The following is a 144179-nucleotide window of genomic DNA, read 5'->3' on the forward strand; positions in this document are numbered from 1 at the left end:
AAAAACATAAGTGAAAAGATTCCATAACGGAACCAAAACAAGTCAATGCATGAAGCAAAACTTAATTGAGGAATTTTCTCAAACACTTTGCAGACTAGTTGAAACTTTCTACATTTGATTGCTCAGCTAAGGATGAAGAAATCAAAAGTGGGTTTAAGTTACCATTGGTTTATTGCAATAAGGGAATGATGGTTCACTTAGCTTGACATGTGCAATGGTTCAACCATAATTCATCGGACTTTCTAGTTCATAATTGGTAATACGTGGATGCCTTTGTAGAGCTGCAAGCATGCGATCGTTAATAGTATCGGTGCATATCCCACGTATTACAAAGAGAACCAAAGATGGTTAACTTGTGTTAATTGACATCTCAAGATGCAGAGCATCTTCTTCCAGTCGCATACCGCGTTGATCCACAGTATTTTCATATGTTTGCATCACTGAACTTGAAGAAAAAGAAACCACATGCTAGTTACTACTAAGTTAGTAGGAAACCAATGCTAGTGAGTCCGGTATAACATGTGTTTTATTGACTTCATGATTTTTATACTAATATTCCTTGTTTGGTACATTATCTTTTCTTCTTAATACATTAGTTCTCATTTTTTTACTAATATTCTTTCTAAAACATTAGTTATCATTTTTTTTTACAAATATTCTTACTAAAACATTAGTTCTCATTTTTTTTACTAATATTCTTTCTAATACATTAGTAACTCAAGTTTTTACTAATATCATTCTTAGGATTAATAAAAAATAATACATTTAATTCCTAATTTAAATTGTAATTATTAGAAGTTTTAGAGCATAATTGGAAAATTAATTCAAGGTTAGGGTTGTAGTCTTGCTTTCATCCTTTAATTCATAACTTGTAAGTTTGGTTATTTATTGAATTGCTTACTTGTTTCATTGAACAAAACATTCAATATGACTTAACAAGATAAATTGCATGCTTCGTGAGGTTTTTATTCAATTAAGTGATCATAAGTCCATTGATCACTTAACTTGAATTGGATCTTAAGACTTGCATAAATACTTGATCCATTAAGTCAATCCTAATTCCATTCCCCATACTAAAACCCTAGAAAATAGGGAAAAAATATTTGCATGCCAACATTAGGTTTCATTCCCCTTTGGTACCATATCTCATTCACTCATTCATTTCTTTTCCTTATTTATTTAATACTAAAGTCTATTTTTGCAAATAAACCAAAATACTTAAAAAAATACAACGTGAATTGTGTGTCATAAGCCTTAAGAAATGGAGAATAATGAGATGGATGTATTCCTACCCTTATTTTCAATATCTTTGGATACGGGACGCATGACCCAGTTGTTCAAAGTATTCACCTCCATTTATAGACTTTAGTGAAATTCAAATTTTAATTATAAAAGGAAGAAAAAGGAGGAGGATGTAGATTCGCTCTCTCTGAATGTTCAGATAATGTTGTAGAGCTCTTTGTCTGAATATTCATCTTTAGATTAAAATCAATCACAACCAATCAAATACGATTTTTCTCTTTAGGGCATTCAAAACAGATATGTTATTTTTGTTCTACCGTAATACAAACAACTCTTAAACCTCTCATGTGTGAGCATACATGCTATGTTTAACTGCTAGAATGCAACCCAAGCGCGCCCCCTTCTGCCGCAATACAAACAAACACTTAATTCTCGTATGCATGAGTAAACAAGCAATGTTTAACTGCTAGAACATGAACGTTAATATCATTCAATAAAAACAACCAATAAATACTTCTTTTCTACCCCACAAATTATGGAGCTCTGATTTTCTCATTGCACTATAGGAATACGTAGGCACATGTTTTCGAAATCTTGGTGAGCACACTAATTAAAAACATATTTTTCCCTCTTAATTAAAACCAATCGCAAGTAACCTTTAGATAATAACACCCATCCGCATAAAGAACAATCAAAATGATTCCCGTTGAGTACAATGGATGTGAGAGATACTAATACGTTCTCCTTGCATAACCAAATTCCTTACCATTTTTCTCTTCTCTTTGGATTTTATTGATATTTTCCCTTTCCTTGGGAATAAATAAAGTTTGGTGGCGACTCTGTATTTTTCACAGAACGATAGCTAGCGACTCTGCTGGGGACTTCCTAAGCAATTAAAGCCTAATTTTGGTTGTTTTCTTTGCATGTTTGGGTGTTTATCTTTATTGCTTTACTTGCTTTATTTTATTTCATTGCATCTTTACTACTTTATATATTCGTTATATTCTGGATATATGTTATATTCTCAATTGTGGATTGGGTTTCATGATGTTACTTGAGAGAAAAGCTTTACACTCGAGCTTTAGTATACACACAGGATATAATCATGGATAGTCGTGTTGACTTGCGTTTCACGTGTTAGGTTGGCACGAGACTCACACCCAGACTAGAGCCACTTGGAAGTATCATTGTCCTGCAAGCATTTGCTACATCAAGGTATTTTCACTTAGATCCATGAATCTGAGAGGCCTTTTATGGACCACCTTTTTGAAGACTAGAACCTACCTATGAGAGGGATGTGGATTTTTGCAGAAAACCTAAAACTATACATTCCTTGAAAGTCAAGAATATGTTGAACCTTTGAATTTTCATTGAGAAGCATATACAGATTATCCAGAATATACCGAACATTTGAACCTAATGTATTGCATACCATGGCATCCTTCGAACCTAAAAAAATATTGCATAACATTACATGGAACTGCATTCTCCATGCATATTGTCCCATCAAACAAAAAAAAACTCATATCGTCTTTCGTCTATAACCAGCTAGTCGATTACCCGACACACGTTTAGAACTAGAAAAATTCTCAACAAGAACAATGGGGATAGGAGAATTACATCTCAACTATGGAAATGACTTATGTCTAAACTTTGAGAAAAAAATTTAAAAGAAAAAGTGCACAAAGGGCACAAGATAATTTGAATGAGTTATGTATTTTTTAGTCTTTTGAAATTAGTTTGAATATGCTTCAGATATATTAGCATTTATTAAGAAAATATTTTGAAAATCACTTGATGAAAGTCAAAGTTTATTGAAAAAGTGGTTTAAGTTTGAAAACAAGAAGGTTTTTGAAAAAAAGAGAGAAGATTTTGAAAATCAAAGAAGGGGAGGAGATGAAAAGACTATTCTAGAACATAAAGTAAAAGCCAGGGAGGAAATATCTAACCAAGATAGCAAGCTTTCTGACACGAGTCAAGCAAGAATTCTCTCCTTTGGATTAAGCCTCAAGCAAGCCAAATAAGCAAAGAATAATCCATGTATCAGATAAAACCAAAATAACCAAGCCAAGTATTCAAAAGAAGCCCAAAGTCAAAGGTACCAGATGAATCCCAAGGACTCAAATCACAAACTCCCAAAGCAAGGGTTAAGGTCCTAGTTCTAAGTTCATAATTCCACAACAATGCTAGGGATAGTAAACATAAGTCCATGAACCAAGAGAACCAATTTTTAGGGGTTTTTCCTTTATTAATGTCTTTAAAAGAAAAAGAAGTTCAAATTGACAAAGAGAAAATAACATAAACACAAACAATATGATATGAGATGCTAAAATAAAAGCATAAAGTAAATAGCCAAATAAAGAGCATAAGATAAATGGCATTAAAGTAAAGTTAATACAATAATATGTTAGTAAGTTGTGTTAGTAATCAAGAATAGAAAGACATCTTGTTATTTATTGGAGAACACTCAACTATTCACCCACAAGTATGAAAATATGGACCTTTACATCACCATGAGAAGGGCTCCAACTTGGATAAAATCAACAAGTATGCCACTAGCTCTCTTAGATGAAAAGAAAATAATATTTTTCACACAATACCATAAGGAGTAGGAGACTTACAATCTCACTTATGAAAATGACTTGTTTTCCGATTCAGGACAAATTTAGCGATATGTTAAGAAATCGTAATTGAACTTATGTAGAAGTCACAACTATTTGAGATCGGTCAATAATAATATTTGTATTAATACATGCTAGAGAAATGATATGTAAATCATTCTCCTAAAGATATGCCACATAAAAAAATAAAATGGGATGGATCAAACACAAAGGCTAAGAGAGTGGTCCATTACATCAATCCATATTTCATGATGCTTAGGACAAACTTATACATCAATCTAAAGTACCTTAAATGATCCATGACCAATTTAAGAGGTAGAGTTGAAATGATGAAAGTTCATTAAGTACCAATCCATACACCATGAACATAAGAAAAAAAAGAGAACAAGAAGAAGAAGAAGAAGAAGAAGAAGACAAGAGAAACCAAATCCAAATTGGATCAAAGGCTTGATCAAGTCATTGTCAAAATCAATCATCCATTTTAGTGGATTAGGGTTTTCATCCCATTAACATCCAAGATCCATTGAGTTTGATGAGACATATGATCAAATCAACTATGATCCAAGGCCAACAGAAGTCAACAAAGGTCAAACAAACATAAAATACAAGAAAGTAAAATAAAATGCATCAAAAATACTTTTAAAATGAATTTTAAAAGGGAAATAAAGAGAAAATCCATAAAGCCCTTCAAAATACCAAATAAATGGCCAAGAAAAATATGGAAGGTTTGAGAAAAAAAACATAAAATAAATTTCTCACAATTTTTAAATGCTTAAAAGTATTTTTAAACCAATTAAAATAGAGGAGAAAAGAGAAAATTCGAGAAAAATAGAAAATCAAGAAAATAAAATGTGAAAAAATAAAAATCAGATGAAGAAAAATGAAAGAAAATTTTAGAAATTATTTTTGGATTTTTTGGATGAAAGATGATTTTTTTATGAATTTTAAAAGAAAATGCAATTTAAAATAAAAAATGAAAAAGAAATAAAATCAGAAAAAAACACTGAGCGTTGGATCTGGCCTCATTAATTGACGTGGTAGATCCAACAACTATCAGGCTGGGGTGCACGATGGAAATTAGCCAAAATAAAATACGAGATCAAATTCAAAATGAACCAGTCATAACATTTCAAATTATCAACGTGTATCACGAAACTTAGATGATCTGAAACACTCTGATCATCTTCCCTATTGATCCCTCACCGGAGTTTCATCATTTGGCAAATTCAGAACATGAGACTACACTAATGTGATCGCCTTCTCATCACGAATTAGACCTCATGCTCAAAGTTCATTTATCTAAACTGAGCATGGAGAATTTCAGAGAAATTTCAGAACCAAGCAAGCCACGAAAAATTAAATTAAATGATGAACACGCTCAATCAACACCATATAAGTTAGGGGAAAGCATCAGAGAGTGAAGGACTACATTATGGTAACTTGTTTGAGTTCAAATGATGCTCAAAACTACCTTGTCCAAATGATGATCAAAAGTTGATGAAACTCGGTCTGGTCAGGACACTTCAGGAGGTCTTTAGAGCTTAGGAATTGTTGCAAAAGCTTAAGAGAAGATCGAAGGTGCTAATGGAATCAAGAAATTGGATTGAAGTAAGCTAAAATTCAAAACACAATAGTTCAATTTACTGGAAAAATTTAAGAGTGAAACAGGGGTTTCTTGGATCTCAAAATCTTGTCCATGAAGCAAGCATGTTGCTCTATTTATAGGGAATTGATTGGTGATCTCATATGTTCCAAAGGACGCTCAATTCGTGCAAAACAAATTCGATCATCAAGTGAGAAAAGTGTGACTTACAAACCATCAAAACTCAGTAAAATCATGCATTTTAGGAGTCAATTAACTTCTAGATACTTGACTAAACATGTTTAGGTCTAAAACGCATGGTAAATTGGATTGTAATTGAGATTAGTGAAGTTTAAAATTCGGATCATGATGATTTCTTCAGTTTCAAGTCACCATGTTCAACTCAATGAGACATCTTGCTCATGAGGCATTTTTATCCCATTCTTCTTGCAATTGGTTGACATCATACCAAAGATTATAATATGCCAAGAAAGGTTGAATTTGTATCTTAAGCACAAAGTTATGACATGTTGAAGTTGACGCGAAAATCTAGTAATGTAACTTAGAAAATTCCAAGTCCCAAATGGTTGAAAATGACTTATAATGTCTCAGAGAATTCATGGCCTTACAAGCATAATTTAACTTTGATCCTTGAAGAGAACTTGTAGAGGGAATCACAAATGATATTATGAAAAAAAAATCAGCCTCAAATGTTGAAAATTGAAGAATTTATAAACCTTAAAAGTTGAGAAAAAGTAATTTGAAAATATGTCAAATTTTACTAAGTCCACAAATGACCTATAATGTCTTCAAACTTTTGATGACCCTCCAAGAATAATTGGCTCTTGTCATGTAAAGAGGAGTTATATAGGATGTTGATAAGAGTAATTCAAAAATGTTGAGAATTGAAGGAGTTGTGATCCTTTGAACTTTGACTTCAAGTGTTGACTTTTTGGTCAAACCTCTTGCAATAAAATTGCGCACTTGGACTTTCCTCGCATTTCAAGGTACATGGATGATCATATGAAATCAAAATAAGGTGTCCTTAAATGTATATTGATTTAGTTTCTTAAAGTTTGAGGTAACTTATTGAAGAAGGTATGGAAATAAACACATGAACCTTTGAATTTTATTGAGAAATATGCCACAAAACTTTGAGATGCTCTTGATCAAAAATGAGATTGAAAAATGCTTGAGAACCTTATAGATTATTCTTTGAGAGATAACCCCTTTGAGAATCAATGGTTGAACACAGTTTGATTTGAGGAATCAACACAAACCCTAGCTAGGCAACCCTGCTTGATGCTCTTGATGAAAAGTCCTACCTTGCACAGTAAACTTAAAGAAAACAATACATATTTTTGCTATTTTGATTAGTGGTTAAATAAGTAATGAACATATAAATACAAAGGTAAAATACCAATAAAGAGGTGCTTAATGATCCTTGCAAAAGGCAAACTCAAAGATGAGAGGGAGAGGATAAAGACGTGATCTTATTTATATGCAAGGATACATATGACATGTGGGATCTTAGGGTGAAAAATTACGGTATGACACTTAGCGTAGACCTTCGGATTTTTGTATTATTCCCTAGTGATTTTTGTCTCCCTGTCAGACCCCATTCAAGTTTTTCTTTAGTAGTTTCGAATTTGCATTTTGTTTTCACAAAGTGTGTCTCCCACAGCGTCTTCCTCGCTGAGTCTGAGCATTTGCATTCATATCATAAGCATCGTGCAACATCTTAGGGGCAAAAATAGGGTATTTTGTATTTAAGTCTTTTCAATCCTGTCAATATGGACATTTCTAATCTTCATATCTCCAGATACAAGAAACATAAATAAGGGCAACTGTCATACCCTAATTTTACCCCTAAGATTCCACCTATCTGTCATACCCCAAAATTTGCCCCCCCCCCTTTTTCACTTTTCATCTAACGTATAACTTGAGAATCATTTATACTCACTCATGCCTCATTCATATGCATCATTCATTCATGATTAATACTTTCTAACAAGCATCATAGATTCAAGGTTTATGGTTGATAAAGATCAGGGTTTTGCTTGAAGATTGTGGTATTGCTCATCATGTGGGGTGAAACCCCAAATTGCTTAATTCTTTGGGGCCTTGATTCTTGAAGTCTATACCATGACATTCATTTGTGCATCCAACCCTTAACTCTTGATTTTGCTCTTATGGGATCTTGTGTTTGACTTTATGGATATCTGACATTTTCTAAACCCTAATGGTGGGTTCATGGCTTACGATATATTTGAGGAGCTTTGTGCTTGGGTTAAAACCCTAATCAGGGATAATTGGTGTTTAAGTTCCATGATTGGATGATTTTTGGACTTGGGATTCATCAAAACCCTAGTCGATAGATGCTTAAGGTCTTGGACGTTGCATCTTGGTGTCAATTTCACACCAAAGCCTAGTTCTTGATCAGGGAGGTTCATGAATCATGTGGCTTACATTAAGGTGTTAGAAACCATAGACGAGGCTCATGACTTTGTTGCATTACTTGTGTTGACTTCTCACTTGGCTTGATATTCTTGGTTGATACATAAATTTGATCTTGACCTAGCGAAAACCCTAATTGATAGCTTATTAGGTATGCTTTCATTCATATTTCATCATGACCTCATGGTTTCATGGTTTCACTAGTGTGTCAATATTCATGCATTGATTTAAGTTTTCATTAAGGTCCAGGTTTCATTATTCCATGTGGTCAAGTCATTCATGGTCCATTGGTTTCCATTTCATTTAAACATGCTTTGGAGTGCATTCAAAGCATTTGTTTCAAATTGATTTCATATTGGACTTGGAAAGAAAATGGCCATTTGAATTCAAGTTTTTTTCATTGCTTCATGAGAACATCTTTCACTAGAAGGTGCATTTCAATCATAAATATCATTCTACATTGCCCATACATGTTCATAGGAAATTACAAAGAAATGACAATTTTTTACATAAGTTGACTTTTGGCCAACAATTGACTTTTTGGTCAACTAGTTGACCAAAGTCAGCTCACTTATTCTACATCCCATAAACCATAATCCCTTTTGTTTCTTCAAGACCAAGTCATCCTTTCATTTTTCCATTTCCTACAAAAGAAAACCAAACCAATATGTCATATGCCTTTCAAGTATGCATTTCAAGCATGCCAAATAGCAACCAAAATCCATTCAACATATCATGGCACAAAACAAATTCACCATTTCAAAACAATTCATTACATATACAATATTCATGACCTAAACCAGCCCTAACATCCATCACATTAGGACCAATGGCAATGCATATCCAAATAGAACAAAACAAGACCAAACATGACAAAAATTTCAAGCATACACAAAACAATCTAAAGCATGACATCAAGCAAGGCATAACATGGGGCAATGTATTTCATAAATAACAAACTATGGCATATGTACCATACATCAATGACAGGGAAATGTCTACATAAACCAAACCATGGACAAGTTCTAACAAGTTTTTTCAATGACATAACTAACCATTCACTTAGCAAATTCATGCTTATCCAAATTAACAGTCCATTAACCCATAACCATAATAGTTCACATTACAATAACCATGTACAATGCATCATAAAAGATCATACCTTCATAAACACAATCTGCAATAAATCCCAACATCAACAATAAAGTGCACCAACAATTCTGCAGCAGACCTAAGCAAGCCGAACAATTACAGCCAAATCAACCAGCATGAGCATATCAATACTAGTGCATACAATCACAACAACATCAATGCAGCAAGTGACTTAAGACATTGCATAAATATAGAAATCCTACAGCAAGCTAACATAACAATAGCAGGACATCCAAAATCGAGCAACTCAGTTTAACATAACTAATTCAACTTAACACCATTAACTAACTCATATTTCTTTTTTTTATTTGCACAGAAAATCTAACTTCCCAACTAACTATTCCATTCTCTAACTAACTAAATCTAACATTGTTACATAACTTCTAACTAACTTGAATCAAATCCTACTAACTGAACTAACAGAGTCAAATCCTCATGTTAACTTATCCCTATAAATTCAGATTTACTTTTCATTCATCAACAGAGACTCATAACTGATCATTTTTCACCTCAAATCAACATAGACTTAGAAACCCTCTCCCTCCCTCTCCCCCCCCCCCTCTCTCTCTCTCTCTCTCTCTCTCTCTCTCTACAAACCCTGAAGATCTTGAAGGGAAACCCCACATCGGTTTTCTGATTTGAATCCCTCAAAGATCTCAACCCAATATTCTCGGTACAACAAACCTAATTGGATGTTATCAATCCTAATCTAGATTCCAATCAAAAAAATGATTATGTGTAGTTTGATTGTGTGTATGTGAAACTAGCGGAAATATACTTGAACGTATCGCACACTCGAACATACAATAGAGTTGCCATCGAACTTTATTTATTCCCAAAGGAAAGGGATAACATCGATAAAACCAGGAGGAAAGAGATATCTGGGTAAGGAAGTCGGCTATGCAAAGGGAATGTATTAGCACCCCTGACATTTGTTATACTCAACGGGAACCGTTTTGATTGTTCTAAGCTCGAACGAATGTTACATCTAAAAGTTACTCGCGAAAGAATAAGGGAAAAAGAAAAGAAAGGAATAGATAGAATGTTCGATAAGGATTAGAGCTCTCATGCCTACGTATCCTTATAATGCAATAAGGAATTCAGAGCTCCTTAGTTCATAGAACTAATGGTGAGAGGTGAAAGAATTGTGATCAAGGTATGGTCTGAACCAAAAGATTGTATTGTTTGACTCCAACAAGGGATGAAATCTAAACCCAAGAGAGTAAAGGTGACGTTGATCAATATGTGGGTAGCCGGAGCGTTCACCACTATATATGGTATGGCCGAAAATAAAGAGATTTAGGTGTTTGGTTTTGCAACACAAGAAACTCTTGGTTCACAAGCAGACACAAGATGGAGCTCAAAAAGATATTGTATTTGGCTCAAAGATAACAGTATATCGCATGAAGTGAATGGTTTAATGATTGAAGGTAGGTGATGGTTTATGAAAGATATGAATGGTTCCCTAAGGCGGAAGGAATAATTAGGAATATGCTTGCCAAGGGTTCGAAGCCTTGTGCCTATGTATTCTCATCGTGCAATGAGAAAGTCAGAGCACTCCTAGTTTGTGGAACTAATGCGACACAAGGAAAAGATATTTGATTGGGTTGCCTAGAGGAAACGCAAATTGCTTAACAAGCAAGAGTATGGTATTAACCTAATGATGGTAATCAACCATATGGAATGAGATATGATTGACCTACACACGAAAGGATTTATAAGACAAAAAGCTTTATTTAAGCACGATATGTCTTATAAGACAAGCGATGAATAATAGATGGTTTTCCAGTACATGAGAGGATTTACAAGGCAAAAGAGCTCAAAGGGCTCGCCTAAGCACGAGAGGTCTTAGAAGAAGAACAATGAATAAGAGATAAGTTGCCAATACACCATAGGATTTACGAGGCAAAAGATCTCAAGGGGTTTGTCTAAGTACAAGAGGTCTTATAAGACAAACAATGATTATGGGGTTTGCCAAAACACAAAAGGACTGATAGGGAAAACAATGATTGATTAGAGTGGGACCAAGCACAAGTATTACATAGGAAAATAATGATTGAATAGAGTGGGCTCAACCACAAGAGGACTGATAAGGCTCACAATGATTTAATAGGGTTTGCCAAAGCACAAGAGGACTAACAAGGCAAATAATGATTGGATTGATTGATTAGGATTCAAAGACTTGATCACAAGGGAATTAATCTGAAGGATATCTGAATATCAAGGAGAGTATAATTAATTATCCTCTAAGGAGAGAATGATTGATGTGCAATGGTATTTCACTATTGAAGTGTTGAATGATTGATGCTTGGTTGAAGAAGACTCGTCAATTATATGATTCAAATTGCACTAAAGTCTATGAACAAAGGCGAATACCTTGAGCAACTGGTCATCCGTCCCGTACCCAAGGATACCCTATACAAGGATATGAATTCTCCACTCTCATCATTCTTTGCTACTTAAGGCTCATGGCAACAACCCGTAGCACTCCACTGCTTTTTTTTTGCTTTTAGCTTTTGGTCCAGGCCTCACTGCTACGACCCGTATCAGGTGCTACGGGTGGCCGTAGTGCTCCACTATTTTTTGGCTTTTAGCTTCGGTCCTAGGACCTCACTGCTACGACCCGTATCAGGTGCTCCGGGTGGCCGTAGTGCATCCATGTTTCTTGTGTTTGAGAGTTGATCCAAATGTGTGAAGATGTGCCTCTGCAACGCCCAGTAACAGGTGCTACAGGTGGTCGAAGCAAGCCTACTCGAGTGTGGAAACACTTCTCCAATTCTTCGCGATTCTCTTTGGTTTCTACATCCGATAATTCATGAATATCTGTTTTACCTGACAAACAGTAAGACACACAACCAAAGCATAACATGCAGAAAATAGAAATAAAACTTAAAAACGATAAAATGATTAAATCAACTAACGATAAAATAAAATGACTAAAATACCACTAAATAAGAACAAAGTCCTACAATTTACGTAGATTTGTGTCGAATAAGTGACAAAACATATAACATAAATGGTGATTGATAAGTGTACAACTTGAATCAGAATTGACAAGTAGCTAATTGGAGATCCTGATGATTGATCTTGATGATGCAATGCTACTTGTTATAGAGAAAGACTTGACAATCATTTTATTCAAATTGTGCTAAATCTATGAATAAAGGTGAATACGATTAACAACTGGGTCATTCGTCCCATACCTAAAGATATTCATAATGAGTTAATAGAATTCCCCACTCTCATTCATTCTATATTTCTTAAGGCTCGTGCCGCATAATTTGAATTATGATTGATAAGTGTTGATACCTTTGTTGTGCTTAAGAAGTAGTCCACTTTATCAGCTATGCTTGATTGACATTGACTTTGAAGTCTTGATCTTGGATTTGAACCTTGGGGTCTTGAGCTCTTGAGATTCAGCATATCCAATATAGCTTGAGCACCATGGACTTTCCTTGTCAAGTGATCAAAGGTCTTTTGATCACTTGAATAGGCTTGGGGGATTACAGCAGAACATAAAGGGTTTGGTTGACCAAAGTGACCTTCGGTAAACACTAACTGATGGGTTTCAGAGAAGTTAACTGGGCTATATATAACCCTAAATTAATTAATCAATTAATTGAATCAAATGGTTCTAAGTAACCCTAAGCCAGGGGGTCATGCAAAAAATCAGGATTTTTCTACCTGGGGCAAAATAGTCAATATGTACAAAATGATTAAATTGAAATAAATATTAGTATTATTTAGGATTGGTCAAAACTAATTAATCAATTAGAAATGATACATGAATATATGATGAAAAGAAGATAGGCTAAGTCTAATAACTAAAACCTAAAATTTCTAAATGTTTCTATTAATCGATTAGTTAACAATTATATTTACTAATCACAATTAATTAATTAACCTTATAATTAACTAATTAAAACAATTAGCTCTATTAATCTAATAATAATCTAATAAGCAAAAATAGTTATATTAATCTTAATTAACTAACCTAAAGATTAGGAAATTAATCAAGAATTAAATAAATAAATCAAAGATTAAGTTATGCCCTATGGTAGAGAATAATACAAAAATTCGAAGGTCTTTGCTAAATGTCATACCGTAAATTTTCACCCTAAGATCCCAAACTCCAATCATAAGCGTATAAAGTAAAGTTTTGTACCATCATTTAGAATGGTATGAATTTGACAAACACTGGGGCCAGCTAGGGCATCAGGCCCAAACTCCAATCAGCCAAACGCGAACGCAAGCCAACACATATCCCCTCAGCATATGATATTTCTCCTGTTTCATCTTCAATTTCATGTTTCTTTACTCTCATCGAAAATCAAGAGTGAAATCGAATCCAGATCCAAGCTTAATTTTCAACACCAAATCTCCCCTAAAATTGAATTTGATGAGTCCACGCCGAAATCAAATTCTCCAATCAACTTATATTAGCATGCAGAATCGGAACGAACACGTGGATTTGTTCAAGTGATTCATGTTGATTAAATAAGCAAGACTTAGAAGAGCACTTACTAATTCGAATCTCCGAAGTGGTGGCTCTCCGGTGATGGTGCAGGTATTGAATTCCTCTTCCTCTTTCCCTATGCTCTTCTTCTTCTCTACAACTCCGGTGTTACGTGAGATGGATCGAGTGAATGTGAGAATGCATATCTGAAAATTTGCAGAATGAATCTTCCCCAAAATTACAGTGAATACCTGTTTATATAGGCTCCAAAGTTTGTTAGAAACTCACCTTCAATGCGTCTGAAATTCTCCTCAAATTGCTTTGAAATGAGAAAAGTAGTTAGAGGTTAGTAGTGTTAGCTGTCAATTTAAATTTAGTTGGTGAGTTAGTTAGGAAACTCAATGAGTGAAAACAAAATCAGTTTTAATTCTGCATGCATTTGTGTTTACAGTAGAACTCAATTTGGGTTGTTGAATGGATGTCAGGTTATGCTACGAAGGAATCCAGTTTTGTTTCTATTGAAGAAATTCGACACGTTCAATCATGTTATGCAGGGAAAAAGGATATCTTGTGTTAACCTTCACTTCTGTTTTGTCACAAATTGATTCTGCTATCTGGTGTAGCAGTATGTTAACTTGTTCTCTTTTTCGTTGCTTGGTTTTGGATGACAATTCTTGGAGAATCTATCTTGTCATGGTCGGGTGCAGGATGACTTCTACTGATCGTGTTTGGGTTGTTTTACAGGCTATGCAGATTCGACTTGTGCTTATGGAATGGGAGTTGAACATGTTGCTTGGATTGCATTGAGTTTGCTGCTCCTGGCTTGATGGGCTAACTTTTGAAACTTCAATGCAGGATTATGCTGGGTGGTAACATGATGCTGTAGAAACAATATAGTTACGATATGCATGAAATGCCATCATGGTTCATGTGATTAGGATAGGTTAAGTAGTTTGATGGTACTTTTAGGTTAGGCATTAGAACCTTAGGTTAGATGTTAGTTTGTGCTTGTTTTGGATTTGTAAATTTGTAATGCATTGCCATGGATGGAATGGAAGTTATGTATTGAAATAACTTTGTAAATGAAAAGTTTGAAAGTTGAATGCATGGAAAGTTTATATTGAATGGATTTGTAAAGGGAAAGTTTGCAAATTTATGGAATTGTATGGAAAGTTTGAAAATGAAATGAAATTGTATGAATTTGTAAATGGAAAGTCATTTTTGAATATTGAATGAAAAAAGTATTGAATTGGAATGTGCTTAAATGTTGAAAGTTTATAAATGGAAAGTTGGAAGTTGAATGGAATAGAAAATTGAATTGCCTTGGAACATGCATGTGAATGAATGAAAATTGGAAAGTATACATGAATGACAAATATTTATGAATGGAAACTACATATTGAATAGAAAATGTATTTAAGTTTGATTCTTGAATGGTTGAATTTGGACCAAAATGGAAAAGAATGATATGCCATGCTTTGGGACTAAGTGGTTATGAACTTGAATATTGGCTAAACAAAAGTGTAGATTGAAAACAATGCAAATGATCAATGATGCAACAATCAAATGGACCTATAAATGGATGGTTGACTTTGGTCAACTTGTTTGACCAAAAAGTCAACAGTTGACCAAAGTCAATTGTGGATCTTGAATTAGGGTTTTTATGTGTAATGCAAACAAGATATGATTTAACTGGAATAAGGACTACTGTTTAATTCACAATGAATTAAGACATATGGATAAGTGCTTATGCCAATACCAAAAGACTTAAATCAAAGGAATGTGCAATGTTTGAATCAGATGAAACATCAAACATGTAGGCATGTAGATGATGGATGATGCATGATATGATAGCCAAACATCCTTCTTGAATGAATCAGGGTTCCTACCAAGCCCATGGTGATAAATCAAGCCACAAGGCACAATAGGATCATACCTTTCTTGATTAGGTTTTCATGAGGCATGTCTTTTAATAAAAACATTTGAATCAAGTACGATACCCCCACAAGCAAGTCTCAATGTCTGAGCTCCCAACTGGGGTTTAGATAACCAGGAAAAGCCCAAAGAGTATCCTCAAGGTATCATAACCATAAGATTAAGAATTTAGGGTTTGAAAGCCCTGAGGAGTGCCATAATGAGGTCTTGTTGAATCCACATCTTAAAGATCAAGCAAATTAGGGTTTCACTCCTAATATGACCAGATGAAAAGGAAAATCACATTCTAGGAGTTTGACCCATGCACAAACCCTAGCCTTATAAGTCATTGGACTTTGAATCTATAGATTAACAAATTTGAACATGAATGAATGCAAATGAACGAAACATGAATGTATGAAGATGAATCTCAAGTCCAAGGTTAAGTGAAAAGATGAAAACGGGAAGGCAAATTTTGGGGTATGACGGTATGCATAGATTGAACTGAAGATGATGAGATGCTTTGAAATCCTGGATTCATAGGTTTTACTCACTCTAGAAATCATACTAGAGACTGATGCATGTATATGGTATTTATATGTATGTGATCAATAGAAAGCAAAAGGAATGCAAGAGGAATGAGAACTAAGGCAATTTTTCAAAGTTTTTTTTATCAATAGGTCGACTTGTACAAGCCATGTGTCGACCTATTGAAGCAATGTGTCTACCTGTTCAAAGGCATGTGTCGCCCTATCAAGGCAATGTGTTGCTTATACGTCGACATGTTCAGTCAACACATAAAACAAAGCCTACATGCTTTAATAATGCAGTTGATGTATCAACTTATCCTGAAATGTGTTGACCTATGCATTTTACAGATGAGCTATGTTTCGACCTGTAGTGTGAAAATTTTCACACAAAACCAGTCTTTCCAGAACAACACAATGTTTTGATGCACAAGCCTTTTCCAAATCATTACCAACAATGTTGACATACTTCCTAATGCAAGAACGCTAAAATGCACACCTAAACTTGAATGATACTGTCCAATATACATAAACGCTAATTTCTAGTTTTAACATCATACAAAACCTATATAAACAGAAAGATGCACTCATATTTAGTAGTACTTGAAGAAGAAGGATTTTATGGTTTTACCAACAGACAAGTCCTTGGATTATAAGGCTTTTGATAATACCCAAGGCCTTCTCTTTTGCTCTTACTCCATAGATCATGGAAGCAAGTTTGATTCTTTCGAACCCAAATACAATTAAATTTTGAAGAGCTAATTCATTCTTATCCAGAGTTTTGCCACACATGTCTTGTGCTAAAGCAATTTGATCTTTCTCAAGTTTTTCAAATTTTTCTTTAGAAAATTTTAATTTACTTTTCAAAAGATCATGTTGCTTTGTTAGAATTTTCACATGTCTTGTTTTCTGCTCACATATTTCCATGAAATCGTGACAAAGAGCGCCCAAATCAGATATAGAGAGTTTAGGAAATACCTGATTTGTGTTTTCTAACTCTAAATCAGAACCCGCTTTAGATTCTGAATCTGAAAGGTTTGAATCCATCAGGGTGAGGTTGGCTTTTTCATCTTCTCCTTCATTTCCATGTTCTTCCCATGTTGTCATGAGATTCTTCTTGAACTTGCCTTTGAATTTGTTCTTCTTGAAGTTTTCCTTCTTGCTTTTGTCTCTATGGAGATCGGGACATTTAGCAATGAAGTGATCAGGCTTGTTATAGTTGAAATAGCCATCTTGATCTTTACTCCCAAATCCTGACCCTTTGAAGATATCTCTCTTACCAAAGAATCAGGTCTTCCTTATGACCATTTGTCAAAATCTTCTGATGATAAAAGCTAGTTCATCATCATCATCATCATCATCATCATCATCATCATCATCATCATCATCATCATATTCTTCATCAAAAGCTTTATCATGCATAGTTTCTTTGAGCTTCTTAGTTTGAGAAGATCTCTCCGATCTCTCAAAAGAATTTAAAGCCAAGGTTTTAACTTGCTTTTCAGGCTCATCTTCATTTAACTCAATTTCATGACTTTGGAGGTTGTTAACAAGACTCTCAAGACTTATAGAGTTTAAGTTTGTAGTTTCTTGAATAACAGTTACTTTGGGTCTATATTTGGAACGAAGACTCCTAAGAATCTTATTGACATGATTTGCAGTAGTGTAGCTCTTGACCAAGACCTGAAGTCCAGACACAATGAAATCTTAAGAACATGGATTCAATGTTCACATCCTCTTTCATTCTGAACAACTCATATTGCTAAACCACAAGATTAACTTTAGCTTCTTCCACTTGTTGATTACCTTCATAGGTATCACATAGACATTTATAGATAGTCTGAGCAGTGGACTTATCAATAATCTTTATATACTCAAAATGAGGAAATGAATCAACAAGAATGCCTCTCACTCTATGATGTTTTCTATATATCTTTTTCTGATCAGAAGTGAGAGACTTCCTATCAGCACCGTCCTAGCACCATTAACCTGGAATCTAATGCCATCTTCAAGGATGTCCTATAACTCATCATCCAACCCAATGATATAAGTGTACATCTTTCTATTCCACCATTAAAATTAAGTGGAATCCCCACTGAATGTTGGTGGTCTGGCAGTATAACTGGATGTACTTTGGTTATGGTTGTTGCTGCCTCGAGGTGAATCTCCATGAGTAACAAAGGAAGTGCTAGCCATGATGAGATCAGTAAATTTCTCATAATACTTTATGTCTCACTGTTAGATGTTAATGTACACACCGTGCTATGATGCCAATTGAAGGCGAGAAAAATAGACAAGAAATGGGGGGTTGAATTGTGTATGCTAAAAATTTGTTCCGCTTCTGAACTCAAGGATTCAGAGTCTGAACTATGTTTAGAGTCTGTTAACAGAATATATATAATAGCAGCGAAAACTAAAGTTCAAAAGTAAATGTAAGAAACACATGAAAATTATCCTAGTTCCTCTCCTTAACCAAGAGTAGTCCAGTCCCCTTGCCTCAATAAGAGATTTTCACTATAATCGAACTGATTATAAATGCTCAAGCCACTGCTCAAGACTTCTTGCTCAAACACTCCCGAATGAGACTTCCTTGTTTAAGCCCTTGCTCAAGATTGTTGGTGTAAGCCCTAGAGGCCAATACTTTTGGTACTTGTATCGAATTATTTATTAATAATAAAAGGCTTTTTCTTTATTATGTTTGTCTAATAAAGTCCCTAGAATAGATAGTTTGTTTAATGTATCAAGTGTGACTTAATCATGAGATCACATTAAACATAAGGACATTATTCTTCAAGTATCCATAGTCGAGCTTTATTGTGAAGTGGGATAACATTAAAACATTAAGACTATTATGTATATAGACTGATGATCACATCTCATGGATCATGGATAAGGAGTTATCAAGTCTTAAACATAGGTATGAATATTAAGAGTAATATTTATACTGGATTAACCCGCTATGAGAATACCATATAGAATGTTATGCAAAGTGTCATAAGTTATTTTCATGGTGATAATGGTGTATATCACCCTTCGACCTGAAACCACTATGGACCCTAGATGTAGAGTCGAGTGCCTTATTGCTGATCAAACATTGTTCGTAACTGGATGACCATAAAGACAGTTGATGGGTACTCCACGAAGCATGCTAAGGGACATGAGTGACCTAGATGGAATTTGCCCATCCTACGTAACAGGATAAATGTCTATGGGCCCAATATTGAACTGGACAAGGATGACACAGTCTATGCCTTGTGTTCAATATAAACATAAGGGCAAAAGGGTAATTTTACACATAAGTATTATCACAAAAGGATTTGTCAGATCACATGACATTTTCGTGTCTTGGATAGCAGTGTTGCGTTGCTAGATACCGCTCACTGTTTATTATGTTAAATACGTGATTTAATATAATTGCCAATGCCGCGAAAACCTACGGGGTCACACACAAAAGGACGAATTGATGAGAGATAGAGTAACTAAGGAATACCGTAATGTACGGTTCCCTTAAGTGAATTGTAGAACATCATAAGATACGGTGTACTTAAGTAGAATACAAAATATAGTAAGGTACCACATGCTTAAGTGATTTTGGCATATTATAAGATATGGGTCACATACACTTGAGTGGGCTTTTTAGCTTGCAACCCACACAAGTGGATCTATAAATAGAACCCTTGTGTAGAAGCATTTGTGCAGTTGCAATTTTGTTTCTCTCTCTCTCTCTCTCTCTCTCTCTCACTCACTCACTCACTTAAAGCCTTCATTCGTAGCAGCTAACATTGAGATTGAAGGAATCCGTTCGTGTGGACTGAGTAGAGGCGTTGTCATCGTTCAACGTTCGTGATCGCTCCGTAGATCTGCATCAAAGGTTACAATCGCCACAAGAGGTAACGATTCTATCACTGATCATGCCCATTCGTAAGGATCATTAAAGGAGAAATTTTAAATTCCGTTGCGTTTTGGATCGCTCTTCTCCTTCAAAGACTTCCTGCTTAAACCCTATGGTTCAAGACTTCCTTTCTCAATCTACCTAGAATGAGACTTCCTGCTTAAACCATCGGCTTTAGACTTCCTTGCTCAATCTACCTAGAATGAGACTTCCTGCTTAAATCCTCGGTTTAAGACTTCATTGCTCAATCACGGAGGTGAGATACTTCTTCTACTTTAAATAAACTGTGTAGTAGACAATATAACTATTATACATTGATATACAATCAGAAGTATAACAGTTCTACAACAATCACAAAGGTTTTCAACCTTTCTAAGATTTCTAAGATACTAAATCTTAAGATCTTATGCTATAACAATTACAAATAACAGCTCAGAGTTATGCTAAGATATTTCTATATGTTGTGATGTTGTAACCTTCCTTTGAATCTTCAGCTTCCTTTTATAAAGATCAGAAAAAGAGTCGTTAGAGGTTTGAATAATAGCAACCTTAATAAAGAAGTATGCCAAGAGAGACGTTGGAAAGTTGCTTCTAGTCTGAAGCTTTATCCATTGAATAATAGTGTTTATCTCTGTATTTTTCATCGTACTAGGTATATACCAAAAGGTAGAACGGTCTGAAGACGTCACATCCACTTTTCTTGAGCCATGCAAAACTAAAACCCTAGTTGACTTTGTCCAAAAATTTGGAGCATTTATTAGACAAGATTGCTTCAAATCAGCGTACGGATCATCTGCTCTTCATACCTTCAAAGTATGAGCTGTCATTAAAAGCTGGGACATGATGCCAGAGTTTGATACCTTAAGAGGCAATCAACTAGTTTAGAATTTGATCAATCAGAATCATACTTTACATTACTTCTCCATATATGCTAACAATCAGGATTAGTTCTTATGTTTGTGATCCTGCGCGCTTAAACAAAATGTCAGGAAACCCTTTTGTTCTTCAAATACTTTGTTATCATCAAAACCTTTTAAGGGAATGAAAAAATCTTGTTCTAACACTAAGGCCATATGATATCTTCTTCCATGAAAGGACCATCTCTAGGCAAGTGTGGTATAAACCATGTGTGAAGTAGAGGAGCACAACACATAATCATGTCTTTCTTCTTCTTGTGTTTGACATGATGGTAATAGTAAACATTGGCGAGAAGAGCTGGAACATGATTCTTGGCTAAGAAGATGTTAATAATTGGAAAGTCTATGAATTCGTCGATGTCTGGGAACAAGACAACTCCATAAATCAATAAGGCCAAGACGATGTTGAATGCTTTCCAATTTGTTGCCTTCTCTAATTCCCAAGCTTTGACTTCTAAGGACTTTCTGGATAACCCATGTGTAACCCCTTTGACTTCAAGGCTCTCTACTACATCCTTCACTAGAAGACTTAAAGCTATTGCGATCATCTATGGAGAATGTGTCTCTCCTATTCTAGCAAAGGAGCTATGATCCTTCAAGTATCTTTCCACAATTCTTTCAAATTCCCCACATTTTGGGCCAACTAGAAGTCTTGGAATATGAAGCAACAGAGAGAAGGGTAATAGAACTGTCCAGGGAAACGAGAGCTCCTACAATCACTTTTACAGTTAATAAACCCAATATCTTCCCATAGTCTCTGACAGAGGCTTCTTCACTAATGGTAGTCATCTTGGAACTCATTACAATTCTGAATGATCACAACTTTAGTACTTAGATTCCCTAAAAAATAAAAGCACATGCTAAGTTTTATGAATGTAATTAATATGAATGCAAGGAATATGCAATGAATGTATGATAGGTATATGAAATCAGGTGGTTCCAATTGAGTCCATGTACTAATTTCAAGATGTTTCTCATTGTTTTCCACACAGCAAACGAGGTGACTCTAAGGTTGCAAGGTTCCTATGGTCATAGATCTTCATTAAGAATATTACCCCCTTATCAAGTGAGGATATCAATCGGGTTCTGCTAAACACTTTCTCGTAACCCTTGTCCTGGAGGTTCTCCGGCCGAGGAAGGGCTTGCTATCGTAACCCTTTCTCCCGGTGTATGTGAAAAAGAGTGACGAACCTTTTTTTGTTCGGTCATAGGTTGGTGTCCAAAGAACGAGAGTCGGCTTCCTTAACTTAAGTCCGTTGTTCCTCAGTAGCTCAGTGGTAGAGCGGTCGGCTGTTAACTGACTGGTCGTAGGTTCAAATCCTACTTGCGGAGAATTTTGAGTTATCGCTTTTCTGACCTAGCGACCCCTGTCCCTCCCCTGAGTTTCTAAACTAGAAGAATCGTGGGACATCAAGGGAAGTTTATTGTGTTTTTTTTCTATTTCTTACTCCCTTTTTTAGTTGAGGAACATGGCTCGTTCATTCATTCACTTGCTCATGAACTCGCAGCTTCGCCAGAAGCGACTAGGGGGAGCTGTCGTAGAAGCTTTTCCCTTTGTACAAAGATTGTTATGAACTGACTAAATAACTAGCGGAACGCTAGCTAAGCTAAAAAATAGTATTAGTTCCCAAAATAAATAAGCTTTATTTCGGGTTTTTTTCCCTCCTTCTTAGAACCGGGGCCTCGGCTCGGGAAGGGGAGAGTGGCCGAGTGGTCAAAAGCGACAGACTGTAAATCTAATTTTGGCTGCTTACTACTGTAAATCTTAAACATAGCTCTATCTAAGCTCTAATACACACGACTGAACCCTGGAGACTTTTGCCTCGCCATGTAAACTGAGAGCCTATGTACCCAAGATCAATGATTTTGCTTTCAATCTTTAAACTTCCCACATCCGAAGAACTTGCTTCCAGAGCCAGGCTTTCAGACTCTGCATAGGTTTCGCATAGAGAGCAATCAATAAGCACTCACTCTTCTTCTCCTGAACTACCTTCATATGAACGAACTGAGAGTCATCCTGAAGGACATCCACTGATATATCTTTGCTCTTCCACAGGACAAAAATCCCACCTTGAGGTTCCAACCGATGCGATGACGGTTTTAACCACTTTCTCGGCCTTCTCACCACTGACCCTAGTTTCAAAAAGAAAAGCACAACTCTCTCAGGTGAATTAAGTCCATTCTTACACCATGAAACCTCGACGGCGATTCCAAACTCGAATCTTCCACACAATAAGGAAAAGACTATACCACCCATGTTGCAGTGGGGCTACCCATCATATGACGAGCAATCCGGCTGCATTTGTCTCATCTCTCAAAAAAAATATTGGTAGGACACCTTTGCGATGACCGCCAAAGCTATGCCATCTTTATTCCAACTTCCTTTGTGTTGTCAAGGATCTACACACGCATAATGTTATAGCTATAGGATGCCGCCCGTAGCCAACCCCTATATGCTTTAGACCCTAATTTTCCTCTTATTTGTGGCTTCTTCATAACAAAGAGCTTCCTTATGGCAACTAGGGGCTTTATAGGGGTCCTCTTGTTGTTTGAAAGGTAGGTTTTGTCAGAGATTAAATGGAAAGGAAGGGAAGAGGTAACTCACCAACCAACAGGAGGAGGATATGAAATAGAGCACCAACAACCGTTCTACTCGAGCGGAACTTCTAACTGAAGCTTCTCACGTTTTTCAGCAGGGTCTGGGCTACGGGGTCCTTTTCCAACCCCTCTCTTATGCGTTCGGGGATGGCCCCTTTGAGTTGGCTCATGTCTGCTATCTCTTCTAACTTGTTGGATGCCAACTCGGCCTTTCGACTTAGTGCATCGGCAACTTGATTGGTCCTCCCGGGCTTGTACTCGAGGACCATGTCAAACCCCACCAGAAAGTCTTGCCACCGTGCCCGCTTGGGGTTGGGCTCTCTTCTGAGTAAGGAAAGAGCTCGTAGCCATGTTATCGATCTTGATCACGAACCTTGAGCCCAGCGAAGAAAACTACACTGCGCTCCAGCAATTCAATGATCTCTGTGACTTGGCTATCAAGGTCACTCGCCACGAGCGCTTGCTGCGAAAAGTCGGACTTGATGCAATGGTGGCGGAGATCAAGATCACTAAGCAAGCTCCACCCAATCAGGCTGCCATGCTAAACAAGCCTGATATGGAGCGGACTGCAGGAAAATTTGGCAATCGGCCACGTGACTTCACGTACGATGTCTCAAAGGCCGATGAGATCTATGATTGCTTGGAAAAAGTCGGGTTAGTTGGGTCCCCAGAGCATCAAGTCCAGTTAGACGCACTAAAGGGACAGAAACCCATATGCTAGTTTCATGCCAGTAATAGTCACGCCACAGCTGATTGTGTAGCCTTCCGTCGCGCAATACGGGACAAGATTGATGTTTCTCGATAAGGGAAAATAGATGTTGATTGACAAGCAACCATTTCCCAAGACCGCGTAGGCAACGCCGATGTATATTCATGACCACTACTTTGATTTGTCGATATAGTCAGTGTGTCGCGTGTGCTTTCTCTCTTTTGTTGAACTTGACTTCTTTCTTCCACATAGGCCTCGCTTGCATGCCTTGTGCAAACTAGACTGAAAAATGGTTTATATAAATAAAGAAGAGTCACGCTCTTGAAGCCCTAATAAATAGGCAACATCGGTTCGAATCCGAACCGAATTGGGGTGGGGCTCTTTCTCCGGAATAGGAGAGTCACTTACCCAGAAAAGATGTTGCTAGGCAGGCGGTTATTATAATAGAGGTGCCTTCAAGTAAAAATGAAATTTAGCCGACACATAAAAACTGAATAAAAGCTAAAGGCTTTCTCCCTCCATATCATATGCATTACCTATAGCATTCGACCCCTTCCTCTTTGTAGGAATTCATATCTTTCTACTCCTTTCGCCCTACGACTCCTCATGATGAAAACTACTTCGCACCTTGAGTCTGCTTTCTATATTAAAAAATAGATCTCCCTTGAGCTTGGACAGTTGGGCAAGCCGAACCCTGTACAGTAGAAGTTTCAGCTATTATTGATCCAATTGCCACCTCTTCGTTTGGATGACACCGGTTCTTTCGAAGCAGATAAGGGCATTGATGGATCGTCTCACTTGCCTGCGAACATAGTGAAAAACTATTCAAATTAAGCTGACGGTAAAGTCAGCTACGTGAAATAAAGCCTATCTTCTATGGGGCAGCTATTTCCGTACCGGGAAGCAGTTAAGGTGTCAAAGTGCGGCACTAATCAATCTCGTCAGCAACGCTAGTCTTTAGATTTTTTCTCAAAAAAGGATCTGACCATATTGGTCAGAATAATACGTAGGCGGACGGGATTCCTCCCTTTTTTTCCTTTATAGAGAAGCGGGGTGACAAGATTTGATAGATGCCAATAATCCACACACAGTCTGACTGGTCAAGGCATATAACTCTCAAGCTCCCGACCGCAGGCCAAAGAGATCTTCTGACATATTTATAAGCCATCTCAACAGGCGTCTATTTCCCTTATATTAGCCAAGCGAACAAAAAATCTTTCTGCTATCCGGTGATATTAAAAGGTTTCTTATTCATCCACATTCCAGGCTCGGAATGCCTCTTTACGTAAGTCTTTCTTAGCCAGCTAACAGCTAACGGGGCCACGAAGCAAGGAATTGCGACTGCTCGATACCGGCCGATTCCTGCTTGAATTGAGCTCTGATGGCATGATGCTAGGTCTATTTACAGCATTGACCGCGGTATCCTGTTTGCACGGAAGACGTGTAGGATTGCCGTAACGTAATATGAATGGTTGAATGAATCAATTTTGATTAGTAATGTTATTTCTTTCATCCTTGTTCGGCGCTTGTTATTGAGTTGGTGTAAAAGAGGGCTAAGCCCAAGACAATAATTCCAATAGTTCGCTTTTTCGTTTTAGCGCTACTTGGATACTTCAAGCCAAGATCAGGACGATGGGTGGGAGATAGGGGCATGCATCCAAGAGCTTATTTTATTGTTGTTGCTTGTAACATTATTAACGAGAAAAAGTGGTAGGCTCTATTTTCATGCTTTTTCTTTGGTCAACAACCAAGCACAACTCTCTATAGTTATTCACTACTCCGTGCAGGAAAGACTCTCTTTCTGTCTGGAGGGAAGGCTTTTTGGACTAAGGGTACCATGATACTTTCTGTTTTGTCGAGCCCCGCTTTGGTCTCTAGTTTGATGGTTGCACGTGCTAAAAATCCGGTACATTCCGTTTTGTTTCCCATCCCAGTCTTTCGCAACACTTCAGTTTTCACATTTTTTAGTAATCTACCACTTATTAGGAAAATTACCAATAGAGGGAAATACCTTTTATTTTTTTTACTAGATTATTCTTTAGTCTTGTTCTCTCACGAGGAATAATGGAACTAGATTATGTCTTCATGGAAGACCTCGTTAGAGCTGTGGCACAATTCTACCCCTCTTCATCTGGAGGAATGTCTGGGGGGTTCAATCAACCTCCTTCCCCAGAGGGGGCTCTGCCTGTATTTCACGAAAACCAAGATCAGCCTGGTCCTTCAGCTTCAGAAGGGGAGGATCGGGCTGTCCGGGATTTTAGCAGTGAATTGCGTAATATTGAGTCATTACGCGAAGATAAGTCCCTAGATGTGAGCTACCGAAATGCCTTAATAAAGCAGGAATCCATTATAATTGAAATGAAAAAGTCCCTTTTACCGGGAAATCAAATAACAGATGAGGACATTCAGAAGGGAGTCGACTCCTATTTAACAGCCACCATGGGGCAGTCAGTTAATTATCGTTGTAAGAAGCTTTCATATATTCATAGGGATTTGACCGACCGTGGGTCGACTAGTCCCTATTTTAATGCAATAATCAAAGAAATAGAATCCATGAATGGCCCTTTTTTTAGCGTTCATGGATTGCTTTCCTCTTTTTTCTATCCATCTGAGTATTTTTGATAGCTTTTTCCCATGCATCCTTTCTGTTGGTCAACAACCAAACACATCTCTCTATAGTTATTCACTACTCCGTGCAGGAAAGACTCTCTTTCTGTCTAGAGGGAATTTTTTTGTCTCAATCAATCACTATGTTTCCACTCAATTTTCATTACAGAGATGTATCACGTCAGGATCCGTTGCTCAAACTGAATCACGCCAACGTTATGGAAGTTCCTGGATCGTGTGAAATAAGATTAGTACCTAAGGCACCCTATGATTTAATAATAATAAATGGAAAATTGGCTATGGAGATTCCGCGCGGTCAGAAATTCATACAGACACAAAGGGGTTCGACAGGAAAGTCGTTTCGATCCAATCCATTCTTGGGGTCAAAAAAAGACAAAGGATATGTCAGTGACCTAGCACGACAAAGCACTCTCCGAGGGCATGGAATGTCTAATTTTTCGGTCAGAATATCGACAGTAATGTCTCTGTTAGATTCTCCGGTCGAAATACGGGAAAACTCTATTCAATTCTCGATGGAAACGGAGTTTTACGAATTCTCCCCGGATTTGGAAGATCATTTCGATATCTTCGAACATATTCGAGGGTTCAATGTTACTATTGTAACTTCGGCCAACACACAACATGAGACTTTACCACCGTGGAGCGGCTTTTTGCAAAAAGATGAGGGAGAAACTCAGTAAGAGATGTCGGAGAAGCGAAATATACGAGATCACAAACGCAGATTGCTCGCGGCTAAATATGAATTGAGACGAAAGCTTTATAAAGCCTTTTGTAAAGATTCCGATCTTCCTAGTGATATGCAGGACAAACTTCGTTATAAGTTGTCCAAGTTGCCAATAAATAGTTCCTTTGCACGAGTAAGAAACCAATGTATTTCCACGGGTTGCCCTCGTTCCGTATATGAGTTCTTTCGAATTTCTCGTATCGTTTTTCGTGAATTAGCATCTCGAGGTCCTTTGATGGGCATAAAGAAATCGTCTTGGTAGCAACCGCCAAACCCATAAAACAAGGGTTAGCTCCGCAACTGGTCCACAAGCAAGGTAAGTAGGTCCATTACCGGCCGGCCCTGGACCGAAAAGACCTAACGGAGTAATCCCTTATCTCGGATCGGAGATGCTAACGGGCCAGGAATCGAAGCGGGGGACCTATCTACCGCCTGTGTCTATCTACTGTCAAGTATGCTCCCCAGACATAGACTACGTACAGGGTAGTACTCTTGGATATAATATCACCGTGTGAACTTGAACATAACATTAAGTTACGAATGTAACTCCCGAGGGGTCGACCACTATTCTAAATAAAGTAAGGAGGAGAATTGTTGTTCATTGCAGCGCCGGAGTGCGGGGGTTGTTCCCATTATTGAAGTCAGAGTGTGGGATTGAGCCTGGGCGAGAACCTCCAATTGCTTAGAGGTCGCACTCTGTCCCGCTTGGTGGACGAAATCTTCTCTCCTTTTAGAATTATTTCTCCCACACACCTTTGCCCTCTTTCACCGAAGAGGAAATCAAAATCTTCCAAGCGGACAGAGACCTAAATTTCCATTAGATTCATTCCTAAGCTTGCTTTGTTGCATTAAGATGATCGAGAGTGCTGGGGAGAAGAGAAAGCGGTAAAAACCCCTCAGATTCGGTCACCGAGCAGTCGTTCGACTCTTCGGTAACCCAGGATGACCCGACCCCTTCGACGCTCGCTTCTTTCGCTGTATACCCCCTCCATCCTTCGGAGGTGGAAGAAAGAAAAGGTACTATAAATAATTGATTCTTTATTCTTTTTAAGTAGGGCCCCAGAACGAAAAAAGGTGGGGGAACTGAGTTGTCACGATAGGAAAGATAAAAAAATGACTATAAGGAACCAACGATTATCTCTTCTAAAACAACCTATATCATCCACGCTTAATCAACATTTGATAGATTATCCAACCCCGAGCAATCTTAGTTATTGGTGGGGCTTCGGTTCGTTAGCTGGTATTTGTTTAGTAATTCAGATAGTGACTGACGTTTTTTTAGCTATGCATTACACACCTCATGTGGATCTAGCTTTCAATAGCGTAGAACACGTTATGAGAGATGTTGAAAGGGGCTGGTTGCTCCGTTATATGCATGCTAATGGGGCAGGTATGTTTCTCATTGTGGTTCACCTTCATATTTTTCGTGGTCTATATCATGCGAGTTATAGCAGTTCTAGGGAATTTGTTCGGTGTCTCGGAGTTGTAATCTTCCTATTAATGATTGTGATAGCTTTTACAGGATACGTACCACCTTGGGGTCAGATGAGCTTTTGGGGAGCTACAGTAATTACAAGCTTAGCTAGCGCCATACCTGTAGTAGGAGATACCATAGTTACTTGGCTTTGGGGTGGTTTCTCCGTGGACAATGCCACCTTAAATCATTTTTTTAGTCTTCATCATTTACTCCCCTTTATTTTAGTAGGCGCCAGTCTTCTTCATCTGGCCGCATTGCATCAATATGGATCAAATAATCCATTGGGTGTACATTCAGAGATGGATCAAATTTCTTTTTACCCTTATTTTTATGTAAAGGATCTAGTAGGTTGGGTAGCTTTTGCTGTCTTTTTTTCCATTTGGATTTTTTATGCTCCTAATGTTTTAGGGCATCCCGACAATTATATACCTGCTAATCTGATGCCCATCCCGCCTCATATTATGCCAGAATGGTATTTCCTACCGATCCATGCCATTCTTCGTAGTATACCTGACAAATTGTGAGGTGTAGCCGCAATAGCACCTGTTTTTATATGTCTGTTGGATTTACCTTTTTTTAAAAGTATGTACGTGCGTAGTTCAAGTTTTCGCCCTATTCACCAAGGAATATTTTGGTTGCTTTTGGCGGATCGCTTACTACTAGGTTGGATCGGATGTCAACCTGTGGAGGCACCATTTGTTACTATTGGACAAATTCCTCCTTTTGTGTTCTTCTTGTTCTTTGTCATAACGCCAATTCCGGGACGAGTTGGAAGAGGAATTCCTAATTCTTACACGGATGAGACTGATCAGTGAAAAATTATGACACCAATCATTTACGTATTACACCAAGAATTCATTGACAAGCGCATTAGTTTTATAGTTGGCTATGTTGATATAGCTTAGATAGGGAAAAGATATTACTAGGGTAGGGCTTCACTTTTAAATCCGGGGGCTTTGTTCCCGAAACTCCCTTCCTCCTCCCCGTCCTTTGAAAGCTAGAACATTCGCATAGAGGAGTATCCTTATCACGCATGCTTTTCCATCGATGACAAAATGACCTTCTATCCTCTTCTAGGGATTCCTACCTGAAGGAGAATTGCCATCCAAGGCGCAGCGGAATTTAAAAATTTCTCCATTTAGTGATCCTTACGAATGGGCATGATCAGTGATAGAATCGTTACCTCTTGTGGCGATTCAAACCTTTGGTGCAGATCTCTTGTAACGATCAAAACCTTGGATACAAATCCACGGAGCGATCACGAATGTTGAACGATGACAACGTCTCTACTCAGTCCACACGAACGGGTTCCTTCAATCTCAGTGCTAGCTGGTAAGAATGAAGGCTTTGAGTGAGAGAGAGAGGGGGAAATGAAATTCCAAGTCTTCACTTGAGTTTGAGTCTGAGTGGCAATGCTTCTACCCAAGGGCTCTATTTTATAGAACCACTTGTGTGGGCTTCAAGCTAAAAGCCCACTTAAGTGTATTTTGGCCCATATCTCATAATATGCCAAAATCACTTAAGTATTTGGTACCTTACCATATTTCGTATTCTACTTAAGTACACCGTACCTTATGATGTTCCTTAGTTACTCTATCTCTCATCAATCTGTCCTTTGTGTGCGACCCTGTAGGTTTTCGCGATGTTGGCAATTATATTAAATCACGCATTTAACATAATAAACAGTGAGCGGTATCTAGCAACACTTCACTGCTACCCAAGTCATGAAAATGTCATGTGATCTGACAAGTCCTTCTATGATAATAATTATGTGTATAATTACCCCTTTGCCCTTATGTCTATATTGAACACAAGGTATAGACCGTGTCATCCTTGTCCAATTCAATATTGGGCCCATAGACATTTATCCTGTTACGCAGGATGGGTAAATTCCATCTAGGTCACTCATGTCCCTCAGCATGCTTCGTGGAGTACCCATCAACTGTCTTTATGGTTATCCAGTTACGGACAACGTTGGATCAACAATAAAGCACTCGACTCTACATCTAGGATCCATAGTGGTTTCAGGTCGAAGAGTGGTATACACCATTATCACCATGATAATAAATTATGACACTTTGCATAACTTTCTATATAGTATTCTCATAGCGGGTCAATCCGGTATAAATATTACTCTTAATATTCATACCTATGTTTAAGACTTGATAACTCTTTATCTATGATCCATGAGATGTGATCATCAGTCTACAAACATAATAGTCTTAATGCTTTAATGTTATCCCACTTCACAATAAAGCTCGACTACAGATACTTTAAGAATAATGTCCTTATGTTTAATGTGATCTCATGATTAAGTCATACTTGATACATTAAACGGACTAGCTATTCTAGGGACTTTATTAATCAAACATAATAAAGAAAAAACCTTTTATTAATTAATAAATAATTCGATACAAGTACCAAAAGTATTGGCCTCTAGGGCTTACACCAACAATATCCCACTAGCACTAGAGCCAACCATGCATACCCCTAATGCCCATTGATCTAGTATGACCATCATGCTTCTGCTGTGCAAGAGGCTTTGTCAGTGGGTCAGCAATATTGTCAAGTGTAGGTATTCTACATATTTTCACATCTCCTCTATCTATTATCTCTCGAATGAGGTGATAACGCCTGAGTATGTGTTTGGATCGTTGGTGAGATCTAGGCTCCTTAGCTTGTGCGATAGCACCATTGTTATCACAATAGAGACTAATGGGATCCACAATGCTAGGAACTATTTCAAGTTCACCAATGAACTTTTTGATCCAAACAGCTTCCTTTGCTGCACTTGAGGCAGCAATATACTCGGTATCGGTTGTAGAATCAGCAACTGTATCTTGCTTTGAACTTTTCCAGCTCACAGCGCCACCGTTCAAGCAAAACACATAACCAGATTGCGATCTAAAGTCATCCTTATCTGTCTGGAAGCTAGCATCGGTGTAACCAATTACAGCCAACTCTTCCTGACCTCCATATATCAAGAATGAGTCCTTAGTCCTTCTCAAGTACTTAAGGATATTCTTGACAGCTACCCAATGGGCATCACCAGGATCAGATTGGTACCTACTCGTTGCACTTAAAGCATACGAGACATCTGGTCGAGTACATAACATGGCATACATGATAGATCCTATTGCAGGTGCATATGGAATCTTATTCATGCGATCCCTTTCTTCCTTAGTTGAAGGGGATTGTGTTTTTGATAGACACAGGCCATGTTGCATAGGTATGAATCCTTTCTTGGAATCATGCATATTAAAGCGTCTCAGCACTTTGTCTATGTATGTACTCTGACTTAGGCCAAACAGTTTTTGTGATCTATCTCTATAGATTCTGATTCCTAATATATAGGTTGCTTCACCTAGGTCCTTCATAGAAAAGCATTTCCCCAACCAAGACTTTACTTGTTGCAGGGTAGGGACATCGTTTCCAATGAGTAATATGTCATTTACATATAATACCAGGAAAACGATCATGCTCCCACTAACCTTCTTGTAGACACAAGGCTCATCTTCGTTCTTGATGAATCCATATTGTTTTACTGTTTCATCAAAACGAAGATTCCAGCTTCTGGAAGCTTGCTTCAATCCATAAATTGATCTTTGTAGCTTACATATCTTTTGGGCTTCTTCTGGTATGTCAAATCCTTCAGGTTGTGTCATGTACACATCCTCAAGAAGATTCCCATTAAGGAAAGCAGTTTTGACATCCATCTGCCATATTTCATAATCATGATATGCAGCGATAGCAAGTAAAATTCGAACAGATTTAAGCATTGCAACTGGTGGAAAGGTTTCATCATAGTCAACCCCATGAATTTGTTTATATCCTTTTGCAACCAGTCTTGCCTTATAGGTATGTACCTTACCATCCATGTCAGTCTTCTTTTTGAAGACCCACTTGCATCCTATAGGGTTAACTCCTACAAGAGGCTCTACCAAGGTCCAAACTTGGTTTATGTACATGGAATCCATTTCGGATTTCATGGCTTCTAGCCACTTCTCAGACTCGGGACCAGTTATAGCCTCTTGGTAGGTCACAGGCTCATCTTGATCCATGAGTAATACATCACCTTGATCTGTTATGAGATATCCATATCTCTCAGGTAGGTGACGTATCCTGCTTGACCTACGCTGGTCTTGTTCTACTTGAGCAGGTTGCTCTTCCACAACTACTTGTGTTTCCTGCTCTAATTCCTCCATAGGTGTATCGATGCTTTGTGATTCTTGAATTTCTTCAAGCTCTACTTTCCTCCCACTGATTCCTTTGGAAATAAAATCCTTTTCTAGGAAAACTCCAGTCCGAGCGACAAACACTTTTCCCTCTGAAGGATTGTAGAAGTAATACCCTCTTGTTTCTTTAGGATACCCCACAAATAAGCATTTGTCAGATTTGGGCTCAAGCTTAGTTGAAATTTGTCGTTTCACATAAACTTCGCAACCCCAAATCTTCATGTAAGACATATGTGGTTTCTTACCACTCCATATCTCATATGGTGTCTTCTCAACCTTTTTGGATGGAATACGGTTAAGTGTGTAAGTTGTTGTCAATAGTGCATGTCCCCAAAAGGAGTTTGGAAGATCGGCGTGACTCATCATGGATCGGACCATGTCTATCAGGGTTCGATTTCTTCTCTCAGATACACCATTCCATTGGGGTGTTCCAGGAGGAGTAAGTTGGGATAGGATCCCACACTCTTTCAGATGGTCATCAAACTCTAGGCTTAAATACTCACCACCTCGATCTGATCAAAGAGTTTTAATATTATTACCTAGTTGGTTTTGTACTTCATTCTTGAATTCCTTGAACTTTTCAAAGGACTCTGATTTGTGTTTCATTAAATACACATAACCATATCTACTAAAATCATCAGTAAATGTGATAAAGTACTGAAAACCTCCTCTGGCTGGTATGTTCAGTGGTCCATATACATCAGTATGTATGAGGGCCAAAAGATCATTAGCTCTTTCACCCTTTCCTGTGAATGGAGACTTTGTCATCTTTCCAATTAAACAAGATCTGCATGTCTCATATGATTCATAATCAAAAGAGTCCAACAGTCCATCTTTATGGAGTTTGGAAATGCGTTTCTCATTTATGTGGCCTAATCGACAATGTCAAAGGTAAGTTGGATTTAACTCATTAGGTTTCATCGTTTTAGTATTAATGTTATAAATAGGCATTTCAAGATCAAGGACATATAGTCCATTGTTCATTTGTGCAGTAGCATAGAATATATCATTCAAATAAATTGAACAACAATTGTTCTTTATTATGAATGAAAAACCAAACTTGTCCAAACAAGAAACGGAAATAATATTCCTGCTAATTGCAGGTACATAATAACAGTTCTCTAGCTGAATTATTAAACCACTAGGTAAAGTCAATACATAAGTTCCTACGGCTAAGACAACAACCTTTGCTCCATTGCCAACTCGTAGATCGACTTCACCTTTTGCCAAATCTCTACTCCTTTTTAGTCCATGCACATTTGTACAAATGTGAGAACCGCATCCAGTATCTAATACCCATGATGCAGAAGTAGATAAATTAATTTCAATAACAAAAATACTTGAAGTTGGAGTCTCTACTTCATTCTTCCTATCTTCCAGATACTTTGGGCAGTTCCTCTTCCAGTGTCCGGTCTTACCGCAATGGAAGCAGGTGCCTTCTTTTGCTATGCCTCCACTAGGCTTCAAAGCAGCAATAATGGGTTTGGGTTTGACAAATTCCTTGTATTTCCCTTTTATCATGTTTGAGGACAATCCTCATGTTTCGGTACCAATCTAGAAAATTTGTCCCAGACAATTTTTCCTTCTCAAGGATTGATCGCAAGATGTTGTTAGAGGTGTTTGTTGTCATGGTAATCTACATAAGGATTAATGAAAATATAAGTATCATTGACATATTTAATTAGGCCTTTAATTAAATATGCTCCCACTATTTTACTCAAAACAAATGACCCTCATCATCTGATTCGGAAAATCCCGTTGGAAGATTTTCTAGTGGGTTGAGATCCATATTTCACTTCGTTCTAAGTCCACGTAGGCGGATTACACAAAACTAGGTTATTTAGGTAGGAACTCCTTCCAATTGTATCTCATACAACTCTAGAAAATTTCAGTTGGGTGAATAACTCTTTATTCCAATCCATCATATGGATCATTCCCAACTCTTGCTTCTAGACATATATAATATTATTATAATTAAGTTTGACCCATCGTTTTAGCTGTTGGATATTACAATTAACCCATCGCACCTTACCAATATAGAAAATGCACCTCGCGTAGGCAAAACCTACATTATCCTATACTAGTCTTGATGAGTGCTAAAACTTGGAAAGCAAACACATATAATATTATTATAATTTGTTTAGTTAAGTTTGGCCCATTGCTTTAACAGTTGGATATTACAATTATCCTATCACACCTTACTAATATAGAACATGCACCTCGCATAGGCGAAACCTACATTATCCGATACTAGTCTTGATGAGTGTTAAAACTAGGAAAGCATAAACTTAATATTTAATTTGAGGGAATTGCAATTTTTCTGATCTCACCGGCTTATTTATCATATAAATCGCCTCTCACATGCATCAACATACATACATACATAATGAAACAGTTATGGCCCCTAGCGCAATTGTTCTCCCAAGCCAATGAGAGAACCTAGGCTAACCTAACACCGATCTAAGTTTCTCCAAGCAAGATCTTCAAGGTTGTCCTCCTTTGGCACTGACTTCTTTGCTTTCTTCATATCATTACATTACATAAAGGAAACTCGTTTTACATACGAGGGAGTGAGATGAGAAAAGAAGTTACATTGAGAGATTAAAAGAGAGGCACGACACGCAGGTCGTATTTTAAAAACCAAAACAAAATAAAGGAAAACTAAGGCCATAACCGATCACCACAAGACAATAATAAACACATTATTATTATTATTATCAATTTTAATTCTTTTAATTAATTAAAACCAAATTAAATCTCGACGACCGATCACATTACGCAGAGTTAGCCGAACGGGTGAATTTTGCCTTGCGTTAACCGGTTAACCATATGCGTTAACCGGTTAACACTGTTTGAAATCTGTTCAAAAATTGTTTTCAGCCTTGCGTTAACCGGTTAACCAAATGCGTTAACCGGTTAACACTGTTTGAAAATCTCTTGGAAAACTGTTTTCCGTCTTGCGTTAACCGGTTAACCAAATGCGTTAACCGGTTAACACTGTTTGAAAAATGTTAAAAAATTTATTTCGTATTGCGTTAACCGGTTAACCATATGCGTTAACCGGTTAACACTGTTCCAAAAAGTGTTTAGAAAGCACAACTCTTGTGCAGTCATGACCCCAATCGCATAACTCTCTTGACAACACAACCCTTGTGCCGTCACTAACCCTGATGCACCAATTTCAGACCGTCAAACACATCTCGATTGTTGATTCAGTATGATTGATCAACACGTCATTGCTTCACCATACTAATGTCGGATCAAGAAGCAAACGACCATTGATCGCTCAAAGGAAAACAACCATTGAGTGTTTGAATGAACGAAACGAGAACACTATATCATATATAATGTATTTTGCATCAGGATTACATATATCATATATATAACTTGATCGATCTTAATTTAATTTTTGATTCATTCTGTCTTTAATCGTATTAATACAGAAAATAAACAGTTATCAGATTCATGATTTCGTAACCAGACTCTGATACCACTGAAGGAGAATTGCCATCCAAGGCGCATCGGAATTTAAAAATTTCTCCATTTAGTGATCCTTACGAATGAGCATAATCAGTGATAGAATCGTTACCTCTTGTGGCGATTCAAACCTTTGGTGCAGATCTCTTGTAACGATCAAAACCTTGGATACAAATCCACTGAGCGATCACGAACGTTGAACGATGACAACGTCTCTACTCAGTCCACACGAACGGGTTCCTTCAATCTCAGTGCTAGCTGGTACGAATGAAGGATTTGAGTGAGAGAGAGAGAGAGAGAGGGAAACGAAATTCCAAGTCTTCACTTGAGTTTGAGTCTGAGTGACAATGCTTCTACCCAAGGGTTCTATTTTATAGAACCACTTGTGTGGGCTTCAAGCTAAAAGCCCACTTAAGTGTATTTTGGCCCATATCTCATAATATGCCAAAATCACTTAAGTATTTGGTACCTTACCATATTTCGTATTCTACTTAAGTACACCGTACCTTATGATGTTCCTTAGTTACTCTATCTCTCATCAATCCGTCCTTTGTGTGTGACCCTGTAGGTTTTCGCGACGTTGACAATTATATTAGATCACACATTTAACATAATAAACAGTGAGCGGTATCTAGCAACACATCACTGCTACCAAAGTCACGAAAATGTCATGTGATCTGACAAGTCCTTCTGTGATAATAATTATGTATATAATTACCCTTTTGCCCTTATGTCTATATTGAACACAAGGTATAGACCGTGTCATCCTTATCCAGTTCAATATTGGGTCCATAGACATTTATCCTGTTACGCAGGATGGGTAAATTCCATCTAGGTCACTCATGTCCCTCAGCATGCTTCGTGGAGTACCCATCAACTGTCTTTATGGTTATCCAGTTACGGACAACGTTGGATCAACAATAAAACACTCGACTCTACATCTAGGATTCATAGTGGTTTCAGGTCGAAGAGTGGTATACACCATTATCACCACGAGAATAACTTATGACACTTTGCATAAATTTCTATATAGTATTCTCACAGCGGGTCAATCCGGTATAAATATTACTCTTAATATTCATATCTATGTTTAAGACTTGATAACTCTCTATCTATGATCCATGAGATGTGATCATCAGTCTACAAACATAATAGTCTTAATGCTTTAATGTTATCCCACTTCACAATAAAGCTCGACTACGGATACTTTAAGAATAGTGTCCTTATGTTTAATGTGATCTCATGATTAAGTCATACTTGATACATTAAACGGACTAGCTATTCTAGGGACTTTATTAATCAAACATAATAAAGAAAAAGCCTTTTATTAATTAATAAATAATTCGATACAAGTACCAAAAGTATTGGCCTCTAGGGCTTACACCAACACTACCCCTATATGGAGAGGGGAAATTATTATTTGAGTATTATGCATGAATATGCTTCTGCGCCGGGTATATCTCATAGCCGGAAGGCCCAGAGATCATAAAGATATGAGAATGGAGGCATTCCAGCCCAACATACTCCGGTGAATGGGTCGAGAGAGATAGAGAGGGGAGTGGGATACAGCAAGTATAGTGAAGAGTTGAGTGGCTATCCAACCATCCAATCGACTATGGATGGTGGTTTCAGCAAGCGGGTAAACCGATGATGACTAGTCAAAACGTAGGCCGATCGTCGCTCATCCCTCGTGTTCTCTCCCGTGAAGTGATTAATCCCTAAAATGGGCATGCAATCCCTATGGAAAAGCCAGTATTCCAATTGGAGTAAATTTCCACCCTCTGATGATCCATTCCGCCCTTTCGTATAGCCAGAAAGGTATGGAATCTTATGGATGACTTGAAGTAGTTCTTCCACCCCCTCCTCTTTCACCTATCCCTTAACTCCCCAGGGGATTCCGTAGAGCTATACAATCACGGTTAATCGCTCGGAGGGAATAGAAGCAAGCATATTTCGTTCAGTCGGTAATGAATCAATACGTAGGGAAACTTTCTTCCATGGGAATGGCAAGTCTCGGACAGGCTCATATTGGTTGGGTATGCTCTTTCCATAGGCGACTTTCCAGAAGGTCTTCAAGGTGGATATGCTCTTCTTCGATGGTCTTCCTGAGAAGAAGATTCATAATTAACTACAATTTTTTACGTCAGTTGTCCTCAAAAATATATTTATAGCGAGCAGCACTACTAAAAATGACCGGGGGCTTCAACCAGATTTCCCCCTATGCATCGGGAATTGGATCAAGATCAACTGCTTTTTAATTAAGCTTTTGGCTTTGGCTCTCGAATTTACTATTGAAAAGGAAGGGATGTTGGGCGAGGTTATGGCTCTCTTTCAAGATATGCATCTCGAACCAGGTCTCCAACCGGCACTGAAATTGGCCCTGCACTGGGGGTGCCCCTCCCCGGTCTCAAGAACTCGAGCGGTCTTAACTTAACTTAATAGGTACTGGTAGCCGATTCGTATTGTATAGCTACTTACTACTTGAAAAGAGATGGCTAAGGGGCGTAGCGGGAAGTCAAGCAGGAAAGTCATCAGTGACGGCGTATTCTCTACCCAACAAGAGTTATGTTGATGCCCCCTACCAAGGGGTAACTTCCCGGTTCATAAGCCCTTCCCTTCCATTATTAAATCCATCCATGACATTGCGTATATAACAAAACCCACTTGACATTCCCGCTTGCCTGTAGAATCAGAAAAGCAAGCTCAAATCCCTAATCTTTCGGTTGCCTGCCGACCTATTGCATTAAAGACCGGCAATCGAATCTTTGCTTGGCTTGACGATCCCTTTCGAATCCGGTGAAAGCCCGACCCCTTCCCAATGTTTTAAAAGTGGAAGGCAGAATCTTGGATAGTTGGTTCATGCGTTAGGTCAACCATTCCTCTAGCATTACGAAGTGAGAAGCCAAGTGAACGAGCCCTGTTTTTCGAGAATGCAAGTTCCATTCGCAAAGCCCAAGCCAAAAGCGAGTAGACCGAACTGCTTGCTTATGTGAGGTTCTTTCCTCTCGCTTGTTCATCTTGTTTTGAGTACTCGACAAAATAATAGCATAAGAGAAGATATTGGACAATTGAGTCCACTTCGATATCACACCTATTTGTTTGAGTCGGGAGTTCCTCCTTTGATTCTAGCCTTGCTTGGGAGGGAACCAAAGAGTATAGTATCTCGGATAGCCTTTTTGGCGTTCGGGCATCCCATATTCAGCGACCTACTGGATGCTGGATTAAGAAAGGAATAAACAACACGAGTTGCTGCGCTATCGGAATACAATTGATTCAACAAGCGACAGACTATGAAATCTAATTTTATCTCTGTGTGGCTACAGTAAGAAAGAATTCCTATGCGTCCGCAACTAATGAATCTGATGGATGCCATTTATCATGTTCTGTTGTAATGCTAGCGAAAGGCTTTAAACGAATCCCTGACTTAAAGGGAATGGGAATAAACAACTGGCTTTCTTCTCCTAGTGCAATCAGTTCTGGCACAAGACAATCCTGATTCAATTCCCGAAAACCTGACACCAGTTGTTTCTTCTGGGCATGTCCCTGAGACTGAGATGAGTGCCAGACTTCCTTCCTGAACTAGATTAAAGACGCGTTCTAGTGGCCTAAGCTCCAACCAAGTTAGGAACCACTACCACCGGCTGAAAGTGCCCCGGGCTAGGTGTGTATGATAAGTAAGTAATGTCGAGTTTCAAGTGGATACAGCTCTTTGCCATTATAGCACTCTTGTGGAAGAGATTGTTGGAAGAATGTCAGGTCGTAGAAGATACAACTGATCTTATATTGATATTGATCTTTTACGAATGGATCCCGGTTGTTCTAGTAGGTGCGTACTTTTTGTTTTTTTTATTGTTCTTGTTCCTTTCATTTTTATTATCGGGTGTCTTGAACAGTTCACACTCCTTCAATGGAAGAAGAAGGCGATGCAGCGCGCTTAGCTACTGCCTATAAGCAACCATAAGCTTTGACTTAGATAATTTTAAGCTCGAAGTAATATCTTTTCGGGAAGGGGATCGAGCAGCTTCTAGAAACTATACGAGAAAGAAAAGTGAAATCTCTACTATTACTTGGAAACCACTTTCTATAAGATTTATCTTCTCTTCTTTAATAAGGCAGATTTCCGCATCTATCCTAGCAGCAACAGAAAGGAAGTGAAGAAAGAAAAACTTAATGGACCATCGGGAAAGGGTGATCGATCATAAGGAAGGCCTACGTCTTCATCTCTTGCTTCCAAGTGAGAGTCAGGAGGAAGAAAAAGACCAAGCAAGGGTTAAGATTCGTTCTCACGGAGAATTAGGGAGAAGAAAGAAGACCGTAGGACTCTGAAGTCAGGGATATGAGGCTCGATCTACAGGCCTTACGTCAAAGCCCGGGAACAGATGGGAAGTGCACCAACGCTCGGATATGAATTGGAACCCCCTCTGAAATTCGATTAATACTAAAATAGATTCCCAATCCCATTCAAAAATCTACGCTACGGGTCAGGGAGGCTAACCATATGAGGAGCCCTACTACTAGGACTTGTTCAAGCAACAAGTTGGTATGGCCCATTTCATACCTAATCCCATGGACATATCTGATCATTGAATGGGGGCCCTCTACGGGGATAGATACCCGAGTTAGGTATCAGTCCCACCTACCGATCATTAGTACAACGACCTGTCATATCATATACCCCAGACGGCCTGATCAGATGTTTCAGTACCAATGCAGTCAGTCTAATGCATTCTGGACTGGATATGGCCCACCTATATTTCGAGGTCACTAGTTTACACTTTCACCAACCTTTCCCATATCCGTTTTTTATGAGCAAGGGATAAAGGCCAGACAGTAATCAAGCTACTTACAATTGGATAGTACCCCTTCCATTGGAGGATATACTGGGTGGAGAGTGACAAATATGAGAAAAGCCTACTTACTAGCCTCCGTGATAGGATACCACTTAGGTAGATGCTAGGGATTGGTGAGTTAGGGCAGCGAGGGATGGTGTGACATGTCTTGTCATCGCATCGATGAGAACGATGGCCGATGATATCCGAGGAGATTAGGCACCGTCGGTTTTTTTACCTCAAAGTAAACTCGTGCTTTTCGTCGTCCTTCCCTATCTAGAGTTGGAACTTGACTAGAAAAATACTTTTTTTCCCATACTGACTGGCTTGTCTTCCTGTTGGTGGTTGTGAAAGTTCAGATTTCGAGCTTAAACAGCGGATAACCTTCTCTTTATGGGGGAGTCTTTCAGGATCGATTCAAAGGGCCAGTGAAAGTACGCGGACGGAGAAATCCAACAAAACCACACCGTACCGGGCCAGTAGACCTTCTTTATCTTAAAGGTTGTCTCCTGCCCCCAACTAGCGAGCGGCTATAACCGATGGGCGCATGGAGACCACTACTCTACCCGAAAACTCGGGTTAAGTGGGGAACCTTCTCATCGTGTTAAGCTTGCGAGCCTGTCTGTAATAGGCCCAAGCGTCTCTTGTGCTTAATATCGAGTCTATTCCAGTGAGAAGCTTCGCAATACCCTAACACTCCATAGGCGAAAGAAATCAATAAGGATAGATATATAGATTACGCACATAGTTGTCTGGGTATTGATTTCATGTAGTGCGTACCACTGGCGAAAAGTGATTCGCTTAACACACTTGTTCGCTTAAATACAGTAGGTAGGGAAGGACAGGATATTACTCGTCGGTTCTATTCGGTGGTGGTGGCTTTGCTTTGAATTTATTTTCATTTTGGCTTTTTCCTTTTATTATTCATGCTTGCTCCACTAGCCTCAAACTCCATTCCCATTTCGAATCGACCCGTTAGATTAGAGAAGGCTTTTCTGCTAGATGTAAATACCCTTAAGATGACCTCCTCTAGGTATGGTTTTCGTGTTGCCCCAACAAGAGAAGTACGTCTGGAAGGCCAACACTATGCAACCACGAAGTCTCAGGTTCTTAAAATATTCTTAGGGTCATGAACCTAATAGGAAAATATTGCCATCATCGGAAAGTTACTTTCCATACAACAATATCCTCAAGAAGATCTACTCTAAATATGGTTCTCGTGTTACTCCAACAAGACAAGTACGTTCGGCAGGCCAAAACTATGCAACCACGTCCTATCTTAATTTTTTTCTCGAGACTCGGGTGTAGAGTCTATCTCACAAAGTGTATTAAGAAATTATAACATCCATCACAGTATCAAGGGAAACAATGACAAATGTCAGTAAAAACACAAGAACGATAAAGAAAAGATAGAAGAAAGCAAGTAAACAATATTAACATCCATCACAAATTGAACTAAATTAAGTTTGACTCTCTCTTGCAGAAACAATGTCCCCAGCAAAATCGACAGTTGTCGTATCGCAAAAAATATGACCTACGAGCATCGCATGCTCGTGGATGATTTATCAGTGTCGCCACCAAACTTTATTTATTCCATAGAAGGAAAGGGAAAATGTCAACAAAACCCTTAAAAGAATAAGAAAATGGTCGTCGCAACCAAATTCGGATTCGGGAGTCGATTATGCAAGTGGAAGGTATTCACATTCCTCACATCCGTTGTACTCAACGGGAACCATTTAGTTAAATTTGTGATTAGAGTGTTAGCTTTCGTTATCTGCTTTCTTCGAGTGATTAAAAGATTGAAAAGGAAATAAAAGGGGTCGCGGAAAGGTTTTTATTATGGTACTTAACAAGATTGCATGTCTCGCTCCTACGTATCATCAAGTAAAATAAGAAATTCAAAGCAACGTAGTTCTTCGTAGAAAAATACGTATTGGTTGGTTGATTTTATTGAACGTATGTTTAGATCGCGCTCTAGCAGTTAAACGTTGCTTGTGCTCGCAATTGGAGGCTTAAAACGTTTGTTGGTATCGCGGTAGAACGCACTAAACAATGTTCTTTTGTAAAAAGGTTTTCAATCGCACGAGGGCGAGAAAATAGTTTGATATGTTGAGAATGTTTTTTTGGGGATTGACAAATATTCAAACGGTAGCCTAATTACGACCATCACGCAAACATTCAGGGTTACGAGGGACATGCACGTCCAACCCAACCTTTTTCAGTCGAGTTATTTATGAAATTGGTGCGACAAATTAAGTCATGTTTCTTCAACGGAAGACGATTATTCGCGCGGGAGGCTAATTATGACCATCACACAATTACTCAGGATTACGAGGGACAAGTACATCCAACCCAATCTTTTTCGTCCACGAAAGAGTAAACTCGACTCGATTATTTAATGCATTTTGAATCGATTGACTAATTTTCAAACGGTAGGCTAATTAAGGTCATCACACTAACATTCAGGGTTACGAGGGACAAGTACGTCCAACCCAACATTCAGGGTTACGATTGACTAATTGAGACGTTTAATTTTGAAATAGAATCAAAATGATCGAGCATTTGATTCCATATTTAAAAGGTATTTTAATTGATTTTTAAAAAGAGAATTTGACATTGGATCAAGACTTTAGGCCATTAAAAATATTGATTTTATTATTATCAAAATATTATTAAAATAAATAACAAATAAAAATAATAACTATAAAAAAAAGGGAAACAAGAGTAAAGATGCAAATGGGGTTGCAAGAGCCATATGGGAATGATGGAGCTAGTAAACAAATTAAGGAAATGGCCCAAGGCCCAAGTACAAACAAAACAATAAAAAAATTATAATCAAATAGTAAAAAGGGGGGCGCTAATAGAACCTTAGGCCCAATAAAGGCCCACACGCGTGAGGTTCATCAGAGGGAAGGAGTCAACGTCAGTTGACTCAACCTCTACCACCTGATATGATGCCCAACAAGATCTAAGGGTGGTCAAGGTAGGCACATGATAAAAGTTATTTTTGAGTGTTTTGAGAACTCTATTAAATTATATATAAAAAATATAATAGCATTTTGAGACATGAGTATTTTGGTGATTTTAGAGTTGTTGAGTAATAACATATCCTTATTCATTTTGAGATGTAATATAATTATTTAATAAATTATATTTTTGAGATTAGTAATTCGGTGGGATTACAGTGAGGCCTGATTAATGACAACCTTCTAGTTCAAGAGTGGAACCATTTTGATGATGATTTTTGAGATGTTATTAATGATTGTTTGAATTACATGTTTGTTTGCTATACATGATCATGCATGCATATATTTTGGAGATAGGTAGGACTTTGATAACATGAAATTAAATCACATTTTAGGACTTAATTCAATTAAATTATATTATTATTTACTTTAATTTATTTCATTTTATCAGATATTACGCGGTATTTCCTTTCTATTTATCTCAGGTGGTCTATTTGAAGCAAAAGTAAAAAAAAGGAAGAAAAGGAGGTGCAAAAGGAAGTTTTTGGAAACAAATAGCAAAAGCCAAGCCCAGCCTAAAGAAGGCACAGGCGTTGTGCCTGTGACGAGCGTCACAGAGCCTGTGACGAGCGTCACGCTGTATACACTTGTATGACGAGCGTCACACATGGTGTGACGGACGTCACACCATTCCCCTACATTTTTGCCTTCAGAGACGTTGAGTCCTATTTGCACGCTGAATCCTATTTCCACGCCTATATCTTCGTTACGTGAAGACCCTTTGACGCGGACTACTTCTGAAGACCGTTACGGAAAGTGCCAATATAAATACCAGCTTTGCAAACCCTTCCTCGGTTCCACGCTTTCCAGACAGTTTCCAGTTTTCGTTTTCTTTGCATTTTTTTTCCAGCAGCTTAAGCATATTCCTTATAGTATTTCTTTTATAATTTTTAGATTGTTTCTTTTGCAATTCTATTTTCTTTTCTAGCACTTAATTAATTTTTCGCACAATAGTTTCTACACCGGAAACTATTGTGTACCTTTTACCGGATCTAACCTTACGTTAGAATCTAGTTTTTTTTATTCCTTCGTTTTATTTTTCTGCCTGATTGAAGAACTCAAGAACAAATTCAACCGGTCTGTGGTGGAGTGTTCAAGACTGCTATTTAATTATTCAGGTTCTTTATTTATTTGTTGAATTTATATATGCTTGTTTTTATTATTAATTTTTGCTACTTGCCTGCGATGAATCTGTTTATGCATGTTATTTATTTAAGTCTGTTTAGCATGTCTGGCTGATTTATTTAGGTATCGGTATGTAAAGTAAGCGGAATGAAGGAATCAAAACTAAGTTGGTTTAATTAAGTTTAAAATTAAAATCACTCTTTTTACGGTCTCAATTTACAGGTTTAATAACAAAGTTTTTGTACGAAAGTAAAAGACATAAAGAAGTTAAAATCAATAGAGCGAGAGTTTGAGGTTTTGACTGGACAGTGTAAATTGGACATTAATTCTAGATCAGGGCGAGAGCAATTTTTAGAGTTAATTAAATTCTAACCTTTTTCAAAAAGTATTTTTAAAGATTGGATGTGAGGACGAGAGTTAAGCATTTGAATTTAATTATATAACCTAAGTCAACAGAGCGAGAGTTTGAGATAAGGGTGTTTAAACGATTAGTGTTTTCTTAAAAAGAGTTTCTACGGATTCTATTGTTTTCAAAAAGTGGTTTTTGACTTAACTATAAGTGACAGCTACGTTAATATAAGATCATAGTTTATTCAACAGAGCGAGAGTTTGAGATAAAACTTTTAACCAATAGCGTCAACTGAAAAGATTTATTTTAAAACCAAGAAACCAATAAAGAATTGATTCCCTAATTACGACGAATTACATACCGATATCCGCTTATTAGATATTAATTTTAGATCTTATTTTAGTTTTAGCTTTTTCCCCAAAAAATCAAAGTATTGCCTGCCTTAGCTTTACGAAGTAACCTTAGATAACGGTATATCGATTCATAAGTCCCTATGGGATCGATATCTTTTAAAACTACGCGATAGAACTGTGCACTTGCAGTTTGTACCCCAATTCGACTCATAAAGTCGAGCGATCAAGTTTTTTGGCGCCGTTGCCGGGGACTTTTATTTAGTCGATATCGTAACTCTTCTGTTACGCTGTAGAGACTAAGGCTTTTCTTTCTCTTTTCTTTCTTTCGTTGATTTGTATGCCACACACTCGCTCACAAGGCGAGCCGTTCTACTTACGAATCAACGATATCGAACTATATCTCCGAGTCTTACGACGAATTCGGGAATATCGTGCTGCAAACAATCTCCCTCCTGTAGAACTTCCTGATTTCAAAAATATTTTCCCTTCGATACCCGAGATGGCAGAACCAACTCGTGCTCTTAGAGATTACGCCGCTCCATCGCAAGATGAACCGCATTCAAGTATTGCTCCACCCGCAATCGAAGAAAACAACTTTGAACTCAAACCTTCACTGTTGTAGGCAGTGCAACAGAACCAATTCTCTGGAAATCCTACCGAGGATCCTAACCTTCATTTATCCGTATTTGTCCAATACGCTGATACTGTTAAAGCTAATGGTGTCACTTCAGAGGCAATTCGACTTCGTCTTTTTCCTTTCTCACTAAGAGATAGCGCTAGAAGATGGCTTCAATCTCTTCCTTCCAACTCAGTCACCACATGGAACGAGTTGAAGAAAGTTTTTCTTGCTCGATATTTTCCGCCAAGCAAAACAGCTATGTTAAGAGCCCAAATAAATGGATTTAAACAGAAAGATAACGAGTCTCTTTTCGAAGCATGGGAAAGATACAAAGACATGATGAGACTTTGTCCACATCATGGTTTAGAAGACTGGTTAGTAATTCATACATTCTATAATGGTCTCCTGTACAACACGAGGTTAACAATAGATGCCGCCGCAGGTGGTGCACTAATGAACAAACCTTATGCTGACGCTTACCAACTTATCGAAAGCATGGCTCAAAACCACTATCAGTGGGGAACAGAACGAACAATGGTGGAAAAACCTCAAACGAAAACTGGCATGTACGAGATAAGTAACCTTGATCATGTTAATGCAAAAGTGGATGCTCTGGTCCAGAAAATTGAAAGTTTAAATATATCACCTCCAGCCACCGTAGTTGCCATAACTCAGAATTGCGAAGTCTGTGGAATCCAAGGTCACACTCCTGCAGATTGTCAACTCCTAACAGGAATCCAAGCGGAGCAAGTAAACTATGCTCAAGGAATCCCCTACTCGCACACCTATAACTCAAATTGGAAGAACCATCCCAATTTTTCATATAAGAGTAATAATGCTTTATACGCACCTGGACAATCTCCAAATCAAGCCCCAGCTATACCTCCGGGATATCAGAAGCCGACCCCATCTACATCTAACAATAACGCCCCTAGGAAATCCAACTTGGAAATCATGATGGAAAACTTTATAGCTTCTCAACAGCAAACCAATAAAGATTTCCTAAACCAGAATGTACACATTGGCGAACAAATTAAACAACTAGCAAGTAAAGTAGATGCCCTGGCTACCCATAACAAAATGCTGGAAACGCAAATATCACAAGTAGCTCAACAACAAGCGCCTACTGCTGCCCCAACTGGTACATTTCCTGGCCAACCCCAACCTAACCCAAGAAGCCACGCTCATGCAATTATACTGAGAAGTGGAACGGAAGTGGAAGGACCGTCTGACCCAAGGATAGAAAACCAAAACTCTAAAAAGTCAACTGAGGAGGAAAGTGAACCTAAGGAAAAGGAAGAGAGTAATAAGGAAACCGTAGAAAAGAAGGAACCTTATGTACCTCCACCACCTTATAAACCACCTATCCCTTACCCTCAAAGGCTTATTAAAACCAAAGATGCGGGCAAATTTAAAAAATTTGTCGACCTACTAAAACAATTAAACGTCACAATTCCGTTTACAGAAGCTATTACGCAGATGCCCTCATACGCCAAGTTTTTAAAAGAAATTCTTTCTAATAAAAGGAAACTTGAAGATAGCGAAACCGTTACACTCACCGCTGAATGTAGCGTTATAATACAGAATATGCCTCCTAAACTTAAAGACCCAGGTAGTTTCTCTATACCCTGTCACATAGGAAAATTTGTCATTGACAAAGCCTTATGCGATTTAGGAGCCGGTATTAGTGTTATGCCTTTATCCATATGCAAGAGACTTGAAATGGGAGAATTAAGACCAACTAAAATGTCTGTGCAACTAGCAGATCGTTCCGTAAAATATCCTGTAGGAATTCTTGAAAACGTTCCAGTGCGCATAGGTCAATTCTACATTCCAACTGATTTTATAATTATGGATATTAGAGAAGATGAAGTTACACCCATTATACTGGGAAGACCGTTCTTAGCAACTGCCGGTGCAATTATAGACGTAAAACAAGGACGACTCACTTTCGAAGTAGGAGAAGAGAAAATTGAGTTCATTCTTTCCCAATTTTTGAAAGCACCTGCAATAGAAGATACATGTTACTTCATGGATATCATCGATGAATGCATAAAAGAAACGGAGTTAGAAAAAAACAAATCATCTGACTACCTTGTAGAAGACAAACTTAACCAATGTTTAGCAATAACACCGGACCCTACGCAATGCCTTAAGAAACCAGCCTTAGACCTGAAAACACTTCCCAAGAATCTAAGATATGAATTCCTAGACTTAGAGCTTGAACGACCAGTGATAGTTAATGCTGACCTAGGAAGGCTCGAAACAGAAAAACTCCTGCATATCTTAAGAAAATATCCAACCGCACTAGGTTACAACATCACCGATCTTAAAGGAATAAGTCCTTCTATTTGTATGCACCGCATCATGCTAGAAGAAGGCTGTAAAACTTCTAGGGAACACCAGAGGAGACTAAACCCGATCCTGAGTGAGGTAGTGAAGAAGGAAATAACCAAGTTATTAGAGGCAGGTATCATATATCCTATATCTGATAGCAAATGGGTTAGTCCTGTACACGTAGTACCAAAGAAAGGAGGCATAACAGTCATTGAAAATGAAAAAGGAGAAACTATAACTAAACGAATCGAATCGGGTTGGAGAATGTGCATTGACTATAGGAAACTAAACAAAGCAACCCGAAAAGATCATTTCCCTTTACCATTCATTGACCAGATGTTAGAACGATTAGCAAAGCATTCACATTTCTGCTATCTAGACGGTTACTCAGGTTTCTTTCAAATACCAATTCATCCTGATGACCAAGAAAAGACAACGTTCACGTGCCCTTTTGGTACCTTCGCTTATAGACGAATGTCGTTTGGCTTGTGTAATGCTCCTGCAACTTTCCAAAGATGCATGATGGCAATATTCACCGATTTTCTAGAAAACATCATGGAAGTATTTATGGATGACTTTTCCGTATGCGGACAAAGCTTTGAAGAATGTCTTGAAAAGCTAGAGAGAGTTCTAGAGCGATGTGTAAAAGTAAACCTAGTACTTAATTGGGAAAAATGCCACTTTATGGTACAAGAAGGAATTGTTTTAGGACACATCATCTCGAACAGAGGAATTGAAGTAGACAAAGCCAAAATAGAGGTAATCGAAAACCTTCAACCTCCGAAAACTGTGAGAGAAGTACGAAGCTTCTTAGGACATGCCGGTTTTTACCGACGATTCATTAAAGACTTCTCTAAAATAACTAAATCGTTGACCGGATTATTGATGAAAGATGCTGAATTCATATTCGACAATAAATGTTTAGAAGCATTTCAAACGCTAAAACAAGCACTGATCTCCACACCCATAATGCAGACACCAGATTGGAATGAACCATTCGAAATAATGTGTGATGCCAGCGATTACGCTATAGGTGCTGTTTTAGGACAACGAAAAGATAAAAAGCTTCATGTTATATATTACGCAAGTAGAACTCTAGATGAAGCACAAATGAATTACGCCACAATCGAGAAAGAACTTCTAGCAGTAGTGTTTGCGCTAGATAAATTTCGTTCTTACTTGGTCGGAGCCAAAATTATCATCTACACTGACCACGCTGCTATCAAATACCTCTTAACTAAAAAGGACGCTAAACCTAGACTCCTAAGGTGGATCCTGTTGCTACAAGAGTTCAATTTGGAAATCAAAGACAAGAAAGGAACTGAAAACGTAGTAGCAGATCACCTCTCTAGACTTGAGAATCTTGAACCGGAAAGAACATCAATTAACGATGATTTCTCGTACGATAAGCTTATAGCTACTTTAGAAGAAAATAACGCTGAAAAACAGGTAGAAGCTACCTTAGCCATATCTGTTACACCGTGGTACGCTGACCTCGTCAATTATTTAGCTGCCGGAATAGTTCCACCTACCTTATCCTACCAACAGAAGAAACGATTCTTCTATGACATAAAACATTATTACTGGGATGACCCCTTATTTTTTAAAAGAGGCCCCGATGGTATTTTCCGTCGGTGTATACCCGAAGAAGAGGTAGAAAATATAATCCAACACTGTCACTCCGCTCCTTATGGTGGACACGCAAGTACATCCAAGACCTGCTCTAAAATCCTACAAGCCGGTTTTTATTGGCCAAGTATATGGAAGGATGTACATGCAGCTATTAAGAAATGTGACAGATGTCAACGCACAGGAAACATATCTAGACGTGACGAGATGCCACAAAAGGGCGTTTTGGAAGTAGAGATTTTCGACGTGTGGGGAATAGACTTCATGGGACCTTTTCCATCCTCTTTCGGTAACAAATACATACTCGTGGCAGTTGACTACGTATCAAAATGGATTGAAGCTATAGCTTCCCCAACTAACGACACACGAGTAGTAACTAGACTCTTTAAGAATATAATATTTCCAAGGTTTGGTGTCCCAAGAATAGTAGTCAGTGATGGTGGATCGCATTTCATATCCAAAGTACTCGAAAAACTACTGCTTAAGTATGGCGTAAGACATAGAGTAGCGACACCTTACCACCCTCAAACCAGTGGGCAAGTGGAAGTATCTAACAGAGAAATCAAACAGATACTAGAAAAAACAGTCGCCACTTCAAGGAAAGACTGGTCATTGAAATTACCAGAAGCTTTATGGGCATACCGAACTGCTTACAAAACGCCCATAGGGACAACCCCATTTAAGCTAATTTATGGAAAATCCTGTCACCTCCCGGTAGAATTAGAACATAAAGCCTATTGGGCTATTAAAAATCTAAATCTAAACTATAAAGCCGCCGGTGAAAAGAGAATCCTTGATATAAGTGAATTAGAGGAACTCAGAAGAGACGCTTACGAAAATGCCAGAATCTACAAAGAAAGAACAAAACAATGGCATGACAAGCGCATATCAAGGAAAACCTTCAAACAAGGCGATACAGTCCTTTTATTTAACTCCAGACTAAAGTTATTTCCGGGAAAACTACGATCTAGATGGTCAGGTCCTTTTCAAATCACCAATGTTTTTCCCAGTGGAGCAGTAGAAATTAAAGGCAAATCTATGGAACCATTTACTGTAAACGGGCAACGTCTAAAACATTATCACTATGCAGAAAACAATGAAGATTCGCAAGTCTTGCACTTAGACGAAATGCCTCCAGAAATTATAGATTATAATTGATTGTTTTTATGTCGAGCTTGCGACATTAAACAAAGCGCTTAGTGGGAAACAACCCACAAATATTTTATTATTTCCTTATTCTATTATTATTTTTCTATATCTTCCTTAATTATTCTTTTAATTTTTGTTTAGTATTCATTCTTAATTTATTTTAATTTATTAAAAACTTTTCTCTTCTTTCGGCATTTGGCCAAATCCTGACTAAAACTCTTGTTTTTCTTTTCTCTAGCTAACACTAACCTGATGGGACATATTGATCGTATGGGTATCAAATTCAGAGGAACAGCTCAGAAACAAAAGTTTGAGGAACTAGCCACGAGAGAGATGCTACCTAGCCTGTATGCTGATGACTGGGCGATGACTGCCCTTGGACTAAGACAAAGTGTCCTATATTTGTTGAATCAGATAGGGTGGGAAACCGCTCCTATCCGTAGACAATTTGTCACTTACCGGAGACTGACTCTAGAATTCCTTAGTTCCCTGATCTATCTACCCAGCCATGGAAAAGGAATAAGCAGAGGTTTTATCTAGTTCAGAATGTTTAACATGGAGTACCAATTTAATATTCAAGATTTTACCAACCTTTTAGGCTTCCCTACATCCTTTGACACATTCACAGTGAGCCAAGAGGAACTTTTCGAATATAGAGAAGTTGAACACTTTTGGGGTAACTTGACTGGAAATGACGATCCCGAGGAACATGAGTTTCTCTCTGGAAACATACATAACCCGGCCTTCCGTTATTTCCATAAGATCCTGACCCACACCTTATTTGGGAAGAAGCCAAATAGTACCACAGTTTCACGTGATGAACTCTTCATCATATTTTGTGCTTCCCAGAACCGTCCAGTAAACGGTGCGACTTTTATGTTAGCAAATTTGGACCACCTTATCCAAGATGAGCGAGCACCAATTCGAATAGGCGGTTTGATAACTATGATAGGTAATGCTATTGGATTACGTCAGCCTATGCTTGACTTAAGCCCTTTTTGTGGCATTACTACTATGAGTATACCCTTCCTCTTCAACACTTTGTTTATAGCAAACCTAGGGTCTGATGAGTTTGAGCTTATTATTGATAACCAAGTTCTTTGCCTATTCACCATGCCCGATCCTAGGACTAGTGTTCATAACCGCAACAACTGGCTCTACAATCTGAACAAAACCCCCTCTCCTGCTAGATCCACTGAATCCATCCAGGACTATGAGATTTGTGATGACTATGAGATTTATGATGACCAGATTCCTTATGCTGAATCAGATCCTCAGACACCATCTGGTTATTATGATATTGATCCTCCTCCTCAACCTGCTCAGACCGAAGAATCGGCAATACCCGACCTTAGACATCATATGCCCGGAACTGATTATAACACTGCCATGGAAGTTTTGATGTCAGAACAAGATGCCCTCAGAGAAGAGTTCACTAGCTTGAGGCACGAATTTCTAGGATACATGAACAGTATGACAAACCAGTTTCACGAGTTACTATACCGTGTTAACTCTTTTGCTCCTCCGGCCAGAGATCGTGCAGATGGATAGAATTTATTTTTCTTAGTTATTTAGTCTTAAGTTAGATTATTTATTTAATGTTATTTCAAATTATGTTCGTATTTGTTTCTCTTTCGCATTTTTGTTTTTCTCCATTGTTACATTATGATTATTTTATTGAAGCTATTTATTCATTTTATTATGTAATATCTATTATGCTCTCTACTGTTGCTGCCTACATGAATTATTAAAGAACAATATATTTATGCATCATTGTGCAAAGTAGAATGACATGCAGGAAAATTAAATAGCAAAATAAAATAATCTGAAGCAAAACAAAACAAATAATAAAAAAATATAAATTACCAAGTTATTCTGAAGAACGCTAGCTGAAGCCATGCCAAAAAGACTGTGTGACGAGCGTCACACAATATATGACGGACGGCATGCCAAGTACCTGTTACGCCCGTCACGCCCCTGTGACGAACGTAACACCTCCAGACTAGGTGAACGTTACAGTACCGTTGGAGACGAATGTTACACCCTTTCACTTTTTACCTTCCCCATTTATTCCCATTAACCCACATTTATTCACTTTTCAACCACCTCCTTTCCAACTTCCAAATTCTTTTCCTATAAATACCCATCAAAACCCTCCTCCATTCACCACAAACCACTCTCTAATATCAAATACATTTCTTTCCTTTACCACTCCTTTCAATTCATTCATCAGTATGGCGGGAAATCAGAATTTCGGAAATATCATCTTCCGATCCGGAGATGAAAACTATCAAAGGGAGCAATTCGAGCGCTTTCAACAGCGAGGCGTCGTCTCTACCAGGTACCCTGATTCAACTTGTTTACAACAATTAGGATTACTTCAAGGTATCGAGTGGATGCTCCGCCTTGCCGATCTAACCTTTCTATGTACGCATAATCAACCCACCTACCCATCCCTGACCTTAGAATTCTTAAGTTCATACGCGTACAACACTCCAGCCGGTGAGGACGAATTCTTAACCGGTACCGCAACCTTCCGTATGTTCAACACCGAGTACTCCTTAACCCAAAACCAATTGAGTACCATGCTACAATTCCCCACAGAAGGTCAAGTCTACCCCAGAATCCCTCCAAACCTAAACTGGAGCACAGTTGCTGCTTTCGACCTCTTTAGGAAAATATCCGGAGTAGATGCCAACAACTAGGAAGAGCTCCTTGTTTCCCATATACATAACCCAACTATACGGTACTTTATCCGTATCCTACAAAACACCGTTTTTGGAAGACCGAACAACAGCAGGAAGAGAGGAATACCATAACCGATCAGCAGTTCACTGAGTTGTTTAGCAGGTTCGACAACTTAGACTTACGTCAGCGATCACCAGGACCAAGAACAAGAGGCGGAAGGCAACCTTAACTTTTCTTTTTCCTTTCTCTTTTGTATTTCATTTCTTTTCCTTCAAACATTGAGGACAATGTTTTATTCAAGTATGGGGGGAAAACCATGTTCTTTCTATCCTCCATTTTCCTTTTCAAGTATGTATTTTTCTTTTCATTGTTATTTCCCTTTCATTGTTACTTCATTGTTATTTCCCTTTCATTGTTATTTCATTGTTATTTCCCTTTCATTGTTATTTCATTGTTATTTCCCTTATAAATATATATATATATATATATATATATATATATATATATATATATATATATATATATATATATATATATATATATATATATTATTATATAGATTATTTTAAGTTAAGTCCCTAGCGTGAAAACTTTCTATTATCTATTCCCCTCAAATTTTCATGAGCCATAATAACAGAAATTTAACACACCCAGTAAGTATAAAGGTCGCTTATTTTATAAATCTTGAGTGAAATCAAGACAAAAATTATTACCATAACAACGCTCTAAGAACCTCAACATGTTAGATCAGGATAAGTACCTATTATACCAATCCCTTGAACTTTTAGTTTTATAGTAACCCCGAGTAGTTTATACGAGAAGTCAACACCATCTTAATAGCAAACTACGTGGAGAGCCGATGAATATAAGTGAATGATTCCCAAAGTAACATAAAATATATATATATATATATATATATATATATATATATATATATATATATATATATATATATATATATATATATATATATACATATCAGGAAATGCACTAATTAAGTTAGGTGATCCTTACCAGATCATTTAATCTAAAGGTTGCAGATCATACAAAAGCATAATATGAAAGATCCATTATGAGTTGGTTCAGTAGGTATCTGGTGCTGAACTTGGTAGGGCGGACTACGGTCCGATCCCCCGCAATTTGCAATGGACTGAATAACGAAGTTATCCGACTTATGTACCAGAACTTCTAGCTAAAAGGGGATCAGAATCACTAACCGGTCACTCCACTATGTGCGCGAAAAGATAAAGGGCTTAATGTGATTTCGCTAGAATGAAAACGGGTGAAACAAGAGTAAAGGAACTAGGATAGCTGTAATGGCATTACTTGAACTGGTTTGCATAAGGTGAGGTTATCCGAGGTTGTGACGGTGGTTGTTGATGTCAAGATTAAACTCAAGTTACTTCTAAACAAGGTTTACATGCAACCTAGTACGAATTGATGTGTGTTTTGAAATTTCATTTGGCTATAATTTTTAAAACAAGTTCTATACTGTAGTTTGCTTGAGGACAAGCAAAGATCTAAGTATGGGGGAGTTTGATAACATGAAATTATATCACATTTTAGGACTTAATTCAATTAAATTATATTATTATTTACTTTAATTTATTTCATTTTATCAGATATTACGCGGTATTTCCTTTCTATTTATCTCAGGTGGTCTATTTGAAGCAAAAGTAAAAAAAGGAAGAAAAGGAGGTGCAAAAAGAAGTTTTTGGAAACAAATAGCAAAAGCCAAGCCCAGCCCAAATAAGGCACAGGCGTTGTGCCTGTGACGAGCGTCACGGAGCCTGTGACGAGCGTCACGCTGTATACACTTGTATGACGAGCGTCACACATGGTGTGACGGACGTCACACCATTCCCCTACATTTTTGCCTTCAGAGACGTTGAGTCCTATTTGCACGCTGAATCCTATTTCCACGCTTATACCTTCGTTACGTGAAGACCCTTTGACACGGACTACTTCTGAAGACCGTTACGGAAAGTGCCAATATAAATACCAGCTTTGCAAACCCTTCCTCGGTTCCACGCTTTCCAGACAGTTTCCAGTTTTCGTTTTCTTTGCATTTTTTTTTCCAGCAGCTTAAGCATATTCCTTATAGTATTTCTTTTATAATTTTTAGATTGTTTCTTTTGCAATTCTATTTTCTTTTCTAGCACTTAATTAATTTTTCACACAATAGTTTCTACACCGGAAACTATTGTGTACCTTTTACCGGATCTAACCTTACGTTAGAATCTAGTTTTTTTTATTCCTTCGTTTTATTTTTCTGCCTGATTGAAGAACTCAAGAACAAATCCAACCGGTCTGTGGTGGAGTGTTCAAGACTGCTATTTAATTATTCAGGTTCTTTATTTATTTGTTGAATTTATATATGCTTGTTTTTATTATTAATTTTTGCTACTTGCCTGCGATGAATCTGTTTATGCATGTTATTTATTTAAGTCTGTTTAGCATGTCTGGCTGATTTATTTAGGTATCGGTATGTAAAGTAAGCGGAATGAAGGAATCAAAACTAAGTTGGTTTAATTAAGTTTAAAATTAAAATCACTCTTTTTACGGTCTCAATTTACAGGTTTAATAACAAAGTTTTTGTACGAAAGTAAAAGACATAAAGAAGTTAAAATCAATAGAGCGAGAGTTTGAGGTTTTGACTGGACAGTGTAAATTGGACATTAATTCTAGATCAGGGCGAGAGCAATTTTTAGAGTTAATTAAATTCTAACCTTTTTCAAAAAGTATTTTTAAAGATTGGATGTGAGGACGAGAGTTAAGCATTTGAATTTAATTATATAACCTAAGTCAACAGAGCGAGAGTTTGAGATAAGGGTGTTTAAACGATTAGTGTTTTCTTAAAAAGAGTTTCTACGGATTCTATTGTTTTCAAAAAGTGGTTTTTGACTTAACTATAAGTGACAGCTACGTTAATATAAGATCATAGTTTATTCAACAGAGCGAGAGTTTGAGATAAAACTTTTAACCAATAGCGTCAACTGAAAAGATTTATTTTAAAACCAAGAAACCAATAAAGAATTGATTCCCTAATTACGACGAATTACATACCGATATCCGCTTATTAGATATTAATTTTAGATCTTATTTTAGTTTTAGCTTTTTCCCCCAAAAATCAAAGTATTGTCTGCCTTAGCTTTACGAAGTAACCTTAGATAACGGTATATCGATTCATAAGACCCTGTGGGATCGATATCTTTTAAAACTACGCGATAGAACTGTGCACTTGCAGTTTGTACCCCAATTCGACTCATAAAGTCGAGCGATCAGACTTTGGTCAAATGAGGTGAGGTTCAGAGAGGAACCATGAGAGCCTCATATCCAGAGAGGGACACAATTCAGAGAGGAACCGGAGACAAGGGCAATCAGTAACAAACCTCTGACCCCAAAAACTCAATACCACATGCATATTGATGAAGGAGTTTGTGCATTAGCATTTGAATTAAAAATTTATTGGGATTGTGTTTTTGTGAGAATATTATACTTGTTGTTTCATTTACCATTCTGCTGTTAATTTTCACCATTAACATTTGTAAGATATATTCTCACCCCTTTTTGTTGTTGGGGCGTCTGTGCTCCTTTGGGGTACAGACAATCAGGTGCAAGAACGTATGTTTGAGTTAGAGCATGACTTCGATGTTTCTTTAACTTTTATCACTGGGTATTAGAGGAGTCGCTCTGACATGTAGCACTGGGGATGGGATGTTCATTCTCTAATTGTTTTATGTCTTATGTTGGAGTTTTGTTATTCTTTTGATGTTGAGACTTATATGTCGAATTTAATGATTTTCCATTGTTTATTTTTAAATGACTATGTGGCGTTGATTTTTGTATGCTATGGTGAAGCACACGTGACACTCTAATTGTACAATTCTATTTGAACTATCTTATTAAATATCGATGGGGGATTAGGGTGTTACAGAATGAGTTAGCCAATCTCTCGGTAAGATATAGGGAGATCATGTGACCATACAGGTACGGGATTGCGTGATCCACGTGATGCTATAAGTACAATCAGGGAGGCTCCTTCAATAAGTGTGTTCAATAAGAGAGACATTTTTATAGGACAATTTCTACCACAATGAGCGCTACATGTTAACCGTTCTGAGATCGACGACCGGGGAGCCAAGGATGGATAATAGCCAAGGCTGATGAGATTATTAGTGATATGATTAGGGAAGTTCTTCCAATGTCGAGAAGTAGTTGTCAATTGATGTGTTGATGGATTAAGTCTGAATTATTAGATGGCCCCCGTGAAGAGACAAATGGTATCGAAGAATCAAGTGCAATCGGGTAATAGAGCTAAGTGGATTATAGAGAAGGATGGAACTTAAAGGATTTCAAGAAGTATGTGACCGATTTATATCAGAGTAGCGCAACAGATGGAGAAGAATGAATGATCTTGCAGTCAGAGATGGATGAAGTACTTGTTAAATTGGAAAAGGTCAGGTTGAATATACGACAACACAGATAGATGGAATTTTTTGAATGATCATGTTTTTGTTTTGAAACATGATTTCTAATGAAGCCAACGAGTGGTGTATGCTCGAAGTAGGAAGGAGGTGCACGTCGCGGAGTAAATGATTTTCATACATGACCTTTTGGAAGAATTCAAGAAAATCTTGTCTCGCTCTCCATAGGAACACTAACGAGAATGTTACTTCCTAATTGAAACTTCATGTGTGACCCGAAGGAAGGATTAAAGCAAGCCCAGTTATTCGATATCCGATTGAAATAGAGGGGCAATCCTCCAAGTATCACCCGACCCATGAATAGAGCTTTCTCATTCAATCGAAGGATGTGGGTGCCTACAAATTCGAGATCGAGGAACGTTTTGGAAGAAGTCATAAAAGCAATCTTACTAGGAAGATTGAAGTCGATATACCCGAGTGGATATGGGAGAGTACACCAAGGAATTTTCCTAGTGGAGGCTACCACGAGAGTTATCAATTACAATAACACTAACTAGTAAGGAATTTTCCTAGTGGAGGCTACTACAAGAGTTATCAATTACAATAACACTAACTAGTAAGGAATTTTCCTAGTGGAGGCTACCACGAGAGTTATCAATTACAATTCCTAATTTATTAATAGATTAAATTACACAAGTGAGTTATCATGTAGTATAAATAAAATTACACATGTGAGAGTTAGCATATAGAACTATCTAATTTATTCTCAAACACAAAAGTCATGGTTGATGTGTTTAAACCAACAAAAAATGAACAATAAAATACAAGGAAACCAAAATAAAAGACTTGCCAAATACAATTAAATGCTAGATTCCAAGACACATAATTCTAGGACTTTCCAAATATAGCACGAATTATACCAACTATGCTACCAGTCATGAGAGCCTTCATCAATCTAAACTTTGTTTTGGTGTATGGTGGATACCTTATAGAAGCATCACCAAAAAAACTGCGATAAAGAACTGCTTTTTTGTGGCTAAATGCATCAAAAGAGAATTTTCCATGGTATGCACCAACTCCACTGTCACCTACTCCTCCAAAAGGTAGAGTATGAACTGCAAGCTGCACCAAATGAAAAACACACGTCAGTAACAGAAACATAGAAGTTAATAGTGTTACGATTTCACGTTAATTCAAAACTATGAATTAAAAGATTCAACGATAAGTTACGTGTATAGTAGTGTCATTGATGACCAAACCACCAGCGGAAATCGTCTTAACAAACTGCTCCTTGAGATTCTTATTGTTGGTAAATATATATGCAGCAAGAGGCTTTGGTCCTGAATTTATCACTTCAAAGCTTTCTTCTATTCTATCCACCTATTTCAAGCAAGGAAAACAATGAGAAAAAAATAATGAAACTTTGAAGAAGATCTCAATGAATCGATGCCTTAATTCCTACCGTGATGATGGGAAGTAAAGGACCAAATATCTCTTCACTCATTATCAGAGAATCTCGCGGGACATCCAATAGAATAGTAGGGCTAATTCTCCTGTAGTTTAAGGTGGGAAAAGAGAGATTTTAGAGTCAATGTTGTATTTCACCATATCAGGATCTCATCAATGAAGAATCTCCAACAAAGAGGACAGAGCTTACAATTTGGTTTCATCCTTTTCACCTCCATGCACAATCTTACCAGAAACTTTATCATCGTCCAAAAGCTTAGTCAAGCGAGCAAAGTGGTTCGAGTTTACAATGCGTGACAAATCTTTTGATTCCAATGGATTCTTTCCATAAAAACTTTCTAATTCAGTCTTTAGAGCATCCACCTAAAAATAGAAGGCACCAAACACTAAACAAAGAGACATATATAGAAAGCCAACTACACTAGCTAGGGAAAAAGCTATTACCAACTTAGGAGCATAGTCTTTTGTGGTTATAATATAATCGGGAGAAATGCAAGCTTGTCCATTGTTGCAACCCCATTTTCCAGCAATTATCCTTCTAGTCGTAACCTTGCAATTTTAAATTCAAATCAATTTAAATGTCTTGATGAGGTGAAATGTAGGTAGGGTGATAGCAAGTATTTGTTAAATAGAAAAGAGAGGCTAAGGGTATACCTGTAAGTTGATATTTGAATTTGAATCAACAACAACAGGGGATTTTCCTCCAAGCTCCAGCACAACTGGTGTAAGGTGCTTAGCAGCAGCCGCCATCACGATGCGTCCCACTCTTCCATTACCTAGAAAACCAACCATTATATGATATGATCCAAACATCATTTTAACAAACTTTCGAGAAAACTATAAGTTGTCTTTATGACAATTTCCCTCACAACTTTAAGAAAAAATCCAAGAAAATTAGTAGTAAACAATTTGGCCATATAATTTGGTGGTTAGTTGCGATTTTTTAGTTGCACGGGTACGGGTAAGGTACCCGGTAGTATGATATACGGAATCTTCAAAAGGATTAAGGTACGGGTAAGTCAATAAAAAAAAAAGAGTTTATCTATAAAATGTATCAAGAGAGAACTAAATTGTTCAATTCACACAAAAACATCACAATAAAAGTTTTAAAAGTTAAAACTTATGTTAACATAATATAGAAAAAAACCACAAATTTCACTCAAAACAGAATAATGAGAAGTACTCATGTTTCAGAGCTGATGAAATAATGCACTTGTGAATTATCCAAAAGGGTTATCAAATTTTGCACATGAGTAATAATCAACAAGAATTCAAACCACAAGGAAAGTTTATCTGAGAAAACCAATTTGGAGTTATAAACAATAAAAGAACACCAGAGGTGAGAAACAAGGAGAACCTGTGTAGAAAATTTTATCCCACTTTTGTTGCAGTAATGCAGATGTTTCATCAACTGCTCCCTCAACAACTCTTATAGATGAGTTATCCATGTACTCCCCTACCAGTTTTGCCAGCAATGCTGATGTGGCTGGAGCAATTTCTGATGGTTTTAAGACGACAGCATTACCGGCTGCAATAGCTCCAATGACTGGATCAAGTGACAGCACTGAAAAAACAGAGATAATGCAATATAACATCAGTGCTTATCATATAAACAGTTGTGTACTAACTACTATTATAATAACAGATAAAGTCAAACTATTTTCAAAAAAGCTATGCCGTTTTCATAAGCTGTCATGGAGAACATATAAAAACAAGTTGAAAACAGCCTATGAACATGCCATAAGTTGTTTCTATAAGCTCTCCCAAACAATTTCACAAATGTCTATGTCAGTACATAAGTTTAAATAAGTCAATGCAAACAGATAAAAGATAAACATTTTAACATACAAAATGGATAGTTCCATGCAGAAATGACCAACACAACTCCGAGTGGTTCAGACACTATTTCAGCTGAAGCAGGAAATGTAGTGAGGGATGTTCGGACCTGCATTAAAGGGTGAATTCCTGTGATTAATGAAAAGAATAATGACAAAATAATGTCAGTGTAACAACTTCACTTAAAACATTACCTTTTCCGGAGTCATCCAATGCTTCAATTCCTTAATTGCAGTTTTACACGAGTTTTTCAACATAGCAATCTACATTACAACAACAACAGGTATGAGACGAACTATATTCAGGACATCAGCTTCATGTCCATATTATAAAGAAACTGTTGCGCAATTAAGCTTAATCTCCTTGCTAATCTCTACTAAACATTTCTGTATCTTGGCTAAAATAGTTTCACATGTATTCATAATTGTTTACTATCAAAAGAAACACGTGTGTTATAAGGTCTTATCCAAGGGCCAAAATAACTCTAAGACTATCTAAGCAATAAATACAACAACCAGTTCACACTTGCTGGGGTATAATAATTGAATGCCCATCAGAGACCTCCTATCCATACACAGATTACCATTGTTCTTAAAAACTTGTTGAAATTAACACAACTTAAACAAGTGTTATCACACTGATTTTGTAAAATATACCCTTAAAAAAATCACTTATTATAAATTCAAAGTACCAAACCTATCATAAATAAAGTTATACATCACATTTAATGTGTGACTCTGAAAGAGAAGAAAAAAAACTTAAAAAGAAGAGAAGCCATTGAGCATAAGATTGGTCCACTTCAAAAAGTAATAGTTCCTCATTAATGCTCACGCCAGACCTTAGAAACTCATGCGGCAACGTTTCAACCACCGAATCGTAAACACATTAAAAAAAATAAGAAGAATGTACAACCAGAACCAGCACTATCACCAATTCAATTTACTACCCTAAATAACAATAAATGAAATATAACTTCCTTTATTTTTTTTAGCAAAGTTAACAACCTATAGATTAAAAAATAAATAAAAATTTAAAAATTAGAACCTAACCGAACCTCATAAGCAACAGTTTCAAGCGGTGGTTTACCGACGTCGGCAAGAAGAGCATCTATGATTTCCGGTTCGTGATTTTCAGCAATTTTATAGAGTTGTTTAAGTTGCGATACTCTCCATTTGTAATTCCGTGTTTCACCGGAAACAAATGTTGCTCTCAGTTCATTCACCAGTGTCGACGCCGCTTCGGCAAACGTATTGGATTGATGTGAATCTGATTGTGCCGCCATGATTAATCGGCAAGAACGGAAACGAAAGTGCGTTGAAACCGAAGTGAAGTGAATCGTATTTGTTAAGAAAATAGAAGAGAAAAGACAAAATGGTAACAGTGGTGTGAGTTGAGTTGTATGTTATGGGTAGGGTGGGTATGAATTGCAGAGATGGCTGAGGTTTGGTCTATTATATAGTTTTGCTGAGGGTATTTTACATTTATATGAAGATTTGTTTGTAAAATTCATTTTTTGAATTTATGGTATAATATTTAAGTATATACTAGTAATTCATAATAAAAGTGATTAATTGTATATGTGGACATTTAAGAATTATAATTCATAATAACTAAAATTCTAATACTGTTTGATAAGATCAAACTATGAAATTATAGCATATAAATAAATTATTTGATTTTTATAGCCGTTAAATTTTCGTGGATTTTTTACATTTATTTTAATTATATTTAATTTCATTAATAAATGGTTGTGATGCATTAAAACTTTTGAGTGCTTACATTGAATAGAAAACTAGTGTCAATTAATCTCATACAATTATTTCATCAAAATAGTGTTATTTGGTACACAAATATATTTTTTAATTTAAATAATGTTTGAATTTAAATTTATATTGTGTTTTTTTAAATTGTAATCTACACTATTTTAATTAACAATAAACAAATATTAACTAACATATTTTTCGGTATAATTTTATGATTCTATGTGATAAGATATTTTTTTTAACTTATACTTTATAAATTCATATAATATAAATGAAGTTGGTAAGAATCTTTTAATCACGAGTTTATTATTAAAAATATGAAAAATAGCTATTAGTTACTAATCAAATAGTAATTAATTATAGAGAAAAAAAGATTATGCACGGACCGTGTAAAATATTTTTACACTGTCAATCAATCAGAGACGTGTATTCCACCAAATCACACATTTAATTTTAGAATACTGGTATGACATGACAGAACGTTATAAGTCTATTGGATGATGGTGTAAAAAAAGTTTACCCTTAATTAATAGTTATTTTTTATCTCTAATATTTATATAATTTAATTTATTAGTGTGTAACTTATTTTCTAGATGCTATTTCAAAATGTGTTTTAGTTTATTGTTTATAATTTATCATTTTTAATTTTATTTTTGTCTTTATTATTTTAATTAAAATTCATTACTATTTTTATAATTTATTGTAATTTAAAATAAAATAAAAATTATTAAATATCTATTATATCATTTTAATTTATCACTTAATTAAACTGTTAATTTTATCAAAGATTCCAATTAATTTATTAATTATAAGTCATTTGTTATCAATTATAAATTGTAAACTATCGGTTATCAACTATCAGTTATAAATTATCAATTATAAATTATAAACTATTAGTTATAAACTATAAATTATAAGCTATCAATTATCAATTATCAATTATAAATCAACAACTAACTTATCCGTCAACTATTATTTTTATCTATTTTTGTTCTCAAAATATCCTTTAATATCATTTTAAATAAATTTAAATAGATAATACAATATAGTTAAAAAAATTATAATTGATAACTTCTAATTACAATTAAAAAGGAATATGTGATTAGTAGTCTTTCTTAATGGTAGTTTTAAATCTTTCTTCAAGTTTATAAAAGGTAATATTAATTTATGCCCCAAGACACGTTAAAAAATCCATAAATAAAAAATTATTATGGAAAAAAAATCATTAATTATAATCTTGTATTAAATTTATCGCAGTTAAAAATCAGAATAGTAATATTTTAAATTTTAGTATCTAAAATCAATAAATTATTAATAAAAAATACGTTTATATTTTATCGCACATGCATGTTTAAAAAAAGCAAATAAATGGGCATAAAAGTGTCTGTTTAGACGTAAGTTATATTATAAAAACTATTGTATTTTTTATTTTTTATTTTAAAGTTTGAATACAATAATATTAATTTTTATTAACATATTTTATTTTAATATTAAATTTTATTAATATATTTTATTTTAATATATTTCAAAATAACTTTTTTTTTATTTTAATACAATAATTTTTATCAAAGTATGAATACAATAATATTAATTATATTAATAACTTTTTTATTAATATATTTTATGAGAAAATGAATGGTGTATAGTTAAAGTGTAAATTATTTTTACACTGTTATCTAATGATAAACATATATTCCGTCTAAATTTTAAGTTACTTAAATATTAGTAGTGCATTACCAACTCATATAGAATTTTACTCTACTAATTATAATTAGTAAAATATTTCATTAATTTTATTATCATAATTAATTCAATTAATTATTATGAAAACACGTACAATTTCCTTCTCCAATTTAAAATAAAAATAATAATTTCTTAATATAAGTGAAACATCTAATATGAAAAGGTGGAATTAAACAATTACTAGCTCTCAGTTTGATTAAAAAAAGTTATATTCATATTTTCTCAGTATCTTAACCTAGTTGTTCCTTTAAATTATCATACCATTTTTTTCACTAATACATATTTATTTGATTAAGTTTTAATTAATTCAATTATTTTAATAACTTAAATTATTAAAAATATTTTAGTAAATAATATTAATTTTATTAATAATACAAATCTTTTTTGAAATAATGCACAATTTAAAATTGACATTTAATTTTAAACAAAGAAGTACAATCATTAGACTCAATCAACATTAAGAAATCAAAGAGTTAGCTTATCAAATCATTTTCAATTTCTATAAGTTTAAAGACTATGACCTATTTTCCGATATTAAAACAAAAACTATAGAACGATACGTGATGGTGATGCCGTGACGTATATGCAATACCATTATTTTTATTTTATTTTGCCCAATTAGATTTTGTCACATAGAAATAGTATTATTATATATTAAAATGGCTCGGTTTTTTGAGGGGGTTATTTATTGGACTGATTTTATTAATATTATGAACTCAATAAATATAAAGTTGTATGCATAATTAACTTTAATCTACACTTTTTATTGAAATTGATAATAGAAATAGTTAAATTATGCATTAAAATAATTTCAAGTTTTATTTTTATTTTTATGTATGATTGTTTATATCCACAAGTTCCTTATTTGGTGTGTGAGTGTGACAGGAGGATAGTGTTGAACACGTAATATATGGAGGAATGGCGTGGCAAGAAACATCTTTGCTTATCACGTTATTAGATTATCTTGTTTGTTTGGTGTAACAAAAACAAATATCTTGTTTGGTGCTCCTAAACTAACCTAATTGCTTTTACCTTTGTAGTACTAACTATAATAACGAATTTGGATCCATTAATAGTTGTGATTGTGTCATAATTTCATTGCTTCGATAATCAATTATGAATATATATGTAATGTAATCACTAAATTAAATTAAATATATTCATATCTAATATTTATTATAAAATTTATTAAATATATTTTGTCAAAAATATAAATATACCAAACATAATATATAAATATATTTAATAGTCTGATAGAATGAATTATGATACTTTGGTAGCATTTGTCTAAAAAAATAAGAAGAATCAACTTTATGGGATTATTTTTAGTATCCTTTGTACTCATACACTCTAGTAAAAACTAATAATGTCAGAAGTGCGATTTTCGGTAAGTTTTTTTTGGACGGTGAGGGAGTATTTCAGCACGGTGGTTAGGGGTAACTTTTTTAGGTCCAAATCAAAGCTTGCGTTGGGATCTATACGCTGATGTTGGTTTAAAGTCCTATTCTTCGGAATAGGGACCAAATCAGAAGATCTCACATATTTTGAGCATTACGTTTGAGTATGGCGAGGGGGATGAGATGGCCGAAGAAGAAAGTGTTATGCCCCTTGGTGTGAACTCTGGAATTAGACAAGGGAATGGACAATGATAGCACTTCGAGGAGTACAATGAGGAACAACAAGGGGAAAAATAGGAAAATAGGGAAAACCCCGCCATGGAGAAAGTCACACCGACACTGTAAGATTCGGGGACCAATGGGGAAGAACAACCCAAAAAATTATAGGTGGATGTGATAAGTGGAAACCGAATTCCATCGAATGGGATGGCAATTGAATTCATAGTTGGGGAAGTATAAGTATAAATTGAGGAATCAGATATGGAATCGGAAGTAAAGCTCTGGGAATGAGCACGGATAATGTATGCCCTTGGCGGGGAATTGAGTATGAACGTTGTGAAGCAATTTATGATTAAATTCTGGAACTTTGTCAAACTTCCAAACATGTATTATCATGAAGAAGAATATTTCTTGTTGAAGTTTTATTCCTTCATTTAAAGAGATATGGTGCTCATGAGAGGTCCTTTCACCATTCAAGGTGTTCCAATGGTATTAAAGGACTGGAGTCCAGAGTTCAATTTCAATAGGGATATGTTATGCACTCTTCCTATCTGGGTGAAGCTTCCACAACTTCCATTACATATGTGGGATGCGGAGAGTTTGGGGAAAATTGGGAGTGTCATAGGGAAACCGCTATTCACTAACGAATGCACTGCTAATAAGCTTATGATTTCCTATGCTAGAATTTTAGTGGAAATTGATGTAACACAAAGGCTTAAGGAATTGATAGTTATCAAAGACAATGAGGAAAGGAAATTCAATCAGCCTATGGAATATGAATGGAGGCCCAAATTCTGTGATATATGTCAGAAAGTGGGACACAAATGCAACACAGAAAAACAAAATGAGCTTAAATAATGGAAAGCTAAGGAATTAGAGAGAAAGGAAGGCAACCAAGTTAAACAAGTCATGGAGGAAAACAAAACCCTTGAGACGAATGTGGATATAGCAAGCACATCTTGGACACATGTTGCTACAACAAGGAAAAACAAAGGTAAATCTATTGTTAGAGGTACAAATACTAAGATAGATTGTCATAATGAATTTGATATTATTGGGGTTTGGATTGACCCTAGTGTTCATAGTGAGATAACATGATTATTGCCTGGAAAGTGAGAGGCATGAATAACTCAGGAAATAAGAGGAAAGTTATATCTCGGATTAATAAAATCAACCATGTTTTGGCTATCTTAATAGAAACTATAGTGAAGCATCATAAGGCTCGGGCCATCAGAAATAAAATGGGAACTAATTAGAGTTTCTTAGATAATTATGAGAAGCATCATAATGGTAGAATTTGGATAATTTGGGATGAGTCCAAGATAAAACTGACAAAATTAGTTGGGTCTGACAAATTCATTCATTGTGAGCTTAAGAACCTCAAGGATGGGCTGAAGGAATTGTGCATTGCTATATATGCTCTCAACAATTTGGATCAGAGGAAGAGCCTATGGAGAGACATTGAGAATCTGCAGGTGAATGGGACCTGGTTTCTAATGGGGGACTTTAATAATGTGTGCAACCCTTAAGACAAAATTGGGGGTAAAGTGATTGCGGGGAAAGTGAATACATAGACTTTACTAATATGATGGGTAACATGGGGATCTTTGAGAATGATAGTATAGGGGATTATTTCACTTGGTTCAACAAGCATATGAATGGAGCTATCTACTTTAGGATTGACATGGTGATTTTTAATATGCAGTGGATTCAAAAGTACATGGGGACCATTCTGAAAGTCATGGAACCATGGGTCTCTGATCATGCCATGTTATGCCTTAAGGGTCAAAAAGCATATGAATGGAGCTATCTACTTTAGGATTGACAGGGTAATTTGTAATATGCAGTGGATTCAAAAGCACATGGGGACCATTCTGAAAGTCATGGAACCATGGGTCTCTGATCATGCCATGTTATGCCTTAATAATGTGTGCAATCCTCAAGACAGAATTGGGGGTAAAGTGGTTGTGGGGAAAGTGAATACATGGACTTTACTAATATGATGGATAACATGGGGATCTTTGAGAATGATAGTATAGGGGATTATTTCACTTGGTTCAACAAGCATATGAATGGAGCTATCTACTTTAGGATTGACAGGGTGATTTGTAATATGCAGTGGATTCAAAAGTACATGGGGACCATTCTGAAAGTCATGGAACCATGGGTCTCTGATCATGTCATGTTATGCCTTAAGGGTCAAGAAGCATATGAATGGAGCTATCTACTTTAGGATTGACAAGGTGATTTGTAATATGTAGTGGATTCAAAAGCACATGGGGACCATTCTGAAAGTCATGGAACCATGGGTCTCTGATCATGCCATGTTATGCCTTAATAATGTGTGCAATCCTCAAGACAGAATTGGGGGTAAAGTGGTTATGGGGAAAGTGAATACATGGACTTTACTAATATGATGGATAACATGGGGATCTTTGAGAATGATAGTATAGGGGATCATTTCACTTGGTTCAATAAGCATATGAGTGGAGCTATCTACTTTAAGATTGACAGGGTGATTTGTAATATGCAGTGGATTCAAAAGCACATGGGGACCATTATGAAAGTCATGTTACCATGGGTCTCTGATCATGCCATGTTATGCCTTAAGGGTCAAGAGAAAGATCAGAAGAGTAAATCTCAGTTTAAATTTCAAAATGTTGTCATTAATACTGAGGGTTTCCAGGAAGTTGTCAAAGTCAGTTTGCATAAATAGGTGAAAGGTACTGCTATGTACATAGTTTGGAAGAAGCTCTATAATCTGAAGAATGTAAGCAGAGATAAGAGTGGGGGTTTTAAAGGCATAAAGGATCAGATAGAAACAACTAGAGTTAACCTTAACAAGGTGAAAACTAAGCTTTTTCAGGATAGGATGAATTTTGATCTCATTGAGAGAGCTAAGAACCTCACTAGTGATATTATCAGATTGAATACTATAGAATAGCAATTTACCAGTCAGGGAGCTAACATTAACTTGATTAAACTTGGATATGGGAATAATGTTTCCTTTCATGCTTCCCTTAAAAGTAAGTATCAAATGAAACATATCAAAAGCCTCAAGAACAAAGATGGGATTCTTCTGACAACTCATCATGAGCTTGAAGAGGAGATTCTGCAATTTTATGGTGAGTTAGTTGGCAAGTCAAATCAGAAAATGGACATTATTAATCTGATTGTTATGAGACAGGGGTCCCACTTGAATGATGATCATAGAAAGTCCCTAATTGAGCTTGTCGCTGATCAGGAAGTCAAGTATGCTCTTAAAGGTATTAGTGATAATATTGCTCCTGGTATAGATGATTTTGGGGCAAAATTCTTCAAGGCCACCTGGAATACTATTAATAAGGATGTCCTTAATTCCATTAGAGAATTTTTTTAGAAAGATACAATGTTAAAAGTTATCTACAATTGTCACCCCCATTCCAAAGACTAATCAAGCTAGTATGGTCAAAAGACTACATGCTTATTTCCTGCTGCACTAATATGTACAAGATAATTTCCAGGATTTTGACAGCCATATTGAGTAAAGTTTTGGGAAGTATAATTGATGAGAGTCAAGCTGCTTTTGTGCCAGGAAAATACATTCAGGACCATATCCTTCTGGCATATGAATTAATCAAGGATTACAACACCAAGGGTGGTCCTCTTAGATGTATGCTTAAAATGAACCTTCAAAAGGCATGTGATGTAGTGGAGTAGTGTTCTTTGGAAGGTAATCTGAGAGAGTTAAGCTTCCTCGAAAAATTCATAAGGTGGATTATGCACAATGACCATTATTTCTAACAGATTCAAAATCAAAGGTGAGACTACTAGTATTCTCAAATCCATAAGGGGACTGAGACAATGGGATCCATTCTCCCCTTTGTTATTTGTTATCATGATGGAATATCTTCACAGGAGCATGAAAAGGCTGAAGTGTAACCCTAATTTAAACTTCCACTCGAAATGTGAGAAGCTGGGCCTTATCAATATGAGATTTGCAGATGACTTACTTTTGTTTGATAGAGGAGACACCATGTCCATTGAGTTGATGATGCATGCCTTCGAAAATTTCTCTAATTCCACAAGGTTGGTTGTCAATCCTAATAAATGCAAGATTTATTTTGGGAATGTGGAGAATGACATCAAGCAGAAAATCAATCAGGTTATAGAGTTTTCTGAAGGGTCTATCCCCTTTAGGTATCTTGAAATCCCTCTCTCTAGTAAGAGGTTGTCTATTGGTCAGTGCTTGATTTTGGTAGAGATAATTGTTAAGAGGATATGCGTTGGACTGCTAAACTCCTTAGCTTTGGTGGGAGGCTTTAGGTGATAAATAATGTCCTATTTTCTACAACCAACTATTGGTTACAATGCTTACCTCTTCCCCAAACTATTATAAAAAGTGTTGAAGTTACCTGCAGATCTTTCCTCTGGTCTAGCAGTGACGAGATTACTCGTAAATTCCCCATTGCTTTCAACAAATTCTGCTTACCCAAAAAGCAAGGTGGACTTAACATTTATTCTATTGCTGGGTGGAACAAGGCTTGTATCACCAAGTTGTTATGGAACCTCTGTGATAAGGCTGATAGTCTATGGATCAAATGGATTCATAGCTATTATACCAAACAACAGGATATCATGATTGTCTCTATAAAAACCAACTTCTCTTGGATATTAAAAGTAATTCTTAATCAAAGACAAATAATGTGTCATGTGGATGATTGCATATACATCTTATTGTATGAAAAGTTCAGTACCAGGACCATGTACTATGTCATTAAGACTCAACATCAAAATGTTGGTTGGAGGAATGTCTTCTATGGTAACACGGGGATACTAGGGGCACTGTGCACTAAAGATATATTATGTAATTTGGGGATCTTAAATAAGGATAGTTGTTGTTTTTGCAGGGACAAAGAAACAATTTAGCACTTGTTGTTTACTTGGAAGAAACTAAGAAGATTTGGGAGGGGATCTTAAGTTGGATTCAAGTTGATCATAAAGCTCTTAGGTGGAATGAGGAATTGAGTTAGGTAGTGCAGTATAGCAAAGGCAAAGGGTGACGCGCAAATATTCTCAAGTGTGCCATAGTGGAAACGGTTTATGCAGTTTGGATTTATAGGAATTATGTTTGTCTTGGTGGGAAGATTGATGGAAATGCTATTTTTACTAGTATAGTGGACAATATTACTCATAGGACTTGGATGAGGCACAAACTTAGGAAATATGTTAGTGTGTTTATGATGCCTTAATGGGCTAGTGGCTATGTTTGTCTTTTGGTGGCTGGATCGGTTGATCTTCATGTTTGTATAGGTCAAATATTCTCAAGTGTGCCATAGTGGAAACAGTTTATGCAGTTTGGATTTATAGGAATTATGTTTGTTTTGGTGGGAAGATTGATAGAAATGCTATTGTTTCTAGTATAGTGGACAATATTACTCATAGGACTTGGATGAGGCACAAACTTAGGAAATATGTTAGTGTGTTTATGATGCCTTAATGGGCTAGTGGCTATGTTTGTCTTTTGGTGGCTGGATCGGTTGATCTTCATGTTTGTATAGGTCAAATATTCTCAAGTGTGCCATAGTGGAAACAGTTTATGCAGTTTGGATTTATAGGAATTATGTTTGTTTTGGTGGGAAGATTGATAGAAATGCTATTGTTTCTAGTATAGTGGACAATATTACTCATAGGACTTGGATGAGGCACAAACTTAGGAAATATGTTAGTGTGTTTATGATGCCTTAATGGGCTAGTGGCTATGTTTGTCTTTTGGTGGCTGGATCGGTTGATCTTCATGTTTGTATAGGTTTTAGTTTAGTAATATATTTTTGCTTCTTCCAAAAAAAACTAATAATATCTCTAAAATTTGAAACTTAAATTCTGAACGCCTCCAAACTTAACCAAGGTAAAATCTTAAATCTAGGTCATTAGAAAACATTATATGAGAAGCAAATTAGGGAAAATCATGATGTTGATGTATTATCTACATGTCAACGTATTATGGTTGTTGAGATATTATATATAACTCAAGTTGAGTTGTGTGGCTCAATCCCAAAGCTAATTAGAGTTTAGGATTTGTTACTTAGTTTGTTATTTTACTTAGTATTCAAGTCACTTAGGTGTATATAAATAGACATTTTATAATTCAGCATTATCATTCAATTCAATAATATATTCCTTATTTCTTTATTCTCTCGTTTCCTCCTCACTAAAACTGCCTCAAGCACTAACAAATTGGTATCTAGAGCTTCAGTTAGATTCTTAATCGTGTTTTCAAGAATTACACGTCAGAGATCGTATTTTCGGGATCGTGGGTTGTTGTTGATCAATCGCTGCAAAGATGAATGGTAACGAAAATTTACCAAACTCCCTTCAAAATCTTGACGATAAGAATTGACTTCGATGGAGAAAACATATACAATCTCTATTTGGCTTTCATGAAACCCTAGAAGTGGTTATTAATGGTGTTCTCGCGGTTGGTGAAGATGCAACCGACACACAGAGAGCCACTCACAAGGATTCCAAGAAGAAGGATTACAAGGCGACATTTTACATCCAATCGGTGGTTGATGCAACTAATTTTGATAGAAACACTCATGATGAATCGGTGAAGGAGGCATATGATATTCTTGTTAAGTATTATGAAGGAGCCGAGAAAGTCAAGGTTGTCAAGTTGCAAACTTTGCGACGGCAATATGAGTTGTTGTCGATGGGAGAAGACGAGAAGATTACATGATATGTGTCGAAGGTGAAAAAATCTAATGAAAGGTTGTGGTCAAACCCTAACTGATAAGATGATAGTTGAGAAGGTAATGCATACATCAACCTCTCACTTTGATCACATTATTATAGCTATTCAAGAATCCAACAATCTTGAAACCCTAAAACTAGAAGATTTGGTTGGTTTGTTGGAGGTGCATAAGATTAGGATTGTCGAAAGAAAAGGAGTTAAAGACTCGATACAAGCACTACAACTCGGTCATGGAAGAAGAATGGTGGTTCCAACAAGTTCAGAGGCAAAATCAACAAGACTCGGGGCAAGAAGTCTGGGTAGAATTCTCATAAGAATAAGGTCGATGATAGAGATTCTGAATCCTCGAAAAGAGGAGAAGGAAATTCCTATCAGAAAGACAAAGAAGAGAAAAAAGGTGTGCAGTGCTATAATTGTGAAAAGTTAGGTCACTTGGCCAAACCATTATTGGTACAGGAAAGACAAGGAATCGACAAAAGGAAAGGATGAAGGAGAAAACCTTGAACGTCAAGATTCATATGATTATGATGATATGGTGGTTATGGATGTAGTTGCAGATGACCATGTCGAATCCAAGATCTGGTTCCTCGAATCAAGTTGCTCAAATCACATGACTGGTCAAAAATTATGGTTAGTACATTTCGATGAGTTGAAGAAGAGCAAGGTAAAGCTTGTTGATAATAGCTCGTTGTAAGCTGAAGGCACTGGAAACATAGTTATTCAAAGGATTAATAGATCGAAAGCCTTGATCAAATATGTACTTTATGTCCCTAGAATGAAGTGCAATATGCTAAGCGTTGGACAATTGGTCGAAAATGGGTTCTTAATGGTTATGAAAGATAGATCCTTAGAAACTTTTAACATCCAAAATAACTTGGTCGTGAAATCTCCTTTGTCAAAGAATAGAATATTTAATACCATGATTAGTTTGACTGAGGTACAATGTCTAAAAACAATTGTCGACCATAAAAATAGTTGGTTATGGCATATGAGGTTTGGCCATCTGAATTTTAGGTTGCTCAATAAACTAACCACTCAAGATATGGTAACTGGTATACCAAGTCTTGAGATGCCTGAAAAACTTTGTGAAGGTTGCCTAGTAGGAAAGAAGTCCAGGAAGTATTTCGTTTCGACTATGCCAATGAGATCATCATGCATACTCGAAGTTGTACATTCAGATGTATGTGGTACTTTTAAGGAGCATACCATTGGTGGAAACAAGTATTTTGTTTCGTTTGTTGATGAGTTTAGTTGAAAGTTTTGGATCTATGTAATCAAGAGAAATGATGAAGTATTCAAAATCTTTAAGAGATTAAAGATGCTTGTCGAAAACCAGAGTGAAAAGAAGATCAAGGTTCCGTGAACAGATGGAGGTGGCGAATACACATCCAAGATATTTGAAGCATTATGTGCAGAATATGGTATTAATAATGGGGTAACTTCTCCTTATACTCCTCAACATAACGGAATATCATAAAGAAGAAACAAGACCATACTGGACATGGCGAGATGCCTATTGAAGCATAAGAGTTTGCCAAAATCCTTATGGGGTGAAGTTGTTTCGATTTCTATTTATATACTGAACATATGCCCTACCAAGAAGCTGAAGAACAAGGTTCCTGAAGAAGTATGGAGAGGAAAACAACCATTAGTGAGTCATCTGAAGGTGTTTGGCTCTATGTGTTACAAGCATGTTCTTAATGCAAGAAAAAGGAACCTTGATGACAAGAATGAACCTATGATTCTTGTATGATATCATAAGACTGGAGCATACAGGATGTTCAATCCAATTAATAAGAAGATTATGATTAGTCAAGATATTGTGACTGATGAAAAATCTTCCTGGGATTGGAATTCTAGTAATGCAATTGATAAGTCATTTATGAGCTATGATTTCGACAAAGCAAGTAATGACGTCGAAATCAGAGATATTATCGATATTCCAGTTGAAGTCTAAGTTATTACGGACATACCAGACACAATCAAAGTCATAGAGGTTATGGCTAGCACAAGTCAGAGACCTCAAAGAACTAGAGCTCGTCCAAGAAGACTTCAAGACTATGAAGTGGTTGGTGATGATGAAGTCACAACAGCTAGAGAACTAGTTCATTTTGCTTTACTTGCAGGTGTTAAACCAATCAACTATAACGAGGGTTTAAAGAATATGAAGTGGAAGTATGCTATGGTCGAAGAGTTACAAGCAATCGAAAGAAACAACACATATGAGTTGGTCGAATATCCAACACATACAAAAGCTATCGAAGTGAAGTGGGTGTTCAAGTTGAAGCACAATGTTAATGGGTCGATAGCAAGACATATGGCGAGATTGGTAGCTTGAGGATTTTTCAGCGTGCATGACTCGACTACTCTGAAGTCTTTGCACTTGACATAAGATCGGAAACTGTTCGACTAGGGGTAGCCTTGACATGTAAGCAAGGTTGGTTAACATTTCACTTAGATGTGAAATTGGCATTTTTGAATGGACCTTTAGATGAAGAGGTATATGTCGCACAACCTCTTGGGCTTATGATTCAGGAGGAAGCAAGGAAAGTATAAAACTTTCACAAAGCGCTATATGATCTCAAGCAGGCATCTAGGGCATGGAACAAGAAGATCGACTCATACTTGGTCAAATTTGGATTTGTCAAATGCAAATCTGAGTATGGTGTCTATGTTCAGGTTATGGCACAAGATATAAAAATCATCTTCTTATATGTCGATGACTTGCTAGTAACTGGAAGTAGCTTGAAGAACTTGTCAAAGTTCAAAGAGCTGATGAAGAAGGAATTTGAAATGTCAGATCTAGGAAAGTTGTTATACTTTCTAGGCATGGAATTTCAAATGTCGAAGCAAGGTATGATGCTACATCAAAGAAAGTATGTCAAGGAGACACTCAAGAGATTCATGATGGATGATTCGACTCCTGTATCTTTGTTTATCGAACCAAATTTGAAGTTGGAGAAGCATGGAGAGGAAGATAAAGTCGATGCAACTTTGTTCAAACAAATTGTCAGATCTCTGAGATATGTGTGCAATAGTCGACATGTACATGTTTCTCAGTAGGATTAGTGAGCAGATATATGAGTGAACCAAAGGTGTCGCACATGAAGGTTGCAAGAAGAGCCCTAACATACTTAAAAGGATCGACAAACTATGGAATTTTATTTCAACGAGACTCTGAAAGAAAAGAAGTTATGGTTACTTGTTATTCAGATGTTGATTGGTGTGGAGATAAGGAAGATCGAAGAAGCACTACTGGATATTTCTTTCAATTATTTGGTGTCCCAATCTCATGGTGCTTGAGAAAGCAACATGTGGTGGCATTATCATCGTGTGAGGCTAAATATATAGCAGGATCATATGTTGCGTGTCAAGAAATTTGGATCAGATCTGTGCTGGAATAGATCGAGATCGAAGTGAATAAACCTCTGGTACTGCAGATCGACAACAAGTAAGCCATAAATCTTGCGAAGAATCCAGTTTTGTATGGAAGAAGTAAGCACATGGAAGCTAGATTTCAATTTTTAAGGGAAAAGGTAAATCAATGTGAACTTGAAGTAAGGCATTGCTCAAGTGAAGCACAATTGGCCAGAATTTTCACCAAAGGATTGAAGATCGACGGGTTCCTAACATTGAGAAATAAATTAGGAATAGTTCATATCGACAATGACTAATGTGTTTCAAAAACTTGGATTATAAGGGGGTATGTTGAGATATTAGATATAATCCAAGCTGGATTTTGTGACCCAAACTCAAAGCTAATTAGGATTTAGGGTTTGTTTCTAAGTCTCAGCCCTTCCATTTAATTTCTCTTTATAATTTATAAAACTATATTCAAGAAAAGAATAATGGTCATAGGCCTCACTCCCCTATAACTTATTTCATCTTTTTTGAAAGGCTAGACTAAACTGATCTATTGTTTTTAATAGAGGCTAAGCCAATATATTAGAAAGAAGAAAACAAAAGAGATGAGAGGACTAAAGTGGAAGAAAGCATTATAAGCTTGGCCATACCAAGCTTGTTACACAAGAAAGCATCTTTTAAGACTATCCAAAAGATGATTAAACCAAGTAAAACTCCTAGATGTCAACTCATTACTAGCAAGAATGTATGCACACATGTTGTCTTTCTTATAAATGCGAGAAATCATAAAATTCAAGTATTTAATTTTGTGGAGACATTTCAACCAACAATTTTTAATATGCCTATGAGCAAAATTAGGATTAGAAAAAGCTTTTACCACCACTAAGGAATCAATTTCAATTCAAACTTTGTTCTAGTGCTCGTCTAAAACCAACTCAATGGCAAGCATCGCAACAGGGAAACAGAAAGCTTCATTCCAACTTCTTTTGAAAGGTTGGACATGCTAATAGATTCAATCCACTTTGTGTCTCTTTGAAAAACAAAGAAATCATGTTTTCACCATAAGTTTGGCTAAAACTATTATTTATTAGTGTATGTTTTGAAATAGTTAAAATCAATTCTAACGGTGTATAATTGATTTTTGAATAATTTTAAAGTGTTTTGTTTTATTAAAATAGAATTGATTTTACTTAAAATTAAAATTTATTGTTTTTGAATTTAAATTTAATTTTTATTGTTTAATTTAATTTTATATATAATTATTGAATTATAAATTACTTAACATTCAATTCACTTTTAACTCAAATTAATTTTGTAAAATCAATTCTTTCAAAATCAATTTTTTTAAAAGCATATTACTTTTATAAATTTGAAGTGTATATAGAAATGTGAGAAAAGCAATTCAGACAGCAGCCATCCAACTTTCTTCTTTGCTAAAAAAAACTTATATTTTGAAATATTTTTTAGATAATTAAGAATATTATAGATAAAAAAAAATAATGATTAGTTCTTTTTAATATATATTCTAGTTAATTTTCATATAATTCTGAAATCGTTAATTAATAATTATTCTCTAATCCTATGAACTTAACATTAAAATAAAATGACACCAAACTCAATCAAGTCAAACAAAAACACCAAATAAAACCCAAAAACCATACCTAGATATAACCAAAAATAGAAACTGAAAAAGATAAAACACTTCAATAAAAAAAAAACATAGTAAAATTATAGAATAGATTAAGAACTTGTGTACCTCTTGGATGAAGGCTTCAGCTTCAGATTTGGATAAGTCAGAGAAAAGAGCATCGAGAATCTGTTGCTCATGCTTTTCACTTATTTCCAAAAGAGCTTTCAACTGAGAAACTCTCCATTCGTAGCTTCGAGTGTTACCAGACTCAAACGCTTCTCTCAGATTCTTAACCGTTGCTAAAGCTTCTTCTGAATCAAACACTTTGGTTTTGGCTGTAGAAGATGCCATCTTTTTGCTAACTGTTACTCAGATGGATGGATACAACTGATAAATATATATTGTTAGTCTTACTTAGTAGGCCTAAGTTTTGGAACCAGACAAAATTTTCTCTTTTCGATTTCGATGTATAACATATTATTAAAATAAAAAAATTAATAATATAATTCTTCTAGAGCACTTAAATCAAAATTGAGCAAATATCAATTTAAAAGATGATATATTTATTTTTAATACAAATTATTATAACCACAAATCTATACTTCAACCAAATATTAACAATTTTGTATTTAATATATTTGTTTCTTATACAAGTCATTAAAAAATTTAAAAGCTAAAAAGCTCTTAAAAAATATTTATTTTAATTGGGAAAAATATCTACTTTTTATTTAACATATTTATTTCTAAGACGTAAAACATTAAAACCAAAAATATATATATTTTTTAAATAACCATTAATTTAAAAAAAAATATCAAAATAACTATTATTTTAAATTATTTATCAATAAAACCACTTTTTGTTATTCAATATGGTGTCATGCCTAATGATGCATGCATGATCCACTTATGATGCGCCAATGTATATAGTGCATGTATGATCCCTTATTGGATGTGTCAATCCATGTGACTACTGCTCTTTTGTGTTTGCTTTATAAATACAACATTCCCCTTTTATTATTTTTCACAAATCTTCTAATCTGTTATTGAAGAGAAATGATGACAAATTTATCAAATACCGTAGGACCATCCGCATGACCTTCACACCAACCACCTTTTCCGCAGGTCAACACTCAAAGACACTAAACTCTTCAAGTAAATCGTATGAGACCTCGAAGGCAGACTAATGCACTGGGATATGGATCAATGAGACGTTTCGGTCGGGCGAGACATTGATTTTCTTGTTAGTTGTTGTGTTGTATTTGAATTTTATAACATAATATTATCAATTATTTTTTATTTTCTATTTTATTTCAAACTTTTATAATTAAAATTTAAAATTTTCAAAAGAAAATTATATAACCAAAACATGTGTCAGTGTCAATGACGCATACTCTCAAACCCAACAAACATGCGTTATCCCCAACTAACATGTGTTGCATGCATGCTTCATAATAAATGCCACATATGTTAAGTGTTAAAGGATGTGTCATTAGTCTTGACTACTATTTCTAAAATGTGGTTATTTTAATAAATAATTTTAAATTTTGATTATTTTAATATTATTTTTTAAAATATTAGTTATTTTAAAGAAAAAATCACCAAAAATCATAAAACACTTCAATACAAACTGGATGAATATTAATTTTATATTTAATACATTCATTTAAACCGAAAATCATTTGCATAATTTTTCTACAACGACTTGAATAAAGATCATCAATGCTATATTTTTGTATTTATTTTCTTTCAAATTATTATACTATATATATATATATATATATATATATATATATATATATATATATATATATATATATATATATATAATATATATATATATATATATATTATATATATATATATATATATATATATATATATATATATATATATATATATATATATATATATATATATTAAAACCAACAAACTCTTCTAGAACACCTCCACCTTCTTTCATCCTTTTTCTTTAAATAAAAGGCATATATGCCTATAAGTGGTCAACTATCAATTATATATTTAATAGATGTACTTTTAATATAAATTATTAAGTTAAATATTAAAAGAAAATTATTAGTATGATTATGGTTTTTAAGTATTTTTCTCCACACGACATTTCCATAATTGTCCTTTATTCTCATATATTTAAATTTTAATATAACTTTTTCTTTTTAAAATTCATCAAGAAAAATATATGAAAGAGACCGAAGGTGTCGGTATTGCGAGTAGATTCATGGAGAGACCGAAGGTGTCTCACTTGACGATGGTCAAGAGGATCCTTAGATATGTGAAAGGTACTTTTGGTTGCGGAATTCTCTTTCCCGCATTGGACAAGGGGCGTAAGTGCAATTTACTTGGCTACACCAATTCCAATTGGTGCGGAGATAAAGATGACCGAAAATCGACGGCGGGGTACATCTTTATGTTTGGTAGTACACCAATCTCTTGGTGTTCGAAAAAGGAACCAGTTGTAGCACTCTCTTCTTGTGAGGCCGAGTACATTGCGGCGTCGTTAGGTGCGTGCCAAGTTATGTGGCTTATGAATCTATTGAAGGAATTGGGATGTGGTGATGATGTTGCCACCACACTGTTTGTAGACAATGCTTCCGCAATAAATCTTGCGAAGAACCCGATTGCACACGGAAGGAGCAAGCATATTGAGACGCAGTTTCATTATTTGAGAGAATTGGTTAGTGATGGAAAGCTTAGATTGAGCTATTGCCGAAGCGAAGACCAAGTCGCGAATTTGTTGACAAATGGTGTGACAAATGATGTGTTCAAGAGGCTAAAGAAGTGCTTGAGCATGGTGGACTTGGAGCAACTAAAGTGAGGTGGTGTGTTAATTGAAAATTAAAATTCTGTTTTTTTCCTTCCAAAATTAACAGATTTTATTTTCTTTAGAGTCACTTTAGTTGTAGCTTTTATTCCCAATGTATAAATACATTTTTATCATTCCAATTCAAGGTTAATGCAAAAATACATACTCATCCAAATATTACTCTATTCTCTCTATTTTTCTCTCTCAACTTCATCTTCCCCAATCTTCTTTTCTTCCACCATTGTTGAACCTTCAATTTTCAGTTTTATGTTTTATGTTCCAACACTATTGTAGGTCGCATTAAAAATAATATTATTATATTTTGAAAATGGTAAATAAAGATATTCAAAATTATATTAAAGCAAAGTATTATTGATATTGTGTAATCAATGATGTTCTTTAAGCGAAATGTCAATTCTCTATTCGAAGTATTTTCTTTTTCCCTGCAATTGTTTTCTATAGTGAAGAAAAAATGTAAGACTCTTATTAAATTAGAATTTTTTTAGAGAAAAAGATAGTAAAATTAATAGTAAATAGTGTAATCAAGTTTTTTTTATCTTATAAAGATTTGAATCAATTCTTCGTACATCCATTTATCAATGCGCTCTTGAGATTTAAAAAACTACAAATACATGACGAAATGTCATATCATCAAAGAAATATATTCAAAATATTTGACTCATTTGAATATAATATGATTTATTGTGGCACAAATAAATGTATATATGGAGAATGAAAATACTTTATTTTAGTCTAGATTTGGTAGAACAACAACTATGATTTGTTTCTGAATTATCTGGATTTCTAGTAAAAAAGAAAAACAATGGACTTAGTAAATATATATCATTTTATTTACATAAATCATTAATAGAAGTTAAATTTATGCATTCAAAAATATTCTAGAGTAAAAATATTCTTAAATGAATAAAATAAAACCTCTCTCTCTCTCAAATCAAATTCATCTAAATTTTCATATTTTTTTTATTTTTTAAATGATTTTCAATATTCAAAAATTTAAAATTTCTGAAATTTGTCTTATAGCAACGGTAAAAAAATGTTTGCTTAAATAGCCTGTTGGTCCCTGTAAGTTAGCAAGTTTTTAGTTTTGATCCCTGTAATTTATTTATTTTTGTCTAAGTCCTTATATCTCACTTTTTGTGTTGGTTTTAGTCTCTAAAGTTAAAATTCGCAGGAAACCTGCGGATTTTGACTTTAGAGACTAAAACCAACACAAAAAGTGAGATACAGGAAGTCAAATAAAAAATAAATATATTATGTTATTTATTTAAAAAGAAACTAAAAGGGTATTTCTGGATCAAAATTAAGGCTCTCTAAGATCATGTATTCCCTTTATATATAGGTATAGAAACAAATGTATGCTTAAATAGTCTGTTGGTCCATGTAAGTTAGCAAGTTTTTAGTTTTGATCCTTGTAATTTATTTATTTTTGTCTGAGTCCCTATATCTTACTTTTTGTGTTGGTTTTAGTCTCTAAAGTCAAAATCCGCAGGAAGTCTGCGGATTTTCCTGCGGATTTTGACTTTAGAGACTAAAACCAACATAAAAAGTGAGATATAGAAACTCAGATAAAAAATAAATAAATTACATGGACCAAAATTAAAACATCGCTAACTTACAGGGACCAAAAGAATATTTAAGCCAAAAATATAAATTCACAAAATTCTAGTAGCCGCTTAAAATTAAATTGAAAATTTCAAAATTTCCGAAATTTTTGTAAGGGTATCATGATCATTTAATTCCAAACGAAATGTTCTTATGGCTCATTTTTCCGGGGTAATTCTCTATTATATTTCACTCATAAAATAATATATAACACATTAAAAAAGAGTAATAATTAAATGAAAAAGTATGGACTTCGCCGGTGTAGATGCTTCTTTTCCATGTTTATGCACAATTTTTCTCTTCTTAAATTTATCTCTCTCTAAAACGCGACTATTACATTTTCCTGCATTAAAACTACACCAAACAAAATTAACAAAAGGAGAAAGACATCAAATACAAAGATCATAAGAGGAAGACTATGGTTATAAAAAAATAAAATCCAATTATTAAGAAGGATCAAAGAGATGGAGTGAATTAAGAATTGAAAAGAAAAATCAACTGAGTTAATGATTCCTGCATGACTTTATCTTCATGTTTGACCAAATTTATGTAAAATAAAATTAAGAATTGAAAAGAAGAAAAGAAAAAAGATTAGTCAGATAAAGAAGAGAGATGAAGAAGTGTAGAGAAAAAAGAAATAGAGATGGTGGTTGCTTGATTTTGAATTTTGAAATTTGATAACAATAAGAGACAAAGAATTGAGTGTTACTATATGTGTTCTCTTAAACATCCTAATGCATAAACAATTAACCTTTTCAAATGTAATTACAATATTTATAAAGGGTATGATTAGAATTAAAATAGGTCAGTCTAAAAATTAAAGGTTTATAGTTTTCGTTGATTTTCATATGATGCAATATAAGCCAAAAGAAAGAGAACTTACATTGTCAAAGTTGTTGATTTTACATTTCTAATATAATATCTTCATTGATCAAGTGATATAAAAAAATTGTAGTGAATAGAAAAATATTTAGGAATTAACTAAAATAGAGAGAGAAAAAGAAATAATTAATTTGTAAGTAAAAGAAAGTGAGAATCATTTTAACCACTTAATTTTGTAACTGATGTAAGTTACCAAATACACAATTTTTTTAATTATATTGTGTAATTTATTTAAAAAGAAACTAAAAAGATATTTTTGGATCAAAATTAAGTCACTCCAAAATCATCTATTCCCTTTATATATAGGTATAGATTATTATTATTATTATTATTATTTTATTTTTGTTGTTATGAAAATTGGAATCCTAATGAAACTCTATCACATCTTCTAATAATCACAAATATTAATCATGCAAAATAATAAACGGTTAAATAAATCTGATGCATGTAAGAACATTATTCTTAAAGATTTATCCGTTGCATATGCACAAATCCCCCATGATTCAACGGACTCTTCTCAGAACAAATATGAGACAACAAAACAACAAGAAACATATTGACCAGACGACCAAACCAAAAAAAACTAAAGGAATAATGAATAGGAGACAAAGAGAGTTTTTCACGTTAAATTATTTCGTTATAATATTATGGGAGTTATTATATGAAGAAGAGAAAGAAAGGGAGTGAAAGATTTAACTAAGTTAAGTCAAACTAATTAAATTTATTTATTTGGCCATGTCAAAGTTATTAAATAAAATAAATAATAATAATATTAATAAAAAATATTTTCTAATATTTATCATTTAAAGATGTGACAAAATTTACTTATAACTTTTAAAATATAATCAAAATTTACAACAATACCCCGTATATTTCAAAAGTTTTGAATGAAGGATAAAAAAAGAATTTTTTGGATTAACATCATGAATGCGATGCTTCAAGCTCGTATAATTAGCTATATGAACCAGTTCTAGAATGACGGTATTTAACACACAGTGAAATTGTAGCAAACTATATGAATCAAAGACACTTTGCGTATGTTAGAGATTTGACACCCACATTACACCCCCACAGTTCTTATTGTTGACGTTGTGGTGAGCAAATAGGTTATTTTCATAAGTGCTCTAGAGATTTCGCAAAGATGTCATACAAACGGTCTCACTCGACACTCATATAAGTGATTTCATTAAGTGCATCATGCAAATCATACACCACTAATAAATAATATGAAATTCATTAAAAGCTATATAAGTTTGTCCTCTCATTAATGCAATATCTAGCATTTTCTCATCACACCATAAGAAATGGACTAAAACAAAAATTAATTAAATAAATTTTGATACTAGCATAACTAATCATTGACTTGTTCTTATCCATATGAACTTTTTTTCATGGGATCTCCAATCACAAAAGTTGGATTCTCATCACTTGTTAATTTCAATTGACTTTAAATCTAATTCTTCTCGATAAGTTCACAAATCAATTTGTTCCCGAGATTTTGTCAGAGGATCAACTAGAATCATTTTGATCCGACTTCATATAAATATAGGATATTACTTCGTTATTTAATAGTTACTTTATACACAAATAAGAAAGATAAACAATTTCTCTATCTCAAGAAAATTATTCTTAAAATTAATTTTTTATAACATGAAACAAACACCCACTTAGAGTCACAAAATAAATATATATATATTTCTTAGTAGCCACATACTACATATTTACACTCAACTAAATAATTGGAAAAAGAATCAACAATATTTTAACTTTCCAAAGGCACAGTTATTTTATCTCTTTAAATATTTTATATACTTAAAAATATCATAAAATGTTTTCAGAATACTCATTAAATAAATGATGCACTATCCTTTCAATAAAAATTTGCACTCACACTAAATGTCATGTCAATTTTATTTAATGAAATATAAGAATCGTATTAAAAAAGAAATATCAAAGTAACTGTTTATTTCACATGATTATCATTTATATCAACAAATAAAAATTCAATATAATTATCACATCAAACAAAATTTAACTTCTAAATTGTAACGTAGAATAAAATGTTCATATACTAGCTTTAGTAAGTTTTTTTTTTCATTTTGATTATTGACATGAATATATATATATATATATATATATATATATATATATATATATATATATATATATATATATATATATATATATATATATATATATATATATATATATATATATATATATATATATATATATATATATATATATATATATATTGATAATCAAATCACGACAATTAATATAATTTAAAACATTTGATTTGACTATAAATCTACTCTTTTATTACATAAATTTTATTAAATATAAAAAATAAATTGTAGATATCATATAATATTTTTTTTACACAAATATTTAACTAAGAAATTTTTTCCTCTCACAAACATCTCAAACTTAGTTGTCAAATTTTAATCAAGTCTAATAAAATTTAATATATATATATATATATATATATATATATATATATATATATAAAGATCAAATGATATCAAAGTGTCAAACTTAGTAACATAATACCTCTGAGAGCTCTTTACTGAATATCCGTATAACAAAATTCATCGTTGGATTAAAAGCTATTATCATATATATTATGTCTATAAAAGCTAGCATCAATCGCAAATCATTTAATATATTAAGGAGAATGATCAAAATTAATAATTTTTTTGAAGTTTGGAAATTTGAATTTAGGGTATGAGAGCTCCTTGCACACTCATTCTCTTCTTTTTCTTCGATCAAGATCAAATAAATTTTTAAGATTGTTTTAGACATTGAAATCCCAATGAAATTCGATCTAATCTTCTAATAATCACAAATATTAATTCTGCAAAATAATAAATCATTAAATAAATTTGATTTGTATAAGAACACTGTCCTTAAAGATTTATCCACCTCATACAGACAAATCTCCCAAGATACAACAAGATATTCTCAGAACGAATCTAAGACAACAAAACAACTAGAAACATATTGGTCGGACGATCTAACCAAGAAAAACTAAAAGGAGTAAGGAATATGAGACAAAGAGAGTTTTTCGCGTTATATTATTTCGTTATAAAAATATGGGAGTTATTATATAAAGAAGAGAAAGAAAGAAAGAGATGTTGAATTGTAATTCTTTATGTCAACGCAGTATCTTCAATAGAGTCTGTTGTCGCCAAAATATTGTGTGTCAAAATTGTGTGAATATCAAAGTGTTGAGGAGTTAGCCTCGACATGAATTTGGTTTTAAATCTAATTTTGTAGTGTTGACAGAATTAGGTATTTTGGCTTTACTTAGGGAACAAGTAAGCAAAATCTATAAATAGGGAGTAACCAATATTATTGTAAACACTTGAATTTTACATCTGTAAAAGAATAAAGAATCATAGTTTGTGAGCAGATAGGAACTCTGCAGAAAATTCATCTTCTTCCTTATCTCGATAAACTCTAACTTTTTTCTTCTCAATTCAATCTTCTTTTCTTGTTTATCATCACCATTTCCAGCGATACAATCTTGCAACCAAGGTTGGTTAATTCACTTGAGTGAAGAGTGAAGAACAAAAGAGAATTCAATCAATGCGATTGAATCTTGTTCATCAAGATTGATTCGGAATTACTCAAAGTATTGAGTTTAATTCCAACATCTGGTATCTAGAGTACCGGCTGAGCGATTCGTGGGAAGCAAAACACGATGGTGATGAATCATCCAAACATGCATTTTCCGGCGAGTCTCCCAATTCTAAAGAATCAAAAAATTACGAGAATTGATGCAAGCAGATAAATATTATCTTTTGATATCAAGATCTTTGGGATCTTGTGAAAGAGGGAGTGACATCACTTGCATCAAACACGGCAGATGAAGAAAAAGCTGCACACAAAGAATTGAAAAAGAAAGATTATAAAGCTCTCTTTATAATCCATCATGTGTTGACTCTGAAAGTTGCAATAAGAAGATCGAAGATTTCAAACATGACCTAAGTGGGGAGTTTGAAATGTCAGACTTGGGAAATCTCTCATATTTCCTTAGCATTGAATTCTACAAGAGTAGTAGATGTTTGATGATGCACAAAAGAAGATATCCGGGCGAAATACTCAAGAGATTTGAGATGCAAGATTGCAACCCAACTTCGACTCTAGCTGAGCCCATATTACAATTGTCGAAAGACACAAATGAAGATGATGTTGATCCAACATAGTACATAAGACTCATTGGATCACTTCAATACCTTTGTCACACAAGGTCTGATCTAGCATACATTGTAGGTATGGTGAGTAGATTCATGCAGAAACCAAAGGTATCTCACCTAGTAGCGACAAAAAGGATACTAAGGTATCTGAAAGGAATTTTCGACTATAGCATTTTGTTTCCTACAGTTGATGAAGGAAAAGAATGCAAGCTAGTGGATTACACTGATTCAAGTTGGTGTAGTGATGCTAAGGATAGAAAATCCACAATTGAGTACATGTTTATGATAGGTGGTGCACCAGTTGCTTGGAGTTCAAGAAAGGAAACAGTAGTATCACTGTCGTTATGTGAAGTAGAGTACATAGCTTCTTCTCTTTGTGCATGTCAAGCAACATGGATGGTGAATTTGGTCTAAGAGATTACAAGAAAGAATCATGGAGTGATTACCATGAAGATCGACAACATGCATGCTATCAACCTGGAGAAGAATCTGATAGCGCATGGAAGAAGCAAGCACATCGAAATGAGGTTCCATTATCTTCGAGAGCAAATAGCAGAAATAGAGATGAACTTAGAACACAGTAGAACTGAGAATCAGATTGCAGATATCATGACGAAAGGAGTGGAGGTCGAAGTGTTCAAGAAGTTAAGGTCTATGATGAATATAGATAACTTAGACATAATAAATTATGTGGTGTGTTGGATTGTAATTCTTTGTATCAAAGTTGTATTTTTGACAGAGTCTGTTGTCGTCGAAATTGTATGAGCATCGAATTGTCGAGGAGTTAGCCTCGAGATGGATTTGATTTTAAACCTAATTTTGCAGTGTAGGCAGAATTAAGTATTTTGGCCTTTTATTTTTGGGTTTTGCTTAGGGAGCAAACAAGTAAAATCTATAAATAGGGAGTAACCTCTGTTATTGTAAACAATTGAATTTTGCAATTGCAAAAGAATAAAGAATCTTAGTTTGTGAGCATAGAGGAACTCTACAGAAAATTCATTTTCTTCCTTCTCTCGATAAACCCTAACTCTTTTCTTCTCAATTCAATCTTCTTTTCTTGTTTATCATCATCATTATGTAGCGATACAATCTTGCAATCAAGGTTGGTAGATTCACTCGAGTGAATAGTGAAGAACAAGAGAGTGAAAGATTTAACTAAGTTAACTCAAACTAATTAAGTTTAGTTATTTGACCAAGTAAAAATTATTAATAGAATAAATAATAATAATAATTAATGAAAAAATATTTTTTAATATTTAACATTTAAAGATGTGACAAAATTTACTTAAAACTTTTAAAATATAATAAAAATTTACAATAATACTATTATTATTATTATTATTATTATTATTATTATTATTATTATTATTATTATTATTTCCAGTTTTATGTGTGTTTTGTAAATTAAGCTTGGAAATTTCCGATCGATGGAGGCGTGCCTGTTGTCTTCTACTATCTTGTAGCCATATATAGATTCCTTTTCTTGGAAATGGTGTATTAATTTTTAAATTTGGATTTTATATGTAGGCTTGTATATATTGGATTATATGTTCATTGAATCTGAATCTAAATTTGATATGTTTAAATCTATCGATTCTACATTTTATGAGTATGATTGGTTTCCTTTATTTAAAGTAAAAAAATCCATTTATCTGCTATATAGTAAAATGTCACTTTAATCATGATACTCCAAAATAGAGTTGTAGTAGATGGTTACCAAATTACATGACCTAATCCATTTATGAATTTATATATTGATTTTAATTAGTTGATTTTCAAAATGTAAGATTAATTTTAAAAAACTTATACCAAGTCTTATTACAAATAAATTAACAACTTACACATAGAAACACATAATTGCGGTTTACCTAAAAAGAAAGGTATTGAGTTCAAATTCAACTCTAAATACACATTAAGAAAAACATAAATGCAGACAAATATTAAAAGTCATTATTAAAAAAATAGTGGGCTTAATACCTTTTATATTGTGCTTATACTCATAATTTATTTTGATCTCTTATGTTAAAAAAAATATAATTTAAGTTCTTTGATTATACTAACACAAGGTTAAAGTTATACTGATGTTTAATGTCATTTGACTTAGATTAATTTTGTGACTGATTTATTGACGAAAAAAATATGTCACTAAAAATATTTTATGAATTTTGATTGCTGCTCTTCATCTTCTTTCCCAAACCTACATAATCCAAAATTTTCAAAACGCCTTGGAGTTTTTAATCGCAGGTTGTTCCCAACTACAACATTTCCACTATCGTTCACACTCTACGATTGCAACAATTTCTCTGAAATCCGCCATTTTCCCCCATTCTCTCATATGGTTCAATCCCCGACCATCAAACTGTTAGATGTTCACAAATTGTTTTCATTGTTCACAGGATATTTTTTAACATGAAGAACCGCAGACATTATTCCAACGTTGTTTCTTACACGACTTTGATTAATGAGTATTATGCGATTTATGGAATAAGAGATGTATCGAAGGTGTTTGGAGAAATACTTGTAGAAGAGGATAAATTCTAACCTTATTGAAATTTTGTCTGATAATAGTGTGGCTTCAAGATTTGTGGTGTCCACAAAAATGATGTTTTTTTAAAATAATTTTTGTCTCTATACAATTGGCTCAATCTGATTATTATGGTTAGAAATGAGTATTCATAGTTTAAGTTGTTTTTCAGATGTGGCGATTATATGATTCCCTTAAAATGTATTCAACCAAGGGTTCAATAACAACTTGATATGATAGTTATACTAAAGCAAGCTCAAATTTTTTTCCCCTACATTTTATCAAGAGAACATTGCTCAAAAGTTTAACTTCTCTCTCATAATCATGGAAAATGTATTCAATCAAGCTAAAGTATAAAAGCAACAATAACTTCATTGATCTTTTTTATAATTTTGCTATTGTCTCTTTCATCTACGAAGGTAAAGTATAAAAGTAACTAATCAAGTAATATGGACACAAGATCAGACAACTCAAGTAATAGGGACTTCCTCACATTGCAGTGTTTTAAAAAAAAGTGCTACAATTTCTACAAGAGCTTAAATTTGATTAATTTCTTAGAAGATGAACATTTATGCATAAAATGTAGTAAACTCAAAAGCACATTTCAATTATTGATTTTTGTGTCCCTAAATAGATGGCCTGAGATCAATGTTACACGTCTTTTACCACGCCTGCGAAAAATTATTGAAAATATAATTCCTTGTGTCAAACCAACATTTTCGGCAGAGTCTGTTGTTGTCGAAATGCTCCATGTGTCGAAATGAACAGTTGTCGAAATGTCGTCAGAATTTTATACTTAGCTTTACTTGTTATATGTAGCTGAGTTAGTTAGGTTAGTTGGAGATTGCTTGGTGTGCAAGCAATCTCATCCTATAAATATGGAGGTACCCTATCATTGATTGTAACACAGAAAGTGAATGCAGTTGCATAGTTGAATAAAATTTCAGTGTGAAAAATAGAGAAGTTTCTCTGCAAATTTATTCTTCTTCTTCTTCCCGTTTTCTCCAAAACCCTCATTTCTACTTTCTTTCCCAATTCATCTTTTCTTTTCTCCTTTAATAATCATTGTGCAGCGGAATCATCTTGCAAACAAGATGTGGTTGATTCACTCGAGTGAAAAGTGAAAAGTGAAGAAAAAGAAGAGTAGTCAATTAGAAAGATTGATTCTTGTTCATCAAGATTGATTTAGAATTTTCCAAGGTTTGGTGAGATTCCACATCGAGAGTTTAGAGAATTTCCAACATCTAGTATCTAGAGCATTGACTGTGTCATTCTTGGGAAGCATATCGCGATGAATCATCTGAACGAGCATTTTTTGGTGAGTCTCCCAATTTTGAAGAATCAAAATTATGATAATTTATGCAAGCAAATAAAGATTGTTTTTTCTATCAAGATCTTTGGGATCTTATAAAGGAGGGAGTGACGTCATTTGTAGAAAATGCAACAGATGAACAAAAGGATGCAACAAAAAATTAAAGAAGAAAAATTATAAAGCTCTTTTTATAATTCATCAATGTGTTGATTCAGACAACTTTCAAAAACTAAGTGATGTTGAATCAGTGAAAGAAGCATGAGAAATTCTGGAGAAATCATTTGGAGGCGCTGAGAAGGTGAAATAGGTCAGGTTACAAACTCAAAAAAGAATGTATGAATTGCTTCAGATGGAAGAAAGTGAAAGCATAACTGACTGTTTCATTATGGTTACGAAACTGGTGAATCAAATCAAGGTATGTGGAGAAGTGTTGACATCAAGATCAGTTGTCGCAAAGATCTTTAGGTCATTGGCTCCAAAGTTCGACCACATGATAGTAGCCATAGAAGAGTCAAAATATTTGTCAAATTTGACAAAGGAAGAGCTTCAAGGGACACTTGAATCTCATGAACAAAGAATGATTGAAAGAGCTGCAGGAAAGTCAAAAAGTGATGTGGCTTTACAGGCATAATCAACAAGAGAAAAGAAATGCAAAGGAAAATGGTTCAACAACAAAGGTAGAGGAGACTATAACAATTCGATTGGTAGAGGAAACCAGCAGGAAGGAAATTCGTCAAATCAAAGAAGACCCTCATACCAAAGAAACCACATAGGTGGTGTCGCAAGTAAAGGAATGGGTGGTGGTCGAAAACCTAACAAAAGTCACATTCAGTGTTTTTATTGTTAAAAGTATGGTCACTACTCTAGTGATTGTTATGAAAAACAAAAGAATCAAGAAACTGATGCAAAGATGGCAAAGCATGAAGAAGAAGAGATGTTGCTAATGGTCATAACAAACGATTCAAAAAGATTCAAGTACTGTAACACCCCAAAATTTACCCTTCATTTTTTTTGGAAGCATGGGATTATGTTTCACACTTCATTGACATCATACTAGGTCATACTCATTGCATACTGCACTAGTGACATGGAAATCAGGTTTTGATTGATCACTCCTTAACAGAAGGAGCCCACACAAAGCAAGATTGAGAATTGGACTTCATTTCTCTAAGTATACAAGTCTCAAGGTTCTCAGGGGGATCCAGGTATCTTATTATGGTCCTCAGTTCATCAGTGCAGGATTCAGAGCTATCAGAGTGTTCATCTGGATTTAATCAGGAAATCAGGGTTTCATGGATACTTGCAACAGGAAATGTTTGGTTGGAAGTAGATGAGCTCATCCATGTCATGTTTGGAGAGGCATCTGGGCCTAGGAAGATTCACAATTATCTCAGAAAGATCCATTGGCAAGCAGTGCAATCAGTGCCCGATCAATTTTGCCCTAAATTAGGGTTTGGTATAAAATCAGTTTATTTCTGATTCTTTGGGTGAAACTCTTTTCCATGGGTCTACATAAAAAAATTAGCTTTTTATTTGAGCCAGAAGTACTTCAATTGATCATTGGAATCGGGAATCAGACAGTTTGGGAAAAGTCAACTGTGGGGCCAGAAAAGTCAACTCCTGACTTTTTGAGAGTGGAATCTCAAAATTCATGCCTAAGGGAGCCTACATGTGAAATTTGATCAAGATTGGATCATGGATTCATCATTTAATCAAGAATTGGAAAAGTTACTTAATTTGGAAATGGTTGACTTTCCATTTAGAGCAAGTTTTCATTATTGTTGCACTCACTTTAAGCCCATTTTCCATCAAGATAAAAACTCCATTTGAAAATTTCTCCAACATGAAAGTTTTTCCTCTTGCTCCAAGCTTTCTAGAGATATAAAGTTTGCTCCATTTGGATCAAGATTGAGAAAGTTATGCTTAGTCAAAGTGAGACATTTTTTTAGGACACTTAGAAAAATTTCTAAGTCCAAAAATCTTCAAGTTTGTCAAGACTTCTTGGCCAGTTTACTTGCACTTCAAGGCATCATTTGAAAATACTTTCTTCACAACAATTGTACATTGCCATGTCCTATTTCACATCCTTTTGGAATCATCTCATTTGGATCCATGGTTTGAAAGATACATTCACCTAAAGTGGGCACCATGACATGACTTTCTAGGCAGCATTTAGGCCAAACTGGCCCAACAACTTTTGCATGATGAAACCTGAACTTGAGGCCCATTTTTCACCTTCTTCCATTCATCATCTCAACTTGTGCTCAACATGAAAGATGCTAAGCTCCATGATATCTTGCTATTGTTTGCATTATTTCTCTAATTGGTGACTTGTGCATCAAGTTACATGGTCATAAAGTCACCATCTTGGACTGCTTTCTTACTTGCCAAGCCATGCATAAAATCAGCACACATTTTTTTGATTATGGATATCCATTCACTTAAATTTGGCCCAAAATAACACAAACCTAATACACCTCACTTGGCATTATTTTGATTATGGACAAAATAATAATTTCAAAGCCCATTAAACATCAAACATCCACCATATTTAAGCTAAACAAACCCTAAACCTAATGGAGCATTGAAATTTCGTGGCAAGCATCACAAGTCAGATCCCTTCTTCTCATCAAGCCCTTGAAGTGAGACACAAAGGAAGCTCCATTCCACTAGGTAATCATCTCTTCCATGGCCATTATTTTCTTCATTCTTATGTTTGTTTACCATGCTCATCATTATTATCACTACTGTTTTATGTCTGTGTTCTTATTGATATGGATTTATGTTGAATTTTTTGCCTTTTCTCGTGTCCATGTTGACCTCTTGTGGTCAACTTTTCTCCATGATTAAGCCATTATTTTTACTAAAACAAGTCACCGTGATGATCTACACATTTCATACTTGAATTTTGGTTTTTATTTCGCGGCATTTGGTGCACTATAGCGTTTGTAATCTTGAGTGGAAGTTTTGAAAAATCATTGCATGGCTGCGTTTTTCTGCACGGGATTAGGGTTTTTCAAGGTTTGGTGAAGAAGATGATGGCGTGGCAACTTGTGAGCCGTTAGATCCCATGCATATGTCTTAATCCTAGCCATCCATCTCTATTTTGTCTTTTAGTCACTTAACATAAGTTGACCAATTGATAACCATGTCACATGTTTTTTTTTAAAAATAAAATGTACATTTTAGTTGTGTCACATGCTGACTTAAAATTGTTTGGACTGGGCCCATGCGTTTTGCTCTTCACACCCCACGCCTGGCCCATTAGCATCATTCATGTCCACTTTTATTTTCTTTTTCAATTCACATCTATTTTTCTGTTTTGATTTTAATTATTTAAAATATTTTCTTCGTCCATAAAATTACCAAAAATATTTTTCATATTTCTTAATGTCTTATTTAATTTTATTTAATTTTTATTTTCGTATTTATTTAATATTAGTATTTTATTTTAATTATTTATTCCAAGTGGTCCATTTTAGCATACATTTTACTATTGATTTTATTTTCATGACTTAAAATTATTTTTAGCTTTTGATTTTTGGGATGAAGGTTGACCACTGTCTCATGGTCAACCTGACATTTTCTTGGAATTTTATTTCACATTTTCACTTTATTTTGGATTTATTTTTGACCTAGTTTGGTTGGTTAACTTTTAATTTGACTTCTATTTTATTTTAATTAATTTATGTACTAATTTTCATGATTTTTAAAATCTTTTTGGGGGATGATGATGTCCTGACCCCACCTTACTTAGTTTAGTTTTTCATAATTTTCTTTATTAATTTGCTATTTTTTAAGTTGACTTGAATTTTTAGTTGACTTCCTTATGATCGATGTTTGACTTAGGGATTGCTTATGGCAATTGAAGAGATCTTTTGATCCACCCTTGTTCATCTCATATGCCATGTATTAGAGGCCTTGTATCATGATTTTATTTTATCCTTACCTCATTTCCTGATTAAATTATTCAATGGACCTTTTGTGCATCTTTTCATCTGTCTGATCCATCTGTCATTTATTATACTTGCTTCTTTCATCCATGCTTACCATTGCTTGACTGTTTAATATATTCATACTTCTCATGCCTTATTTAATGTTCCATTATTTCATTCTTTGATTATTTGATTCTTTGATTGGATTATATACTTGTTTACTTATCTGGTTTGATTAATAATTGTTGCCTACTTGTATGATGTATGAGGCATATATTCTTATTGTTTGATTGCCATGAACAATCCCCATTCCTAACAAATGTATCCCTCTCCTATGAAGTGTATAATATTTATTCTTTCATTCTTTATTCATCTGTTAATACAAGAATTAAAAGGAACATCCGATAATCATTTCAAAACAAGATCAAAAGCTCGATCCAACGTCGAGTAATCATTTTCAAAACTTAATAGAACCAGCATGTATTCATCCATCCTTTTGTAAGTCGATTGGTTCATGCATCACCATTTCTCTTGTAAGTCAATTGCTTCATGCATCGCCATCTACCTGTAAGTCGATTGCTTCTGGCATCGCCATCTACCGTTATCCGTGACTCCTCTCCTTGCTCCATCTGTCGACTCTTGTTCCGTTTAGGTAGCACCCATTAGGTAGAACCCTTTGTATGATAACATAGGTAGAATTCCCTTATTCTTTGCATGCTAACATTAGGTATATGTTCCCTCTGTAAATCCTAACACATAGGTCCACATTGCGTGACAACTCTAGGGCAGAGCTTCCCCACTTTCTAGACCTTCTGTGCGTCTCCGATGTTGTGGCATGTCAGTCTGTTCTATTACAAAGAGGTAACTGCCTAAGACTCGATTCAGCGAGCTGCGACACCTACTGCTAAGATGTTGAACACATTGCCCACTTTCCTTTGACACAGTTGGTGTCCTCTTTTGTAAGTCCATGTTCAGATGGCAATCCTTAACCCGTAGTTAGCCGAACTACGGCAACTCTGATTCTCATGTTCAGATGAGATACGTAGGCACGAGATGCGATGTCTTGCCGAGTTTTGACTGACAACTAACAACTAATCCTTGCTTGCTTTCACCCTTGTTGCGATTCTTTTCTCTCGCCCTCGTTGCGATCGAGACCTTCCCTTTCTCTTGCCCTAGTTGCAATCGAGACCCTTGTTCTCCTAGTTAGTCGAACTACGACAACTCTGATTCTCCTGTTCAGATGAGATACGTAGGCACGAGATGCGATGTCTTGCCGAGTTTTTTTGACTGACGACTAACAACTAATCCTTGCTTGCTTTCGCCCTTGCTGCAATTCTTTTCTCTCGCCCTCGTTGCGATCGAGACCTTCCATTTCTCTTGCCCTAGTTGCAATCGAGACCCTTGTTCCCGTAGTTAGCTGAACTACGTTTTGCTCTGATTCTCATTCCAGATGAGATGCGTAGGCATAAGACGCAATGTCTTAGCGAGCACACTTCTCTTTCGCCCATAGGTAGCCGAGCTACGAAGACTCTGATTCTCATGTTCATATGAGATACGTAGGCAGTGGATGCGACATCCTTGCGAGTCATTTTCATTTTCTTTTGACCTTTCTTTTAGAAGATAGTACTTTTGATATACCTACACCCTTTAGACTAGAACAACAATAGTGGATCTCGTAGAGTACTACGGATGCGTAGGGGTGCTAATACCTTCCCTTCGCAAAGATGGCAAAGCATGAAGAAGAAGAGATGTTGCTAATGGTCATAACAAACGATTCAAAAAGATTCAAGTACCTATGGTACTTGGACTCAAGATGCTCATCACACATGACTGGTAGGAAAGATTAGTTTGTCAGTATAAAACTCTCAATGGAGAACATGGTGAAATTTGTAAATGATAATACTATAGCAACTGAAGGTATTGGTGATGTTCTGATTATGATGCAATATGGCAAAAGGTTAGTAATTTCCAATGTATTGTATATATCACGCATGAAAAGTAACTCAACATAAGGCAGATGGTCGAAAAGAACTAAAAAGTAAAATACAAGATAATGAGAGTTCTTGACTCAGGTGGAAGGTTAATCTTGAAGGCTCCCATGTCTCAAAATAAAACCTTCAAGATTGAGCATAATGTGATAGAGGACAATTGCCTTGCAACTGTAGCTAGCAAGGATGAATGGATATAACACTATAGACTTTGACATATCAACTTCAAAGACACCAAAGGTCTAAAAAAAATATGGTTTCATGGTTACCAGAAATTGACATTCCAAATGAAGTGTGTAAGGAATGTGTGCAGGCGAAGCAACACATGAACGACTTCAACAAAGATGCAGGAAGAAAGTCGAAGGAAATTATTGAAATTATATACTCTGATGTATGTGGTCCTATCCAGATGGAATCGATTGGAGGTAACAAATACTTTGTCACATTCATAAATTATTTTAGTAAAAAACTGCTGACTTACCTGATCAAGAAGAAAAGTGAAGTGATCGGGGTATTTTCCAATATTAAATCTATGGTTGAAAGACAAAGTGATCAAAAATTCAAGATTATGAGGACTGGTGGTGGTGGAGAATATGTGTTGAAATACTTCAACATATTATATGGGAAAGAAGGGATTGTACATGAGGTGGTACCACCCTACACTCCACAGCAGAATGGATATGCAAAAAGGAAGAATATAACCATCATGAATATGGTGAGAAGTATGTTCAAAGGCAAGCATATATCCAAAGAATTATGGGGAAACATTGTGTCAACTGCAACATACATACTGAATAGATGTCTGACAAAAGGGCTAGAAGGAATCACGCCAGAAGAGTGTTGGCCTGGTGTTAATCCTAGCTTGAGTCATCTGAAGGTATTTGGATCTATAGCATATAAATATATGCTTGATCAGTTGAGAAGAAAACTTGATGATAAGTTGAGTCAAATGATTTTAATAGGATATCATTCGACTGAAGGATATAAGTTGTTTAACCTAGTGAACAAGCAAGCAAGTAGTGATTAATAGAGATATGATCATAAATGAGCTTAAGGAATGTGATTGGATCGAAAATGTAAAGAAGGATTCAGTGAGAATCTTATATGAAAAACCAGCTAGTGAAGTCGAAAGGGAAGTTCAACAAGAAGAAGTCAGAGGTCAAGCCAGCACAAGCAGGCCTCAAAGAACAAGACACATGCTTACAAGGTTACAAGAATGTGTGGTTACATCAGATGATATGGTCAATAATGAAGGTGAGCTGGTACACTATGATTTCTATGCAGATGTGAACCAGTCAATGCAATTGAGTCATTGAAGGATTCAAAGTGGATGAAAGCAATGAATGAGGAATTGAAGTCCATCGAAGTTAACAACACTTAGTAACTTGTCGAATTTCCTCAAGGAAATAAGGGAATCGATGTGAAATGGGTATACAAGGTGAAGTTGAATCCTAAAGAAGAAGTAACTCGACACAAGGCAATACTTGTGGCGAAAGGATTTTTTCAAAAAGAAGGAATCGACTTCGATGAAGTTTTTGCACCTGTTTCTAGGATTGAAACAATTAGGTTGTTTGTTGATCTAGCAAACATGAACAACTGGCATATGTGTAAGATGGATGTGAAATGTGCATTCCTGGATGTCCCCTTAGATGAAGAAGTTTATGTTGTACAACCAGCTGGTTTATGAAGCAAGGCGAAGAGAGCAATGTATACAGGCTTCATAAAGCCCTGTATGAACTTAAGCAAGCTCCAAGAGATTGGAATAAGAAGATAGATAACTTTATAAGGGATAAAGAATTTATGAAGTGCACAACTAAGCGTGGAGTATATGTAAGAAGAAGCAATAATGAATTGCTTATACTATGTCTCTATTTTGATAATCTATTGATAACAGGAAGTTATAAGAAGGAGATCAAAGACTTAAAACATGATTTAAGTGAGGACTTTGAAATGTCATACTTGGTATCGAATTCTACAAGAGTAGTAAAGGCTTGATGATGCACCAAAGAAGATATGCAGGCAAAATACTCAAGAGACTTGATATGCAAGATGGCAACCCAACTTCGACTCCAGCTGAACCCATATTGCAGTTGTTGAAAGACACATATAAAGATGATGTCGATCCGATGCAGAAGGCATGATCTAGCATATTTTATAGGTATGGTGAGCAGATTTGTGCAGAAGCCAAAGGTGTCACACCTAACAGCGACAGATAGAATACTAAGGTATCTGAAAGGAACTCTCGACTATGGAATTATGTTTCCTGTAGACGATGAAGGAAAATAATGCAAACTAGTGTGTTACACCGACTCAAGTTGGTGTAATGATGCTTAGGATAGAAAATCCATAATTAGGTGTGTGTTTATGCTAGGTGGTGCACCAGTTGCTTTGAGCTCAAGAAAAGAACCAATAATAGAACTTTTGTTGTGTGAAGTAGAGTACATATTTGCTTCCCTTTGTGCATGTTAAGAAACACGGGTGGTGAATTTGGTCAAAGAAATTACAAGGAGGAATCATGGAGTGATTACCATGAATATCAACAACATCTCTGCTAGAAATATGGCGAAGAATCCAATAGCACATAGAAGAAGCAAGCACATTGAAATGATGTTCCACTATCTTCAAGAGCAAGTGGCAAAAGCAAAGCTAAACTTAGAATGCTGCAGAAGTGAGAATCAGATTGCAGACATCATGACAAAAGGAGTGCAGGTCAAAGTGTTCAAGAAATTAAGATCTATTATGAGCGTAGATAACTTAGACACAATGAATTAGGTTGTCTGTTGAAAATATAATTCCTCGTGTCAAAGCAAAATTTTGGACATAGTCTATTGTTATCGAAATGCTCTGTGTGTCAAAATGAATAGCTTTTGAAATGTCGACATAATTTTAGACTTAACTTTACTTGTTATTTGTAGCTGAGTTAGTTAGGTTAGTTGGAGATTGTTTGGTGTGTAAGTAATCTCAACCTATAAATAGGGAGGTACCATATCATTGATTGTAACATGGAAAGTGAATGTAGTTTCATAGTTGAATAAAATTTCAGTGTGAAAAACAGAGAAGTTTCTCTGCAGATTTATTCTTCTTCTTCCCCTTTTCTCTAAAATCCTTATTTCTAATTTCCTCCCTAATTTATATTTTCTTTTCTTCTTCAATAATCATTGTGCAACAAAATCATCTTGCAACCAAGGTATGGTTGATTCACTCGAGCGAAGAGTGAAGAACAAGAAAAGTGATCAACCAGAGAGGTTTATTCTTGTTCATCAAGATTGATTCAGAATTCTCCAAAGTTTAGTGAGATTCCACATTAGGAATTTGGCGAATTTCCAACAAAAATGACATTGTTGTTGAAATTTAAATGGAAATGACTAATGTGATATGTTTTGGAAAATTGAGATACTCAAAATGAACCCCGAGTAACAAATACAAGAAAAAAAAGACTATTAAATAAAAATAGGTTCGTAATTGGTTGATTTCCATCCGGTGGTTATTCCATACCATCGGAAATGCATATTAGAATATTCCTTTGTCACAAATAATCAAAGAAATCTGGATTTATTCTAAGCATAACCTGCATGACAACGAGCAATACTTAGACTTACCTTCCCATTCTCATTTTATGAGTATTTTCTAGTACCAAAGCCTTGACAAGATATTGAGAACCTCAATGGATTGTGTCATTAAACGAAACAAATTTTGAGATTACAACAAAAGGAGAACGAATTGGAGGGAGCATATGAGAAACAAGTCAGAGGCAACATCGCCGCATCGATTAGAAAATTTTAAATTTTTTACAAGCTACAATAGTTATGGAAGTAAATGTGAATCTGATGCATTGAATGATTTTGTTATTAAAGAAAAAAAACAGAGAAAATATGATGAGAGAAGAAGGGAACACTAAGATGATGGTGGAGGCTAGATCTTATGACATTAGGTTTAGGAATTTGTTTTTAAAGTGGGTACTAGATTTAAGAAATGTTTTTTTTAAATGGGTACCATATTTTATGTGTTTTAATGAAATGTGGGCTAGTTTGTATCAAAATAATTCAGGGTTTTAAGATTGGTGCACCATTTTTTAAAAATGGTTCTATTGAATTAGTCTATTTGCACAACCCTACCCAGAAGACTTGAATAAAGGCTCGTTCAAGGGTATTAATTTTTGGCTAATGCTTAATCTTTTTTACTTGCAATGCGTAAACCTTTTTCGTTTTGGATAACTTCAGCTAATTTCTAAAACACGGCGAACACATATTTTAATGATATGAGAAAAGCGTACAGGTATAGCGAGAATGATATTCCCATTCTAGGCTGAGCATAGGTCTTGGAAGCCTTCAGAGTGTTTGTTCTTCCACCTATTTTCTATAATACACACATCTAGTTATATTATCCGGGAACAAGGACTCAGTGTGTTACACCAACATGTTCCTTTGTTCAGCCCTTTTTCCGAAAGTTTGTGCGACTTCTTGGAGAGATTTGTACTAGTGAGGCCCCAAACTCAGGAAGCTCATTCTACATTATGTTTTGACCACATTGAATCTATATGTCCTTTTAAGGATAAGCTTCTAAAATATTGGGCTTGGCTCCACTTCCATCCTGAACCTCACTCATATGGTGTCAAACTGGATTTTCTTACTTTTGAAGAAATTTGGATGAAAATAAACTTGGAGTCTTTCTACCATGGCCTTGGATATGAGGAGGGATTTGACCCTACCAAAGTTTCATCTTCCCACCAGAGGAAAAGGTCCATTGATACCCGTTCATTTATGAGTATGGTCGATCACTCGAGGAGGAAAAAGATCTTTGGCGAGGATGGAGTCCTCTTTGTTTTTTTATGTGTGTGTTTGTACTTGTAAATAAAATATACTATTTTACAAATATCCATGATATTGTTGCATAGCAGGCTTCTCATTGGGTTAAAATAGCTCATTTGACCAGGGTCGCTACCCGTCATCCTTCAACGTTTGTCGCGTCTGCCATTGTTGGGTTTCCTTAGCCACACCTAGACCTAGCCAGTCTATAACTGCTGATGTTGCTTTGATTGTGTGAGATTAAGCTCGACCTTCTACTTCTAGATGTAGAGGGATCAAAATCAAGATCAAAGTTACCCCTTGGAGGAAAAATCATCAAAATGGGCTCGCCTTTCTGATAGTGGTTCTTCGGGATCAGCTATCCATTTCCTTAAGCTGCAGGTCATTCTACTTTCCTCGATTCTTCATATTCCACAAGAAGTTGTTTTTGCTATGTATGAAGAGGATCTGAACTACCTTCATAATCTTCATTAGACAAAGAATATGTAACTTTTATCTAAATCCACCTTCTACACCTTATGGGCAACTTCTTTATTTTCCCTAACTGGTGTTGGTCAGGTGAGCTCTTGGCCATAGGTAATCCTTCTAAAGAGAAGGATACATGGAAAGGTAGGTGTGGAGCCATGGAGAAAAGATGTTCCAAGCTCTAGAAGGAGGTTTACACTCTTCGATAAAAGGTTAGCTGTGGCGAGGCTTTTTAGGAGGAAGCAGAGATTCATGGCTCCCCTTCTTCTTTACCTGCTAGAATTGTTATGTGTCAGTCTTCCCTCGAGGTTGAGAAGAAGAATTAGACAAAAGTAGTCACTGCTCACATGTAGAAAAAATTTGCACGGGCCCATCTCTTCTCCACAATTAGACCCGTTCAAGATTGTTCAGGATGTGGCTTTGATGGATAACCATGGTGTAGCATCTTAGAGAGAACATGCTTAACTTTATTATTTTTCTTCTTTTTTCATCTGTAATGTAAGCAGGGCTTTATGCCTTTGCAAAATAACAATATTTACATATTTACCTTTCTACTTGGTGCCTTCATTTCTATTTTTGTGTATGATGTGCTTTACTTAATTTCTTCATGATCTTCCGACTCATCATATATTTCGTTAGCTTTTAGGCTTCGAACTAATTGATGGATTATGCCCTTGTCGTACTCGAGCTTGATTATCACCTCTAAATCTTTGAGTTTTTTCATTGTCTGGTTGCTGACGGAAATACGACGTATAGGGTTATCGTCGAACTCTATGGTACGTACCAAGGAAATATAGTTTGACAACTAAGTTTCGTCGTTACTAGCTCCAATCGGGAAGAGTTGGCGTCATTCATGAGTATCACTAGGAACCTTCCTCGGCCGAAGGTAGGGTTCATGTCCCTACCCCTGAGTTTGTACTAGTTTGGGGGAGGAAGTCTCCATGGATTTACTGCATACGCTCTTGAAGTGTCTAATTTCGAAGATGGGGGTGCGCGAACTACGCTTTAAGCATGTTCGCTAGGTGAGGAATCTGCATTAGAAATGCGGTTTACACTGTCATATAAAGGGTTATAATAACCTCTGTATTTTCAATATTTATCAGTTAATAAATTACTTTTGAAATTTCACAAAACCTTGCAGAATACTTAGCTTGCCGAGAAAATTGCAAAGGAAGTATATGCGACTCCTCTTCGACCCTCTCCTTGATTGACTGCATAGTTGAGGGGTGTTGATATGAAAGCATCTATGGGCCAGTTTCCTCTTGTAGGTATATGCGTCATGGTAGGCTGTATGTGTGGTCTACATCTCTAGATAACCGACATTTGTGTCTGTTTTTAAGTATGTCTCTTCCGCGTACCTTTGCTCGAGGGGTGTTGCTAAGCGACCAATGTCTTTATGGCTGGTGTCGCGGCGTGAAAAATATCCGAGCGTAAGGAACGCTCGAAATATAAACAAAACAGAGTCATCACCGAACTTTATTTATTCCCAAAGAGGGAAAGAAAAAATATATAAAAAAAACCCATGAAAAAAAAGAAACGGTCGTCGCAACCAAATCGGGTTCGGGAGTCGGTTATGCAAGAGGAATGTATTAGCATCCCTCACATCCATCGTACTCGATGGGACCTATCTAGTTAATTTCGTGTTAGAGTGTTAGCTTGATATCATTTATGAACTTCTACTTATCGAGTAAGGAAAGAGAAAGAAAGAAAGGAAAGACTTAGGGTTTTTTAATATTAATGTGCCTGACAAGATTTCACAATCATGCTCCTACGTATCTTCAGGTGCTATGAAGAACTCAAGGCATACGTAGTTCTGCTCAAAGAGAACCACTGGATGGATTGCTTTTAAAGAGAGTGATGTTTGGATCATATTTGAGCGATTAAACCTTTACTTGCTGCTCACTCTTGGAGGTTGAAATCTTTGTATATTTCGCATCAAAATGGATGTTGCGTACTTTTTTTAAAAATGTTTTCGGGGTCACACAATGGCGGAAAACAAGTTTGATGAGTTAAAGTTGATTTTAAGTGGAGACAAGCATCCAAGCAGGGAGCTCAACTGCAGTACTCGAATGCTTGAAAAGGAAGAAGCATAAGCCCAATCACTCTCTTTTTATCCAAAAGTTTGTTATGAAAATGTATGGCAAGTTAGGTCAAAGTTCATTAACGGAAGACGATTATTCAGACATGGAGCTCTACTGCAGTGTCCAAATAATCGAGAAAGAGAAGGTCGACACCCAATCAATCTTTTTCTTCTATAAGAGAAATGAACTATTTCTAGTAATTATTGTATTTTAATATGGAAGACGAATGTTTGAACATTGAGCTTTACAACAGTATCCTAACATTCAAACCAGAGAAAAGTCTAAACCTAATAAGTTCTTCCATTTTTATTGTGAAAAACTTTTAAAAATAGGGGGGACAACTTGACGTTGGATCAAGTGTCAGGAATTGATTTATGAAATGAATTTGGATGTGACAGGGGTAGGAAAAGATAGGTTTGATTTGTTTGAATATCTTTTATGTGGAAAACGATTTCTCAAACAGGGAGCTCTAAAGCAGTGTTCAAATAATCAAAGACTGAGGAAGGTCTAAATCCAATCAGTATATTTCTTTCTATAAGAGAACCAACTTGATTCGATTAATTATTGAGAAAATGAGATTTGAATAATTCAACCAAGTCAAATGTTATGAACCTATTTGCTTAACTATATTTCTAGTACCTAAAAGCAAGATAAATTCTAATACATAATAAATAAATAAATAAATAAATAAGAAAAACTGAGTTAAAATAAAAACGTGCATGGCATATTTTAAAGTAAAATAAAAATTTATTTTTATCATATATAAAAGGAGTTACTACTAATGTAACTACTATTATAAAAAAAACAATTCAAAGTCCCCACATAAACGTTCAATTACATAACTTCAATAGCCATTGCTGTAAAAATTAAACTTAATAATAATGGAATTGTCCTAGTCTATAGATTAGTTAAAAACATAATATTAAAATTTAAAAAGTGAGATAAATATAAATTAGATTTGTATGGACTTTTCAACGATAAACTTATCTTCCTAGAAATAATAAAACAGAAGGTTGTTTCAACAGACACACAAAATAAGAGTTCTTCTTTCTTTCACTCGGTTCCACATTAATCAAACACGAAGAAACAATCATAAATCATTTTCCATTATTTTTTGAAAAACAAATCAAAACAACAAGGTTGAATCATGATATGGAAATAGAAAATGGAAAGATGCAAAAAGAAACCTTCGGTGGCGGCAATGGCAGAACGGGTGTGAGTTAGTGCGACAGTAAGCAGTGAGTATGGTTTTGTTATGTGTTGTTGTTCGTGCTGAGTTCCCTCTCTTTCTCGGTGACTTTAGGTATGTCTCACGTGGAGTGCGTGTGTACGGTTCACGATGGTGATGTGGTGATGAAACGACGACGTGGAGTGGTTTTTGTCGATGTTACAGTGGAGATGACAATGATGTTGTGCGGTAACTACGTGAAGATTATGGTTTGTGTGATGGTTTTTATTTTATTTGAAATGAGAAACAAGTGAGTTGTGGTCTAGAGATAGAGTAGATGATGGCGATCTAGTGGATGGTGATGATGTGTTGCACACAGCGGTTGAGATGGGAGTGTGTGTTGGTGATGGAAATAATGGAGGTATGAAAGAGGTAGATGAGAGTTGAAAGATAAAAAGGGTCTTTCAAAGGTGAGTATAATCAATGGGAAAATGTGTCTTTCGAAACGGGAATGAGAGAGTATATTAAGGAAATGTGTTTTGCCTCTTTTTTTTACTGAAAAAACATGTTTCTTTTCTTTCTCCTTTCTAGAGAGAGACGTTATAATATGGGTACACAAGTCATTGGTCCCTCTCACATCTTCTTTTATTTAATTGATGTCCATCTTCTATCACGTGATTGGATGGGTCTTGAAAGAAAATGAAGAAACCCCCCAAAAGTCCAAGTGGGGCGCGGTTTATGTGATTGTTCAAGAGAGATGGGCATGGATAATTAACATGGACCAAAGATCAAACGGATTCGACAGTTAAGATGAAAACAAAGAAACACAATTAATTTAAAATATCTAAAATACCCCTTTCTAAAAGCTTTAATTGATAAAATCAAATTAAATCAATTAAAACCCCTAAAATTCACACATTCTTAAATAAATACAATAAAAATAAAGTGAAGACAGAAAATTCCTATTTAACTTTTCTGAATATTTTGACAAAATAATAAACATAAATTGATTGAATATGAATAAAAATTGGATGCAAAAGTGCTCGTAAAATTAAACTGAATGCACCAAAATTATCAATGCGAAATAAACTTCTCAGAAACATATAGGTTTTGATTAAATTTTGAAATAAAAAATGATCGATTAAAAGGCTCAGACTGATTAAAATTCAACTGAAAAAGTAGTCGAAAACTTAAAACGAGCCCTCCCGCTCGAACTACGCGAAACGTAGGTCAATAGAACTGACATTTGCAAGTTGAATTTTGAAATTTTTCGCCACCTAATTCGAAGTACAGTTGAGAAATGATTTGACCGGTCTGTTTGTAGATCCGAAAAATTTATTTGGCTGATATTTTAAGCAATATACGGAATCAAATGAATGTTATGACAAGTATAAAATTGAAAATGTCTTGTAAATGCACCAAAATGTTGTCTGAATAATTGTGAACAGACAATCAGATGTAACTGAATCGCCCTTGGACCATTTTCTTCTGATTCTCCATCACAATTAAAACCCTATAAAGAATCAGACACGGTAATACTCTTGATTGTCATTATCTGATCCTCTGAAATAAGATGCAACTGAATGAATGATGCACAGAGATTCGAGAAATCAAATCTTTCGCCTTCTTAATCAACATTTTACCAAATGAATGTTATCAAGATCGGATAAAATGCCAGAACTCTGACTTTTCCTCTAAACCCTAATAAATGCTTTTAACTTATGAAATGCACTCCAAAAATGGATTGATTATGCTATGTGGATGCGGGTAAAAAACCCAGGGTAAAATTTAGGGTATGACAAATATCCCTATTTAAACATCTTTAACTAGAGGATATGAAGAAATCTTGTCTTCAAATCGTCACGGTGAAAGATAGTTTAAATGCCAAACATACCCAAATTTTGCCCTTCTTTGCAAAAGAATGATATTCTTGTGATTCCGAATGAATGCACACAGGTTAAGAAATACTCTTAATTTCTTAATCATCAGATGGCAATGAAAATGAATACAATGAGATTTAGGAAATACTCTTGATTTCCTAATCGTCGGGTGATATGAATGTAATGAAGTTTAAAAGTACTCTTAACTCCTTAAAAAGTGAATGCAAATGAATTAAGAAATACTCTTGATTTCTTAATCATGAGAATGCTAAATAATATGGATGCTAAGAATTACTTTTGACTCCTTAGAGATGAATGAATTAATAAATACTCTTGATTTCTTAATCATATGAATGTAAATGATCTAAGAAATGCTCTTGAATTCTTAGACGCGATGCAGCTGAATTAAGAAATACTCTTGATTCCTTAATCATGAATGCAGGTTAAGAAATGCTCTTGACTTCTTAAAGATGAATATAGATGAATTAAGAAATACTCTTGATTTCTTAATCATGAATGGAAATGAAATATGTATGAGTTAAGAGATACTCTTGATTTCTTAATCATGAGAATGCATATCAATTAAGAAATACTCTTGATTCCTTAATCATGACTGTAACTGAAATATGTATGAGTTAAGAAATACTCTTGATTTCTTAATCATGAAAATGCAGATGAATTAAGAAATACTCTTGTTTCCTTAATCATGAACGTAAATGAAATGAGAAATGCTCTTGATTTCTCAGATGATATGCAGATGAATGGGTTTAAGAGAATCATGTTCAGCTATTTTTCACTGCCGGTAGATCACTGGGATGGATCTGTTACAAAGTATCCATTTGACTGCTCTTAGACGTTCTTCGTTGAAGGAAGACACTCCTGGAGGAACAAATGATCATATTCAGATGCTTCTGGCTAAAAGTATCATATTCCATAACTCTTGGCTGAAAAATATTGCATTCAACTGCTCTTGGTTGAAGCAAGATTGTAAAACAAAGTAGCGTTCAACTGCTCTTGATTGAAACTACTGCATTCAACTGCTCTCGGTTGAAGCAAAATTGTAAAATAAAATAGTGTTCAACTACTTTTGGTTAAAACCACTGCATTTAACTGCTCTTGGTTGATGCAAACTGCATAAAATAAAATGGCGTCCAACTTCTCTTGGCTGAAACCACTGCATTGAACTGCTTTTGGTTGATGCAAACTGCATAAAATAAAATGGTGTCCAACTGCTCTTAGCTGTAACCATTGCATTCAACTGCTCTTGGTTGATGCAAACTATATAAAATAAAATGGTGTCCAACTGCTCTTGGCTGAAACCACTACATTCAACTGCTTTTGGTTGACGCAAATTGCTGGGAAATGAACAAAGGACTTTCTTTGGGGAATAACTTCATATTCATCTGCTTTTGGCTGAAAGAAGACTCCTCTGAGGAATACGAATATCCCGGAGACTTGTTGGGGATGAAAGGTTAATGCTATCCAAAAGCCTTAGCATTACTCTCAACTATCAGACTGACAGGTCCAATTCAATGCTCCTTCAGTAAGGAACACTAACTCTGTCGGGGATTAACTAAAGTAATATGTTGGAGAGTACAGGAGATTCTCTGGGAAACAAACGCACAGGAGACTCGTTGTTGATATACTGAGGAACATTTAGTAAAACTTGTCTATCACAGAACTCTTGTCCATTACACTCACTAGGGAGATTGCTAACTTATGAAGAGATGTCCATCTTAGACAGCTACTTTAAAGAGACTTGCTAAAGATAATGTTGTTGGGATACCTTTCTTATGGAATCCTCCTGGTATGAAACTCGCTTGGGGAGTTCGTGAAATTTTATTGGAGAAAATAAATATAGGGGAAACTCCGTGGGGAAATATCTACTGGGGAAACCAACCAGAAATTCCGTTGACACCATAGTTCCAATGGGAGAATAACACTCACCTTGTTGAGGAAGAAACTCGCCTTGAGAATCATCCCTTAACAATGATTGACTTTTGAAAGTGTTTACTGAAGAAAAGAACTTTTATACTTTTAAGAAACAACTCTTGTATCTTGGTTTGCTATGGATTACACTGAACTTTCTTGGGAGGTTGTTGAATTCATTTGAGGTTTATGCATGTATGCTTTGTGTATGTTATGCAAAATGAATGTGAATGCATGAATATACTAGTCTATGTATTTTGTGGGTATCAAGCCCTGATTCCCTGACACCATTGTCCTTGAATAGTTTTGACACCGTGAGGATGATTTGTAAAACTTTGATTTCTGTTATGCCGCCTAGCAGGCTTCAGTGGGGACTCTTATCTCTGGAAGAGTAGTAACCTCTGACTTGCTCAAATCAAGATGATCAATGAGATGTTTCACACTTTATGTACTTACCATGCCTCAATATGTTGGGCCTTTGAAATAAAACTTCTTCTTGAAAAGGAATCTAACAACTATTTTCCAAAATATGACTATAAGACAGTCTGCCCCAGTATTCTAAATTCTGTAGCGGTATGCCCCTGATTGACCTACTTTTAGAGTGGAGAGCTTCACTATACTCTGGAAGTGGCTTGCACCAGTATAAGCTTTAGAGGAACCTGTTGCGCCTCGAAGTGATTTCCCTAGATTCACCGAATCTTGGAACGACATGCACCAAGCTGACTGCTCTCTGGAAGAATTTCCTTGATGCTAAAATGTTGATTTGAAAATAAAATTATTTATTCAAAAAATGGTAATTTCAATGCAATGCTCATGCAAATTTTGAAATCATTCAATACTGAAATGAAGGTGATATACAGTGAATGAGTCACTGTTTATTCAAAGTGCGAAAGACAATGGGATATGATACCAATACAAATTATTAGCAAAAATCTAGGAGTTAGGTTAAGGCAACCTTGTTCAGTATGCTTTCAAAAGAAACCTTGCTTCAATTAGGTCTTTTGAAGGTTGTAATGTGGTCTGGTTCACAGTTTTTAAACAAAAGGATATAGGCTCAAAGTTTTAGTTTTAACCCACCCCTTATTCTTGATGATCTCCATTACTACATTCAGTAACTTGACAAACACATTCAAATTCCAAGAGTTTTTAAAAGTGTAAACATGATGGCTTTAGAACCAATGACGATCACTCATTTGAGGTGACAGTCACCTATCTTTGTTTGGTAATCACAAAATTTGATTCTATTAGGAATTTTGATGACCCTTTGGTTCTTCATATGATGGTCACCTACTTTCATTTCTATTTCTTTTCTCTTTTTTCTTCTTTTCCCTAACTTTTTCCTGGACTGGTTCTTTTGAACTCTCAGTCCACCGGGATGCCCAAATTTTTGCCTAAGTCACCTTCTTGGTATTCGACTTAGCGGGCTATTTATCTTTTTTCTTTCTTTCTTTTTCTACTGGTTATGATTGTCATGTCATTGGTTACTAAGGAACAACCATTATGCAATTGCATTCTTCATGACTACTTCAACATTTCTTGGTATGTGTGAAGAAAGTATGTGGTTACACCTCTTAGGTGTTCGGAATGAGTCTCTTGAACTTCAAATGCATAGTCGAATTAACTGAAACTACCCTACCCCTGGTTCAGAATAAATGGTTTTTTCGTTTAGAAAGAAACACCAATTTCTAGGCTCAAAGGGGTTGACGAGGGATTAACTTCCTTATATCTCTGGTGTTTGGGAGTTGAAACAGTGCCTTACATCACCAGCAAAATTATGTTTGAAAGCATACTTGTCAGCAATTTTGGGTATTTTTGTTTTCATCATCCTCCCTCAAAATTTGTGAAAACAATAGTTTGATAAAAAACGAATGGGAGAAATATTTTTTGTTTTTGATATAAATAAAAAAATGAGTGAATACGACATGATTGATTCAGAAAATGCATGATCACTTCATTAATATAACCATTGAAAGAAAACAATAATATTTAAAAGCAAATAAACATTCAATATGCAAAGGAGATTACAAAATAGAATGAAACAACAAAATATTTGGTAGCGTTGAGGATGAGCTTCCTTGCTTGCTTCATTAACTAATGACCTTTCCCGACCCAAAGGTTGGGATCATCATGCTCTTCAGAATCGATGTGACAATCCTTTGATTCCTCTTTCTCAGATTCTTCGTTAGGCGCAACCTCTTCGGATCTATTCCCTACTTCTTCTATGCTTCCACTTGCGTGAATGGTGAAGTTGTAGTTCCATGGCATGTGGTTGCTCACCACATTCATAGAATCTATAAATGACAATATATTTTGATCAATCAGCTCTTGTACCCTGTACTTGAAGGCCTTGCAATTCTCAGTGGTATGCCCTGACGATCCATCATGGTACGCACATATAGCTTTGTGTTTGAAGTTAGGTGGGTATGTCACTAATGGGTTAAGCTTCCTAGGAAACACCAAAGATCTTTGAATCAAATAAGGAAGCAATTCAGTGTACGTAATTGGAATTAGATCAAACCGAGGTGGCCTTACGGGACCTATCCGATGAAGATTGTAATTTTGATTCTCAATTGGAGGAGGAACATACAGAGGTTGTTGTCGTGACTGCTTGGAAGATTCTGACTGATGATAGTGAACAGACATAGCGGGTGGTTGCCCCTTATTAGACTCTGGAATCTCTTTTCTGCTTGAGGATCCAAATTCTTCCTTAAGTTGTCTTGTAGTGCTTATGAGATCATTCTGAGCTGAACTAATGATTGCCTCAATGCTAGCCTTCAGAGTTTTGACATCCATATGGTAGGTAGATTCTTCAAGGGTCTTTAGGGATCCCTTGACATCATTATTATCTGACCTTGCAATCAAGATGTCCACGCTTGGATTGTTCTTCTTGAAAGTCAAAACCTTGTCATTTATTAATTCTTGCACTAACTTTTGGAAGTCTCTGCAATTCTCAGTGTTATGTTCTTCTGACCCATCGTGAAACTCACACTTAGAATTCTCGTCGTACCATGGCTTGTTTGGCGTAGGAATTGGTGGCAAAAATATGGGTACTACCATCCCACTTTGAATCAAACGAGGTAGCATTTGACTATATGTAATAGGTATCAAGTCAATGTCTGGGCACTTTCTTTCTAGATCAAATTGAGTTTTGATCTGAGCCCGCTTCTGGTTCTGAACCTAATTCCTCTTATTTGGTTGGGGAATAGGTAATGGACGTTGATGAGGAGACCTTGGGATAAAGGACTGAGGATGGTATCCAAGAAGAGAGTATTGAACTAGAAAATTTGTTGTTTGTGGTTGCCTTTGATCAATGATGACACTGGATAGACGTAGAAAAGTAATCAATGCTGATGCAATACACGATGCATGGTTGCCTTCCTTTCCTAACAAAGCTTACATGATATCAATGACCAGGCTCATATGACTTTTCAATCGATTGACCTTCTCCCTTAACAAATCCTGACCTTGTTGGAGTTCGTCCAGAGCTTTTTGAGACATGCTTTAGGTTTGAACGAGTGTCGGGTAATCAGCTAGCTGGTTATGAACTAGAGTTAGAATAAGTTTTTGTCAATTGTTTTTTAAATGTGTGCATATGCATGTTTGATGCATGAAGATGTGACAATTTTTTATTTTCATGTTAAGTATGTGATGACAATGAAATGCTCATATTTATGTATGCACAATTAGATTTTTTATCATTATAACATTTAGATTAATCGTTTCATGGAGGAAAAGTCCCAGGAAAAGGAAATCCAACCACAGGTAGGCTCTAGGCTTTAAAAAGGTTCCTATAGTCATTAACCTTATTCAAGAATATTATCATCAGAACGACTAATCGTAAGACAATAATATCTTAAAGAGGATATCTTCTAGGCGAGGTCTATGTATTAACCCAATGAGTCCTAAGTCTCACAGGTCAATACTACACAACCATCGACTCCACGGTTCTAGACACGATTCCCAGAGTCATGGATCCCATCTGACGATATTATCGTCAGAATGACTAATCGTAAGATAATAACATCATCAAAAGGTTCTATTCTGAGCAAGGTCTTTGCATAAACCCAACAAATCCTAAGTCTCGTAAGTCGATACTACACAACCATCTGTCCTAAAAGCCATAGGTTCAGGGTTCTACAAAAGGTCCTCAGAATCATAGATCAAGGTTGAAAGTATCATTGCCAAAACGACTAATCGTAAGACAATAACACTTTTAAGGGATCTCAACCTAACGAGTTCGATGTCTTGCAGGTCAATACTATGCAACCACCACCCTAACTTAAGTTTTTCTCATAGCTCGGGTATAGAGTTTTTCCTCACACAAATGCTAATAGCTCAGAAAGTTCCAATGATACCATATAACAATAATACAACAATTGGAAATATAGATGATAAAGGCATATATAGATAAACAAAATAAGAAGTAAATAAAAAGATAAAAGCAAAAACTAAAACACAAAACAAACTAAACTAGGGTGGAATCGCTTAGGCAAAGATATCCCCATTAGAGTCGCCAACTGTCACGACACGAAAAATACCCGAGCGTAAGGAATACTCGAAATATAAACAAAACAGAGTCGCCACCGAACTTTATTTATTCCCAAAGAGGGAAAGGGAAAATATCGAAAAAAGAGAAGAAATGGTCGTCGCAACCAAATTGGGTTTGGGAGTCAGTTAAACAAGGGGAAGGTATTAACGCCCCTCACATCCATCGTACTCGATGGGACCTATCTAGTTAGTTTCGTGTTAGAGTGTTAACTTGATATCATTTACGAACTTCTACTTATCGAGTGAGGAAAGAGAAAGAAAGAAAGGAAAGACTTAGGGTTTTTTAATATTAATGTGTCTGATAAGATTTCATAATCCTGCTCCTACGTATCTTCATGTGCTATGAAGAACTCAAGGCATACGTAGTTCTGCTTAAAGAGAACTACTGGATGGATTACTTTTAAAGAGAGTGATGCTTGGATCACATTTGAGCGATTAAACCTGTACTTGCTACTCACTCTTTGAGGCTGAAGTCTTTGTTCATTTCGCATCAAAATGGATGTTGCATACTCTTTTTTGAAAATGTTTTCGGGGCCAAACAATGGTGGACAATAAGTTTGATGAGTTAGAGTTGATTTTAAATGGAGACATGCATCCAATCAAGGAACTCTACTGCAGTACTCGAATGCTCGAAAAGGAAGAGGCATAAGCCCAATCACTCTCTTTTCATCCAAAAAATTGTTATGAAAATGTGTGGCAAATCAGGTAAAACTTCATTAACGGAAGACGATTATTCATACAGGGAGCTCTACTGGAGTGTCCAAGTAATCGAGAAAGAGAAGGTCGATACCCAATAAATCTTTTTCTTCTATAAGAGAAATGACCTAATTCTAGCAATTATTGTATTTTAATATGGAAGACGAATGTTTGAACATTGAGCTCTACAACAGTATCCTAACATTCAAAACACAAAAAAGTCTAAACTTAATCAGTTCTTCTATTTTTATTGTGAAAAGATTTTAAAAATATGGGGGACAACTTGACTTTGGATCAAGTGTCCGAAATTGACTTATGAAATGAATTTGGATGTGGCGGGGGTAGGAAAAGATAGGTTTGATTTGTTTGAATATCTTTTAGGTGGAAGACGATTTCTCAAACAGGGAGCTCTACAACAGTGTTAAAATAATCAAAGACGGAGGTAGGTTTAAACCCAATCAGTATTTTTCCTTCTATAAGAGAATCAACTTGATTCGATTAATTATTAAGAAAATGAGATTTGAATAATTCAACCAAGTCAAATGTTATGAACCTATTTGTTTAACTATATTTCTAGTACCTAAAAACAAGATAAATCTAATACATAATAAATAAATAAATGAATTATAATAAATAAATAAGAAAAAATGAATTAAAATAAAAAAGTGCATGGCATATTTTAAACTAAACTAAAAATTTATTTTTATCATATATAAAAGAAGTTACTACTAATGTAACTACTATTATAAAAAAACAATTCAAAGTCCCCACATACACGTTCAATTACATAACTTCAAAAGTTATTATTGTAAAAATTAAACTTAATAATAATAGAATTGTCCTAATGTATAATTAGTTAACAACATAATATTAAAATTCAAAAAGTGAGATAAATAATTTAGATTTGTGTGGACTTTTCAACAATAAACTTATGTTCCTGGAAATAGTAAAACACATGGTTGTTTCAACCGACACACAAAATAAGAGTTCTTCTTTCTTTCATTCGGTTCCGCATTAATCAAACACGAAGAAACAATCACAAATCATTTTCCATTCTCTCTTTTTTAAAACAAATCAAAACAACAAGGTTGAATCATGATATAGAAATAGAAAATGGAAAGATGCGAAAAGAAACCTTCGGTGGCGGCAATGGTGGAACGAGTGTGAGTTAGTGTGACAGTAAGCAGTGAGTATGGTTTCGTTATGTATTGTTGTTCGTTCTGAGTTTCCTCTCTTTCTCGACGACTTTAGGTATGGCTCACGTGGAGTGCGTGTGTATGGTTCACGGTGGTGATATGGTGATGAAACGACAATGTGGAGTGGTTTTTGTCGATGTTACAGTGGAGATGACGATGGTGTTGTGCGGTAACTACATGAAGAAAGTGAGATATTTATGGTTTGTGTGATGTTTTGCATTTTATTTGAAATGAGAAACAAGTGTGTTGTGGCTTAGAGATAGAGTAGATGATGGTGATCTAAGGGATGGTGATGATGTGTTGCACATGGCGGTTGAGATAGGAGTGTGTGTTGGTGATGGAAAGAATGGAGATTTGAAAGAGGTAGACGAGAGTTGAGAAATAAAGAGGATCTTTCAAAGATGAGTCTAATCAATGGGAAGATGCGTCTTTTAAAACGGGAATGAGAGAGTATATTAAGGCAATGTGTTTTGCCTCTTTTTGTTTTACTAAAAAAACATGTTTCTTTTCTTTCTCCTTTCTAGAGAGAGACGTTATAATATGGGTAGACAAGTCATTGGTACCCCTCATATCTTCTTTTATTTGATTGATGACCATCTTCTATCACGTGATTGGATGGATCTTGAAAGAAAATGAAGAAACCCCCCAAAAGTCCAAGTGGGGTGCGGTTTATGAGAGTACCATGTTTCCTCTAGCTGGCATTGCTTCCCCATTTTTTAAATTAACTTTCATTATTATTTCTTAGTTGTGATTGATCAAGAGAGGTGGACATAGATAACTAATATGGATCAAAGATCAAATGGATTCGATGGTTAAGATGAAAACAAAGAAACACAATTAATTTAAAATATCTAGAATGCCCCCCTTCTAAAAGCTTTAATTGATAAAATCAAATTAAATCAATGAAAACCCCTAAAATTCACACATTCTTAAATAAATACAATAAAAATAAATTGAAGACAAAAAATTCCTATTAAACTTTTCTGAATATTTTGACAAAATAATAAACATAAATTGATTGAATATGAATAAAAATCGAACGTAAAAGTGTCCGGAAAATTAAACTGGATGCACCAAAATTATCAACGGGAAATAAGCTTCTCGGAAACATACAGGTTTTGATTAAATTTTGAAATAAAAAATGAGCGGTTAAAAGACTCGGATTGATTAAAATGCAGCTAAAAAAGTAGTCAAAAACTTAAAACGAGCACGCCCAATCGAACTACGTGAAATGTAGGTCAATAAAACTGACGTCTGCAAGTTGAATTTTGAAATTTTTTGCCACATAATTCGAAGTATATTTGAGAAATGATTCGACCGGTCTGTTTGTAGATCTGAAAAATTTATTTGGCTGATATTTTAAGCATTATGCGGAATGAAATGAATGTTATGACAAGTATAAAAATGAAAATGTCTTGTAAATGCACCAAAATGATGTCTGAATAATCGTAAACAGACAATCAGATGTAACTAAATCGCCTTGGACCATTTTCTTCTGATTCTCCATCACAAATAAAACCCTATAAAGAATCATACACGGTAATACTCTTGATTGTCACTATCTGACCCTCTGAAACAAGATGCAACTGAATGAATGATGCACCGAGATTCGAGAAATCAAATCTTTCGCCTTCTTAATCAACATATTACTGAATGAATGTTATCAAGATCGGATAAAATGCCATAACTCTGACTTTTCCTCTAAACCCCAATAAATGCTTTTAACTTATGAAATGCACTCCAAAAATGGATCGATATGCTGTACGGATGCAAGTAAAAAAACCTAGGATAAAATTTAGGGTATGACAGTTGCCCCTATTTAAACATCTTTAACTAGAGGATATGAAGAACTCTTGTCTTCAAATCGTCACGGTGAAAGATAGTTTAAATACCAAACATTCCCAAATTTTTCCCTTCTTTACAAAAGAATGATATGCTCATGATTACGAATGAATGTACACAGGTTAAGAAATACTCTTGATTTCTTAATCATCAGATGACAATGAAAATGAATACAATGAGATTTAGGAAATACTCTTGATTTCCTAATCGCCGGGTGATATGAATATAATGAAGTTTAAAAGTACTCTTAACTCCTTAAAAAGTGAATGCAAATGAATTAAGAAGTACTCTCGATTTCTTAATCATGATAATGCTAAATGATATGGATGCTAAGAAGTACTCTTGACTCCTTAGAGATAAATGAATTAATAAATGCTCTTGATTTATTAATCATATGAATGTAAATGATCTAAGAAATGCTCTTGATTTCTTAGATGCGATGCAGCTGAATTAAGAAATACTCTTGATTCCTTAATCATGAATGTAGGTTAAGAAGTGCTCTTGACTTCTTAAAGATGATTAAGAAATACTCTTGATTTCTTAATCATGAATGTAAATGAAATGTGTATGACTTAAGAGATACTTTTGATTTCTTAATCATGAGAATGCATATGAATTAAGAAATACTCTTGATTCCTTAATCATGAATGTAACTGAAATATGTATGAGTTAAGAAATACTCTTGATTTCTTAATCATGAAAATGTAGATGAATTAAGAAATACTCTTGATTCCTTAATCATGAATGTAAATTAAATGATAAATGCTCTTGATTTCTCAGATGATATGCAGATGAATGGGTTTCAGAGATTCATGTTCAGCTGCTATTGACTGCCCGTAAATCGTTGGGATGAATCTGTTACAAAGTAACCATTTGACTGTTCTTTAGACGTCTCGTTGAAGGAAGACACTCCTGGGGGAACAAATGATCATATTCAGATGCTCATGGCTAAAAATGTCATATTCCACAACTCTTGGCTGAAAAAGATTGCATTCAACTGCCCTTTGTTGACGCAAAATTGTAAAATAAAGTAGCGCTCAACTGCTCTTGACTGAAACTACTGCATTCAACTGCTCTCGGTTGAAGCAAAGTTGTAAAATAAAATAGTGTTCAATTGCTTTTTGTTTGAAACCACTGCATCCAACTACTCTTGGTTGATGCAAACTGCATAAAATAAAATGACGTGTATTTTAAGCATTATGTGGAATGAAATGAATGTTATGACAAGTATAAAAATGAAAATGTCTTGTAAATGCACCAAAATGTTGTATGAATAATCGTGAACAGACAATTAGATGTAACTGAATCGCCCTTGGACCATTTTCTTCTGATTCTCCATCACAATTAAAACCTTATAAAGAATCAGACACATGTAATACTCTTGATTGTCACGATCTGATGATCTGAAACAAGATGCGACTGAATGAATGATGCACTGAGATTCAAGAAATCAAATCTTTCGCCTTCTTAATCAACATAGTACTTAATGAATGTTATCAAGATCAAATAAAATGCAAGAACTCTGACTTTTCCTCTAAACCCCAATAAATGCTTTTAACTTATGAAATGCACTCCAGAAATGGATCGATTATGCTTTGCGGATGCGGGTAAAAAAACCTAGGGTAAAATTTAGGGTATGACAGCTGGCTCACTCACTCATGAATATAAATGCTATATTGCTTATGGGTGAGCGCTATCGATTAACACTTATTTGTAGTTGGACGAGTTGTTTATTCTATTATACACATCCTACTAATATGGAAGTACCATTTTTGTCTTCACCCCCGGTAATGATGTTGGTCCCTAGAAGTCCTTCGACATTCGGTTGATGGTGTGTCTAAAAGGGAGGTTGAACTCTACTTTCATGGATCTGGCTAGATTATCCTCAAGATGGATTACTTAGAAATCACCGTTGAAGGAGTGACGATGTTTTTTAGGATGACATCTAGCCGACATTAATATCAACTGGTTCCTCTTTATTTTGGTGCGACTGATTCCTCTTCATTATGGTGATACTCTCCCTTCAAGTGGACTGGAAATCTTCAATGTCTCGTTTACTCAACATGATCTACCAAGGATGCCATTGAAGTCACCCTTACATTAAATTACCAGGGAGATAAGGGTTACCTTCCTCTCGCCTTCTCTTAATGATAACACCAGATTTTTCATTCCATGGGGATGGGTTGCTGAATTATTGAAGGTCAACAAATTTCCGCTATTGTATGGGTTTAGGTCTAGTTAACATAGATTTATTTGTTCGAGCATGTCGGCACAAAATATGTTACACGAACTTCCATCATCTACAAAAATTCATGTGAGCATGTGATATGCGATGATGATTGTTAGACTTAGTGGCGATATGCGTTCGGAGCTCCATCTATCTTCTCGCGATCGAGAAATCCTACTCCTGTTAGTGTTGGGTAGGAATATGGAGTAGATAAATAATCTATATGGGGGTGAATTAAAAAAATGGTTGATACTCAAAGTGAGATATCAAATATTTTCAAACACACAGAAGTCTTAAAGTGAAAATAGAGACCTTATGCTTGTATTGGAAATCAATCATGATTACATATACGTAACTTGCAAACACACAAATAGTTTAAGGACAATACACAAAAAGTTGCTAGCTACATCAAATTGATGAATTGTAAATTAAACGAGATGTGTTCTTTACACAAATTCAATTATTGTAGGATTCTAGCACCACTAGTCTGCAAATTTTAATCACCAATAAAACTCAATTAGATTCCAATTCCAACAAAACATACACTTACATAATAAATTGCTACCAACATGAATTAACAATAAACTACGCAAAGAAACAAACAACTTACACATGCAATAACCTACGAAAATTAAATGTGATATATATATATATATATATATATATATATATATATATATATATAGAGAGAGAGAGAGAGAGAGAGAGAGAGAGAGAGAGAGAGAGAGAGAGAGAGAGAGAGAGAGAGAGTACACTAGGACGTATAGTGGTTTGGCTCTCTCCCAAATTAAAATCCTAAGGAACCCCCACAGTAGTTATTAGAACATGAACTTGAAGAGGATGATGACAATGATGATTGATGAAAAACCTTTAATACTTCCACTTTCTTCTTCTTCTTCTCCTCTTCTCTCCTTAAGACCACTATTTATCTTTTCTCAACATCAAAATTTTAATTAAGGGAGTAAATTAGACATTTTGGGTAGATTATTGATGTTTTGATTTTCTTTTGTGCCAAGTTAACTTGATTCCCCTACTTGATCTCACATGCAAGGATGAAATATGAGCTTGACCATGATCTCTTTCTTCTTCCTCATTCCCTCACCCTCGCCTTATTTTCTCTTGGGAGATCTCTCTTTCAATTTAGATTTTGGGTAAGGGGAAGAGTGAGAATTATGAGTGAATTCTTAGAACTTTGGACCTATATACCTGTCCATGGAAAATACCAATTTTCCCCTTGTACTTAATTCAAACTTCTAATCATGACATCACTGCTTACTTAGGCATATTCATCTGGTGCTTTACTTCTTTTGTATGAATCCTATTACGTAATGACTCACTTGGTTGCGGCAAAATTCAAGACTTGGGTCATACAACATTAAACATGGTCCTCAAGCATTTTTGGTCTGCTTGTAAGGCTTTATCAAGGTATTTCACACCCATCCCGCATGATTGAGTATGGACTGAACACTTTATGGTCAATTCATCGAGACCATTCTCTTAGCCTTACATGTTGATCAACAAAATAAAATATACTTGTCCCATCATGGTTCACCAACCGATAAAGGATGAACACACAATAAGGGGATAAAGACGTAGTGGCTATATGTAAACCATAACTCAGGTATCTACGTATTATGACCTACTAAGACTCTATCGAAAGAGAGAAAGTCCATAACTGTATAACTTTCGTATCAGTCACACAACCATAACCACTCAAGGTCATCCCACAATAATTCGTAACTAAGCCAAGAGTGAAATCTTCCTTTGTAGCTCGTAGGCCATGGTCTGTACATGTAGTACTCACTACCAAGTATGACGTGTGGGTCACTAACCTTCCTACTCTATCTCATGGAAGCTTTAGCCCACATTTTTCGAGCATACAATTGGAATTATACGTCTAGATAAGGATCATTAACATTTTTAAACATGACGAAAATGATAACTCACATATCCTGCGTCAATAGGAATACTGCAATGTTGTATACGTATGATACCACTCACATGGGGGTCCATATCCGAGGCCACGTGCACAAGTAAATAATCAAATTCCATTTTAAAGTAATCTATCCATATACTATAGACATGACAGATGGAGAACTAGACATGTCTCCTTGAGGTTATCACCTCGTAACCCCTTCCACTTCTACTGCTTACGAATATACTCAATCATAAGAGTTCAATACGTCCAAGATTTGCTCATACCGAATATGACTAATTCAGGTTGGCCTGATAATCCCTAGTTCTTATTGATATCTTATACACCGTATGTACTCAAAGGCTTGACCACATCAGTATATCACATATGAGCTTAGCCTTGATCGAGTGAGCTAACTCCTATCACAACTCCTCTATAAGACTCTAACTCACTCTTGGGAGTAACTTCTCTATGGGCCTCTAACTTACTAGTGTGATTACTCCTCTATGGGCCTCTAATCCACTAGTGAGATTCCTTTTCTATGGATCTCTAACTCACTCGCGAGGTTACTTTTCAATGGGCCTTAACACATTCACAAGATTTCTCCTCTATAGGTCTCTAACCCACTCGTGAGGTCTAACATTGCTTACTGTGTCTTACAATCCGAACATATGCATTGAGGCGACATCATCATCCTCTATAACCATATTCAGACGACACAATGTTCAATTAAAAAGGAAAAAAAGATTTTTTTAAATTTTTTTTATAACATTATAATTTCCAATACATTGAAAATCCACAAATTTTATAAAAACTTAATCTTTTAAGGATTTAAAATATGCCCTTTATATTTTCTTTGGCATTTCCTTTATTATAGTTACTATTTTTATAATACTATGTGGATTTTCATTTAATAATACAAGTGATGTCTTATGTATTAAGCATCCCACTTTATTAGGATGTACACCATCTTCTTGAAAGCTTTTGACTTTAGTTTAGATGAATGAAGACGTTTTACTTTTTTTCCACAAGAAGACAGAGTCTAACAATTGCTTCTCTGCCCAACGTTTGTTGGATGAAGAGTGAAGAACTAACTCATTCATGAGCCAGTGTTGTTAACTAACAATTTGCGAAAGAAGCAAAAATGGGAGATTCCAAGGTTGAAACCATTTCACGATTAGCTCAATGGAAAATCGACAACTTCGGACCCTGTTCTTACAAGAAATCCGATCCTTTCAAACTCGGAATTTGGAACTGGTAAACTAACCACACACACACAAACACATACGTTGTTTAATGAATTCAATTATATAGTAATGTTCGATTTTTGGGTTTTTTCATGTTCTTGCTTTGTTCAATTTCAGGTACTTGTCTATAGAGAGAAATAGGTATTTGTATATTCATCTGTTTCCTGAACATTCGCGTGTTTCTAAAGAACAGCCTCCTATTGCTCGGTTCATTCTTCGAGTTTCGAATACTGCTTCTTCTTCATCCTCCTCCTCCCGTAGATTTTATATTTCTCCTGGTATGGTATCTCTTGTTTTCTTGTTTGAACCTTTAGGAGCTAGTTCAATTCTATAATATATATACTTGTTTTGATCATTGTATGGATCAGTCATTGCAAAATCGTTATTGAAATTGAATTCTGTGTTAGTAGGATTAATTAACATTAGGGTTAGATTGCTAACAAGAACTTAGAAAAGGTTACTATTTAGTTCAGAACTAGAAATGGTCGGTGAAATGACGAGTTAATGCCTTGCTGTGACGGAGTTGTGCTTCCGGTGCGGCGGAGAGGGGGCTGACTTGCAAGATTAGTGTTCCAACACCCAAGTCAGTCAGAGAATGATGAATAATGTGAGAGAGAATATGAATTGAATTATACATTTTTTCTTCTCGTGGAATCTTATATATGAAAGTTGGTTGAGATGTCCAAAGCCTAGATCAGTTGCAGGGCTTTTCCTTAATGGGTCTCTTGGCCGGCCTAGAACAGTTACCGCATTTTGATTGATTTAGATTTCTCCTCTGATAGGTGATGATAGTTGATAGAGTGATGATTTTCATGGCGTAGAGGCTTAATTGACTTGGGGCTTTCAGTTTAAGGGACAATTTTTGCCATTTTCTCGTGTTTTATTTTCTTTAGTTTTGCTTGATATGAAGACTGTAATTTATCAAGTAAAGTCTCATGAACTCGAGCCGTGTTTGAAAGGGACGGAGTTAGGAGAATTTGACTCATTTAAAATGAGTAGAGTAAAGTGTGAGGATCAAGGGTTCTTATTTCAATAAAATCACAGTTTGTTATAATATGCATCTAATATCATCCATTTGATTTATTCACCATTGATTGATATTGCATACTTTAGAGGTGAGATATTCGAGCTTGGGGGTATTAATTGCGTGAAGATAGGATAGAACATTTCATGGATACTGTTGTTTTTGTAGGGTAAGAATTTAATTTTAGTTTATTTTTCCCCCAGCCGTCCTTACTATGTACCTGCTACTACTAATGAATATTCAAGAAGGGTGTTAAGACTAATGAATATTCAAGAAGGGTGTTAAGAAGAGACTGATTGGGGTTAAAACAAAATTATCGTTGCCGTGTCAATGTAAGTGACGTGTACGTGCTATACAATTTGAGAGATATTTTTAATGATTGAATAAAGATGAAGACCAGTTCTATCCCATATCTCTCAAATTGTAGAGCCGCATGCATGAACACCAAACACAACACTGACACCACTAATAATTTGAGAAGTAAAACTAATTGAATGTAATCGATGTCGGACACCGCACACATGTTGATCACGGATACCCATTCAATCTAAAGTGTCATTAATGCATAAGTATTGAACAGAATCCATTTTTAGTTGTTTGATTTTCTTCATTCTTATTGTTCTTTGTTAACAATCTATATGACAAAGCCTAGTGATATTCTACTCCATTTCATTCGTTTTCGGTGATCAAAACATAGTGAAAAGAGGTGTGAAAATCATGGCCATAACGTTCTGTCTGCATACACTGCCATGGTCTTTATGATGTATTACAATACAAGGCTTATATTTCTAGGTTCCCTAAATTTTTGTGTTAGCACCTTAACTTTGCAACCAATAAGTTTAATATCGCATTTACCTGTTGGGTACTTTAAGATTGTATGATGAAATGCTGATGGAGGTTGGTATTTATGTGCCTGTAATGCCACAGTTCATGAAAGGGTGCTTAGAACATGTGACGACTTTGTCTGGCCTGTGGATACTACATTCCTTGGTCGCTTGATTATTGATGTTGAATTTCTTGACCTGAAGATCTATCCTCTGAATGTGAGTCTCTAATTTTTATAATCATCACTATGTGAATACGATGTTGATCTAAATGGATAAAATATATGACTTAAGACTTGGTTTGGATAAAAAATTTACAAACAGTTTATTAAATATTGTCGAGTTAATAGCATATCATGTTTTCTATCCGATGATTTGTATTGCACTTGGGAAATCTCTGAACTAGTGTTATTGTTACTTCTTAACCTTTGATCTTTTTTTTTCCGTCGGAGAGTCAGGGTGGAGAAGCCAGTTCTATATGGCCATCTGACGGAAAACTGCAATCTGTTGCAACTCAAAACACTCTCCGAAGCCTCTCTCGCATGCTTGACGAAGCTATACACGCTGATCTCACCATTATAACTGCCGACGGTACGCTTAAGGCTCATAAGGCAGTTATGACTGCAACTTCTCCTGTGTTCGAGGCCTCATATCATGACAGCGACAGTGAGAAAGAGTCATCTACAATCCACATAGAAAACATGTCACAAGAATCCTGCACAGCCCTTCTGAGTTACATGTACGGAACAATAAAACCTGAAGATTTCTGGAAGCACAGGCTTGCATTGCTTGGAGCAGCCAATAGATACGAAATCAGTGATTTGAAAGATGCGTGCGAGGAAAGCCTACTCGAAGATCTTAACTCGGGAAATGTTCTGGATAGACTAAATGAGGCATGGATGTACCAGCTGCACAAGTTGAAGAAAGGATGTTTCGCGTTCTTATTTGATTTTGGTAAGATATATGATGTTAGAGATGAAATAAATACGTTTTTTCGCCATGCAGAAAGGGAGCTAATGTTGGAGATGTTTCAAGAAGTGCTTACAATTTGGAAATAGGTTTATATCACTGAAATTTTATGGCACCCTTGTGTCTGCAATATGATAGATCTATGTGTATAATCATGTTTTCAGTTTTTATGTAGATATTCTCTCTCAACAACCTAGCTGTTAAAATGTCAAATGAAGGAGTACATTGTTATGTAGATAAGTGGCAAATGATTTTGTTGTAACATGTATTGTATTTCATGATTTCTAAAACTCCTACATCATTTCTTAGAGCTGTTGCATTTCATTTGATGTACTTATATATACACGCAGAAGCATGTTTATAGCATGACTCCTTTACACACACTATTAGAAGTGGAAGCAAGCCAGACTGTTTTACAGGGTCTATTTAGAAGTGGAAATAGTGAGGCCTCCACCTTGGAGCTCCTATTTTTTCATGCCTCAAAATTTTAAAATTTTAATTTAATTAATACTATTATTTTTTTTAAAATATTAATTGCTTTATATCATATGGTACGCATTTGGCTTATTAACCTTTTTGGTATTTAGAATAGTGATTTTTTTATATCAAAATAATCCATTTTCCCCTAAATTTAATCCATTTTCAAAAAAGAAAGAAAAAGAAACGCAATGGTGGTGTTAGGTGAAATAACGACTGCACCTAAAATTACAGTGGTGGTGCTAATTGGATTGACACCTGTATATGGTGTTGTCAATCCAATTGAAACTAGTGTGCATCCTTTCAATGATGGTGTCAATGCATCTGACGTCAATGTGTATTCAAAGGCATTAGAAATCTACTAATAACCATGTTGGTGAGAGCAACATATTATAAGTTGAGATTACTTTTCGCAACTAGAAGCGAAAAATTGAGTTCGATGTTACGGTTGGGACAATTATTCAGTGAAAGCTGCATGGAAGTGACGAAGGATGAAACTATCAAAGTTAGCACACATGCGGTTATAGTCTTTGACCGTCATAGACACTTTCAGTGTAAAGGAAACAATGAACCACAATAATTGGAGGCCGAATGGAGACTATCAGGTCAAATTAAATAGAGGTTGGTGCGATTGTGGCAAGTTTCAAGCCTTTCGTATGTCTTGCTCCCATTACATTGCGACATGTTCGTATGATCGCCAGGATGCTTCTAAGCATCTATCAGCCGTTTACAAAGTCATAAATATATTCAATGTGTACAATAATCTTTCCGGTGGTAGCAAATGAGGATTATTGACCTACATATCAAGGGAACATAATTTGTTACAATAAAAATATGCGACGAAAGAAAAAGAGTCGCCCTAACAACACGCGTATTAGAACAGAAATGAATACGACTGATAAAATGGTAAGATTATGTGATATATGCCATCAGCCCGGACACAATCGAAAAAATTATTCCAATGTTGAAGCAAGTTTTGCATGATCATTTATTTTTTTCTTTAAATTTTTGTAACCTTGATATTTATAATATATATAACAACTTTTGGTTACAACAAAAATAACACAAACACTTCTAAAATAAACAACACACGTAAACACGCATAAAACAACAACACAAACAACAAATAAAAAAGACTTAACACCACAACATATCTAAGAAATTACAACAATCAAAACAATATCATCTAATGCAAACATCATATCCCTAACACCATTTTCATCTTTAACTCGCATCCACACACACTGCATAACATTATTGTCAACTGCAATTGAGATGTACGAAACAAGCCTCTCGATTCTTATAATTTTCCCAATCATTAATCTCTTCGTCTAACCAACTTTTAAAACTCGTTTCAAGATGCTCGAAATTTTGGATGTTCAAAAAATGCATTTTTATCGGAGGTTTCATTGAGGAATAACATACATGCCCATCTCTTTTAACAATCATGATAGAGGTAGTGAAAAAAACAAAAAAAGAATATGAAAGGAGGTGTGAAGTAAATGCTAGAAGACACATCTATTTATACTAAAAAAATACTATACACACTGGCCCCAAATGAATTGGCGCAACCATTGAAAGGATGCACACTATCGTCAATTGGGTTGACAATACCATATACAGGCGTCAATCCAATTGGCGCCACCACTGTAATTTTAGGTGCAGTCGTCAATTCGTCTGGCATCACCACTATGTTTCATTTTGTTTTTGAAAGTGAGTTAGTTTGTGAAAAATGTGAAATTGTGAGTTATTTTGGAAATATATTTGAAAAAGTGGATTATTTGGATAAAAAATTATATACTCGTGGGATGCATAGTAAATTAATTATTTTAACATATAATTAATATTAAATTGAACTAAAATACATAATCTAACTATATTTTTAACTAATTTTGGATATTATATAGTCATTTACAAAAAATGAAATGAGATTTATAATAACATAAGTGATGAAGACATGAATCTCATGTTTCACAAATTTAAGAAACTCTCAATATACGAAAAATAAATTTCAAAATTTTAGAAGCAAAGATCGTCATTTGTTCCAACTTGCTTTCAATATGGAAAGAAATGTCATATAAATCTAAATTTTCCTCGGAACCAGAATAAGAAAAAATCTAAAAAATTCAGAAAGCCACAGAAAAGAAACAAATAATGCAATACATAATTTGGAGCGACAATGATATGGAACTTTAAGATGAAACAGGGGATGAATCGAACACCTGTCTTATGGGAAATTAAGAAGATGACGAGGTAACTTATTACTTTTTTTTTATGATGATTTTTTTTTTCATATATGTAAAGAGTTAAAGAAAGAACCAAATAATTAAAACACCTTATTTCTACCTCTAAGACTACTATTTCTTCCCTTGAGATAGAAAATAAAAATTGTTGGAAGAAATAAATGGTCTTAAAGAGAAAGAAAATATTTTAACTAAAAATGTTTCCCCTTCTTCTCTTTCTCACGAGGGTATGGTTGAACCTATCAAGTGAGAACAATGCAATATTTTAAAAAATAAAATTGATGATTTTCATAACACACTTGATAAGTTTATCAAATGAAGAGACAACTTAAATCTTTTATTGGATAATCAAAGAGCCTTGTATACAAAAGTCGGTCTAAGTTATGAATGTAAAAATAATGTCAAAATTTTTTAGCAAAATATGCATTGATAATAAGACCTCCAAACACAATACTCTTAAATATATTTGCTGCAAGAAAAATGGTCAAGTCACTCTATTTTACAAGAATCAGGAATGTGTGTGATTTGAATCACAACACTCATGAACTTAAATCACAAGACTTTTTTTATTTGAATCATGCCAATCAAGAATATTTTAAAATACATGTATAGTTTGAATCATGTCTTAGCTTGTCTTGAATCATAAACACAAATTTTGATTTAAATTAAAATATCAAATTCCTCATTTTACTACCTTAATTCAAGTCATTCTTTCTTTTGTTTCAAATTATAATCTCATGATGTGAATCAAATTATTTTTTTCTTCACCTTTTTATTCCTAATCTCTAGCCCCTATTTAAATCATTTTTAGTATGACTTTAAAAATTTGGACGGGTGGACAATTGGTGATCAGATTGAGTTGGTTATTTTTTACTAGTCCAAGGATGTTCAATCAAGAAAAGAAGAGTAAGATCCAACAAACCCATATTTTCAAGAAGATTAAGAAAAAATATGAGAGTTTCTCCATTCACCAAGACTCTTCCACCTTGATTCAACCTTATGAAAAATTATGTGTTTTAGAAAAGTTTGATTTCAATTTTTTTTTAGAATTAATTTTAAAGTTTAAAAACATTTTATAAAAGGTTTTAGAAATAAGCATAAAAAGTTTAAATTGCGGAAAATAAAAGTTAAGGGAAGATAGAAGACACCATGAACTATACAGGTTCCGTCAAGAAGACTTAGTCCTATCGCCAAGATTTGATCTTGAGAGTATCCAAGTATTTGAGGAGAGGAATCGAAGGCTCTAGACCATCTCCCTTTTCGTTTAGATTATTATGAAAATAATTGGTTTAAAAGATTTTAAGAGAGGTGACAATTGTTTGACTAACTGAGTAAGGGAACTCGTATTCAAACAATCGAGGAGAGTTGTTGAATGCTCAAAACCATCTTCTTTTTCATTTCTAAATGGAATGATATTTAATCGTAATTAGGTATTTTAATTTGATTTGGATAAAAATATTCGATATTGGATCGAGGTTTGAATGTGCGTTTACGAATGAATTGGATTTTATTTAGTGTATCAATCATCTACTCGACTAATTAAAATCAAATAGGTCTCATTGTAGAAAGCCCAAGAATAAGTTTATGTGAGGTTGATGGCGATGCTAAAAGCGATTGACTTACAAAGATATGGAAAATGATCTCGACATTGAATCGAGAATTATTTAACTTTTAGTGGTTTAATATGGTTTTGAAGCTTCATACGTGGTTTACAAGAAATTACACTAATAAATGAATCAAACAAGCATATCTCAAAGAGTATGAACAATTAATAAGATATTTTAGTAGAATTAAAATCAAAGGTATCACCAAAATAAAATTTACTCAAGATATTTAAATTATTTAGATTAACAAAATTTATTCAAAATAAAAAGTAAATAAGTTAAACAAATTTTATTCAAAATAGAGAGTAAATAAATTAAACAAATAAATCAATTTTTTATTTTAATTAATCCAAACTTTAAAACAATTAGTTTTTATTCAAAATTAAAATCATAAAAAATATTCATATAATTTAAACTATGGATAAAATAAAATATAATATTTAGATTAACATTCATGAATAAAACTTTTGTGGACAAATTTCATTTAATTGAAAGTGTTCCTTTTAAATTGAAATAAAAGTATTTCTATAAATTCATTATTTCGTAATAATAAGTTGACGGTAATACCTAATTCTTCCAAAAAAAATCTATTTTATTAAACAAATTATATCCAAATATTTATTCCCTACCTCCTAAAATATGGGATTTCTTTCGGATATATATATTATTTATTACAATTTACATTTTTTTTCAATAGATATTTCACTTTATATGAAAAAATGTATTATGGACTTGTGAATTGAAAAGACAAAATTCTAAAGACTAAAACAATTATGAAAAAACCTAACAAATATTTTATTTCAATACACACCAATTTAGTTCTACATTTCTGCTAACATATCAAATTTGAGAACGACACATTGGACATGAATATGATCGATTGGTAATGCAACAATGTCTAAACCACCGATCAACACATTCTTGATGAAAAATATGCATGCACTTTGTACTAACTATGTCTTGTTTTGAACCATTGTGAAATTCTTCTAAGCAAATTGAACAAGAAAGAGTTACTATATCATCATCCACTTCAACTTTCTCTAAAGAATTCAAAGGTGTGGAAACATTCGTACCATCGCTAACATTTGATGTCGTTTCAAGGAATACATCCATCTCATAAGAGGTAGAGTTCATATGCCTAGCGTAGTCACTCATAAAAAGTAGAGTTTCTTCCAACACTTGTGGAGAAATCGGCACTGACGAGAAAGTGTTGTGCAAAAAGATATTACTTAAACTATACGGATCCAACGATTCAAAGTCGTCGTAATTACATAAGATATTGCGAGGAATAAGAAAGATATAATGTTGGGATGAAGTGGAGTGGATGTGGTGAAGTTTAATGTAAAAACAATGAGGCAAACAATAACTTGGTGAAATTGTTTGGGTTGATTCTTCGACATGGATGAGATATGATTCGTTTGAGGAAGACATGAATAATATGAATAAGAAATATGAATGGTTTTTGGTTTAGGTTAAAGAATTTTAAGAATAATATTTTGTTTTTATGGAGAAACAATTTCAAGAATCCAGCTCGGGCAAGAAAAGATATTGGGTTGGAATGTGAGATTTGTCTAACTTTAATTATATGTGAGATTGGTCTTTTAAAGTGCATTTATTGTTAGAATGTTATTTGGCAAGAGAGTGAAACCTTTTTATAACAAGTTTCTGATTAGTTTCTATAAAAAAAAAACTTTTAGATTTTATATTTTGTAAATATATATGTAATAAAAATCGGATTTTATTCAAATTTAAATTCAAAAAAAGATTGAGAGCTAAAATTTTGCTTGAACAGAGATTTAATGTGGTACATTCTTTTTATCTAGGAACAATCGGTCAAATTAAATTTGTTACAAAACATATGATATGACTCACTTTATTATATCTATATTTACATCGATCTAAGTTTAAATTATATATAAATTTTAAATAAAAACTTTTGGTACCTATATATTTTAGTTAAATATCGGTATTTTTTAATAAAAATTAGTTTATAAATTTAATTTAAATAAATAATTTTAAAAATATTATATTATAAATTAGTTAATATTATTTAATTAAATGAATTAATCAGTATCCAACTAAATTTAAAGATAGTAGAGTGTTCACTTAAACTAGAATTAAAATACTCACTTTTATTGTTGCTTTTCCTTTCATCTTTCACATTATTCAAACAATTTAATTTACAATTTCACTCTTATGTAGTCGATCAAGTAATTTTCTTTTTATCTAAGAAAATAATTTTTTAAAGAATTTTAGTTGCATTTGGGATATTTTATTAACTATGTCAGCACATTGATATTTCTACGTTTATATATATATATTTTATGTTTGATTATTTTATTTACATTTTTATTATAGCTGTTTATTTATTTTTTAGTCTAATGTTTAAATTTTATTTTTATAAAATTATGCAAGCCTTATGTTACTAGGAAATTACAAGACAAACGCTATCCGGACCCCCCAAACCAAAAAGACAATGAGAAGTCCAAGCCAAATGACCAAAATCCGGCCCAGCCGAATTTTGCCTTGTGGCGCCACAGCGTCTGTATAAGCTCGGGGCAGACTCCCTTTCTTCACCATTTTCACACCTTCAAACCTTCAAAACCCATTTTTCCACCTTGCAAAAACACCCTTGAACCCCACAAAAGCTCACACATTTCCCATCTTCACACCATACAAATCATTTTCCCAACTTCCATTTTCATTTTCATCTGTCAAAACTCATAAAAATCACACCTTTTTACAAACCCACTTCATCTTCTTCGTCACATTGCAAGAGCTACATAATGGAGTTTAATGGATTCATTCTTCAAGGAGGGAAACCGGGAGATAGGCAAAGGAAGATTATCGAACGGTTGCAAAATCGGGAGATCCTCCCAACAAGGTATGTTGATGAAAATTGTCTTTATAATTTGGGTATCTACCATAGCATATTTTATTTATTAGATAATTTAGGTTTGCATAATGTCTTTTCAAACAAAGAACCTACCTATAAGTGATTGACAATCGAATTTTTAAGTTCTTTAATCTATATTGTCAATCCTAACACTGCTAGCACAGTTGGTACTGTCTGATTTAGAATGTTTGTTGTTGAATATGAATTCAGTACCGACGAACTAGCAGGCTTGTTAGGAATCCCTCATGGGGACAGTGCTATTTGTTAGGCCCCTTTGGATTCAGATTGGTCAGCCGAGGTGTTTTCCTTCTGGCAGAGATTGTCAAACACTTCCATAAATTCTTTTGAAGGAATTCTTGCCTCGACTATCCATAACCCGGCCATCAGAGTTTTCAGATATCTGTTGGCATGTACTATTTTTGGCCGGGAGAATCCAAATAAGGTCAATGATCGAGAGCTTCTATTTTTGCAAGGAAGCCTCATAAATAGAAGAATTAATTCAGTCTCGTTCATGCTCGCGCATATGGCTTTAACTTTAAATAAAGCGGGACCGATTGTTTTCGGAGGATTGATTACGTCTATTGCTCGGGCGCTTAACCTGAACAATGAGATGGCTACCCTAGATCTCTTACCTCCTCGCACAATCAACCTAAAATTTCTGAGAGACATGAAATTCTGCTGATTGAGGAGAGAAGGAGGCTATGTGCTTATGGTTCATGGTGTAGCTATCCCATCTGTTATTTTACCATGCACTAGACGTACCGATGTACGTGATGAAAGGAATTGGACCTACACTTTAGATGCTCCACCTGTTTTGGGTCCTCTTCCTCCTAATGTTCCTGATGAGGCGGGACACGACTGATGATGAATATGATCGGAGAGAAAGATCTCCCGCACCTCATGTGTCCCCTCATCACCCTTCACCACCACACACTGCACCATCTTTTTCTTTTGCAGGTACTGCTCCTGGCTTTTATATTACAGAAGAGATGTAGCGTGACCACATGGCTAGAGAGCAAAGGCGTGACGACCTACTCTCTACCATCCAACAACAACTGGCGGATAACATGAGCTTCATGCAAGAATCGCAGCGGAGGACAGATAGATCCTATGACACTGTTTTACAGTCCCTGCAAACGATCACAAACACGCAAGCCCGTCAACAACAATACCATCGTCAACATATTGCACTCATCGAAGCCACTCAAGGTTCCATTTTGGGTAACCTTCGAAAGGTGAGGACTGCTCAGGATGCCTTACAGGCCAGGATGGATCAGAGAGACCGTCGTCGTACCCGATCCCGTCGTCCGCCTCAGGATGGCGAAGGCACCAGTGGTCAGTAGTAGGTTGTCAGGTACCTCTCCCCTTATCTTATTTCGAAACATTGGGGATAATGTTCGATTTAAGTGTGGGAAGAGACTCTATCGTCTTTTCTTTATCGCTTTTCTTTGCTGTTTTGAGTTAGTTTTTTTATTTTCTTTGTTGTTTTTAGATAGTTTGTTTATTTTTAATGCTTTTTGTTTACTTTATTTTATTTTGCTTTTAGTTTAAGTGTCTTAGATAATGCATGAGTCTGATGATTCACCAAATATAGTATATCTTTAGTACAGTCTAATCTCCCAATTACTTGAGCCCTACCAAAACAATGTTTTTTTGCAAAAGAAAACAGTGTTATTCTGAAAGTTTTTGGGTTTTAAAGACGGGTTTGAGTAAGGATGCGGTGACTTGGGAGAACTTTTTGAAACATCAGTATTGTCTTAGTACCATAGACTTCGTAAATATAGGAATCATTCCCGAAACCCCATATACCATGGCCTTAATCATCATTTCAATATAACTCCTCAGTAGTTTATCCCAACAGTCAGCTCCGGCCTACGCATCCTCTACATAGGGGACCGATGAAAATAAATGAATGGTCCAGTGAAATAAATAAAAGAAAGCAAAAAGGCAAATCCGGTATAGGTGACTCTCACAAAGTCATTTAAACCATAGAGTTGTAAAAATTTGCTACAAAAAGAAAAAGAAAAAAGAAAAAGAAAAACTTACCCGCTGTTAGTTGGTTCAGAGGTATCTGGCGCTGAACTCGGTAGGACGGAATACGATCCGATCCCCCACAACTGCAGTTGGGACAAATAAAAGGGTTTACACATATTTATGTGCCAGGAACCCCATGTTCGGATCATAATCACTAACAGGTCACTCTGCTATGAAGCATGTCGGATAACGGGCTTAATGTGATTGCGCCTGAATGAAAAGGACACAAAAAGAGATGAAGAGGCAGGCCTAGGTATTGTGGGATAATATGGGTTGGTTAATATAGGAATGAAGTTTATGTCCGTGTTTGCGGATAAGTGTCATCATGATACCCTTAGTTCACTCATTTAGTACCTATCACTGCATCTCGACTTGAACTTAGAGATCTTTCTAGCCCGAATCAATCGTTGATACCTGTTCTTCTTTTATGAGCTTTTTAGTGTTTTGCTTGAGGACAATCAAATGCTTAAGTGTGGGAGAGGTTGATGACACTGAAATTCACCGTATTTTCGACTCCGATTTCACATGCATTTTAGTTGTTTTATTGTCATTTTGTTATGTTATTACTATTTTTCTCTTTGTTTTCAGGTTTTTACTTTAATCGGAGCCCCGATCGAGAAAAGGAGTGAAAATGAGGTAAAAACCCTAAAATTCAGCATTTTACACTTGTGGCTCTCACTGTGGATGGCGTCATGGACCCTGCCATGACGTGTCACAGCTCAACTTCCCTCAACTGCCACGTTCCTCACTACTTCCACTAAGGCGCCATAATTTGGCCTTATGGCAGACGCCATGGACTTGTGGCGGGCGCCACAAGAGGAAAAGTTTTCCCTCCCATTTTCAAATTGAAGGGCTTCCTTATCATTTCCAATATTTTACTTGCCTATAAATACAGACTCGTTTTCATTTGTTTAATCATCCAAACTTAGAGCAGAGGCAAACTTAGAGCAAACTTAGTTTCACTTAGGCATATATTCAGTATTTTAAAGTGGTAATCGCTTCGCATTGGGGTGTTACCACAATTGTGTAATCAAGTCTGTGATCGAGTCTGTAATCGAGTTTGGAGCACTTTGGAAGGGAGTTAATCCTGCCGCCATTTTCATTTCCGCTTCGCATTTTATTCAACCCTCCGATTGGAGCAGGTTTTTATTACTTTGCCTTTATCTATTTTATTTTCCCGCACTCACTTTACTTTATTTATTTCTCGCACTGTCTTTACTTTATTTATTTCTCGCAATCGCTTTACTTTATTTATTTCTCGTACTCGCTTTACTTTATTTATTTCTCGCACTCGCTTTACTTTATTTATTTCTCGCACTCGCTTTACTTTATTTATTTCCCGCACTCGCTTTACTTTATTTATTTCCCGCACTCGCTTTACTTTATTTATTTCTCGCACTCGCTTTACTTTATTTATTTTCCGCACTCGCACTACTTTTATTTATTTTCCGCACTCGCACTACTTTTATTTACTTTCCGCACTCGCACTACTTTTATTTAAATTTAAATGCACCTTTACTTTATCATGTCTAACTAAACCTATAAGGTTAGAATGTAAGGATTGTAATTGAACCAATAATTCGTACAATTGTTCGTAGAAACACTTAAGGGCTATTTTAACTTTCAACTTAAGTTTTCCCACACTTAATTTCCGTTGGGTAAGATCGAAAGTCATCCAACGTCTATTTAAACTTAATTGTTTTTAACTATTTCAAAAACAGCGAAAGCGCTGTGTTTAGTTCATTAGGAGTTTTTAACTTAAGAAGAAAAGTGATTTTAAAACTATTTGCGGACGAGTTTATAAGTTTAGAGTCTGGTTCATGAGAACCTCTTTTGGTTAAGAAATCCAGGTTTAAATACTTTTCAACTTAGTCAAGATACTATATTTCTTAAAAATAGGTTTACTACTCTAACGCAATGCGCGCCTTTTTATAAGTGACAATAAGAGGGTTTGATTAGGGAGTACAACTCGGTTCTGAATACGCTAAAGCGACAATTCCTGCTAAATTGGTTCTTTTCAAAGTAGGAAACACTGCCCATAAGTAGTTCTATTAGCAAGTACTTGGATTATTAATTGATTATGTGAATTACATTTGAGCCTGTCTTTATTAATAGAATTTTATTTAATACTTTACTTTTCATTGCACACTCTAAAAACCCCTATTTTGATTATCTTTGATAAACACCTTAACAATAGATAACGATAGATTGACACTTGTTCTTTGTGGATTCGACAATCTTTTATATTACTCTGACATGTTCGTATACTTGCGAAAAGCACGCATCAAGTTTTTGGCGCCGTTGCCGAGGACCAATTTCGTCAAATTTCATTACCCCGTTGTTATATCGTTTAGACTTAGGTTATTTCCCGCCGGTCAATGCGAAGAACTCGCAGCACCGGAAGCTTAGTATACCCTCTGGCGGAATCTGAACGTTACGCTCGCGCACGTTTATTCTTTCATAGAATTAGGAGAGCTATGGACGAAGATCAAAACCAAAGACCTCTTAAGGACTTCGCCCAACCATCTAACGAAGAACCTAGTTCTAGTATAGTTAACCCAACCATCCCAACTAATAATTTCGTACTTAAACCCTCCCTGTTGCAACTAGTGCAATAGAGACAATTCGTAGGTCTCACTACTGAGAACCTAAACCAACATTTAAAAATCTTTCTTCAATTAACAGACACTTTTAAAACCAATGGAGCTTCTCTTGAGGCAATACGTTTAAGATTATTCCCTTTTTCCCTCAGAGATAAAGCCCTATCGTGGTTAGATTCCCTTCCCCCAAGTAAAACTTTCGTTCTTCGAAACCATATGACTAGATTTACCCAGAACCAAGGAGAATCGTTGTTCGAAGCTTGGGAGAGATATAAAGAGCTGTTAAGAGCATGCCCACATAATGGACTTCACTATAACACTAAGATGACCATCGATGCTGCCGCAGGCGGTGCTCTGATGAACAAACCTTATCTTGAAGATATGGCTCAAAACCATCAATCATGGGGAGTCGAACGAGCGACAATTGAGAAGAAGAAAGCCCAAGGAGGAGTGCATGAACTAAGCTCTATAAACATGATGCAAGCTAAAATGGACGCATTAGCCCTCAAGGTCGAGCATATGGGCATAAACCCGAATACTGTAGCTGCAGTTTCGTCGGATTGTGAGATATGTGGAACCAAAGGACACCATTCTGCAGAATGCAGTCTATTAAACGAAACCCACTTTGAGCAAGTGAACTACACCCAAGGGAACCCATACTTGAATACCTATAACCCTGGATGGAGGAATCACCCGAACCTCTCTTATAAAAACAATAACCCTATCCAAAATAATGCACCTCCGAGATAACCTAGTTACCAAGCCCCAAGATCAAATCAACCTATGCAACCTGTACCACCAAAGTCGAGCCTTGAGAAAATTATGGGAAATTTTATCACTGCTCAAACCCAACAAAACAAAGAGTTCATGAACCAGAACAATCATGTTAACGAACTGATTACCCAGTTAGGAGCCAAGGTTGACCAAATAGTTACTCATACCAAGATGCTTGAAACCCAGATCTCTCAGGTAGCTTTAAACCAAACCCCCCATACCACACCTGGAGGACAGTTCCCTGGACAACCTCAACAGAATCCGAGAGGAAAAGCCAATGCCATTACCCTACGAAGTGGGAACGCTTATGATGAGCCACCAAACCCAAGATTGAGTGAACCCGAAACTTCTAAGGAATATACCAAACCCACAGACGAAGTAAAGGAACCAGAGGAATCTAGAAACCAGGAAGGTCAAGAAAAAGGAGAAAAACCTAAAGATAAAACTTATGTACCACCCCCGCCATATAAACCACCTATACCATATCCGCAATGACTCAAACAAACCCAGATCAATAACCAATATCAGAAATTCATTAAAGTTATAGAAAAACTTCACGTAGAAATCCCTTTCACATAAGCCATCACCCAAATACCTTCTTATGCAAAGTTTCTCAAAGACATCCTTACCAACAAACGTAGACTTGACGATCCGAAGCCTTTGGAATGCAATTCTATTTCCGAGAATAAGTTAGCCAAAAAAGATAAAGATCCTGGAAATTTCTCCATTCCTTGTCTTTTGGGTAGTCATGTCATGGAAAAAGCTTTTCTAGACTTAGGAGCTAGTGTGAGCTTAATGCCTTTAGCAGTTTGTGAGAGGTTAAACTTAGGAGAATTATAGCCTACTAAGATGTCACTTCAGTTAGCCGATAGATCTATTAAGTATCCGATAGGCATTTTAGAAGATGTCCCTGTTAGGATAGGTCAGCTATATGTCCCTACTGATTTCGTTGTCATGGACATCAAAGAGGACAATGATATACCAATCCTTCTAGGTAGACCATTCTTATCAACTGCAGGAGCCATAATAGATGTCAAGAGAGGAAAGTTGACCTTTGAGGTAGGTGACGAGAAAATAGAATTTATACTTTCGAAATTTCTTATGGCACCTGTGATGGGAGATGCGTGTTATGCCTTAGATATCATTGATGAGTGAATTAGAGAATTAGAACAAAAAGAAATCATAAAAACAATTAAGTTACCATCAACTCTCATAATGGAAGATGATGACTTTAGAAAATCCTACATCGATGATGACCTTTACGAATGTTTATCCCTTACCCCAGATCCTATGCTATGCCCTAAGAAACCAATAGAACTTAAGGAACTGCCTAAAAATCTGAGATATGAGTTCCTCGATGAAGAGATGAACCGTCCAGTCATAGTCAGTGCTACCTTGAGCCAAGAGGAAACAGACCAACTTTTAGATGTTTTACGAAGATATCCCTCAGCCTTAGGATATAATATCTCTGACCTGAAAGGTATAAGCCCATCCGTATGCATGCATCGGATTTCGCTCGAAGAAGATTCAAAACCCTCCAAAGAACATCAGAGAAGAATAAACCCTATAATGAGCGATGTTGTTAAAAAGGAAGTTCTTAAGTTACTTGAGGCAGGTATAATCAACCAAATCTCGGATAGTAAGTGGGTGAGCCCTGTGCATGTAGTACCTAAAAAGGGAGGCATCACAGTCGTGCAAAACGATAAAGGCGAACATGTACCAAAACGGATAGAATGAGGATGGCGGATGTGTATAGATTATAGAAAATTAAATAAAGCAACCAGGAAGGATCATTTCCCTTTACCATTTATAGACCAGATGTTGGAGCGTCTAGCCAGACACTCTTACTTCTGCTATCTAGATGGATACTCTAGATTCTTCCAAATACCTATCCACCCCGAAGATCAAGAAAAAACTACCTTTACATGCCCTTATGGAACTTTTGCCTACAGACGAATGCCATTCGGCCTCTGTAATGCCCTAGCTACTTTCCAACGCTGCATGATGTTAATCTTTGTAGATTACCTAGATGGTATCATGGAAGTGTTTATGGATGATTTCTCGGTTTGCGGATTCGATTTCCACAATTGTCATGCTAACCTTGAGAAAATCCTGGAGAGATGCGTGGAGGTAAACCTCGTGCTAAACTGGGAAAAGTGTCATTTCATGGTAACCGAAGGAATTGTTTTAGGACATATAGTTTCCGAAAAAGGTATAGAGGTAGATAGAGCTAAAATAGAAGTTATAGAAAACCTAAAACCACCCAAAACTATCAGAGAAGTCTGAAGCTTTCTTGGACACGCTGGATTCTACCGGCGTTTTATCAAGGACTTCTCCAAAATAACTAAACCTTTAACTGGACTTTTAATGAAAGATGTTGGATTCATTTTCGATGGAAAATGTAATGACGCATTTAATCTTTTAAAGCAAGCACTAATATCAGCACCTATTATGAAACCACCTGATTGGTCGGAACCTTTTGAGATAATGTGCGATGTTAGTGATTATGCGGTTAGAGCCGTTCTAGGACAAAGGAAAGATAAAAAATTACATGCCACTTATTATGCCAGTAGAACCCTAGACGCTGCCCAACTTAACTACGCAACAACTGAAAAAGAATTACTCGTTGTAGTTTTCGCTATAGACAAATTTAGATCTTATCTAGTAGGAGAAAAAATGATAGTTTACACTGGTCATGCTGCCATTCGTTACCTATTAAGTAAGAAAGATGCCAAGCCCAGGTTACTTCGATGGATTCTGTTACTACAAGAGTTTGATTTAGATATAAGAGATAAAAAAGGCACTGAAAATGTAGTAGCTGATCACCTTTCTAGGCTAGAACATCTAAAACCAGATTTAATACCCATAAATGATGATTTCGCCTATGATAGACTGATAGCTAGACTAGAAACCATTGAAGATGATAACCTAGGCCCTCATGAGCACTTCCAAAATTCCTTGGCAGTAAGTAACGTACCCTGGTATGCAGACTTTGTTAATTACCTAGCCGCTGATATCGTACCCCCTGATCTTGACTACCATCGCAAGAAGAAATTCTTCAACGATGTGAGAAACTTCTATTGGGACGAACCACTCCTTTTCAAAAGGGGAAAAGATGGCATTTTTCGCCGTTGCGTTCCAGAAGAGGAAGTAAATAGTATAATAGAGCATTGTCACTCTGCACCCTATGGTGGACATGCGAGCACCTCTAAGACATACGCCAAGATTCTTCAAGCTAGCCTATTTTGGCCTACCATGTGGCGTGATGTCTATGCTTGCATTGTCAAATGTGATAGATGCCAACGCACTGGAAACATTTCAAGGCGTGACGAAATGCCTCTAAGAAACATTCAGGAAGTAGAACTCTTCGACGTATGGGGTATAGATTTCATGGGACCTTTCCCACCATCCTTAGGAAACAGGTATATCTTAGTAGCTGTAGACTACGTATCTAAGTGGATTGAAGCCATAGCTGCACCCACAAACGATACTAGGGTGGTGATCAAGATATTTAAAAACTATATATTCCAGATTTGGAACACCACGTTTAGTCATAAGCGATGGAGGATCACACTTCATATCGAGGATATTTGAAAAACTTTTTAGAAAATATGGAGTTGGGCATAGAGTAGCAACACCATGCCACCCACAGACTAGTGGCCAAGTAGAAGTATCCAATAGGGAGATAAAACAAATCCTAGGAAAAACTGTTTCTATCTCTAGGAGAGACTGGTCTCAGAAGCTTCAAGAAGCACTATGGGCCTACCAAACCGCTTTCAAAACCCCTATAGGAACAACTCCCTACCAACTAGTCTATGGAAAATCCTGTCACTTACCGTTCGAATTAGAGCATAAGGCCTATTGGGCCATTAAAACCTTGAATTTAGACTACCTGACCGCTGGTGAGAAGCGTATCCTAGACATTCACAAACTAGAAGAACTTAGGCAATCTGCCTACGAGAATGCAAAAATATACAAAAAGAGAACAAAAGCCTGGCACGACAAAAGAATAGTAAAGAAAAACTTCAATATAGGCGACCCTGTTCTCCTTTTCAACTCTAGGTTACAACTCTTCCCTGGGAAGCTACGCTCAAGATGGACTGGCCCTTTCGAAGTATCTAAGATTCTGAGATCCGGAGCCGTAGAAATCAAGAACGAAAC

General features: G+C 35.4%; 6 protein-coding genes, 2 long non-coding RNA genes and 3 other non-coding genes across 12 annotated transcripts; 7 read left to right on the forward strand and 4 right to left on the reverse strand.

The window, feature by feature from the left end:
- Positions 1 to 8367: 8367 nt before the first annotated feature.
- On the reverse strand, positions 8368 to 13792 carry LOC127097495 (uncharacterized). The gene is made up of 4 exons (XR_007793055.1): positions 13579 to 13792; positions 13220 to 13438; positions 9065 to 9133; positions 8368 to 8546 (listed from the first exon to the last, which is right to left on the reverse strand). It is a non-coding gene; the product is annotated as an uncharacterized LOC127097495 (long non-coding RNA).
- Positions 13432 to 14635, forward strand: LOC127097494 (uncharacterized). Its single transcript, XR_007793054.1, has 3 exons — positions 13432 to 13621; positions 13996 to 14135; positions 14255 to 14635. It is a non-coding gene; the product is annotated as an uncharacterized LOC127097494 (long non-coding RNA).
- A 7385-nt stretch (positions 14636 to 22020) lies between these two features.
- Positions 22021 to 22092, forward strand: TRNAN-GUU (transfer RNA asparagine (anticodon GUU)). The gene has a single exon. It is a non-coding gene; the product is annotated as a tRNA-Asn (tRNA).
- A 4039-nt stretch (positions 22093 to 26131) lies between these two features.
- On the forward strand, positions 26132 to 26689 carry LOC127093920 (uncharacterized mitochondrial cytochrome b-like protein AtMg00590). The gene has a single exon (XM_051032811.1). The coding sequence runs from the start codon at positions 26132 to 26134 to the stop codon at positions 26687 to 26689; it is 558 nt and encodes a 185-aa protein (XP_050888768.1).
- On the forward strand, positions 26638 to 27536 carry LOC127092852 (60S ribosomal protein L5, mitochondrial-like). The gene has a single exon (XM_051031744.1). It carries the CDS (start codon positions 26818 to 26820, stop codon positions 27373 to 27375), a length of 558 nt encoding a protein of 185 aa, XP_050887701.1. The 5' UTR covers positions 26638 to 26817; the 3' UTR covers positions 27376 to 27536.
- On the forward strand, positions 27379 to 27681 carry LOC127093922 (ribosomal protein S14, mitochondrial-like). The gene has a single exon (XM_051032812.1). It carries the CDS (start codon positions 27379 to 27381, stop codon positions 27679 to 27681), a length of 303 nt encoding a protein of 100 aa, XP_050888769.1.
- Positions 27682 to 28532: 851 nt separating this feature from the next.
- On the forward strand, positions 28533 to 29907 carry LOC127095540 (cytochrome b). Its single transcript, XM_051034216.1, is given in 1 exon segment — positions 28533 to 29907. A coding segment is annotated over 1 exon segment (1179 nt). The 3' UTR covers positions 29712 to 29907.
- Positions 29908 to 47167: 17260 nt separating this feature from the next.
- Positions 47168 to 47274, reverse strand: LOC127099656 (small nucleolar RNA R71). The gene has a single exon (XR_007794136.1). It is a non-coding gene; the product is annotated as a small nucleolar RNA R71 (small nucleolar RNA).
- Positions 47275 to 59883: 12609 nt separating this feature from the next.
- On the reverse strand, positions 59884 to 79688 carry LOC127092318 (aldehyde dehydrogenase family 3 member H1). 2 transcript variants are annotated; one of them, XM_051031162.1, is made up of 10 exons: positions 79417 to 79688; positions 62637 to 62705; positions 62455 to 62551; positions 61964 to 62170; positions 61261 to 61382; positions 61051 to 61155; positions 60797 to 60969; positions 60602 to 60692; positions 60370 to 60519; positions 59884 to 60261 (listed from the first exon to the last, which is right to left on the reverse strand). In XM_051031162.1, exons 1-10 carry the CDS (start codon positions 79639 to 79641, stop codon positions 60028 to 60030), a joined length of 1473 nt encoding a protein of 490 aa, XP_050887119.1. In that variant the 5' UTR covers positions 79642 to 79688; the 3' UTR covers positions 59884 to 60027. The 2 variants fall into 2 exon arrangements, with proteins under 2 accessions (XP_050887119.1, XP_050887117.1); XM_051031160.1 differs by lacking the exon at positions 79417 to 79688 and adding an exon at positions 63497 to 63901.
- Positions 79689 to 124270: 44582 nt separating this feature from the next.
- Positions 124271 to 127700, forward strand: LOC127092837 (BTB/POZ domain-containing protein At1g21780). The gene is made up of 4 exons (XM_051031729.1): positions 124271 to 124583; positions 124691 to 124851; positions 126525 to 126640; positions 126880 to 127700. Exons 1-4 carry the CDS (start codon positions 124471 to 124473, stop codon positions 127477 to 127479), a joined length of 990 nt encoding a protein of 329 aa, XP_050887686.1. The 5' UTR covers positions 124271 to 124470; the 3' UTR covers positions 127480 to 127700.
- Positions 127701 to 139445: 11745 nt separating this feature from the next.
- LOC127098898 (small nucleolar RNA R71) lies at positions 139446 to 139552 on the reverse strand. The gene has a single exon (XR_007793582.1). It is a non-coding gene; the product is annotated as a small nucleolar RNA R71 (small nucleolar RNA).
- Between the last annotated feature and the right edge of the window lie 4627 nt (positions 139553 to 144179).

Source organism: Lathyrus oleraceus, chromosome 6 (genome assembly GCF_024323335.1).
Source record: "Lathyrus oleraceus cultivar Zhongwan6 chromosome 6, CAAS_Psat_ZW6_1.0, whole genome shotgun sequence".
Lineage (NCBI taxonomy): Eukaryota > Viridiplantae > Streptophyta > Magnoliopsida > Fabales > Fabaceae > Lathyrus > Lathyrus oleraceus.

What these genes read in the sequence shown, in the direction of transcription:
- LOC127093920 (XM_051032811.1), top strand. Translation starts at nt 26,132, where the DNA reads ATGGAACTAGATTATGTCTTCATGGAAGACCTCGTTAGAGCTGTGGCA.
- LOC127092852 (XM_051031744.1), top strand. Translation starts at nt 26,818, where the DNA reads ATGTTTCCACTCAATTTTCATTACAGAGATGTATCACGTCAGGATCCG.
- LOC127093922 (XM_051032812.1), top strand. Translation starts at nt 27,379, where the DNA reads ATGTCGGAGAAGCGAAATATACGAGATCACAAACGCAGATTGCTCGCG.
- LOC127092318 (XM_051031160.1), bottom strand. Translation starts at nt 63,724, where the DNA reads ATGGCGGCACAATCAGATTCACATCAATCCAATACGTTTGCCGAAGCG. An exon ending in ATTGGATGACTCCGGAAAAG is followed by an intron (nt 62,552 to 62,636) that starts GTAATGTTTTAA and finishes CCTTTAATGCAG; the next exon opens with GTCCGAACATCCCTCACTAC. An exon ending in AAGACTATGCTCCTAAGTTG is followed by an intron (nt 60,970 to 61,050) that starts GTAATAGCTTTT and finishes TTCTATTTTTAG; the next exon opens with GTGGATGCTCTAAAGACTGA.
- LOC127092837 (XM_051031729.1), top strand. Translation starts at nt 124,471, where the DNA reads ATGGGAGATTCCAAGGTTGAAACCATTTCACGATTAGCTCAATGGAAA. An exon ending in TAGATTTTATATTTCTCCTG is followed by an intron (nt 124,852 to 126,524) that starts GTATGGTATCTC and finishes GTAATGCCACAG; the next exon opens with TTCATGAAAGGGTGCTTAGA. An exon ending in TGAAGATCTATCCTCTGAAT is followed by an intron (nt 126,641 to 126,879) that starts GTGAGTCTCTAA and finishes TCGGAGAGTCAG; the next exon opens with GGTGGAGAAGCCAGTTCTAT.